Source organism: Dama dama, chromosome 20 (assembly GCF_033118175.1).
Source record: "Dama dama isolate Ldn47 chromosome 20, ASM3311817v1, whole genome shotgun sequence".
Lineage (NCBI taxonomy): Eukaryota > Metazoa > Chordata > Mammalia > Artiodactyla > Cervidae > Dama > Dama dama.
Window position 1 is genome coordinate 84712337 of NC_083700.1, and position 144179 is coordinate 84856515.

Genomic DNA, 144179 nt, shown 5'->3' on the forward strand with positions numbered 1-144179 from the left:
AAGACTGAGTGTATAAACATTTCCATCAGATCCTTCCAAGGAGAGTCCCGATAAATAACGCTCTGAACAATCTGAGAAATAAGTCAAATAAAAACATAAGCCAAATATAACCTTTAGTAATGCTAGGAGCTCTGCTGGAGGGTGTAACTTAGTTTGAGGGCCAAATGAGTCTGTCAGGGGACCATAGCATTAGGCAGATGCCTACTCAGGTGAGGGGCTGTCAGGGGTGGGTAGGGAGGTCGGAAGGGGGAATCACAGCAGAGGGGTTGCTCCCGTGGGCAGGCTTGCTCCAAGAGGAAAAGGGCATAGCTGCACGGAGCAGGCCCAGTTATTCTGGCAGACTTACCATGAGATCACCCACCTTCCCAGAGCCAGAGAAGGTGAAAAGAGAAAGAGAGGCCCAGAGAAAAGAAGCTACGCTAGTTTGGCTCTTTCACAGGAAGGAAACACCAGATGTCAGCTAGGAATATTCCTCATGATCAACTATACCATATTGGTGAAATAAAATTCATATTTTATGGCAAGGCAAGAAAAACTTGAACATAAAAACCCCTGTAGTGTATAGGTGTGCATCTGTGTTAACCAGACCTCCTTAGGAGATAACCTTCCCTCTTAACTTGGTAAGGGGTCATGATGACCCACAATCACTTCCTACATGCTGATCTGGACTGTATAAACTGGCAATATGTCATCTGATGTATAATCCTTTGTCTCAAAAACTTACATAACTGTGCTTTGACCTCTAACGGGCAGAACAGTGCTCAAAACTTTCTGAAAGACTGTCTCCTACATTATAATCCTCAAAAATAAAATTTTCCCTTTCTTTTTTAGATCGGCTCATTGATGATTCTTTTTTTGTTGACAGTATCAAGCACTTTGCCAGACCCTTTTGCTTATGTCAGATTGTTCAATCTGTACAAAGGCAGAGAGAGGTAGGTATTATTCCCATTTTACAGAAGATGAACCCAAGGTTCATATTGGCCAGGTCACTTACCTGAGATTGAAAATCACGGAAGTGGTAGAGCTTGGATTCAATTGTACTATTACTAATTATGGTTGAGATGTGTTTAGGTGCTTATTATGTGCTAGGTCCTGGGACAAGTACACTAACACATCTAATCCTCACAGCAACAGTATGAGGTAGGTAGTTTTTGTTTTTAATTCTACTTTGTAGAGGAGGTAGTTTAGGCCACGGTTACCAGCTCAGGGCTGAGATTCAAACCAGGATGTGTCCTCCAAAGCTTTGCTTTACCTCCAAACTCTCAGACCATTCCTGCCTCCAGTAAAACATGTAAGCAAATCCACAAATTACCCAGAACCACAGGACAGACTGCATCTTTCAGTGGTCCCCAACCTTTTTTAGCACCAGGAGCCAGTTTTATGAAGACAATTTTTCCACGGGTCGGGGAGGGGAGGTGGGGATGGTTTCTGGATGATTCAAGCACATTACATTTATTGCACACTTTATTGCTAATCTAATGCCTCCACTGATCTGACAGGTGGTACTGGTCTGCAACCCAGAGGTTGGGGACCCCTGCTCTAAGACAAAAAGCTTATTTCTAGGGTGGAGATAAAACCTCCAGGGCCTGGGCTTGAATCTTGCCACTGCTCAGCTGTGGGTTTCTGGTCATAGCCTCGGTTTAGTCACCTACCAAGGGTGAAAATAACACGCCCATCACAGATCTGGGCAGACACAGGAGAGGGGGTGGGCTTCCCAGCCAGCCCACAAGCCCCAGGTTATCTGGGGGATCTGATGGCCTTGCCTCAGTCAGAAGCAGGTTGATGGTTTATCTCCACGCCTCAGGAGATTGGTTCTATTCTTAGTGTTCTTTTGGTCCAGCCCAGTGCCTTGCCTGTGTCTGAGCCTGGAAAAAATGCCCAAGGATTCAGCTCCTTCCTCCTTGTGGGACAGAAGACAGGACACCCTTGGTGTAGACAGGGACCCAGGTGACTCTAGTGGTAAAGAACCCACCTGCCAGTGCAGGAGACATAAGAGATTCAGATTTGATCCCTGGGTCGGGAAGATCCCCTGGAGGAGGGCATGGCAACCGCTCCAGTATTCTTGCCTAGAGAATCCCACAGACAGAGGAGCCTGGTGGGCTGCAGTCCACAGGGTCACAAAGAGTCGGACACAACTGGGGTAACTTAGCACGCAGTGCTTAGCCCTTCTCTGAGCCTGAAAGAAATGCCTAAGGGGTGGGGGGCCAGGTTCTCTTTGAGGGGGGGTGACACTGGGGTCCTGTGATAAAGAGCAAAAGATAAACCCTAGGCTGGGAGAGGACAGGGCATGATGAGGTGCTTGGGGCTGGGTGGAACTGCTTCCTTGAACACCAGAGATCGCCTTTAATCCTCCCAACAAACCTGAAAGGCAAGCATTATCTCTTTTCCAGAGAAGTGAAGGGAGGATACTGAAACCAAACCAAACCCAACAGGTGGCAGGAGAAACTGAGAAGGATCTGGGGCTGGTGGAGGAGACATATTGAGAAAAGGTGACAGAATCACTTACCCACTCTGCTGGGCCCCACTCCACACCAGATGTGCTTTGTCTTCTGTTCCACAAGGAGGAGGGAGGTGAATCCCGGTTTTTGGAGGACTGGGTGCAAAGCTGATAATGTTCACTATTTACAAAGAGCCCTTGGCCCTGCCCAAGGCCCACAGCTGAGGGTGGTGGAGGAGCCGGGATTCAGGCTGGCCTGACCCCTGCACGTGTGGGGTCTCTTTTCTCTGGTGGCTCAGACAGTAAAGAATCTGCCTGCAATGCAGGAAACCCAAGTTTGATCCCTCGGTTGGCAAGATCCCCTGGAGAAGGGAATGGCTAGAAGTGTTCTTGCCTGGGAAATCCCAAGGACAGAGAAGCCTGGTGGGCTATAGCCCACAGGGTTGCAAAGAGTCCGACATGACTGAGTGACTAAGAGCCTCACCTGGAAGTTTGTTAAAAAGGAGGGATCTAGGGCCTTCCCTGGTGGCTGGTGGTTGGGACACCATGCTTGCACTGTAGGGGGCAAGGTTCCATCATAGAGTTAGGATTCCTCAAGCCGTGGGCGGGGCCAAAAGGTAGGGGGAAAAAAAAAGTAATCTCAGGCCCTGTTCCCAATTTCCTGGCCAGAATCTACTTTGAGTGAGATCCCCAGGTGGTTCGAATGCCTTTACAGTTAAGAAGTCCTGTCCTACGCTATCTCTAAGTTAGTCCAACCTCCCTTCACAGCTGCTATTCATGCAGCAAAAACAACTGCATCCATATCTCTACTGCTGTCTGCAGACCCCATCACATTCTGAGCTTCACAGCCACTCTTTAAAGTAGGTTTTATCAGAGTCAATAACTTGCCCAAGCTTTCAGAGCTAGTTTAGATCAAGAAAAGAAGCCCTTTCAATATTCCCATCTGGGAAATGAAAATATCTCCTGCCATGCCAGTAAACAGTAAATGTCATAGCCATCAGCCATGTCATAGCCATGGCATGACATCAGCCATGATGTCATAGACATCAGCATCAGCGATGTCTGGCCTCCAAATGTGAATGAGGGCTCCCCAAACTGTGCCTCAGCAGATGCTGCCACCCCCAAAAGTGACTGCTGAGGAGCTCTGGGGAATGCAAGAAGTAGCCGTCTGCAACTCCTTAAGGTGAACAAGGAAACAGGATTTGACCCCCGATAGCTGAAGTGCTACCCAACCAGTCCATCCTAAAGGAAATCAGTCATGAATATTCATTGGAAGGATTGATGCTGAAACTGAAACTCCAATACTTTGGCCACCTGATGCAAAGAACTGACTCAAATGAAAAGACCCTGATGCAGGGAAAGACTGAAGGCAGGAGGAGAAGAGGATGATAGAGAATGAGATGGTTGGATGGCATCACTGACTCAATGGACTTGAGTTTGAGTAAACTCTGGGAGTTAGTGACAGACAGGGAGGCCTGGCATGCTGCAGGCCATGGGGTTGCAAAGAGTTGGACAGGACTGAGTAACTGAATTGAACTGAACCGAGCTGAAGTGCCTATGAAAGGAATGAATTCAGTGAGCCAGAGGTGTGCATCTTCCCATACATAGAATGCTAAATTCCTTAACTTGATACCTGATCTTTGATGTTCAGACTGCCTGCTCCTTGGAGCAGTTTTCTTAGAGCTACTGAGATGCTGTCTCCCAGGCTCAGAGTCCTAAACATTCCTACCAAATAAAATAACTCTCTACTTTCAGGTTGTGACTATATTTTCTAGTCGACATGTCTCTTTACCTCTTCCCCCTAAAAGAAAACCACAGTGGCAGTTTGGAGGTACTGAGACACGGATACAGGATGTTTGTTTAAAAGAGGGCATGAGGTTATGGCAAGTATCAACCTTGTGGAATCCCTGCTGGCCTGCATGAACCCAGGTACGTCCAGGAGATCGGCCAGTCCTGACTAGGCAGGCCTTCCTCTGGGCACAGAAGTGTCTTCACGACAGCTGAGGAGCCCGGAGCCTAAAACAAGCATCTTTGGCCTCCAGCCTCAGCTGTCACTCACTGGCAGACTTGGGTGAAGTGAGCTTAGTGTGTGAAGCACTCAACTCCACGCCACACTCAGCGGGAATTCCTGTTGTTCCCTGGGTCTCTGTTTCTTCATCTGGAAAAAGAAGGTTTTCTACTGGAATCAGTTGTTTTCAAACTGTGGTCAGAAGAGTTTTGGGGATTTCAGTCTGCATCTGCAACAGGATTTGAGCTGAGATGGAAAAGAGAAAACACACAGATCTTTGTGCTGTCCCTGATTTATCCAGAGCACCATGATTTTTAATCCATTTTACCTACAAGCATGAGAGTTTCTCTAAATACACACACACAGGAACATACTCTTTGGTCTAAAATAATTTTGAAAACCACTGTGATGAATATTATGAGGTCCTTTCCAACTAACATAGACTATGATTCCAGGCCTGATAGAGATTTATTACGTGAATCCCTAAAATATTTGTTGAGTGTCATGATGTCATTCCCTGGGTGACACGCCTTGACCTCTGCTCTACCATGCTCATTTTGGCTGCCGTAGGGAAAACAGATCATAGGTGTATGTGTGTGACAGAAATCCCAACATCCTCTCAATCTTTCTATAGCGTCAGAGCTCTGATTGCAACTGGACCCCTGGCTGAGCAGAACAAATGTTTTCCCAGTTAGCTAGGTGTGTGGCTAGGTTTGACTAAATTCTGACTGACGCATTAATTCAAAGTGGGCATAATGTGTGGGTCCCACAGTTAAAGAAAAGAGGTGTGTCCTCCTCTTCTCCATTTTTGCCTCCCAGCTGGAGGAACCGAATGTGAACAGGGTATTGAGCTATGCCTGGTCAAAGGAAATACCCTGTGGAGGGTGGAGCCACAAAAACAAGGAGCCTGACTGTCATCCAAATCAAGGACTGCATCCGCCCAGGTAGCTACATGAGTGGCAAACAAAGCCTTGGATTGTTTAAGCCACTGTTTATTTGGGTCTCTGTTAGAGTAACTAAATGTATATACATACACCAACTCTGTACTATATGTGTATATCTATAAACTAACCATATACCATATATATAAACTGTGGAGGGGGAAAAAATTATTTTCTCTCTACCCTTTTAGGTTCTTATCTGAGATACCTCCTGTAATAAAACGACAGATCAACAGAAGAAAAAGAAAGTTTAATAAAACGTACATTTCCTGCATACATAGGAGAGACCCTGGAAAACTGAGTAAAAGCTCATTATAATGGCCCAAGCCATCAGCTTAAATACCATCTTCAGCTACAGACAGATGTTAGTGGAGGACTTCTCTGGTGGTGCAGTGGTTAAAAATCTGCCTGCCAATGCAGAGCTCATGGGTTTGCTCTCTGGTCCAGGAAGACCCAACCTAAGCCCACGTGCCACAACTACTGAAGCCCGTGTGCCTAGAGCCTGTGCTCCACAACAAGAGAAACCACCACAATGAGAAACCCAAGCATCTGCAATGAAAAGTAGCCCCCACCTCGCCACAACTAGAGAAAAGCCTACACACAGCAATGAAGACTCAGTGCAGCCAAAAATTAAAAACAAAACCACCTTACACATGGAAACTTTCCTTGTAAATGTAGATTTATTTTACAAAACGGCTAACTTTTACTTGGTTTTCAGAGCTTCTCCTAAGTCTGCAATTTCTTAAGAATAACCAGTCTAAAATAATCCATATGCCAAAAGGGCATATTTTTGGGTGACTAACTGCTCCCCTTTGATACTACCTAATGCAGTGGGCAAAAATGGGAACAGAGAGATGAGTTAGAAGATTTTGAAATAGTCCAGGCAAAGGTAATGGTGGTTTGGAGAAAGGTAGTAGATTTGGAGGTGTTAATGCAAAACAATAAAGCAGTCAGTTATTTTACCAGCAAAACTGGTTTATTTGGGAGTATCAAAGAACTGCAATTGAGGACAGGCAACTATGGCAAACCACATGCAAGTCTAGTAAAGCAAAGGAGAGGAAATTCTTTTATTGAGGAGGAGGGGGAAATGGGAGGGGCTGTTATAAGCAAAAAGTCCTTTGTTTTGACTTTATGTCAAAGTATAATAGCTTTTCATTGGGTGAGTAATGATGGCCTCATTGGCTGAGCTACTGACAGGCAAGGAGAAAATCTTTTCTCTTCCTGCTGCCAGTTGTAAAGTAGTGTCACTTCCTGTTGGAGATGTAAGACATGTCTCTCTCTCTTTTTTTAAATAAATAATTATTTATTATTATTTGTGTTGGGTTTCAGTTGCCGCCCATGGGATCTTTGTTGTGTCATTGCGACCTTCCATTGTGCACTCTCTTAACTCTGGTATGTGGGCATAGCTGCTCCATGGCATGTGGAATCTCTGTATCCCTATCAGGAATTGAATCCATGTGCCCTGCCTTGCATGGTGGATTCTTAAACACAGAACCATGGGGAAGTCCCAAGATCTGTCTCTTCCTATTGGGTTCTGTATTGATACCAAGTGGTATGTGTGTGAGAGTGCCTCCTTCTGGCTTCCTGACTCCATTTTAGTGAGATTACCCTCTTAATTTTCACAGAGGATATGAGAAGCTCAGGTGGTTCAGAAGATGTTACAGAGATACAGGAGATGCAATTTTCTGGTCCAGTGAATGTGAGGTATGAAAGAAACAGTAGAGTCATGAGTGATTCCAAGATTTGGAAGAATGTACTGCCAGATGGAGAAGACTAGGGGAGGAAGTTCATTTTGGACATGTTAGTTTTGACATTCTAACTAGACATCCTATGTTGACTTAGTCTTTGAATTCAGGCATCAAAATTTCAGAGAAGAGGGAATTGAGTTAAGTATAAAAGCAGAACTTTGGGCAAAACAAAAGTAAAGAATAGAATTCCACAGTAAAAATCTGATCAAGCTGCTGCCTTGTCATTTTCTGGAATTGTAAGATAGCTTTTAATTCACTGGCTCTACAGACCACTGGGCACTGGGAAACCCACAGGACAAATTACAACTCTATGCACTTTGGAAAGTGTATCCTTACATCTGAACAGCTCAGCATTCCCAAGGCACATAATTATCTTCTGAGAAAGCTTTCCAGGGTAAATGGGATATGGAAAAGTTGGGAAGTTAGCAAACTAAATTGTCAACCAAAAGGCAGAATGGAAAGAGTGGTCAGAAGATCTGGCTCGGAGTCTTCAACTCTCTGTGACAACCTGACGATACGGGACAAATCATCTAACATCCATCCATCATCTAAAGAGACTATCGCCAGTGTCTTTTCTTTTCTCTTGAATTGTCCACATTCCTTCCTACACCATATGGTTGGATGGTGGTGCTTGTTACTCAGGTTAAATGAAAGAGAAACCATCTGAAACATAAAAGGCTATATAGAGTGCAAAAAAAGAGAGAGAGAGAGAGAGACTAGAAATACAGGGAGGACTTCCCTGGTGGTACAGTGGGTAAGAATCTGCCCACAGTACAGGGGACACATGTTCAATCCCTGGTCTGGGAGGATTCCACCTGCCGAGCAGCAGCTAAGCTTGTGTATCACAACTACTGAGCCCTCCTGCCAAAATTACAGAAGCATGTGAGCCTAGAGCCTGTGCTTCTCAGCGAAAGAAGCCACCAGTGTGAGAAGCCTGCACACCACAACGAAGAGTAGCCCCTGCTCGTCACAGCTAGAGAAAGCCCAGGAGCAGCAACAAAGACCCAGCACAACCAAAAATAAATAACAAATGATTTTCAAAAAAGAAATAAAAGGATATTTTCCCAGAAACAAATGGGTAATGGAAAGTTCTTCTGGCATGAGAGTTTGGGGGCAATTGATACAGAGGGAGAAAACGAAAACTCATTCTGAGGGCTGAACTCTCTAAAGTAAGGGTTTTGAGAGAGAGACTTAGGGACAATAGTGCAAAGTGGTTTGTGCCTTGCTTCTCAGTATCTCACTCAGGGACATTTCAAGTCTCAGGTTCAGGGTGGCACCATGGCCCAGTAATACTCATCCTTCAGGTTTGAGGTTAGACTTCACTTGCTTAAGAAGGCATTCCCTGACCCCCATCTCATCTCTCCTACTTGCTGATAATATCCATATTGCTTTGTAATTTTCCATCATAAATTACACATTCACCATACTCCTTCTCCAAGAACTTGTCTGTCTTTCCAGTTAAGCTCCGTGATGGCTGACACTACATCTGTCTGGCTGACCCTTGTACCCTCAATAGCTTGCTCCATACATGGCATAATTTAGTCTCTTTATAGGAAACTAATGAATGTACTGAAAAAATAAATAAATGAATGCACAAAGGACAGGCTGGGGATAAATACTGTGGAAGAGCTTGTAACAAGGTAAGTACAGACATCAATTGGAGGAGAGTTCCTCTGACATGGTAGGGAGTTTCAGACTCTTGTGATTTATTTTGCAAGAGTAAATACACTGATAAATATAAAATATGGCAGGCCTGAATAACATTTAGAAAAATCCATCACACTCCAAATAATCTTATTCAGCAACATTAAATGGAACCATACTCTCCTAAGAGAACAGCATTTCCCATTAATTGGTTGTTGTTCAGTCGCTCAGTCATGTCCGACTCTCTGTGACTAACCACATGTACTGCAGCACGCCAGGCTTCCCTTCTCCATCACCATCTCCTTCACCCTCTTCTGGAGCTTGCTCAAATTCATGTCCATTTAGTCAGTGGTGCCATCCAACCATCTTGTCCTCTGTCACCTCCTTCTCCCCCTGCCTTCACTCTCTCCCAGCATCAGGGTCTTTTCAAATGAGTCGGCTCTTCACATCAGGTGGCCAAAGTATTGGAACTTCAGCTTCAGCATCAGTCCTTCCAATAAATACTCAGGATTGATTTCCTTTAGGATTGACTGGTTTGATCTTGCTTTCCAAGGGACTCTGAAGAGTCTTCTCCAACACCACAGTTTGAAAGAGTCAATTCTTCAATGCTTAGCCTTCTTTATGGTCCAGCTCTCCCATCCATACATGACTACTGGAAAAAACATAGCTTTGAATAGATGGACCTTTGTCAGCAATGTAATGTCTCTGCTTTTTAATATGCTGTTTAGGTTTGTCGCAAAGAGTTGGACATGACTGAGCAACTGAACTGAACTTAGGTTTTTCTTAGCTCTTCTTCCAAGGAGCAAGCTGATGAACAACCATTGACAGGAGAATGTTGGATCTCACCAAAAAAAGATACCCTGTATCCAAGGACAAAGGAGAAGCCCCAATAAGATGGAAGAAGGGGTACAATCTCATTTAGAATCAAACCTCATACCCACCAGAGATACTCAGAGGGTGCAAACAAAAAAATACCTTGGGTACACCAGGACCCTGGAGAAGGATCAGTGACCTCCATAAGAGACTGAGACAGACCTGCCTTTGAGTGTCTGAGTGTCTCCAGTGGAGGCACAGGTCAGCAGTGGCCTGCCGTGGGGACAGGGGCTCTAGCTGCAGCAGACCTGGGAGGCATGGTGTGTGGCATAAGTCCTCTTGGAGGAGGTCACCATTAGTCCTACCATATAGCTGCCAAGCAGACAACCCACAAACTAGAGAACAATTATACCAAAGAAGTTCTTGCATTGCCGCAAAAGTTCTAGGGCCCACAACAGATTTCCCAACCTGGGGATCCAGCAAACGGACAGAGAAACTCCAGGGAATTTGACTTTGAAGGCCAGTGGGATTTGATTATAGAACTTCTGCAAGACCGAGGAAACAGACCCTTGGAGGGCATAGCAAAACCTTGAGTGCACCAGGAGGAAGAAAGGAGCAGTGACCCCATAATAGACTCAGCCAGACTTGCCTGTGAGTGTCCGGGAATCTCTAGTGGAGGCGTGGGTGGATAGTGGCCTGCCACAGGGTCAGGACACTGACTACAACAGTCTGGGGAGCCGTGGCATGCAGGCATAAGCCCTTTTGAAGGAGGTCGCCATTACCACCATTACTCCTATCATAGTTTGACTTCAGGCCAAACTACAGGGAGGGAACACAGCCCTATCCATCAGCAGAATATTGGATTAAAGATTTACTGAGCATGGACTTGCCCACCAGAGCAGGACTCAGTTTTCCCCACAGCCAGTCCCTCCCATCAGGAAGCTTGCACAAGTCTCTTATCCTTATCCATCAGAGGGCAGACAGAATAAAAACTACAATCACAGAAAACTAACCAAATTGATCACATTGATCACAGCCTTGTCTAACTCAATGAAACTATGAGCCATGCTATTTAGAGCCACCCAAGATGGATGGGTCATGGTGGAGAGTTCCAAAAAAAACGTTGTCCATTCTAGAAGGGAAAGCAAATCACTTCATTCTTGCCTTGAGAACCCTGTGAACAGTATGAAAAGGCATTCATGGGTATCTGTCTCCAATAAGGACATGGTCCCTGGAGTACTTGACTTTGAGGAGGCTGGAGATAATCAGATGCTTGGGAGTTTAAAAGATGCAAAATGGTCTTTTTCAGAGGTTGCTCACTGTCTAGTTCTCAGAACAAGCTGTATCTCAGAGAAGGAACATTTCCCATATAGCTCCTGACAGGTCTGTTTGGAACACAGATTGACTTCTCCAAGGATTTGACTTGACAACATGTTCCCCCATAAGGATTGGGTCTGTAATACTGTAGCCATAGTCTAGCCATAATACTGCAAAGTCATACTTCTCTGAAGAAAGAGCCTGCCTGGGAGCTATGTGTTTGCCAGGAAAGCCAAGGTTCTGGCACATCAGTGTGTGAGAAGCTCCTTTCCTTGCAGACAGGATTCAATGACATTGGATGGACCAAAATCTTGTCTCAGATGAATGCAAAGCTCAATTCAGGACTTCCAGCCCTTCTGCCTCTTGCTCCAAAGAACTGACTTTACACTGAAATTGTTGGCACAGTGAGTTCAGTGACAGACCAGGTGGAGGAAAGAACAAGGGAGGATGGGCTAGTCAAGGGGGAGCCTTATGCTATGAAGCTTGGTTTTCACACCTGTTGTCTAGGTCACTCTTCCTCCAAAGATACACTACCATAGTCAGAAGAACTAAAGTTTGCTAGATTGCAGTCATGTGGGAAAGTGGTATTAATAAGAAATGCATATGGTGTGTGTCTATGTGAATATGTAACATAGCTACTTATAAAACATCAATGAACATGTAAGATGCTGAGAATTTACTTGTGCTTCTTCCTTCCCTGGTTTCATGATTGATCTTTTCACCTCGCTAATCCAGCCCACCTATGAATCCTCCTTCCTTACTAACAACTCTACAAAACATTTCTCCAAAAAATAATTATTTTATATCTTATTCCTATTGCTTGTGGTTCTGGGGTTTGACAGGGATCAGTGAGGTGTGAGGTGTTTCTTACTCAGGGCTTCTGATCTCCGATTTCCGTGGTTTCAGTGAGATGGTGGCTGCATCTGGAGACACCTTTTATACTGACTGTTGGCTATCACCTCCACTGGGCTTTCTGCCAGAACACACTCCTCTGTGTAACCAGTCTTCCTCACCATATGACCTCTGGTTTCCAAGAGGGAGGCAAGGGCTCAAGCTCTGCTCAAGCTTCAGAAGGCATGGGGTGTGTCTCATCTATATCCTATTAGTCAGGCAGTTTCAGAGACCAGAAGGAAGGAGAGGGGACATGGAGCTCCACTTCTGGATGGGAGGTGTGTCAAAGAACTTGGAGGCCTCTTTTTAAAAAACAGCTGTGCCATGCAGCTTGCAGGATCTTAGTTCCCTGACCAGAGATTGAACTTGTGCCACTTGTAGTAGAAGCTCGAAGCCCTAACTACTGAGTTGCCAGGGGATTCCTTACAAAACCTTTTATTTTTTCTTTCAGTGCTATTATTTTCTTGGTTTAGAATAGTCATTGAGAGGCAGTGCTCTGAAATCAGACTTTCTCAGTTTAAATTCCAATTCTACCACTTGGTGCTATGTGACCTAGGAAAATTAACCTCATTTCTCCCTGTCTCAGCTTCCACTCTGTAAAATGGAGATTAAAATATCTCTAACTACATGGAATTGCTGTGGGAATTAAATAACATTTAAAACAATGCTTGGCACATTGTAACTCCTCAATGATGTTCATTATCCTCCTTATAATTATTGCTATTAATATTCATTTGTAGCACTGTTTTATAGTTTAGAAGCATAGCTTTCATGGATTTTATGTAGTTAGTCAAATTTATGGTTTAAATGACAGCTGGATCAAAATGATTTCTCACCCATTCTCAATTCTAGGGCTTTAAATGGGACAAGTGAGCTAGGTTGCTCTCAGGATGAACTGGAATGGAAGAAATCGAACTTACCAACTCAATGTCCACATTTCAGAGAAAATTACTATACCATTAATTAGGCTGCCTTGGGCAGCTACAAATCATGCCCAAACTGGCTTAAGGTAGAAGCAAATGAATTAGTTCACATAAAGCAGATGTCCAAAAATAGGGTGGGCTTGCTTCAGGGCTGGATGATTCAGAGATGTGATGATGCCATTTTGGTCCTAGTTTCTTTCCATTTCTCCCCTCTGTCCTTCTAAGTCTGGTTCCCCTTGTGTTCATACAGGGGTTGCCAATGGCAGTCAGGACACAAGTCCACTTTCCCATCCGGTGAGCAAGAAAAAGAAGCTAGATGCCCATGAAAGATTCTCAGTTGGCATCTCCAAGAGGCCCTGCTCATGACTCAGGGGACTCCCCATATCTACCTAGAAAGGAAGTTGGTGCTGCCATCATTTTCTCAGGCCCATCAGCTGGGGTGAAGCAGATGTTGGAGAGTCAATCTGTGGCTTCTGTAGGCACCATATGAAGAGGCTTTCAGATGGTGTCAGAGCTTACCTACTACGGTCCTTGAGTATCAAGAAGTGGGGCTCTTCTGTTTATCGTGTGTGTGTGTGTATGTGTGCATGTGTGTGTGTGTGTGCGTGTGTGTGTGTGTGTGTGTGTGCATGCGTGCTTATTTGCTCAGTCATGTCTGACTCTTTGCAACCCATAACTTCTTCCTGGAGGCCTAGACTCATGGGACTCCAGGTGGCTGGTCCTCTTTAGGCCTCTGACCCTGGATGGTTGGGTCCTTTGCTCAGTCCTGACATCCTTTTATGTATTTAGTTTTCTAATTTGGCATAGATAACCAACCCTGCTAGTTTTTTCATAAGACAGCGGGTCTTTTGAAGTGATGCGTGTACTGCCTTGCCTCAGCCTCCTGGAATGTGACCTCATTCCTTCCCCAGGTCAGTACCCTTGTTAAACAACCTGCCCAGTCCTCGTCCAGCAGGCACCCTGCCAGGCATGCACTTGACACAGAAATCCCTCTCCAGGGGCTGGGGCAGCCTTGACTGTTTAAGAGCATGGACTTCAAATCAAATAGACCAGGATCCACCTGAACTGTCACTTACTATCTGTGTGGTCTTGAGCAATTTGCTTATCTGAGACTTGAACTCATCATTTGTTCAGTGGGATTGTAATAACAGTGCCCAATTCAATACATATTTGTGATGATTAAATTATATAATCTATGAGTCTATACCACATAGCCTCAATAAATATTATTTTCCTACTCAAGGATGATTCTTGCTCTTTGGTATGTCATGTCTTTCTCTGGGATGGAGCAAGGGTAGAGAGAAAGTGAGTGAGCAAGTGAGCTCAGTGACTCAGCCGTGTCTGACTCTTAGCAACCCTACAGACTGCAGCCTGCCAGGCTCCCCTGTCCATGGGGTTTTCCATGCAAGAATACTGGAGTGGGTTTCCATTTCCTTCCTAGGGATCTTCCCAACCCAGGGATCGAACCCACGTCTCTGCGTCTTCTACATTGGCAGGCGGATTCTTTACCACTGAGCCACCTAGGAGAGTGAGAGGGGAAAGGGGGATCAGCATATATCAATACCCTAAAGGAGGGCATGGCAACCCACTCCAGTATTCTTGCCTGGAGAATCCCCATGGACAGAGGAGCCTGGCGGGCTACGATCCATGGGGTTGCACAGTCTTGCACACTACTGAGCAACTAAGCACAAGCACCTATAATGCACCAGGCACTGTGCAGGCCTACCCGCTAAACCATGTGACAACCCACGTTGTCCTGTAACATTAGTCCCATTTTCCTGTGGATGGAGTGCTGATTGTAGAGGAGACAAACCTGGCCTGGGATCCAGGCTCTGAAACTCACTCTCCATGTGAATCTGGACAAGGCCCTTCCCCTCCATGTCCCCCCAGATAGTGGCTATTCCTATCTAATAGGCTTGCAGCACAGATTGTATGAATTAGCACGATGTAAAAGAAGCTTAGCTAGATGATGCTCAGTAAATGTGAGCATCAGTAAGTGTGAGTTCCTTCATTCCCAAGTGGCCCCTGGTTAACAGCAGGGCTTGAATGGAGAGAACATAGGGACATGCTAGGAAGAGACAGCCTAGGGTATCAGGATTCTGGAGGGACATCTTTGTCTTATTCCCGAGAGAACAAGGCTGTATAAACATCATGAGTGGACCTCCCGGTTGGGCTGGCAAAAAGACACAAATGGCTGGTCGTCTTCATCCCCGGCCTTTCTGGCCCCAGGGCTTGGGAGGGGTGGTAATGATACAGCAGGAAGGAGTTCAAATAGCTGTTCTAAACGTCAGCACACCTGGGTTTAGCTCTGGCTCTGCCACTTATCAGTCTTGTGACTTTGGTTAAGCCCTCCAAATCTCTGTGAGCCTCAATTCCCCATCCAGGTGGGGATAATATCACGTGCTCTCATTATGCATTGTTGCATGGTAAACCATCCTAAAACATAATGGCTGACAACAGCAATTCTTACCTCTCAGGGTTTGGGGCTGACTTGGTTGAGCTGGGTGGTTCCCGCTGATGCTCTCGTGCACCTACATCAGATGGCAACTGGGTTGGCGTCATCCTGTTTGGACAGGCTCAATGTTCATGGTGGATTTTTCATTCACCTGTCTGGCACCTGGGCTGGGTGGGGAACTCTCTTGCTGTCTGGCCTCTCCACGTGGCTAGGGGGGACTTCACAGCATGCTGATCTGAAAGTAGTCAGACTTCTCCCATGGCAGCTGGTGTCCCCCAGAGTAAGCATGCTGAGAGATCAAGGCAGAAAGGGAAAGGTGGCTTCTCACCTAGCCTTGGAAGCCCCTCTGTGTCCCTTCTGCTGCAGTCCACTGGTTATAAGTGGGACACGAAGTCAGTCCAGATCCAAGGGGAAGAGATGGGGAGGGGTGTCAAAGACAGGCCACCATCTTTAACTCACCGCCCCACGTGTCCCACCCTCTCAGGGCTGTTGCGAAGACATCAAAAGATGGCATGTTCCAAAGTCATTAGTGTAAATCATGAAAGAGACGTGAGGTTACTGTTTCAGATCTATCCCTTCCTCTCTGTCCTAAATCAGGCCGGCATCCTCTTTATTCTGTACTAGGAACCTTCAGAGCTGACTCCTGTCTCCCCATCAAATGTATCCTTCATAAATGCCAACAGCCTTAGTCATCTCTCCAAACTGAGAGTGCATCTACATCTTTACCCTAGTGGAAAACTGTCCTTAGCCCCAGGCCCTCTGTGATGTGGCTCTGTGCGGCCTTGGCTGTCCTCCGAACCCCACAGTCATACTATTTCGTTTCCCACTTCAGTAGCTCAGTGCCTCGGCCTAGACCATTATTTCACCCCACAACCCCCTTCTCTTTGCACCTCTGCGCAAACCCCCACCTTTCAGGTAACAATTACTGCTAATTTTTTAAAAAAAAAATTTGGGCCACACCACATGGCATGTGGGATCTTAGTTCCCTGATTAGGGACCGAACTCACACTCCTTGCATTGAAAGTGCAGAGTCTTAACCACTGGATCAACAGGTAAGTCCCTACTCCTAATTTTAAGATTCCCTTCAAAGTCACCTTCTCCAAGAAGACTGACCCCAACTCTCTCCTTCTACTACTGCCCCATGTACCTGTTGGATTCAAGCATCCCTCCCATGAGTTCCCATAAAACCAGTGCTCCCTGCAGACTAGACTTCTCACCATTGCCCCAGCAGCCCAAACATGGTCCTGACGCAGAGCCTATGCACGTGCTGTTCCCTCTGCCTGGGATTCTCATTTCCTAAAAATTCACTAAATAACTGGCTTCCTCATTTCATTGAAGTCTCCAGTCCAATCTCACCTCCTCAGAAAAGGCTGCCCTGAACAGCCTGTCTAAAAGAGCCAGCCCTCCATCACTCTCCATCTGTCCGTCTGCTTCTTCCCTTTCAAGGCACTTACCTGTTCAGTGTCTATGTGGTGCTGTGTGGCAGCTGGCTTGCACCAGCTTGCAAGAGCCATAATGTGCATCTTTCTCAATCAATGTTCTATCATGCCAGGTTGGTAGCTTGAAGTTAGTCACAAGGAGAGTATTTTCAACAAGAAAATAACCAAATGCTGCACACTATGGTACTCTCTTTCTGGAGCACCTGTTGCTATACATCTACAGCACACTGTACTGTGCTTAGTCGCTCAGTCATGTCTGACTCTTTGCGACCCCATGGACTGTAGCCCACCAGGCTCCTCTGTCCATGGGGATTTTCTCCAGGCAAGAATACTGGAGTGGGTTGCTATGCCCTCCTCCAGGGGATCTTCCCAACCCAGGGATTGAACCCAGGTCTCTCGCATTGCAAGCAGATTCTTTACTGTCTGAGCCACCAGAGAAGCCCAAGAATACTGGAGTGGGTAGCCTATCTCTTCTCCAGAGGAACTTCCCAACCCAGGAATCAAACCCAGGTCTCCTGCATTGAAGTCAGATTCTTTACCAGGGAAGCCCACCAGCACATTACTGTAGATATATATATTTGTTTTGTTGTTTATCTCCTGTACTAGATTATAATTTCCATGAAGGTAGAGCCTTTATTAATTCTGTATTCTCAGCATCTGTTGCAGTGCCTGATACATGTATATTTAATAATGTCTGTTGAATGAATGAAGAAATGCACAAACCAACTATTGAGCAACAATAATCATACTGAACTGTGAGCTGAGGTCCTTGAAAGCAGAAACCGGCTCTTTTTTCATCTTTTGCATCCAGCACAGAGCCTGGCCCATAGAAGGAGATCAGGAAATGTTTATAAACAAGAAAATGCACTCTGCAAAGGGCTGGATCCATGTTGAATCCAGTTGCACTCTGATGAGCACCAAAATATTGGACTGGACCACTGCTCTGATAGTTTCCATTATGTGCCAAAGATAGAAACCAGCACTGAGGCAGGCAGGGGAAAAGCACTGACCCGGAAGGCAGAGCTAAAGTTTTCTAATCCCATTGTAGCTATCTGATCCTGGGCAAGTCACTTCCCCAACCTGGACCATAGCTTTCCTACTGGTAAAATGAAGCAACTAGGAGTAGATGATGGGGTCCATTCTAACTCACCAACTGTGGTTGAGTTTGTGTCTGGAGCTTCCCCAGGAAAGGCTGCTCTAAAGTAGGGTAGGTGTGGGAAGAAGGTGGCTGACCTGGCAGAAATGCCCAGAAACCAAGGCCTGTGGTCCCCATTCCAGCCCCTCCTACCTTTCTCTGTCTCATGATGGTGGCATCTGACTTGAGGCTTCCCTGAGAATAATTATAGGGTGTTGGCCATTTTGCCTACTTACGCTGGACATGGATGGGGTCTCAAATGGGGTCTCCTACACCAGGGAGGAGCAGGAGACTCTACACACCTGGAGACCTGGGCTTATTTGTGACAAACATCGTGGCCGAGGTGGTCACCCAGCACCTAGTTTCCTGTTGTCATTTATGCCACATGGAGGAGACCCTGGCAGTGGAAAGAGCCCTGAGTTGGATTAGGCTGAAGAGTAGAAGCTAGCACTTATTGAGTGCTTACTGTGTACCAGGTGCTGCTCTAAGCTAAGGGTTGGCAAACTATAAATCTGTGACCCAAATCCTGTTTTTGTGTGGGTATTTGTTTTTGTATGGTACATGAGCTAAGAATGTATTTTACATTTTTAAATAATTCTATATTACCACGTTAGTTGCACAGTTGTGTCTTTGCAACCCTATGGACTATAGCCTGCCAGGCTCCTCTGTCCATGGAGTTCTCCAAGCAAGAATTCTGGAGTGGGCTGCTGTGCCCTCCTCCAGAGGATCTTTCTGACCGAGGAATTGAACCTGTGTCTCCTACATCTTCTGCATTGCAGGCAGATTCTTCACTGCCCGAGCCACCAGGGAAGCCCAAATAATTCTAACAGATGTCTCCAAAATAGCCTTGAATTTTGCTCCTCAGCCTACAAAGCCTAAGATACTTAACATCTAGCCTTTTACATAAACAGTTCCTATTATCCCCATTTTACAGATGAGAAAACAGAGGCATAAAGAAGTAAAGTGGTTTACTGAAAGTCAAGTAGCCAAAGAAATGCTCAACCTAAAAGCTGAGCATTAAGTTTTATTAAGTTAAGCATTAAGTTAAGTTTTATTTGGGGATCTTAATGAAGACTATAGCCTGACAGACAGCCTCTCAGATAGCTCTGAGGAACTGTTCCAAAAAGGTAAGGGAAGAGTCAGGATATATAGGATTTTTTCCTGGGAAAGAAAAACAGACAATAAAAAAAAAAAAAAGAAAACCCCAAAACATGTAGTTGAACATCAAAAGATTAACCACAAAATAAAATATAAAAAGGAAAAAAAAAAACCTCAAATGAATGATTTCAGTGTTTTCTGTGTATGGGAAGATGTATAGTAAAAATCTGGACTCGTTGAAATAATTTCATAGATATAATTTATGCGTCTTAACTATCTAGGGCGAGTATCCATGGCACAGACTACTTCCTGTTTTTTCCCATCCTGAATTCCCCTCGGGGTGCACTGTGGGTGTGTGTGGGAGGGTGGCTGCAATAGCTGGTGGCTTGATGGGGAGTAGGGTGCAGGGACAAACATTCATTGTTTACTGGAATGGCAGACAACATTCCCTTTCTACATGGTGAAGTCGGTATTTGAACCCAGGCAGCTGGTTTTTAAGTTCTTTCTCAAAATCAAACTGCCTGCTGTTTTCACTAACTGGCACTGTGAGCTTTAAGAAGTCATTCCACTAAGTCTGTTAAATGAGGTGAAGGCAGTGAACTCTACAGAAATTCTAAATTGGGAATGGGAGAGTCCTTGAGTCGAATAAACTCAGGGACTCTGTGGCCTTCACTGGAAACTACAAAGTTTAGTGTTTATGCTTTTGTGTACAGCTGTATTTATTTGAGGAGAAAACCCACCACTTTTCTCAGATGTGGGGCTCCACAATTCAAAATAGATTAGAAATACTGGACTAGCTGTCTTGGAAACTCATTTCCAACTTTAACATCCTTTGATGTTCTTAATTTGGGTTGTCATTTTTGTGCCTCAAATGTTATCTCTTTAGGTTGTCTTTTATGACCAAATGTTATTTATTTCAGGTGCCTTTTTGATGCAAATATTATTTATTAGATTATGTTTTTCTCCTTACCCTCAAAGCGTTACATCCTCATCATTGACAAAAATGAGAAAAGTGGGAATTCCCTGGTGTTACAGTGGTTAGGTTTGGATTGGCATTTCCACTACTGCAGTTCTGGGTTTGATCCCTGATCTGGGAACTAAGATCCCACAAGCTATTCAGCACAGTCAAAAAGAGAAAGAGAAAGAGGGAAAAGCATACAAAATTAAGAGAAAGTTAGGTTTTTCTACTGATGTATTCAGCAATTCTAGGTACATAATCCACATAAGTGGGAAGGACAGGAACTGTGCTTTATAATCCTTTACTGTAATTATTCATATGTTTCTATGATATTTATTCAATATATTTGCATTGAGCCCCTGCTTGGCAGCCATAACTGTGTGGACTGTGAGCTCCTAAGACTCAGGGGTTAGCTGCCATTTGTCTTTTATCCTCCCGGCCTGGTACAGGCATGGTACATGGTGGGCACTCAAAGGGTTTGGAATGAACTAATGATGGCTGACTGACTTTCTGAATGGATGGTGAATGGATGTACAGGAAACCAGTCACGTGGGTGGGAAAAGGAGGTGCCGGTCCCGAGCAGGTTGGTTCTGTTGGCTCCCAGGTGCCTTATAATCAGCAGACTCTGTGTTCTTAGAGAAGCTGTTGAGGGCAGACCTCATTTTCCCATCAGTCATGATTTGAAAGGTTATAGCTGAAGTTTAGCTGACAGAGCCAGGACTTCCCACATGAATTCAAAGAAATGAGTCCAATTTCTTGCATCCTACTTAGGCCAGAGGAACAATGAGGCCCTTTGTCTTGGACCCATACATCCCCACACTAGAGAACAACGAGATCTCCTCTGTCCTGCCTGTACTTTCTCCTTCAACTTCTGAACTTTTCCCTTGTCCCACTCCTCCTCGCCTCTATTTCCGTCCCTGGTGTGAGTCTAGTGATTCACAACTGCTGAGAGCATACTCAGCGCCCGGGACAGACATTTGCAAATGACACATCCCCTGATAAGGGGTTAATACCCAAAATATACAAAGAAAGTCAACATAAAAAAATTGAAAAATGGACAGAGGATCTGAATAGACATTTTTACGAAGAAGATATACAAATGGTCAACTGATACATGGAAAGATGCTCCATATCACTGACATCAGGGAAATTCAAATCAAAATCACAATGAGATATCACTTCACATCAGTCAGAATGGATACTGTCAAAAAGATGACAATTGTTGGCAAGGATGTGAAGGAGAGACCTTGTGCACTGTTAATGGGATTTTAAACTAGTACAACCACTATGGAAAACCAAATGGAGCCACCTCAAAAAATTAAAAATAGAATTACCACATAATCCAATAGTTTTACTTCTGGGTATTTACCCAAAGAAAACAAAAACACTATTAAAAAGATAGGTTTTCCAATGTTCATTGCATTATTTACAATAGCCAAGATATAGAGGCAACCTAAGTGTCCATGGATATGAACATGAACACTTAGTGAATGGATAAAGAAAATATGTTTTATATACATATAATATAGGTATATACACAATGGAATATTACTCAGCTGTAAAAAGAATGAAATCTTGCCATTTTTAACAAAATAGATGGACCTGATGGGTGTTATACTAAATGAAACAAGTCACACAGAGAAAGAAAACTGCATAGCTTCACCTATGTGGAATCTAAAAATATCAAAAAAACAGGGACTTCCCTGGCAGCCCAATAGTTAAGAGTCTATGTTTCCAATTCAGAGTTCAATCCCTGGTCCAGAAACTAAGATCCCACCTGCATAGCCAAAAAAAAATTACAAAAAAATAAAACAAAACAGAAAACCCAGTGAAAATGGACTCATAGAATCAGAAAATAAGCAAGTCATTGCCAGAAGTGGGGGAGAGGGGCAGGTGAATAAAATAGATACATGGGATTAAGTGGTACAAACCTCCAGTTACATATCAAGTCATGGGGATATAATATATGGCATAAGAAATAATACTATAATAACTTTGTATGGGGACAGATTACTAGATTTATCATGGTGGTCATTTCATTGTGTATGCAAATATAAAATCATTATGTATGCAAATGTAAAATCATTATGTAATATAGATGAAACTAACATAATATTGCATGTCAACTATATTTCAATTAAAATTTTTTTAAAAAGACAAATAGGCAGGGAGGAGCAGAAGTACAGAAAACAGAGAGGACTGGGTACTTGAAGCTGTAGGAATGACAACACAAGAGCCAAGAAGAGCATCTACTGCTAGGAAAAGCAGAAGGTTCTGTCCTACTCTCTGACTTTGGCCACCAACGTGCTCTCGGCTGGACTTTCTTCACCTGCACAGTACTGGTAATGCCTTATCTGTTTTTCTAAAAGGGTGAATTCAGCCAAGATGTCAGAGTGCAAAATTGTCCGCTGTTGGATAAAATCAAAGCCATATCCTTACTTGGATTCAGTTGAGGGACAACTTGTAGATCATTCTTTATTGAATTTGTTACAACACTGCTTCTGTTTCATGTTTTGGTTTTTTGGTCCTGAGGCATGTGGGATCTTAGCTCCCAAATCAGCGGTCAAACTCACACCCCCTGCATTGGAATGCAAAGTCCCACTGGACAGCCAGGGGAGTCCCTGAGAGGCAGTTTTGATGCCTTCATTTCACAGCTGTGGAAGAACAAGAGGTTGGGATGTAGTTTGAACTCATACATTAAGTGTGGTGGAGTTGAAAACCTGTGGGTTTGGGAAATTCACATGCTCTATAGCAGCTTGGTGTAACACAAAGAGCATAATCTCAGAGCCAGAAGAATGTGAATTCAAGCCTTGCCGTTTACTGTTTATGTATTCTTGGGAAAGTGCCCTTTTGCCTGAGTTTTCATAAGTAAGAATAACAGAACGTATCTCATTTAGATGTTGCAAGGATAAAGATAACACATGTTGAGAAGTTGACCATGACAGTCTCTCAATGAACACATGTAAATCCATGGCTGATTCATGTCAATATATGGCAAAAACCACTACAATATTGTAAATTAATTAGCCTCCAACTAATAAAAATAAATGAAAAAATAAATAAATTGCCGATATTATAAACACTGCTCAGAAATCATGTGTTCCTAGAAAAGAGGAAATTGGTAGCTGAGTAAGGGACAGTTTGAATTACACCCACCTTCCTAATCAAAGAAGTAGAGAGGTTAGACAACAGGAACAAGCCCTCTGCACAGCTTCCCAGGGATCCTATGCTGGCAGCAACCCAGTTACATGACATCATTTGCTGAACTGGACCACTGATGGAAACATCACAACCCAGGGGGTGAGGCTGGCACAAAGGCAAGGATGAGGGAGGAGGGATGTCTCTCCTAGACAAAGGCAAGGGAACAGACACAAAGAGACGGGAGGAGAACTGGGGGACAGAAGAGCTGGCTTCAAATACATACCTGGGGAACCATGAAGTAGAGGGTGAAAATCATTTACTCTGTAGTGCTCTGAGAATGGAAATTTGGAACAGCCTGTGAAAATTACAGAGGAATAGAATTTTCCTAAATATGAAGAGGAACTTTCTCATAAAGATTCTCAGGGCTGGAATGAGTTGTCTTGTGGGGGAGAATGGATGATTCACCAGCCCAGGTAATGCTTAAGCACCTGTTTGGGATTTGGAGAAGAGATTTCTCTCTTTGGGTGGGAGACTGGGATAAATGACCTCTGAAATCCTTTTCAATAATTCTAAGAAGCATCACTTGGACCAGGCTTGCCCAGAAAGGCAGGTTAGTGTGGGGGTGAGACCTCACACCACCTGCCCCCACCTCTGGAACAGCTAGAAGTGCTAAGAAACAGCATACACCTGCATTGCCCTCTATGAGGAATCACACATCACCTGGCCAGCTCAAGGAAAGGAAACGCCAACACCGTGATTCATAAATGTGGGGTCTGGGAAACCTGGCTGCCTGGGGAATGTTGTGACAACATTGCCCAATCTCTCCTCATTTGTTGCCAAGTCTCTCCGGAAACTGATGCACTCAAAAGCCAGTGAGATTAACTACACAGTTACTAAACATAGAACAACCATATGACCGAGCAATTTTACTCCTGGGCACATACCTTGAGAAAACCATAATTCAAAAGGACACATGCACCCCTACGTTCATAGCAGCACTGTTTACAACAGCCAGGAGATGGAAGCAACCTAAATGTCTACTGGCAGATGATGGATACAGAAGATGGGATACATATATACAAGGGACTACTACTCAGCCACTGAAAGGAACAAAATAGGGTCATTTGCAGAGATGTGGATGAACCTAGACTGTCATACAGAGTGAAGTAAGTCAGAAGGAGAAAAACAAGTATCTTATATTGATACACAGGTGTGGAATCTAGGGAAATAGTAGAGATGAACCTATTTCCAAGGCAGGAACACAGATGAAGACATAGAGAATCAACATGTGGATACTGGGTGGGAAGGGGAGGGAGGGATGAATTGGGAAACTGTGACTGACATATATACATACCATGTGTGAAATAGCTAGTGGGAGCCTGCTATAAAGCACAGGAGGATCAGCTCAGTGCCCTGTGAAGATCTAGATAGGTGGGATGGAAAGGGGCTGGGAGGGGAAGGAGGAAGGGGATAAATGTATACACATAGCTGATTCACTTCACTGTACAGCAGAAACTGCAACAACACTGGAAAGCAAATACATTCCAATAAAAAAAATAAAGTTACTAGGTGGCTTTTCTCCAGTGCTAAGGCCCTGGGGGAAAAAGTCAGCTACCTCTAGAAGAAGAGGCCAGAATGAAACGGGAGCCACTTAGGGTTTGTAATTTGTGTCATGGAGATCATGACAAGATCATGAAAAGAAGATGGTGAGCAGCAGATACGGAAATGACCATGACGCAGAGTTTTTGGGTGAGGATGCAGTCAAAAACCAAGCAGAACCACAGACGTCACAGCCAACCTCTCTTTTAAAAAAAGGAGTTAAGCCCCACCCAGATGAGCACACGCAAACAGAGAAATATGTTGTCTTGCCAGAAAAGTGAGAAATCAGATTCTGTTCCCTAGGCAGCTGGGTCCCAAAACACACTCAGTTCGCTAGCTTAACATCTTCAAACTACTCTCACTCCTTCAAGACTTCAGAAAGAGACCAACCTGTGCCATGGAAAAGTGCAGATCGTGTTCAGACCCCTCCCCTACTGATTCCTCGCTGAGTGACCTTAAGCCTCAGCTTCCTGATCAGATGAATGGGGACAAGAATAGTTCATAGAATTGTTGGGGGGATTATATGGAATTTATTTATAAATAATAAATAAAAGCATAAATAAATAAATAAAAGCATTAAAGTGCCTGACACAATGTTGGTGATAAATAAGTGCCAGTTCATATGAATGAGAAAAACTATGGAAATAGAAAAAAAAAAAACAAGTAGAAGCAAAAACAGAAAACCTTACTCCAAATATTTCCTCCAAAACTTAATTTTAGGGATTAACTAGATTTAAAATTTTTTATTATAAACATTTTCACAATAGCAAACAAGAAAATACAGAGTTCCCACTGCCTGTCTCTTTTGAATTCTAATAGTCTGCAATACTTGAGTTGCATTTTTAAAGAAATGAAGCATTGAAGATAGAGTCCTGTCCCTCTTGTCTATTTGATTCTCTGCACTTGTCCCCAACCCCTGGGATGACTTCCTGTTCTTTCTATGGTTTGTTTCCTGGAGCCTCTGTCCTCTTTCTACCCAATGATCATCACAGCCGCCTTCTCTCTGTAGTTTCTGCATTCTGGCTGACAGGACCACTTGATTCCTCCAGGACTCCCAAGCTCCCTCTGAGGAAGAAAAGGAACCCTGATCAACCTTCAGGCACTGTCCACCATTTCAATGGCTGCTCCTGATGGAGCCTAAAGCAGACCCTGGTCAGGCCAGAAAGAAGCATGAGGGCTCTTCCCAACAAGGCACTAGGCATCTCCACAGACGTTACACCACTGAATCCTCACATCTCTAAGACACAACCATTATCCCTGTTCTATAAGGAAAAAACAAGCTGAAGCACCTGCTCGTAGCCCGGCAGCCCAGAATTCAAATGGAGGCTGCTTTTTCAGCGAAGCAGAGACATCAGGGACCACTTTCACTCCAGTGTGGGAGGAACGAGTGATTAGTGGCCTAAGCCCTAGCGTTTCCAGGTGTGAGCTCACTGGTGCGCCCTATACAGTTTTAATAGTTATTTTGTGCTCTTCACAAAATCAGAACTTTCTACAAAGTGTTTGTATAATTAAGGGAAAGAAAAATAATAAAAGACAACCCAAGGAACATGAGATGAGATTCTAACCCCTTCATGCTTTCAATTCCCTTCCATCTTAATTAACTGACACGTACATCTGTAGTCAGGAGACCTGGATTCTAGACCTGGCCTCTCTACCTATGAGCATGTGACCATGAACAAGCCCTCTTCCCATCCACAGGTCTCTGTTTCCACATCAGTAAAATGGGGATAATAATATCTTCTCTACCTACCCCTAGGGTGTTGTAGGTATTCCAACAGAAAATGGGAGTAGAAATGCTAACACATTCTAGATCCTCTCTAGATACTCTCCGTATTCCTGCATCCGGTGGGGGCGGGGGAATGGTAAGGGTTCTTGGGCAGCTCCCCTCCCTAACACCCAGCTCCATGGATGGTCCTGTCAGCAATCCGCACAATCACCAGCTTTGTGCTTTTATGATCTCAAAGCATCCTCACATTCCTGAGAGGGCTGATAATAATAGCTAAGATTAATTCGCCCTAGAATATGCTAAACACTCTGTTGGGTTTTTTTATATTCTTTATCTTGAATCATTAAAATAATTATGGATGGTAAGTATTTTTTTAGTCAAACACACTTTTATTTTTGTGTTTTGTTTTTGTGAATCACCTCCTTGAATATAAAACTGACGTGTTGGTATTGGTCTAATACCAAGGAAAACCAGAACATCAACGACAGATTAGAAAACAGAATACAATAATTTCAGTGGAACAGCATGTTCTCAATAAGATGGGAAATCACCCTTTTCCCAGATGTTGGGGAAATGTAGGCATTATTATCCCTATTTTATAACTAAGGAAATTGAGACTCAGGGAGGTGAAGTAACACACACAGTAAGTGATGTAAAACCAGAATTGTCGGCAAAGTCTTACTAGAGCCAAAGCTCATTTTCTTTCAACCATACTACACTGATTGCCTCCAGAATCCTTGTCTACTCTAACCCTCAGCAGACTACAACCTTCCTTCCTACAGTTACTAAAAGTCTGAAAGTGAAGCCGTTCAGTCGTGTCCGACTCTTTGTGACCCATGGACTGGGGCCTGCCATGCTCCTCCATCCATGGGATTCTCCAGGCAAGAATACTGGAGTGGGTTGCCATTTCCTTCTCCAGGAGATCTTCCCAACCCAGGGTTGGAACCCGGGTCCCCCGCAGTGCAGGCAGACTCCTCGCCATCTGAGCCACCAGGGAAGTGTATTAAAAGCCTGGGATAAGAGCAAAAATAACACTCAGGTATCATTACCTGGTCTTCCTTGAAATGAGGTGCTAGGAAGGTGGGTTATGGTGGGAATAGAGGTTTGTGGCTGCAGTAGGTGATGAGAATTGGTCCAGAAGGGAAATACTGAAATGGTCAACAGGAACATTCCTAGGAGTATATGTTGATACTACAATACTCTGGGCACAACTCAATATTAATTAAGCCAATAAATACATTACTGAATACCTAACACATGCTGGCGCTGGGGCTACAGTGCTCAGATGTGGTTCCTGCCCTGATATACTCTTGTGAATCCTGAATTCATGGAACTCTTTTGTTAAATATTGAAAAATTAAAAAAGAAAAAACAGAACTGAAGCTAACACACGGTATTTTGCAGACCTAGGTGGGAAACAAAGAAAGAAGTGGATATCAGAGCTGGGGCTTCTCTTAATAAACCCATCTTGGTATTTGTGTGCCTGTTAGGAAAAATCTGCCAGAACCACAGAATTTAAGAAAGTGTGTGTGTGGGGTGGAATAGGACAGGGGGCAAGCCATCTTTGCTTCTCTCCATCTTCCACAGAAGTTACTGAGGATGGACTCCCGTTTATCCCCTTCTTTCCAACACATAACACGGCTGGAAAAGCCAGAGGTTTGGAGATGAAGCACTAGCCCAAATAAGGCCCAGGCATTGGGGCTGTCCTAGCTAAGTAGACAGCATTGTATACATTCCTCACCTCTGAGACCCTTTTCCTATCAGCTTTCCTTTTGCCAGTCTGAGACACATTGGAATATCAAGCAGGCGGCTTTCAGTTATAGGGGATTGTGGCTACCTAGTCAGTAGTTGGAAGAGTAAGAAGATAGATATTTAAATACTAAAATGGCAACCTACTATTTTTATAGTGTCTTACAGCTTATAAAGCTTCGGCAACTACCATCTCATCTATTTACAGCGGATCCTCAGGATGATTTATGAAGTAGAGAATTGCTATTATCTCCACTTTAGCAGGGGGATCACCAAGCCCAGAAAAGTTGGTGTTGTCATTCTGGTGTTAGAGGAATTGGGAAAGCACAGAGAAGGGGCATCATCCTGACTGCAACAAGAGGATCCATCGGGGAAGGCTTCCTGGAGGTGACCCAAGAGCAGAGTGTAAAGAAAAAATCCACAAAATAGGTGGAGTCAAGGTAGATGACTTCACAAAGGTTTGAAAATATGACAAAGCCTGGAGTGGCAAGACAAAGAAAGATAAAGATGGTGATGGTGGCGACCATGACAATAGCTAAGACCTGTCTACGCTTACCAAGTTTGGATACTGTTAGAACACACACTGTCCTAAGAGGTTTATTTAGGCTTATTTACATTAATTCTCACACCTATCTTGTTAGGTAGATACTTTTATTATCCCATTTTATTTACAGATGAGGATAGGAAACGAAGGCACAGAGAAGTTGCATAATATAACTCAAGAAATATGGCCCAAATCACATGATCTTGTGTGCTAACTTAAGAAGTATGAGTTTCATCCTAAGAGCCAAGGGTACCTCCCACTCTGTGCGTGAAAGATTCTCAGCAGAGAGAAGATGGGCACAGATTTGTGATGTAGAAAGCCCTCTCTCGTTCAGGGTGGACTGGGTGTTGGGGAGGGGAGAACTGAGGAGGCTCTGGTTCAAGAACCTACATAGAGACAGTGTGAGTAGAGAGCAGAATGCCAGTTTCTTGTGGGTAAGAAACTGACCCCCACATGTTTCTGCTTTCGCTGCCTGTAAAGGTAGAATAATATATATCCACCTACCCGCCTCAGGAATTGCTAGAAAATTAATGGGGTAGAAACCTGACTGGCTTTCATGTGTTAAACAACACCCTGAACCACTGCTGGCGTTCTTTAAATGCTGAGCATATAAAATGTGCTCTGACCGGAGGAGCCGGGAATAATTATAGCTTGCTAATCATTGTTAATTTTACCACAGCTTTGAAATCCTGAACTTTCTCAATGATTCAAAAAAAAAAAAAAAAAAGATGGCAACTCTTCCATCCCATCCCAGTAGCCACACAGAAGCAGACAAGTAATTTCCCACAAGCTCCATTCGTTCATTATTTGCAGTGGTTCAGCTACTTACATGGGGGCATAGTGAAAGAAAAGCAATGATTTGCTCTTTTAGAATAAAATTGTACAAGGAACTCCTTATAGTCTTGCTGGTTCTTTGAAAGAATGTGTTTCTTTTCATCTCTCTATATAGAGTACGTGCATAAATATTCCCAGTTTGCCCCTGTTTGAAGGAGAAGGGGGAAAGTGTTTAACAGAACTTCTAATATCCTGGCCACCAGGACAGTTGGGTTTTAACAGTGATATGGTAACCCATTTCTAAACCTTCCTTCAGATTCGGCACCACTATTGCCATAAGCACTTATTTAAGGTCTCAGAACAGCCAAGCAGAGTTGCAAAGGCATCTCCAAGGAATCTGAGGAAACTGTTGGTCTGGCGACTTTAAATTCTCTAAGCCTCATCTACACCACCCATGGAATGGGTCTGATAAACAGTGAATACCTGTCAGGACCTGACATGAGGATGAGATAATGTGTGTGTACTGTAAACCATATAAATCCATGCTATTAAGGGAACTGTAAGACTGAAGGGGGTTTGATCCCTGGGTGGGGAAGAACCCCTGGAGGAGGGCATGGCAACCCACTCCAGTATTCTTGCCTGGAGAATCCCATGGACAGAGGAGCCTGGTGGGCTCCAGTCTACAGAGCTGCAAAAAGTAGGACGCGACTGAAGCGACTTAGCACGCAAGCAAGGGACTGAGAAAAGCAGCGGGGAAGTGAAAGAACTTAAAGCTGGGACAAGGGCTGGAACAAAACCTGACAGTCCCGCGCCATCCTTCTCAAAACAATTTCTGAGCACTCCAGCCGCGGAGAGCAGCCTGGACGCCCAAGGTCCTCGGCTGGAGGCCGCGCCTAGGGCGGGTCCCTTCTCGGGTGGGGCCCGGCGGGCCGGGGGCGGTACCCCGTCCCCCGCGCTCAGCCGAGTATCGGTTTTCCTTTCCCAGGCTTTCGGTCCAGAGGAGACAGGACAGCCTCCGCCTCCCTGATCCTATCGCGGGCGGCGCAGGGCCGGCTGAGCCTTCAGTGGGACGGGGACGAGAACCCGGGAAGGGGCGGGCGGGGAATCTGTCACCCAAATACCAGCGGGTGAGTCGGCGGCCAAACTAGCCCGGCAGGTCCGGCGGAGTATAAGAGCTGGAGGGAGCGGCGGGCGGCAGACGCCTGGAGTGCCGTCCCACACGCCGCAGCCGGAGCCCAGCGGAGTCTCCAGCCCTCGTCAGCCCGCACCCGGTCCGCGCTCCTCCGCCCCACCATGGCCCGGGGCCCGGGCCTCGCGCTGCCGTCGCCGTGGCTCCTGGTGCTGGCGGCGGTGATCGGCCACGCGGCCGCGCAGAACCAGTGCGTGTGCCCCACCAACAAGATGACCGTGTGCGACCAGCGCGACCTGAGCGGCCGCTGCCAGTGCCGCGTGCTCGGCTCGAACCAGGCGGTCAACTGCTCCACGCTCACGTCCAAGTGCCTGCTGCTCAAGGCGCGCGTGCGCGCCTCCCACAGCGGCCGCGCGCTGGTGCGGCCGAGCGAGCACGCGATCGTGGACAACGACGGCCTGTACGACCCGGACTGCGACCAGCAGGGGCGCTTCAAGGCGCGCCAGTGCAACCAGACGTCGGTGTGCTGGTGCGTGAACTCGGTGGGCGTGCGCCGCACCGACAAGGGCGACCTGAGCCTGCAGTGCGACGAGCTAGTGCGCACCTACCACATCCTCATTGACCTGCGCCACCGCCCGGACGCCCCCGCCTTCAACCGCTCGGACCTGGACGCCGAGCTGCGGCAGCTCTTCCAGCAGCGCTACCTGCTGCAGCCCAAGTTCGTGAGGGCCGTGCACTATGAGCACCCCACCATCCAGATCGAGCTGCGCCAGAACTCGTCGCAGAAGGTCGCCGGCGAGGTGGACATCGGCGACGCCGCGTACTACTTCGAGAGGGACGTCAAGGGCGAGTCGCTGTTCCTAGGCCCCCGCGACCTCAACTTGCGCGTGGGCGGACACCCCCTGGTCCTGGAGCAGATGCTCATCTACTACCTGGACGAGAAGCCCCCCCAGTTCTCCATGAAGCGCCTCACCGGCGGCCTCATCGCCGTCATCGTGGTGGTCGTGCTGGCGGTGGTCGCCGGCGTGGCCGTCCTGGTGATCACCAATAGGAGGAAGTCGGGGAAGTACAAGAAGGTGGAGATCAAGGAACTGGGGGAGATGAGACAGAAACCGAGCTTGTAGGTACCAGCGGGGCTGGGCTGGGGTGGGGTGGGGTATCGGATTTCAGCAAGGTTCCAGACCCGAGTCAGTCACCCTTCTTGATTCTTGGCCCCCCGACGAGACCTTTCTCCTCTCACATTCCTGCCTCCCCCCCCCCCCCCCACCGCCCCCGCCACCATATTTAATAGATCCTGTTCTCAGGGTCACCTCGCTTTCTGACTTCTGTCCTGAAGAAAGCATTTCTAAAATTCCTTCCCTTTCAGTCCAACCAGAAACCTGACTCCAAGAGTTAAGGGAAGTTTGGCATAGGGTTATGTATAAGAATCAAGTGTCTGTATGACAACCCAGCCTGGTTTACAAATGCGGAAATCCATGCTGAAGACTTAAACGCTTTTAGCTGGGAATCAGCTGCTGTCTTGGGTTTAAGTTATTTCATTAGCTCCACTTGTATCGTGGCCTTCCTGATGAGGAGTTCGCTAATTGGGCCCATGTTGTATCTTCATTTCCTATCGTTTGTATTACCGACCACACATGCTTGTCACCGGGAAAGAAGCCTGTCTGAGCTGCCTGCACACATTTTAGATGTCTTTATTTGAGGGCAGACTTTGGCCCAGAAACTCAGCATCTGTCCTTCAACTTGCCCTTATTACAGCTGATAATAGTAATGTTTCTTTTGTAAAATGTTTGTACATAGGTTGTCTTTGATAATGCTGTTGTGATTTTTTTTTTTTAAAAAACATGAATTTAATAAAATATGGAAAAGGCACAAACCAAAAGATGGAGTTTGTGAAAACTTGCTGCAGATTTATATGATTTGGGACTGCTCTAATTTCCTATGACTCAGATTTCTTATTTCAAATTTTAACACTTCTTAGCAGGATAGGCCTTTTCCCATAGCCACTCTGGTGTTTTTGAGATCCCTGAGCTGGCAAGTGTAAACACAGGTGTTTCTAAATCAGGTTGTTTGGAAACCCCCTGCAGGAGGGTAGGTCTGAGGGAACTGGCTAGAACCAGCCATAAAGGGGACCGGCCTTAGACTATCACCAAATGAGAATTCTCCCCTGGAGAAGAAAACGCTACCTTTGTCTCTGAGTTAAATGACTTTCCCACATGGTTACAGCCAGTCTGTAGCGGGCTTGTGCTGTGGCTGTGTGTGTGCATGTGCCCACGTACTCTGTTTTCCTAAGATTTTACTAGTAAGGTGATTTAAAAACTTACTGTGTTTTAGCTGCAAAAAATCTTGTCTCACATTTATCTTCTTGTTTTTACTCATTCACGCTTATTTATTTGAAGCAGCGTATGTTAGAAGGTCACTGTGGGGTAGCCTAGTGGTAAACAAGTTACTGCAGTTCCTGGGAAGTTGCTGCAACCATGGGCATGTACAAAGGATGGAGTGGTTGGTACATCCAACCCCAAATAGCTAGGTCCAGGACCTCAGTTTCTTCCCCAGAATACATCTCACATTCCTCCTCTGACTTGCACTCTGGTCTATGCCTGCCCCTCAAGAATGAAGCACCAGTAAGATTTGGGGTGAGGGAGCTCTAAGCTGCTGCCTGGGCAGCTTGGGGCCGTGACTGGTGTGTGCTGAAAGAATGATACCTTATGGTCCCCAGAGTCTCTTCAGCCTGCAAGAACTCCTCCTAAGGGAAGGCTCCAAACATCCTTTCAGGTGAAAACCGGGCTTAACAAGGGGAGAAGGCTGATGTAGGCTGGCAGTGGAAAGGACAGCTGACGTGCCTGAGGTTAGAATGAGAACCTTAACAATGAGAGTAAAACAACTCTCAGGCCAACTTCCCACCTGTCACCCACCCTCCGCCCCCCCCCCCACTCCCCCCAACACTGAAATACCTTAGCTAAAGAGACCTTGGCAATAACCTCTATCCTAACCTCTCATCTTACGGATGAAAGGGTGAGTGACTTCTCAAGATTAATGTTTCTGTGACCCAGCTGAAACTAGACAGATTCTTGATTCCTCATCCAGTATTCTTTTCACTGCGTCACATTGCCATTGTTTCAAGAGTCACTTCAGAAAACTATCACTTGACTGCCCAGAAAGTAAACAGATTAAGGATTGAGTGGGCGGCTGAACAAAGGAAAAAGTTCTGAGCAACCCCATTCTTCATCAGAATGTGGCTTTTGAATAATTTCTAAATGTCTGCATTAATTCTGGGCTGAGTCATTGATTGCACTTTATTCACGGTTCTTAAAGCACTTTTACTTGTATCATCTCTGAGGTGCTGGCTTACTGACAAGTGTTGATAAACCTGGGTTCAAATCCTGTGGTACTGGGCGATAAGTCACTTAACTCTCCAGTTTCCTCATCTGCTGAAAACTATAAATCTCTATTATAAAAATTAAATGAAAGTAATTGTTAGGAGTGCCTAGAACTTGGTGTTCAATTTTTTCCTCTCTTATGGATTAGGTCCCTCAGCTCAGTCGGTAAAGAATCTGTCTACAAACAACTCCTCGGTTGGGAAGATACCCTGGAGAAGGAAATGGCAACCCACTCCAGTATTCTTGCCTGGAGAATCCCATGGACAGAGGAGCCTGGCAGGCTACAGTCCATGGAGTCACAAGAATCGGGCATGACTTAGGGACTAAATTGACCTTTTAACACAGGTCAATGACCTTCTAACACACCCTGCTTCACACCATGGATTATGTTCATTTCACATGTCAGAAAACTGAGGTCCGCTGAGGCTGAGTGAGTCACGATCACACATCCTCCATGTGCCAAACCCAGAGTGTAGAACCCTTGTTTCAGCTTTCCAGCCCAGGTTTCTACCCCAGGCACCAAGCAGGTTCAGGGCCTGTGTGTTCGGTCGCTAAGTCATGTCTGACTCTTGGTGACCTCATGGGCCGCAGCCCACCAGGCTCTTCCGTCCATGGGATTTTCCAGGCAAGAATACCAGAGTGGGTTGCCATTTCTTCCTCCAGGAGATCTTCCCCCACCCAGGGATCGAAGCCAGGTCTCCTGTGTCTCCTGTATTGCAGATGGATTCTCTACTCACTAAGCCTTTTGGGAAGCTCCAGCAGGTTGAGACATCTTTCCTATGCACTTCCTCCAAGGAAGAGCTCCTCATACTCTGTTCTGTACTCAACTCACTTCTGTCAGTCACAGGACTATACTATCCAGAATTGGCTCTCTCCAGGGGTTTAGCTACCACCTCCAGATTCCTCCCCCACCCCCTGCCCCAACTTAACATTTTCTGTTTTAAGCTCTGGCCTGGGGCTGCCTTTGACAGGAATGTGAAGAGCAGGTATGATTCACCTTGCAGGTCACAACTTGTCTTCTGAGCACTGCAGGAGGTTCATTTGATTTCCTTGTTTCGGTCATCAGGGCTGTCCCTACTCTTGCTATTTCCGTAACTGGAGTAATTTTTTTGGGACCCGCCTCATGGCTTGTGAGATCTTAGCTTCCCGACCAAGGATTGAACTCAGGCTCTCAGCAGTGAGAACATGGAGTCCTAACCACTGACTGCTGCTGCTGCTGCGTAGTCGCTTCAGTCGTGTCCGACTCTGTGCGACCCCATAGACGGCAGCCCACCAGGCTCCCCCGTCCCTGGGATTCTCCAGACAAGAACACTGGAGTGGGTTGCCATTTCCTTCTCCGATGCATGAAAGTGAAAAGTGAAAGTGAAGTCACTCAGTGGTGTCCGACTCTTAGTGACCCCATGGACTGCAGCCTACCAGGCTCCTCCATCCATGGGATTTTCCAGGCAAGAGTACTGGAGTGGGGTGCCATTGCCTTCTCCCCTAACCACTGAACCACCAATTCCCACAGCAATTCTTTAAATCACGTACATTTTAGCTGCTTACATACTTTTGGCTTCACTGTTTTTCGAATAGAATCACAATGTCAGAGCTGGAAAGAGGATCATTTAGTCCAAGAGTCCATTTTCTGGATGAAGAAACTGAGGCCCAGAGAGGAGAATGGATTTACCCAAGTCTTGCAGATGGTGGCTGAGCTACCCTATAGCTCCAATACCCTGACTTCTGTCTTGTCTAATGTCTGTTCCACTTGTCTCCCTAGTTTCCTCTTTATTTTCACTGTCATTTCTGTTCTTAAATTGTAGTGTGTTTCCTTTAGTTTCTTAATATCACTTAAATGGGAGCGATACTTTGGTCAAGTGTAAAATGTGTGGGTTTTGAATTTACCTGGCCTTTCAGACCTCTTTTTTTCTTGTTTGTAAAACAGGTGAATCTTGTCTACTATGCTTGGTTTTAAAGATTAGACATAAGAAAAGATTGAGTACATATTTAGTAAATGATCAGTCTTGGTAGAATGACAGCAAGACCCCTCAAGATCCAAATAACTAACTCGTCATGGTTGAACTCTCTCCAATGCAATGCAAACAGCACTTTCAGCCTACTTCCCTAAAGGGACTTCTCTGTCCCTAGGTGTCTGCTGTCAGGGAGATGAGAGCAATCTTTGAGGTTACCTGTTTACAGAGGTGGAGTCTGCCTGGTTTGTATGAAATGGCTGCCAAAACTGAGTGAGATATCTTCGACTCTGATGTGAGAGGAAAATAAATGCTTTTGTTTTCAAATTACGTCATGCTTGGGTCTCTGTAAGAGTCTTTTATTTTAGCATAATCTTTTACCCAAACAAGTATTGGTGGCCATATTATTATTCCTGTAACAGACAAAGGAAAAAAAAAGACACTGAAAGTTAAATGACTTGCCTGTGCTCACACATCTAATAAGTGGCAGATCTGAGTTTAGAGCCCAGGCACATTGGCCCTGAAACCCAGGTTCTTAACCAATGTATTATACTGTCTCCTAGAATTTATAAATTTGCTAGCCAGAGTATACTAGCTTCTGTTACAACATATTACTACAAATCTAGTGGCTTAAACAGTGCACATTTATGCATAGTTATTACCTCACAGTTCTCTAGATCAGAAGGCTAGAAAAGACACAGGTTTCATTCGGCTAAAATCAAGATATCTGCAAGTTGCTTTCCTTTCTGAGGGTGCTAGGGGAGATTTTATTTCCTGCTCATTCAGTTTATTGGCAGGATTCAGTTCCTTTTCAGTTATGGACCCAGATGTTTAATTTCTTCTCACAGGCTGTAAACTAAGTGCTTTCCCTGGCTTGTAGTGGCTGCCTATGTTTCTCACTTCATGTCCCACTTTCGTCATCTTCAAAACCAGCGATGGCAAGTAGAATCTTCACACTGAATCTTTCTCCATTGTCCCATCTTTTTACGAAAAATGTCTCACTTGTGAGGACCCATGTGATTAGGTTGTGTCACCCACATAGTCCAGGATAAGATTATCTTCCCTCAAGGCCTCTAACTTCAATCATATTTGCAAAGTCCCTTTTGCCATGTGGGCACCTTGACTGGGGAGGGCATTATTCTGTCTACACCTCAGAGAATGCCCTGCTCCCCACAAACCCATGCCCTTAACCATTATACTCTACTGCCTCTGTAAAATTTCAGGTCTGAAATTCTGTATTTTGTGATAAAAGCGCTCTCCCCCATCGCCCTCTGCTTTGTCCCTTTTTGAACAAAGCCCTCACAAGGAGCAAAATGAACTCTTGGGAGAATTATTCCTGTATCGCACACGGGGTCATGCAAAATGCCTAGCCCTGAATAGGCTCTCAAGAAATGTGTGTTGAAATGAAACCATACCAACAGCTGGCATTTATTGAGCGTGTATAATGTTCCAGACACTGTCCTACAAGCTTTACCCTGATTATCTCATCCATTTCACAACAATCTCATGAATAGAAGATATGTTCTGTTGTTCCTGTTTTACTGCTGAGGAAACCAAGGTATTAATAAGTGACTTGCCAGAAATCACATTGCTGATAGGGAATACAGCTAGAATGTAAATCCAGGGCTACCCTCCCCAGAGTCTGTGCTTTTATCACTGTGCTCTACAATACTGCAGGGTAAAGAACCGTGTTCCATGCCAAAAAGTGATGATGCAAGTTGAGAAGCTTATTCTCAGGGACCCAGAGGGAATCCCCTGAAGGACCACTTGGGAACTTAACACATTTCTTTTACACTCAACAGCATATCCTGATGGGCATCTTCCAGTTGTAATTTCCCCCCTGGAGCCATTCTCTGTCATTGCTAAACACCATCAGAGGTGTCATTACTGCTTTATATGATGAACTCTAGGAAGGAATTATTGGCAGGGTGGGGATGAGTACAGGGTCCTAGTTTCATTCAGTGTTAGGAATTCCACTGGGCTCAGAAGAACTGTGTCCCTTGATTCCACAGCAAGCTAAGATATCCTCAGTGTCAGTGGAAATTCTCAGGTCCTAGAATGCTATACACCTAGAGGGGAAGGAGGGGAAGAGAAATGTCCCAGAGTAACAGTCTACACACTCAGCTTACCAACACATCGTGTCTTCTTGGACAGACAGGGCCAAGAGTCTCTTGACGAGATCAGTTTAACCTTTCAAGTAGCCTTAGGTCCTCGTGGCTCCCACTCTGGAGCATCGCAGCCCCCTTGGGGTCCCACTACTCTGAACTCCCTGGTTGTTGGAACTGTTGGAGGAAATGTTCTGACCGACCAAATATTTTGATGGGAAGCACATTATCATGTGCTATCGAAACACAGCTTGATACAGAAGGTGTCAATTCAACTAGGTCAGCAAGGAAGCTTGATGTCTTGGTTCCCTCTTTTTAGCCGTGTGATCTTGAATCTCGTAGTTTACCTCCCTGGTCCTCATATTTACATTGTCTAATGGATCTAATAATATCCACCCACTCTGGTTCATAGCACTCTTGTCTTCTAATGTCACCTCAATGGGACTAAGGTAAGTGTGACCAAGAGGCTAGTACTGCGGAAGAGGCCTTGAGTAACTGTAAGTGTTACCTGGACGCCCTCCCAAATTGGACGACCTGTGTCCTTAAGGATTCTGAAGCTTTATCATTCACTCATTCTCTCAAGTTTTGTTTTGTCTTATTTTATGCCAGATATTGTACTAGCTTTGGGAGTATATAATGCATTGAATAGACATGGTTTCTCTGGTGTTTGTTTTTTGCTTAAATGGCAACCCTGCAACCTTCTCAATGAGGAGACACACCCATTATGTGACTTGATGAGAGGCTAGGTGGTCCTGCTCCTGATTGATGGAACATGTGTGTGTGACCTGGCTCAGTCAACTGAACTCTCCTGCCTGGGACACTGATGTAGAGGACATGAAGCCATCCATCATCCATCCATCACCTGATAAATTAGTCCCAGCAGCGTTAACTTTGCCAACTGTACAACCGCTTCACAGATTCCACTGTCCAGTGGCAGCATACCAGTGGGCCATACCGATTAGACTGTCCCATTGCTTGCCTCTGGCCATATTCCTACTGCCCAGCCAACCTACTTCCTGCCCATTTTCTGAATCTGGTTCTCCAGTCTTCCCACTGATTCTGTATATTTACCCCAAATCCTCCAATAAATTCCTTTTCATTCCAATAAACGCTTGAGTTTAGCCAGAATCAGCTTCTGTTGTTTACAACCAACAATCCAACTGGTAGAGTCCCTGACTTTGTATCACTGAAAGTCCAGAGGCAAAGATAGTCTTTAAGTATGTGATCATAAAGGTAAGGGCACAATTGAAAACTGAGATAAGTGCTCTGAAGACAAACAGCACATATGGAAGTTCTGACTCTGCCTTAGAGGGAGTCACATCCTTAAGGAACTGATGCTTGATCTAAGAGTCAGGATATGGGTAAATGTTATTTATGCAGGGAAGGAAGGATTTTAGCAAAGGAAAGTAGTAGGTGCGAAGGTCCTGAAGCAGAGGGCATATGGCTTATCCGAGAACCTCAGAGTAGGCCAGCATCCTGGAATGTAGACAGCAAGGAGAAGGGTGGTGCTACTTGAGGCTGGAGAAGTGGGCTGAGGACAGACTTGTTGTTTAGTGGCTCACTTGTGTCCAACTCTTTTGCAACCCCTTGGACTATAGCCCTCCAGCTCCTCGGTCCAGGGGATTTCCCAGGCAAGAATACTGAAGTGGGTTGCCATTTCCTACTCCAGGGGATCCTCCTGACCCAGAGATGGAATTCATGTCTCCTGCATTGGGAGGCAGATTCTTTACCACTGAGGGAAGCCCCAAGGATAGACTAAGAAAGGCCTTTCAAGAGAATATTTTGCACTTTGTGCACATTAGTATAGGGCATGCCCTCTGCACAGATAAGCAGAAATGGGCTGCCTGTCTAGTTGGATTTAACCCTGTAGTGAAGGGCTTGGCAAATGGGTGAGTGGGGACCTTTGTGTGAAGAATAAGGGGCTCCCTCCGTCCTACTGACACCACCTTATCCTGATCCCATTCAAGAGTAGCAATTTTACAATATATTGTTGTTGTTCAGTTGCTCAGTTGTGTCTCTTTGCAACCCCATGGAATGCAGCATGCCAGGCTTCCCTGTCCTTCACCATCTCCCAGAGTTTGTTAAAACTCATGTACATTGAGTCGGTGGTGCCATCCAACCCTCTCATCCAACCATCTCATCCTCTGTCATCCCCTTTTCCTCCTGCTTTCAATCTTTACCAGCATCAGGGTCTTTTCCAAAGAGTTGGCTCTTCTCATCAGGTGGCCAAAGAATTGGAGCTTCAGCTTCAGCATCAGTTCCTCCAATGAATATTCAGGGTTGATTTCCTTTAGGATGGACTGGATTGTTCTCCTTGCTGTCCAAGGAACTCTCAAGAGTCTTCTCCAACACCACAGTTAAAAAGCATCAGTTATTTGTCACTCAGATCTCTTTATGGTCCAACTCTCACATCCATACATGACTACTGGAAAAACCATAGCTTTGACTAGCAAAGCTATGACCTTTGCTATGACCTATGACCTTTATGACTAGCATAGCTTTGACCTTTGTTGGCAAAGTAATGTCTCTGCTTTTTAATACACTGTCTAGGTTTGTCATAACTTTTCTTTCAAGGAGGAAGCGTTTTTAAATTTCATGATTACAGTCACTGTCCACAGTGATTTTGGAGCTCAAGAAAACAATGTCTATCATGGTTTTCCTATCTATTTGCCATGAAGTGAGGTGACTGGATGCCATGATCTTCATTTTTCGAATGTTGAGTTTTAAGCCAGGTTTTTCACTCTCCTCTGTCACCTTCATCAAGAGACTCTTTAGTTTCTCTTTGCTTTCTGCCATAAGGGTGGTGTCATCTGTATATCTGAGGTTCACAATATATACAAACATCAAATCCTGTTGTATACCTGAAACTAATAGAAGATAGAAAGGCACAGAAAGTAAATGTACATTTCAAACAAAAATAAGTAGGGCTCCATGAAAGTTATGTTTCTACTATATGTACTATATGTACATGTATAGATGGGTAGGAGAGTTGGGTGACAATGTAAGTTGTATTTCTTCTTGTGGATTTCTTGTTCAAAAAAGTCTAAATCCTTTGATATAAAGCTTCTGAAATTCCTGTGAAAAGTGACACATGAGCTGCATTAGTAACACAGGACCATGCAGTTCATAATGTGTTCAATAAGCAATTCATTTAGTGAAAAAAAAAGTGCCGTAAAAATAATTGAACATACATATATATGTACACACACACACACACACACACACACACACACACATAGTTACACAGATGTGACATAATCCAGTTTTGAAAAAAATCACTCTGGCTGGAGCATGAATAGACTGAAGAGGAATGAGTAGAGGCAAGGAAACAGTAGAAGACCAGAATCTCAGGTGAGAGATAAAGGTAGTTTAGACTGAGAACAAGTGTGGATGATAGTGATGGGGATGGAGAGGAATCAGTGTATTAGAGGGGTACCCAGGTCACAAAATCAGTAGGATTTGGGGCTGGCATCCACCCGGTGGTGGTGAGGAAGTGGGGGGGTGTCAACAACAGTTCTCTGTTTTCAGGCTTTCATGACTGGTTGGAGACACCATCACCCATGATAGAGGATTCAGGAAAGAGAATGTGTTCGGTGGGAGTAAAATAATGCATGCATGTGGTATTGGATATGTTGAGTTCAGCCAGGAGTTGGCTAAAGATGTCTGACATTATGTATGGGCAGCAGATATGGATTTGGGAGGCGCTGGCATATAGGTTTTGGGAAGCACCAGTATGTAGGTAGGACAAAAAACTATAATCACCAATGTAAGTGGCTAGGGGAAAGTGATAGATGGAAAAGGGGAGAGAACTAGTTCCAGGCCTCTGAAGACTTCAACGCTTCAGGACATGAAAGAGGAGGATGAGCTGGCAAAGGAACCAAGAATGGTCAAAACCAGGCATGGAGATTAAAGGACCAGCTCAGTCCGGCCCCAGGAGATGAGACCAAGTCAGAAGGTGGGGGCTACTGAACAGATGGTTGAGGGGAGCATTGGTGGGAGCAAAGGCCCAGATCAAGAGAGACCTGAGTGCCTGACACTTACAGTTTTTGTCCACCAGCTGCCTGGTCTCTGGGGACAGCTACGTGGGAAAAAGGAGAGGGCTGAGTAGACAGTTCAAGAGACTAATCTGTGAGCCTGTTGGAGGGACACAGGAGGCTGAGATTGCCAAGTGCAGCTTCTGGCAAAGTTCCTTTTCAGCATATGATCTTGGACCAAGTTACTTAAACTTCCTATGCTTCATTGCCTTACTTGTAAAAGGGGGACAATAATGGGCTTCCCAAGTGGCTCAATGGTAAAGAATCTTCCCGCCAAGCAGGAAACTAAGGTTTGATCCCTGAAGGGTAGAGAAGATCCCTTAGAGGAGAAAATGGCAACCCACTCCAGTATTCTTGTCTGGAAAATCTCATGGAGAGAGGAACCTGGTGGGCTATAGTCCATGGGGTCGCAAAGAGTCAGATACAATTTAACAAGTAAACCACCAATCCAATGTACCTACCTCCTCATCGGGTTGGTGAGAGAACTAAATGCATTAGAACATGTAAAGCACTTAGACTAGTGCCTGGCACACAGGGAGCCCTCAGAAAGGTTAGCTGTTATTAATCAGTGTTAAACTTGAATACATAGTGTCTAGTGCAAGCTCCCCCAAGGGAAGAACTGTTTCCTTTGGTCACCTCTGCACAGTTCATGGGACGGAGCAAGTGCTCAATAATGAACACTGATTCAGTGGTTGGACAGATGAGTTGGGTGAAGATTTCCCAGAAGGACTAGCTCTAGCATGGGAGCTTAAATGGGGCCAAATATGTCCCTTCAACATCTGGAATTAACTGTTCAAGAGGGTAAATTTCATTTGCTTCTAGCTATATCTCACCATTCAAAATAATATTTAGGAGTAAAACGAAGAAAAAGAAAGCTACTTAGAACTCCAAGACGGTTTTTTTTTTTTTTTTTTTAAGCAAAAGCAATGTGGAACACGTTTAAATCATATATGAATAAACTAATACAAAAAATGAGCAAGGACAACACAGTCAGCACAATAGAATATGCAAAAAGTTAATGGCCTTACTACATGGAAAACTGAGAAAAACAATGGTCTAATCATGGTCTCAGCTAGATACCTTAGTCAAATTAGAAAGGGTAGTACCCCACCCGCCACCAACACACATACACTGAGCAGATAAATTAGAAAAAGTCACTCCATCTATTTGGACCCAGTCTTGTGATACCGACTTGCCAAGGACACAGGTAGGTAGGTACTTTTGTAAAGAGAAAATGATTGGAGTCAGACTTGATTCGGGATACAGCACCCCTTGGCCTTCCCTTGCGGCTCAGCTGATAAAGAAACCGCCTGCAATGTGGGAGACCTGGGTTTGATCTCTGGGTTGGGAAGATCCTCTGGAGAAGGGAAAGGCTACTCATTCCAGTATCCTGGCCTGTAGAATTCCACAGATGGTAGTCCATGGGGTTGCAAAGAGTAAGACACAACTGAGCAACTTTCACTTCACTTCACCCCTTGGCCCTGGTGTAGCACGTACACAGAATGACTTTACAAGATGGCCTGTTTTCAATTAAAAAAAAAAAAAGACACAGATCACAAACAGACAATTCTGGAAGAGAAACTAGAAATGATAATAAACATCTTTTAAAAATAGAGCTAGGACTTCACTCATGGTGAAGTTAAAATGGAGGAAGTCTTGTTCAGATTTCAGAAGCAGGAGAGCAGACCTTTGAACTTGCTTTTGACCTGCTTGGACACAGCGCAGATTTTGTGCCTGCCTGCAAGCACAGCTAGTCAGGCGACACTTTAGATAAGAGAGAAATGGAGTGTGTCTTGGAATTCTTGAGCCCCTGGAGGCCTGACCAACTCCCCAGGATCTAGTGAAATCCTATGACTTACAAGGTGAAACAAACAGCGTTGTAAAAATGTTATAGCTGCATTTTTGCATGCAAGATCCTTGGGTCAGGAAGATTCCCTGGAGAAGGGTATGACAACCCACTCCAGTATTCGTGCCTAGAAAATCCTATGGACAGAGGAGCCTGGCAGGCTAAAATCCATGAGGTCACAGAGCGGGACACGACTGAAGTGACAGAATGCAAACACAAAGATTTACATATAAGACATGTTCCCTGCAGCAATTTTATAATAACAAAAAAGCTGAAAATAATCTAAATACCCAACAACAAAGGGATGGTAATACACATCCACAACCCCCTGAGATCCAATGTGTTTCAGAATCTTTGAATTTTCGAAGAATAATTTTGTGCATATACTGTTTAACATTCTCAATAAGGTCTGGAGCAACATCATCAACACATCCAGATTTTTGCCATGAAACTTACTAATAGCCTCACTAATTGGCATAAATAGACCATAAATAGCTATAGGCCACTTCAGGTCATTGGCCATCAAATGACTTGGCACTAAATTTTCAAAACAGTTTTCAGAGCATTCTGAATTTGTGGGTAAGGGATTGGAGATCTGTATAAATTATGGTATAATCTTTTAGGACTTTTTAATATGGGGAAATGATTACAATATATTGTTAACTGAAGGAGTCAGGGAGAGGGGAGAGTACCAAAGTGACGCAGTGACACCCCTCCACTTTAAAAGGAAAAATGGGAACAAGTTTGTTCATTTAAATGCAAAACTGGCTGTTTTAAATCTAAACTGACCATAACTGCTTTTGTTTTCCTCTTTTTTCCTTTCTGTTTTTAATCTTCAAGAGCAATTGTATAATTTTTATCAGTGTAGCAATCAGTCATTACTTCACTCAGCTTTCTTTGACTAATTTTTCTCTTTTGGCCCCACTGCCTGGCAACGTAGAACTTCTCTGAGCAGGAATCAAACCCATGCCCCCTGCAGTGGAACCACAGAGTTTTAGCCACTGGAGCACCAGCGAGGTGCACTGGTTTTCTCTGAATGGTCTGCTGGGGCGGGAGAAAGGGAATCTATTCATACCACCTCCCACTTGGTGAAGCAAAGGATAAGCTCAGCTAGTAAAGAATCCACCTGCTATGCAGGAGACCAGGGATTGACCCCCGGGTTGCGAAGATTCCCTGGAGAATAGAATGGCAACCCACTCGAGTATTCTTGCCTGGAGAATCTCCTGGACAGAGGAGCCTCATGGGCTACAGTCTATGGGGTTGAAAAGAGTCTGACATGACTGAATGACTAATCCCTTGCTCTGGGGACTGGAGAAAGAAACTAAACTGCTTTGTACAAGAAAGTGGGAGGAAATCTGGGGGGACACTGAGGGGAAGCAGGGGGGTGAGTGTGGGGTAGAGAGGGTGGGGAGGTGGGGAGCAGAGATCACTCAGCATGGGGTGGACCCTTGTATTAATTTCCTGGGGTTGCCATGATTATGCACAATAAATGGAGTGGCTTAAAATAATGCAAAGTAAATTTCTCACAGGTCTAGAGGCTAGAAGTCTACAATCAAGGTGTCAGCGGGGCCGCTGTCTCTGGAGCCTCTAGTGAAGCAGGCTTCCTTGCATTCTCCGGCTTCTTGGTCCCTGAGCTTATGGCAGCGTAGTTCCAATCTCTGCCTCCTTCCCACGCCTGTCTTTCCTCTGTGTGTGCTGGGCTCTGCTCAGCTGTGTCTGACTCTTTGTGAGCCTGGGGACTGTAGCACACCAGGCTTCTCTGCCCATGGAATTTTCCAGGCACGAAGACTGAAGTGGGGTGCCATTTGCTACACCAGGGGATCTTCCCCACTCAGGGATTGAGCCCGCATCTCTCGTGTCTCCTGCGCTGGTGGATGGACTCTTTACCTCTAAAGCCACCTGGGAAGCCTCTCTTCTGTGTGTATGTGTGTGTGTGTCCAAATTTTTCTCTTCTTTTAAGACACCAGGCATTGGATTGGGCTGTGCTGCAATTTAGTATGACTTCATCTTGACTTGATTGCATCTCTGAAGAGCTTACTTCCAAATAAGAGCATATGTACAGGTTCCAGGTGGCCATGAATTTTGGGAGGATACTTCCCAACTTCAACTAGTGTGTGATTTGACTAAGGAATGGAAGTTTTAATATTCCATTCTTTTAAAAGGAATGAATGAATGAACGAATGATGAACATGGAACTGTGATGTAAATTTTCTCTTTGTCTTTACCCCCAGATTTTTAGGGTAAGTTGGCTATGCACGTGTGGAAATCAAGGAAAAGGCATCTCTCTGTTTCTGTGAGATAAGAAGGGGACACACATGAGAAGTGAAATCAGGAATGCTGGAGGGGGGATCCTGAGAAGGTAAGGCCAGGAATGTCCCCGGGGACAAAAGCCAGGATCTGAACTGATATCTGGTTACAGATATGCAGAGAAATAAAACACAAAGATCCATCAATGGGGATAGTGGGGCTTCTCATTTTCTCCAACTGTACTTCTGTGTGTATTCCAAATTTTCTATGATGATTATAATTTGTTTCAACAATCAGGGAAAAAAGCAGAAGTTATTTAAAAGAAGCCCATTCAAGGTAATGGATTATTTAGATTTAAATTCAGATCTTCAGAAAGTGCCTAAAGAACTGCAAACTGAGTTCTTCCTTTCTTTAAGTCTCATCAGACGGCTCAGTATTATTAAAGCTGTAATCTTCATCCTCCATGAGTATAATTATCCTTTTCAAATTATTCCCTTTGATCAGCTTGGGAGTTTTCAAAAAATTATTATGATGATTTTATTAAGAAATCCCTAAGTTAAAGCAATTAGTAGTTTCTATACTAAAAATTAATCAGGACATATTAATCAGGTCCAGTAGCCACACAGACACACACATGAAGTAGCTATGACTTATAATTGGTCAGAGTCTATTTTACCATACTTTGAAAAACAAATGAAGATTGAAGATTGAAGTTGTGAATGAACAGACAATAATCACCTACTACTTTTCATCACTATGCTAGAAATTGGAATATAGCAATAAACAGATTTTTTTTTTTTTTTCTGTTCTCAAAAGTCTTACATTTCAGCACAGAGGAAGTGTTAGGATTGTTGTTGTTTAGTCACCAAATCGTGTCTGACTCTGCAACTCCATGGACTATAGCCCACCAGGCTCCTCTGTCCATGGGATTTCCCAAGCAAGGATACTGGAGTGGGTTGCCATTTCCTTCTCCAGGGGATCTTCCCCACCCAGGGATCACATCCACCTCTCCTGTACTGGTCCACTGAGGCACCAGAGGGAGGAGGGGGCAACAGAGAATGAGATGATTGGAAGGCATCACCAACTCAATGGACATGAGAGAGCAAACTCCAGAAGACAGTGAAGGACAGGGAAGTGTGGCGTGCTGCCGTCATGGGGCCGCAAAGAGTTGAACATGACTTAGTGACTGAGCAACAACCACCAGGGAAGCAACCTTAGGATAGGGGAATAAATTAAACAGACAATTACAATGATGTGATATAAGCATTATGATAAAGGAGCGCCAGGCTATGAGAACATCCATCTGGTAGAACTGATGTAATCTGGGGCAGAGGTGGGGGAAGTTTAGGGAAGGTCTACTCCAGAAAGTTTGAACTGAGATCTAAGGATAAATAGGACTTTGTCAGGTATAAGAAGAGAAGGGAAAGCAGATCCATCAAGGAAGAAATTAGATGTGTAGTACTTGATTGTATTAGTAAGAACTGTTTCAGTTGCTGGTGTTAGTGACTCAAAGTAGTTAAGCAAAAGGAATTTGTTAACTCATGTAACTTGAAGGTGAAGAGGAAGTGTTAGCTTCACGCATGGCTGGATCTAAGAGCTCAAATAATGCAGGTTTCTGTTTCTCTCTTTATATCTTTATTATGCTCATGACTTGGCATCATTTTCTAGGCCAGCTTCCTCCTCATCTAGAGCAACAGGGCCACCCACAGTTCAGTCTCTTATTCTACTAATTCAAGAGCCACACAGAATGTTTTCCTCCTTCAAATTGCCACTGGAAATAGTCTTTGTAGATGTTAACTCCTCTTGGTGATGTCAACTCTTGGAGATGGTGAAGGATAGGGAAGCCTGACGTGCTGCAGTCCATGGGGTTGTGAAGAGTCAGATACAACTGAGCAACTAAACAAAAGCAACTCCTCTTGAGAGGAGCTCATCCTGACCGAGGGAGGGCCCTAAATACAATGACTGGTGTCCTTGTAAGAATAGAGGACACAGAAACACAGAGAAGACAGTGATATGAAGACAGAGGCAGAGCTTGCAGCTGTGTCTCTACATCCAAGGGGCTCACTTGTGTGGGAGCATGTTAGTGGTTTCAGCCTGGGATTTGGAGTCAGGAGCCAGTTTGGGTCTCAGAGCCACTTACAGTTTCTTAGTAGGAAAGACATGAGAACAAAGTGCTGTTGGTGCACAGAAAAGTGGACCAACTCACCATGCTCACTGCATATGCATGCAGGACTTGCCAGGGAGGGTGATTTCTGCCCTGCGTTTTAAAGAATGAATTAGCTGGGTGACAGTAGAAACGGCATTTGTAGCAGATGTTAGTGGTGCCCACTTATACCTCCCTGGATGTTGCTGCCTGGGCTAACAGGTGTATTTCTGCACATGCTCATTATACTTGCAAAAATTAGCATCTGAACTCCTCTGCTTGAGGCTTCTGGACCTCCCAGAAACATATGCAAGAGGCTGGAAGTGCAGAGAATTAATCTGCCTCGGGACAACTTTCCCCCAGTAACTGACTGGAGTTGGTAAATAAATAACCAAGCAACTTCATCCTTCGGTTGGGAAAATTCTGAGTGTGTGTTACATAGCACCCCCATACTCATTAGAGAAACTCTGCTTCATTTGACTCCATCTGTAACCAGTTTGTTAATGCATCATTTATTGGCTTCCCTTCCTTTCTCTGTCTCACTTCTCTGCTCCTCAACTGGTACTTCCTTGGATCATCTCCCAAATAAACCACTTGCATTTGATTTCTTGTCTCAGGGTCTCCTTCTGAGGGAACCCCAAATTATACAACATTCCACACAGAAAGGACAGCATGTACAAGAGCGTGAGAATGTAAGCATGGACATCTCACGACACATTTAAGACATTATCCAAATTATTTGAGAATCTGCTGCCTGGTCTTTCGACCTAAAGTGTAAAGAATTATCCAGAGCTTTAGAAATAAATGTGTACCATGTTTTAATGACCCCTCTTTTATTCTGGGAATTGCTGGAGTCCAGAAGAATAGCTGGGGATTGTTCATTTTCCCTGGAGCCCTCAGATCTACACAGGGCCCAGCACATAATGTGCACTCAGTAAGGAATTTTAAAAAACACCGTACTGTTGATGGACTGATTTTTGGCGGTGCTGGGTCTTTGTTGTTGTGTGTGGGCTTTCTCTGGTTGCAGTGAATGGGGGCTATTCTCTAGGTGTGGCATATGGGCTTCTCATTGCAGTGGCTTCTCTTATGGAAGCACAGACTCTACGCATGCAGGCTTCAGTAATTGCAGCTTGGAGGATCCAGAGCGCAGGCTCAGTAGTTGTGGCACATGGGCTTAGTTGCTCTGCAGCATATAGGAGCTTCCCAGACCAGGGATCAAACCTACATCCCCTGCATCGGCAGGTGGATTCTTAACCACTAGACCATCAGGGGAGTCCAATAAGTATTTTTTGAAGTGATGATTTTATTGTGTTGAAATTGGGGTTTTGCAAAATTCCAGTGCTTAGTATACAATACCCATCTGATAAATACTTTTTGAACAGAACTGAAGGACACTTTACAGCCAAAAAAAAAAAAAAAAAAGCCTTTGAGAGGCATTGTGCCATCTAGTGGTAACTTTGAGGAGGGGGACTTTGTAGGCACTGGTTGTGTGCACTAGACTCAGGAACTTTGATTTTAGTTAGCGTGCAAAGTTGTAAACTGAGTTCTTTGTAAGAACAAAACAATAGAAATAGTTAAATGTCCACAACAAGGGAATAATAAATGAGGCAATATCATTTCCATAAAACATTACGCAGTAATTAAAATGAATTAACTCGATCTATCTGCATCTACATAGAAATTTCTCCAAGACTTGCTATTCAAGTGATAAACTGAAGTCACAGAAAATACATGTAATATGATGTCACCATGTCAAAAAAAAAGAAAAACTCACCAAAATATACCCCATATCTTTGCTTGTTTGATTGGGTGGGGTGGTGAGATGATTTTTAAGTCCTTTCCAGTTCTGAGATTCAAGACAAGTCAAAGTTTATAGTTCCTTTTAAAAACATACTGCTTTGACCTACCATGTAAGAAAACTGTAAAACTTTATGGAGGAACATACAAGAAGACCTGTATAAATGGAGACACATGCCAGTTTCCTCGACTGATAGAATCAACACTGCAAAGATATATTTTTTTTCAAAATTAATATAAACTTAAAAACAACAGTGATAACAAAACCAAAATCTCAATGCACTTTTGATAGAGAGGACTTGAGAAAAGTTTTAAAGTTCATCTTCAAGGTCAAATGTATAAGAAGAGGCAGAAAATATTTGAAAATAAAATATGCATTGTAAAGTTAGAATAATTAGAATTGTATACTAGTGCCAGAACAGATGGCCAAAGGAACAAAGAGAAAGTCCAGAAACAGATGCAGGTATTTATGAAGTCTATGGGATCGCACAGAGTTGGACACGACTGAAGCGACTTAGCAGCAGCAGCAGTATGTATCAAAAGTAACACTTCAACTGAGTCAGGAAAGGATGGGCTATTCAGAACTGTTGGGACCACAGTTACCTTGGTGGTCCTTACCACAAGAAGAGCATATGCATGTGTCTTGTAAAAGCTCCACGGGCCTAATCATACAGAAAATATCTTAGGTTCTACTACATTACATTCTATAAATGGGCAGCCAACTGGTTTCTGCTTAACATCTATGACCAGGAAAACACAAATGGAGAAAGAGGAGTCTCAGTGTGGTTATCCAAATAAAAAGTCATGTTTCTTGCTAAATTCTCATATCTGAGTCAATTTTCAGACCCAGACCATGGAACCCATTGACTGAAGGAGGTGGCTAGGTCCCTAGGAAGAAGGACCCTGCAACACTGAGACGAGAATACTGGGGAAAGAGGAACACCCAGATATTTCTCAGGATTTGAAAGGATCTTGTTACCCAGAAACATAAAGTACTCCCATGGCTCTTCTGTAAGAAAGGGGACTTCTGAGTGTCAGGTAATGAGCAGAGTCCTTGATAACACAGAGCTTACAATGGGTCCCTGGGCCTACAGACCCACCCATTTCCCCAAACTCTTGAATTCATAATTGGGAATATAAATCGGGCAGTTGGCACAAGCCTGCACATTAGGTTCTTGGCCTTTAGTTCTCATGTGGGGAAGTCCAAGTGAACACCTTTGAAACAATCCCTTCTCTATTTAGTTGAAAAAATAAATTAAAACCAATATTTCATCCAAGGGCATGTGGAGGTGATGGTGGAATTAATGCTACCATGAACAACCTAAAGGATGCAGGAATGGTCGCCCCTTAAATGGTCATGTTTCCATTTAGTTTGCCTGCCAACCCCCTTCAGAAACCAGGAGGATGGCTTACAAACTACTGCAGACCTAACCATGTAGGAGCCCTGATCACAGCCACTGTGTCAGCTCTGCGACCCATCATAATACAGAACCTGGACTACTTGGGCATCCCCCAGAACACAACACCTGTTTCACTGATGACATGATGCTAATCAGGCAGAATGAGCAAGAGGTGGCTAGTATATTGGAAACCTTGGTAAGAAACATGCTCTTCAGAGGGTGGGTGGTAAATCTGTGAAGATTCAGGGAACTGCCACTTCAGTTTTCAGGGAACCAGTGGTCAGAGATATGCCAACATAGTTCCTTCAAAGCAAAAGGCAAACTATAAAATACAGGCCAGCAAGATAAAAGAAAAAAATTATTTTAAAATGCTCTAAAAGTGATACCTAAAAATAGTGCTTCTATCCTTTAAGATGTTCTTCACTGTGCATAGAATATAAATATAACAGACTACATTTGGAATTAAAGTATCATATCACTATCTGGTATCTTGCTTATTTACTTGTTCACTTGCTTGTCCCTTTCTTCACTGTGACATAAGCGCCATGAAAGTAGAGTCTCTGTCTTGTTCTCTGTATCCCTGGTACTTAGAATGCACTTGGTGCTCAGTGAGTGGAATGAATAAAGTCTACTATACACATCACTTTGTAGCCAGCTATTTTCAACTAACTTCCAGATTGCTGCAGATTATCCCTCATTTTCCCTAAAACGTGCCATGTGAAAGCAGACAGTTCTCACACTCCGAAGACTACTTCTACCAGTGCAACTTCTGAACTAAGAAACCTTAGCGCTTTGGTAGCCTTCGAATCACTTTCCTTTCGGCCAGCACAGCAGGCCGTATCTACAGCGGGCACACCCTGGCCTGGATCACGCTAGTGATGGTCCTAGGCAAGCAGCCTAGCCCACAGTCACGTCCCTCCTCCAGCCACGCGGGGGCACTAGAGCGCCATAGTTCACACGGGACCCCGGCCCTCTGGGCGGACGAACCTGGGCGGGTGTGTTGACTGCCCGGTGTGGGCGGAGCAAAAGGCGTCCCGGTCTTTGCCGAGGGCAGGAAGTGAAGAGGCCGGGCTTCTCTGGCGGGGTGTGCGCGTGCGCGTAGGTCGGGTCGGCGGACTCTTCGCTTTTGCTACTGCTGGGGTCTGTCCTGGTGGGGACGCCTTTGCTGTAGAGTGGGCCGGGCCCCGGGGAGGGGACAGAGTACTGGAGTTGGGGCGGAGAGAGCTTTGAGGGGCGCTGGGGTGCGAAGCGAGGACCCTGTGGACCCGGCGGGATGGGGATGGCGAGGCCTGGGGTGGGGGAGGGACGACAGGGCGCCCGGGCGGGAATCGCGGGGGCGGCGTGTGGAGTCGGGGAAGAGGGGCGAGGGGGACAGGAGGACAGGAGGACGTGGGAGTAAAGCCTCCTTCTCCCGCCTGGTCCCCTCTTGGTGTGAATTGCAGGGACTCCAGGGCGCTACCGTGCAGCGCGGGAGTTGCAAATAGACAGGTGGCTGCATCGTCCGGCAAGATAACCTCCCTCTCCCAGCCTTCTCGTTTCGGGGACCCTTTTTTAAAGTTGTGTTTCTAATTGACGTAGTATCATGTGCCTCATAGTGACACCTTCTCCCGTGGAAAACCGATTCCAGCCGGTTTAGGCATCTTGAGACTCAAACCTCTTTTACTTCCTCACTCTTAAAAGTAGAGAAGAGTTTTCCTACCTATCCCAGTGAAACATAGGAAATTCCCTGTCTGAACAGCTGTAGGGTATTAAGACAATTTCTTCATGAACTAGTCTACAAAATTCACTTTTTGTGCTCTTTAAATAATGTCTCTTGCTTGTGTAAGGTGGAACAGTTACAATGTGCATGAGAAATTTTAGTTCTGGGAAATGAAAATACTTCATTGAGAATTCAGGGATTAATCAGCTGTAGTGATTCCAACCAATGCAACCAAACCCTCACTAAAAGGATTTGGGTTCATATCCATCATTCTCAGCTGTGGTGAAAGGGTGTAGTCTGACATTTGGAAGCCTAAGAACCAAGTCTGTTGCCTTCCAATTTATTATTATTTTTTTAAGCCTTCCATCATGTGTGTACTTTGCTTGAATGATTATTTTAAAGTACATGTCCTATTTTTGCCGATCTGACAGCTGTTGCCATAGAAACTAGAGAAGAAATAGTCATTTTCAGCAGAGTTGTTAAAACTGTCTTCTAGGCTTCAGCCGTGAGTGCCAGTGAGGGCTGTACTTGCTCATTCTGAGATGGTACTTAAAGAATTAAGGATCTGAAATGTTCTTAGAGGCTAACAATCCAGATTGTTTAATTCTCTCACATCATTAATTTAGTAATCCTAGACGTTTGCCAGCTATGTTTGTTGACCTGCTGCAGTTCGTGAAGAGGATATGTAAGCCCGGATTCTTTTGCTCTGTGTAGTCTAGTCATTGGCTCTTTGAAAATTTATAAATAGATATCTTCTCCCATTCTTTACCCTTTCTTAAGGATAAAGCAGGGATTACAAACTATCAGGCACTATTTCTGTTCTAAATGACACTTGTCGGTGACATAAATGATGATGTATTTGCTTGTGTGTGTAATAGGTATGGTGTCGGGCTTCTGCTTATACCGTCTGTGTCAGTAGAACACTTTACATTTCACAGAAGTCGAGAGTGATGAGCAGGAGTTTGCTTGACATGTGAGCAGAGCTAAGCAGTGTAAATAGATGTGCGCACACAGAGATGAGAGGTTTTTTTTTTTTTTTCCTACTGAGAGGAGTAAGTAAATCCATGGGTCTGGAACTTAGGAGTTGGTGAAGAAAGGATGGGGAAGGTGCCTGGAGAAATAGTGGGAAGTGGTAATTTGCAGGGTTTGGTCTACAGTATGTAGGAGTTTATTGAAGTGCATAGAAACCAGTGAAAATTACAAATACAGTTGGCTTTATTGGCTTGGGGCTTACAACAGTAGTCACACATTCTGTAAAAATGTAAATAGCACAGAAATACAGAAGATGGAAATGCTGAATCCTTACAACCATCATCCTGCCACTCCAAATAACCACTGTGAATGCTTTGGTGTATATTCCTTTAGATTTATTTATATTTGTGTATACTGCCATATTTTAAGTATTGCTATTTTTGCAAATTAGGTAGAGATTTTGGTCTGGTTTGTTTTCTGTGGTGTCCCTAGCATTCAGAAAGGTATGTGGTATGGCATGTAGCAGGCACTTATTAAATATTTAATGTATGAATGAGTAATAAATAATTCAGAGGTCAGAATCAAAAGGGACAAACATGGTAGTCTAGGCCTATGCCCCAAATTTAGGCTGTAGAGTGCACTTGGTAAGTGACTGAAACTGGTCTCCTAGAATAATGAAAAGAGTGTGTTGTTTTTGCAGTTTTGACTTTTGGTAGAAGACATTCTATATATAAACCTTAAGTACACTTTCATATTTGAAATCTTAAATTTTTTTTTTCTGCATCTGCCGAAATGTTGTGCATAATAATTGCCTTCCTGAACTATTTTGCTACTCATGGATATATTTTCTTTTTTAAAATTCATACAGTGTATGGCAGTTAATAAAAGGCCATATTTTACTGTCCTTTAATAGTCTTACTAAAGTACTTCCCCCCTCCCCACCCCACCCACCCCCGCTGCCATGCCCCAACTAGATTATAACCTCTGTGAGGTCAGGGATTGAATTTTATGCTGTGTCTGTAACTCACATACCACCTAGCCAATGAAGAATCTTCCTAGCTACCCAAATACTAATTTTAAAATGATTTCCAGGCCTGAAATATTTTACCACTTTTCAGCTAGGTTCAAAGGAGAAGAAAACTAGAAAATATCTTGTTATTAATCTTAAACTATTATCTACAATATCAACTTCGACTCTACTGATTTAGAATTGGTAGTAATTCAAAAAGGGTTAACTAGAAGTTAATGCTTGCTTAGTATGCTCTTTATTCAGATTATACATTGATAATGCAAGGGCAGAATGTATAAAGTATGTAAAAATGTTGAGCAGTATTCAAATAGTTTGATATATAGATAATACTATTTATGAAAATTGATGTTCTGAAGCATCTTTCTAGATAATAGTATATTAACCTAGACTGAATTAGATTTATGTATTTTTACCTTCAACTTTTATTGGGCTTCCCCAGTGACTCAGCTGGTAAAGAACCTGCCTGCCAGTGCAGAAGATGTAATTTTTATTTATTTATTTATTTTCATTTATTTTTATTAGTTGGAGGCTAATTACTTTACAATATTGTAGTGGTTTTTGTCTTACATTGACATGAATCAGCCATGGGTTTACATGTATTCCCCATTTTTATTATGAAGATTTTGAAACACTAAAGAAAACTGAAAAAAAAATTTAATGGCACATATATAACCACCACTTTACACAAAGATTGCTGCCATTTTTAGTATATCGGCTTTATGTCCTTTGTGTATGTATGTAGGTACTTTTCTTATAAAATTTGAAAGTTTCATTCATCATGAAGAGAGTGTTCAGCAAGTATTTCAGATATAAGATACTCACCTCCATAACCACATCTTTATCAACTAAGAAAATAAGCAATACTTACCTAAAAGAACCTAAAAGCAAATTCATATTCAGTTTATCCCAGTAGTTCCAATTGTCTTCTAAGGCTTTTTTTCTTTCAAAGTAAGATTTAATCAAAGTTTACACATTGTGTTTGGTTGTCTCTTTTTAGTATCTTTTAAAAAATATCTTAATGTATAGTTTATCCACAGTAATTTGGACATATTTCAACTGTGCATATGTTTGGACTTAGTGTTTATTTATGAAATCAGCAACACAGTCACAATAGTGAGCCCTTTAATTGTCCCCCATAGTTTGTAATTCCTCCTCTTGCCCCTCTTTAACTCTCCATTCTCTGATTTCTCTGTAACTATAAATTAGTCTGCATTTTCTACAGTTAATATTATATAGCTGTAATCATAGAGTATGCTTTTTGGAGGGAGAGTAGTGTTTTTTTCCTGTGTATGGGTCTGGCTTCTCTCACTTGCTAGTATGTAGAAATAAAATTGTTTTTGTGTATTGCTCTTGTATTCTGCCACCTTAAGCTCATTCTAATAGTTTTTTTTTTTTTTTTTTGGTTTGGTTTGGTTTGTAGATTTCTTTGGATATTTTGGATAGACAGTCATGTTATCTAGGAATAAAGATGATCTATATTTCTTATCTGGATGCCATTTATTTATTTAGTTATGTATGTTTTCACTCAATTCAGTCACACTCACCAGCATCTCCAGTATAATGTTGAATAGAAGTGGTGGGAGTGGACATCTTTTCCTTGGTCCTGGTCTTAGGAGGAAAGTATATTCTTTCACCAGCAAACATACTGTTGGATATAGGTACCTGTAAATTTCCTAGTTCACTGAGTTTTTGGTTGTTGACTTTTTTGTGGCTGTTTTGGATCTTCGTTCTTTTATTCTAGTTGCAGTGAAGAAGGGCTGTTCTCTCCTTGCAGTGTGTGGGCGTCCATTGCAGTGGCTTCTTTTGTTGCAGATCACGGGCTCTGGAGCGCAGGCTCAGTAGTGGCACACAGACGTTGTTGCTCCTTGGCGTGTGGGATCCTTCTGGGTAAGGTATTGAACCCGTGTCTCCTGTGTTGGCAGATGAATTCCTTATCACTGAGCCACCAGGGAAGCCCCTGGGTGTTCGATTTTATCAAGTGCTTTTTCTGTGTCTTTTGAGATGATCATGTGGTGTTTTTTCAGTTAGGGTGAATTACTTTGATGTATGAATTTTTATTCAGCCTTACATTCCTGGGACAGATGTCGCTTGGTCATGATGTACTGTCTTTTTAATATATTGTTGAGTTAGATTTCCTAAAATATTGAGAATTTTTGTATCTATACTCATGAGGGTTATTATTTTGTAATCTTTTTGTAATTATCCTTTTTCTGTCTTTGTTATCAGGTGATGCTGGTCTTGAGGAATGGGTTGCAAACTATTCCCTTTTAATTTCCTGAAAGAGTTTATATAGAATTGTTGTTTCTTCTTTAAATGTCTAGTAGAATTCCCCAGTGAAGCCTTTTGGTTCTGGAACTTTTTTTTGTTGGAAGGTTTTCAACTACAAATTCAATTTAAAGATCGTGTATAAGTTTCTTTAGGTTATTTATTTATTCTTGAGTGAGCTCTGGTTATTTGTGTTTCTCAAGGAATGTGTCCATTTAATCTAAGGTGTCAAATTTAAGATTTTCTCTTTCATTGGTTTGAAGGAATTTTATATTCCTTGCAGTAGTTTTCTCTGTGTTGTCAGTGTGTGTGATTTGTTAAAGTTCTTGGTTTGCAGGTTTACAATTTTCATCAAATTTGAAAAATTGTCAGTCAGTCAGTTCAGTTGCTCAGTTCTGTCCGACTCTTTGCAACCCCATGGACTGCAGCTCACCAGGCCTCCCTGTCCACCACCAACTCCTGAAATTTACTCAAACTCATGTGCATTGAGTCGGTGATGCCATCCAACCATCTCATCCTCTGTCATTCCCTTCTCCTCCCACCTTCAATCTTTCCCAGCATCACTGTCTTTTCAAATGAGCCAGCTCTTCGCATGAGGTGGCCAAAGTATTAGAGTTTCAGCTTCAGCATCAGTCCTTCCAATGAACACTCAGGACTGATCTCCTTCAGGATGGACTGGTTGGATCTCCTTGCACTCCAAGGGACTCTCAAGAGTCTTCTCCAACACCACAGTTCAAAAGCATCAATTTTTCAGCACTCAGCTTTCTTTATAGTCCAACTCTCACATCCAGACGTGACTACTGGAAAAACCATAGCCTTGACTAGACAGATGTTTGTTGGTAAAGTAATGTCTCTGCTTTTTAATATGCTGCCTACATTGGTCATAACTTTTCTTCCATGGAGCAAGCATCTTTTAATTTCATGACTGCAGTCACCATCTGCAGTGAGTTTGGAGCCCCCAGAAATAAAGTCTGTCACCGTTTCCACTGTTTCCCCATATATTTGCCATGAAGTGATGGAACCGGATGCCATGATCTTAGATTTCTGAATGTTAAGTTTTACGCCAACTTTTTCACTCTCTTCTCACTTTCATCAAGAGGCTCTTTAGTTCTTCTTCACTTTCTTCCATAAGGGTGATGTCATCTGCATATCTGAGGTTATTGATATTTCTCCCGGCAATCTTGATTCCAGCTTGTGCTTCTTCCAGCCCAGCGTTTCTCATGATGTACTCTGCATAGAAGTTAAATAAGCAGGGTGACAATATACAGCCTTGACGTACTCCTTTTCCTATTTGGAACCAGTCTGTTGTTCCATGTCCAGTTCTAACTGTTGCTTCCTGACCTGCATACAGGTTTCTCAGGAGGCAGGTCAGGTGGTCTTGTATTCCCATCTCTTTAAGAATTTTCCATCGTTTGTTGTGATCCACACAAAGGCTTTGACATAGTCAATAAAGCAGAAATAGATGTTTTTCTGGAACTCTCTTGCTTTTTTGATAATCCAGCAGATGTTGGCAATTTGATCTCTGGTTCCTCTGCCTTTTCTAAAACCAGCTTGAACATCTGGAAGTTCATGGTTCACATATTGCTGAAGCCTGGCTTGGAGAATTTTGAGCATTACTTTACTAGCGTGTGAGATGAGTGCAATTGTGCGGTAGTTTGAGCATTCTTTGGCATTGCCTTTCTTTGAGATTGGAATGAAAACTGACCTTTTCCAGCCCTGTGTCCACTGCTGAGTTTTCCAAATTTGCTGGCATATTGAGTGCAGCACTTTAAAAGGATCATCTTTCAGGATTTTAAATAGCTCAACTGGAATTCCATCACCTCCACTAGCTTTGTTTGTAGTGATGCTTCCTAAGGCCCACTTGACTTCACATTCCAGGATGTCTGGCTCTAGGTGAGTGACCACACCATCATAGTTATCTGGGTCATGAAGATCTTTTTTGTATAGTTCTTCTGTGTATTCTTGCCACCTCTTCTTAATATCTTCTGCTTCTGTTAGGTCCCTACCATTTCTGTCCTTTATGGAGCCCATCTTTGCATGAAATGTTCCCTTGGTATCTCTAATTTTCTTGAAGAGATCTCTAGTCTTTCCCATTCTATTGTTTTCCTCTATTTCTTTGCATTGATCAGTGAGGAAGGCTTTCTTATCTCTCCTTGTTATTCTTTGGAACTCTGCATTCACATGGGTATATCTTTCCTTTTCTCCTTTGCTTTTCTCTTCCCTTCTTTTCTCAGCTGTTTGTAAGGCCTCCTCAGACAGCCATTTTGCTTTTTTGCATTTCTTTTTTGGGGATGGTCTTGATTCCTGTCTCCTGTACAGTGTCACAGCCTCCGTCCATAGTTCATCAGGCAATCTGTCTATCAGATCTAGTCCCTTAAATCTGTATCTCATTTCCACTGTATAGTCATAAGGGGTTTGGTTTAGGTCATACCTGAATGGTGTAGTGGTTTTCTCAACTTTCTTCAATTTCAGTCTGAATTTGTCAATAAGGAATTCATGATCTGAGCCACAGTCAGCCCCTGGTCTTGTTTTCGCTGATTGTATAGAGCTTCTCCATCTTTGGCTGCAAAGAATATAATCAATCTGATTTCGATGTTGACCATCTGGTGATGTCCATGTGTAGAGTCTTCTCTTGTGTTGTTGGAGGAGGGTGTTTGCTATGACCAGTGCATTCTCTTGGCAGAATTCTATTAGCCTTTGCCCTGCTTCATTCTGTACTCTAAGGCCAAATTTACCTGTTACTCCAGGTGTTTCTTGACTTCCTACTTTTGCATTCCAGTCCCCTATAATGAAAAGGACATCTTTTTTGGATGTTAGTTCTAGAAGGTCTTGTAGGTCTTCATAGAACTGTTCAGCTTCTTCAGCATTACTGGTCAGGGCATAGACTTGAATTACCGTGCTATTGAATGGCTTGCCTTGAAAATGGACAGAGATCATTTTGTCATTTTTGAGATTACAGCCAAGTACTGCATTTTGGACTCTTTTGTTGACCATGATGGCTACTCCATTTCTTCTAAGGGATTCCTGGCCACAGTAGTAGATATAATGGTCATCTGAGTTAAATTCACCCATTCTAGTCCATCTTAGTTCGCAGATTCCTAGAATGTCGATGTTCACTCTTGTTATCTCCTGTTTGACCACTTCCAATTTGCCTTGATTCATGGACCTAACATTCCAGGTTCCTATGCAATATTGCTCTTTACAGCATCGAACCTTGCTTCTATCACCAGTCCCATCCACAATTGGGTGGTGTTTTTGCTTTGGCTCCATCCCTTCATTCTTTCTGGAGTTATTTCTCCACTGATCTCCAGTAGCATATGGGGCACCTACCGACCTGGGGAGTTCATCTTTCAGTGTCCTATCTTTTTGCCTTTTTGTATTGTTCATGGGGTTCTCAAGGCAAGAATACTGAAGTGGTTTGCCATTCCCTTCTCCAGTGGACCACATTCTTTCATTATTCCACTTAATGCTCTTTGATCTGGTTATTGCCAGTTGCTGAAACCTCCCCTGGTGGCTCAGCTGGTAAAGAATCTGCCTGCAATGTGGGAGACCTAGGTTCAATCCCTGGGTTGGGAAGATTCCCCTGAAGAATGGAACGGCTGCCAATTCCAGTATTCTGGCCTGGAGAGTTCCATGGGCTGTGTACAGTCCATGGAGTCGCAAAGAGCTGGACATGACTGAGCGACATTCACTTTCTTACTTTCAGTCCTGTTTTTGTTTAATCTATTTCTTATTACCCAAATAATTTAGCTGTTAAAATAAAGATAGACTTCTTTCAACTAAAATTTAAAAAATGAAAAGAAGAAAAAAGTCCAGATTTGTTGGACATTGAAAGTACATGTTGCTGAGTTAAAAAAAGTTAGTAAAACCTCTTTGGTTTTTGTTGTTAAGAGGAATTGCTGCATGAGTGGTGAGTAGATGCCCAAGGTAATTTGGTTGGAGATGTGTTGAAGGAAGAACAACTTTTCAATGTGTTATATTTCCAGTATGGTAATAAATATTTTGCTGGGATTATTTATAGTTTATATTTTGTGTTCCAGATAATCAAGTAAAACAAAGATGAGCTTCATCTATGGACTGCAGTCTGCTGCTAGAAACTGTTTTTTCTTCCGATTTAATTTACTGACCACTTGGAGAAAATGTAACACACAAGCTGTAACCTCACTGGACTTTCATCAAGTGAAAATTAACCATATAGTAAATAAATCTCCTGGCCTGGGAGTAAATCACATTGATAGATGGACTCCTCTGCCTGCAAACTTTTTCTTCTATAGGACTTTTAATACCAAAAGAAAAGACTGCCTTTTGAGCACCAGAAGTAAGGAAATTTGGATGATTAGCCGAAAATATACTGCATGGACTGACTCTTTTTCAAGACAGCTACTGATGAAAGACGTTCCCGTAGTTCCTGCTCATTCAATGTTGCATCCCCTCAACTGTTTACCCACAAGAGACATCAGGAGTTTCCACACTTCTCCACGGTGCCAAGCTGCTCCTGTTCCTCTGTTGTTGATGATTCTTAAGCCAGTGCAGAAGCTGCTTGCAATCATTGTGGGCAGGTAAAATGCTCTTTAAAATGTAAGCTTTTATATTAAAAGTTTCTAAAACTGTAGTTTTAAAGAAAAATTGGTAGATTTCCCTCCCATGATTAGCTCGGAAGTTCAGTTTCTAAATAGTTGGTATATGTATGTATATATGCCTTAGTAATCTTAAAATCATTTGCTGCATATATAATACAGAAATGTTATCTGTAAAAATTATTCTTATATATCTTATCTAGACACTATTTTAAAGATCTTATAATTACAAAAATCAGAAATGTTTGTTATATTTCATGTGTAGGAACCGTACTTACAAACATTCCTTTTTAGTTCATGAAATTTGAGGTGATGAATCATGAAACTGAAAAACTTTGCTCATTTAAGAAAGAACTCCTAGCCAAATTAACTCTTAATTAGTATTTGTTTATTTTTCTGTTCTATTTCCAACAAATCTTTATTTTCTCTTGGTGATCCTTTATAGCACTTAATGTTTTTAAAGCTAAGTAATACTTCGTATTTAACTTAAAACTCTTCCCTCATAATTTTGTTTTCTCTTACTTGCTCTATGAAGATTGAAGAAAGGTAAAGTTAAGCATTGTCTCCCTATAAAGTTATTTTATATTTGATAACTATGAAGTGCCTTCTAGCCTTTTTACTTCTGTAATAATCAACCCAGTTTTCTTTTTATCCAAAATCGAGAACTTGTACTCTAATTTATTGTGTTCTTTATGACTAGGCTTTGGCACTCAGAAAATATACAGTTAATTTAGCTCTCAATTTAAGTATGACTTCAAAGAAAGCCAGAGCTAGGCAGTAGTCAAAGAAGTAAAACCAGTTTTTATTCAGAACTTTTGCAATAGGAGAAAAGAGACCTCAGTATAGAACCAGAGTCAGTTCTGAATACACCATGGGCTGTGCAGGTAGTGTGGGGGTTGGTAGATGGAAAACTACAGAGAGGAAACATCAGGAGCCAGGAGAGATTCTACTCAATCTGATCTATCAGAGTTACTGCCGAGGACAGGTCAGAGTGATCAGATACTACCCAACTATGGTGCCTATCCATGGCCTGTTTAGAAATGCAATTGCATAGCAGGAGGTGAGCAGGGGCGAACAAGCGAAGCTTCATCTGTATTTAACAGCTGTTCCCCATTGCTTGCATTACTGCCTGAGCTTTGCCTCTTATCAGATCAGCAGCAGGATTAGATTCTCGTAGGAGCATGAACCCTACTGTGAACTGGGCTTGTGAGGGATCTAGGTTGTGTGTTCCTTATGAGAATCACCCCCAAACCATTTCCTCACCACCACCCCAGGTCCATGGAAAAGTTGTCTTCCGCAAAACCTGTCCCTGGTGCCAGAGGGTTGGGGACCACTGACCTGGGGGATGATGAATGATAAGTAACAGGTTAGATATCACAAGAGATCATATATGGAGGATGAGAGATTCTGACTTAACTGACCAGTACAGAGGTGAACACAGCAGTCCCGAACTCAAAACGTTCATGGGAGTCTAAGTAGAGTTTGGTCCAGGAGAGAATCTTCGTCACAACTCAGCCCAGGTTCTTGGGCTGATAGATCTTTCTCCTTCTTTTAAATTATTTATTTTTAACTTTTTGTTATTACTGTTATAAATCACCTAAAATTTTATTTTAGGTTATGTTTTCATACATTTTTAAATAATAGTGTCGTAAATTTTTAAATTGGAAATAAGTATACTTCATAGCTTGATCTAAGTCTTTTTAAGGTTGAAACACTTTAAGGGCCTTTTAGGTATATCACTTAGCAGGACTAAAATAACTTAAAGAAGTTGTTTTATAAAATAAATTTTGTCCAGAGAATGATGTATGTATTTTAAATATTTGTTGTAATTTCACAGGTGAACTCATGGGGGAGATTTTTTGTTCAAGTACTGAAAACATTATTGTTGTTTTAGTCGCTAAGCTGTGTCCAACTCTTTGCGACCCTGTGGATTGTAGCCGGCCAGGCCCCTATGTCCATGGGATTTCCCAGGCAAGAATACTGGAGTGGGTTGCCATTTGCTTCTCCAGGGGATCTTCCAAAACCAGGGATTGAATCTTGGTCTCCTGCTTTGGCATGCAGATTCCTTACCACTGAGCCACCTGGGAAGCCACTGAAGACATTACTGGTTGTCAGAATGTCTGTGAATTCTAGAGGCAGCAGAGAGTATTGCTGCCTGGTAGGGTTGGACCTCCCCTGACGTTATCCACAAAATCTCTGATTTCTGTGTGTACAGTGCCTGTGCCCTTATTACACCTCTCCTTTGTCGTGTTCTCTGGAGCTTAGTGGAGTTTCTGCTGCTGAGCAATATTTGTTTCCAAAATCAGAGCTGAGATAGTTTCCCTTGCATCTGACTGAAGTACTGGCAGATTGTGCCAGATGTCTGACGTCTGATGAGCAGTGGGGGAGTTGTGGTTAAAGGTGAAGATTTATTGTACCACAAGCCTTCAGTTGTTTATTTGGGCAATTCATCCCTATTATCACATTGCCTTCCTTCCCGATTTTCCTCTTATTAACTCTGTGACCTTGGGTAAGTTGTTTAACTTCTCTATGCCTCAATTTTCTCTTCTGTAACAGGGTTATTATGAAGATTAAATGAGATGACATGCATATAGCAATTAGAAGAGTACCTTGAATGTGCTAAATAGTCAATAAATGTGAACTAATGGTAGTTATAGTAAAACAGCTTCTCACTTAGCTCGTTTAAAATAACTGAAGAAGAAAATTCAAATGAGCATTAGATTTTTTAACTACAGCTCTGTATAATTGATTGCTTTTTTATCATTTGGCTAAGAATTTTACAAACTGGAAAAATCCCATCTATACAGAGAAATATAAAAATTCAAGCCTTTGATGACAAAATATTAGCATAAGCATTAAGTTTTGGTGGTATGTACTGATTTTGTTATCAGAACTTTGAATTTTTCTTTTTGCTCTAGGGGCATAAGAAAATGGTGGCAGGCACTTCCTCCTAACAAGAAGGAACTATTTAAAGAAAGTTTAAGGAAGAATAAATGGAAGCTCTTCCTTGGCTTGAGTAGTTTTGGATTGCTTTTTGTAGTGTTTTATTTTACACATCTGGAAGTGAGTCCAGTCACAGGAAGGAGCAAGCTACTGTTATTGGGGAAAGAACATTTCAGACTTTTATCAGAACTGGAATATGAAGCAGTAAGTAGAAAGACTCATTTTTTAATTAGATTGCTTGATATAATATTCAAAGCAGGAAAGTTTCTTAAACATGAACAATGCACTGCTTTTTAATTTTAATCTCTGGTGGGGAATTAGCCTTTTTTCTAAAAAGTCTCAGACCTTTCATGCTTTGTATTCCTGCCATCTACATCACCTTTCCTCACAATCACCCAGCCAGCTTCTGCTCGTCACATGTCACCTTAAATGTCACTTTCTCAGGAAAGCCTTCCTTGGTTATCCTGACTAGGTTAAGCAGTGAGGCTGTGTTAGGCCCTAGGGGGTATCCTTCATAACAACACAGATTACATTATGAATCAGTCATTTGTAGCTTGATCACTGCTTGGCTGTATTGGGGCTAGGTGTTCTACTTTTATTTTCTCTTTGCATACTGTACTTTCCTTTTAAAAACACTTATCATGAGGGTAGAAGCATCGTAATTATTTGCATAATTATCTATTTGCTGATATGTCTCCCTTGCTAGACTAACTCCAGGGGGTCAAAGAGCCTGTTTGTTCTGTTTATTTTATTTTATTGTCTTATTTTATTTTAAGTACTGGCACAGTGTACAAAGTAGTGCTTACTATGTATTTTTTTTAACAAATAGATCTGTAATTTGAATTTTTGTATCTTGAAAATTAAGTAGAATAACATAGTTCCCCACCCCCTAAACATCAATTTGGGCAGTTTATTATGTATATATTTTCTTTTTCATTAAAAAAAATTTTATTCATTTGTTGGCTTCCCTGGGCCTTCATTGCTGCATGAGGGCTTTCTCTAGTTGCGGCAAGTGGGAGCTGTGTTCTAGTTGTGGTACGCAAGCTTCTCATTGAGGTGGCTTCTCTTGTTGTGGAGCACGGGCTTCAGTGGTTGCTGTGTGGGCTCAATAGTTGCAACTCCTGGCCTCTAGAGCACAGGCTTCAGGAGTTGTGGCCGTGGGCTTAGTTGCCTTGTAGTGTGTGGAATCTTTCCAGACCAGGGATCGAACCCATGTCCCCTGCATTGGCAGACAGACTCTCAACCACTGGGCCACCAGGTTGCCACAGTTTGTTATGTTCTTTAAAATAATTTTTTTAAGTTATATTCTTTGAATACAAAATAAAGTTGGATTTCAGAAGCCTTAACTCCTTGGAAAGTATAGTAACTCAAGTAAGCCTCTTACACCCCTAGTGAGTTCCTTGAGGGCAGATCATCTTTCTGTCCCTCATGCTTAGCACACATATGGTATACAAACTTCATTTTATTGTTATTTGCTTTATTACACTTTGCAGATACTGACTTTTTAAACTTTGGAGGTTTATGGCAACCTTGTGTCAAGCAAGTCTGTCGGATCCATTTTTCCAGCAGCATTTGCTTACTTCCTATTTGTGTCACTTTTCACTGATGCAATATTTTGAGTCTTTTCATTATTATTTGTTTGGCAAAAGAGATTATGAGTCTCTCAAGGCCTAGATGATGCTTAGCATTTTTTTTAAGCTATAAAGTGTTCTTTAAGGTGTGTACATTGTTTTTTTAAAACATAATGCTATTGCACACAATAAACACTGGGAAACCAAAAATTCTTGTGACTCGCTTTATTGAGATATACACTTGTGGTGAATATCTCAGTAAAGATACTGAGAACTGAAACTGAACCCACAATATCTCCAACGTGTGCTATATATGCTAAATTAATATTTGTTGAATTTATAGCCTCACTTGACAACTTTTCTGTGGTTAGATTATTATATATCAAAAATATTTCTGTATTTTTATAATATTGACCTTCTGAGTTTGTCAGTGGAAAGTTACCTTAAAAAAGAAATAACAGATTTTTCACTAAAAAGATTGTTCGATTGTTCTTAATAAAGATAAGACCAATCTCTTCTATACAGGTTACACAGAGATTTGAGATGTTTCTTAGAATATTCTAGTCAGAAGCAAGTTTGAGAAAAGTGTTTTGTTAAGATTGAGAAAAGCCTAGTGTTAAATTAGTGTATGTTCTACTATTTATATCACTAAGTTTAAAAAAAATTACACACATGTACATATATTTTTCCTTATTTTTAGCCTATGCATGTAATACCTGCTTGATATGAAAATTAAAGCACATGTTCTTATGGGATTATTATAAAGTACCATAATTACATATAATCTTATTGTATCTACTTCAGTAGTGTTCTTTTAGACAGCTTACACTGGTGACTTGTGCTTTTAGAAAATACTATATAAAGATTTTAAAATTCATACTCTGTAAAATCATGTTTTTAATGCATTATCAAGGTTACAGACTTCTTAATTCATATATGCAAGACATTACACATTTTATGGAAATTTAGTAGTTTTAGAACATCCTTAATTTTCAAATGGCTGTCTGAGGAACCTTGCAAGTAGCTGAGGAAAGAAGAAAAGTGAAAGACAAGGGAGAAAGGGAAAGATATACCATCTGAATGCAGAGTTCCAAAGAATAGCAGTGAGAGATAAGAAAGCCTTCCTCAGTGATCAGTGCAGAGAAATAGAGGAAAACAACAGAATGGGAAAGACTAGAGATCTCTTCAAGAAAATTAGAGATACCAAGGGAACATTTCATGCAAAGATGGGCACAATAAAGGACAAAAATGGTATGGACCTAACAGAAGCAGAAGATATTAACAAGAGGTGGCAAGAATACACAGAAGAACTATACAAAAAAGATCTTCATGACCCAGATAACCACGATGGTATGATCAGTCAGCGAGAGCCTGACATACTGGAGTCTGAGGTCAAGCGGGTGTTAGGAAGCATCACTATGAACAAAGCTAGTGGAGGTGATGGAATTCCAGTTGAGCTATTTCAAATCCTAAAGATGATGCTGTGAAAGTGCTGCACTCCATATGCCAGGAAATTTGGAAAACTCAGCAGTGGACACAGGACTGGAAAAGGTCAGTTTTTATTCTAATCCAAAAGAAAGGCAATACCAAAGGATGGTCAAACTACCACACAATTACACTATTTCATATGTTAGTGAGGTAATGCTCAAAATTCTCCAAGGCAGGCTTCAGCAATACATGAACCAAGAACTTTCAGATGTTTAAGCTGGATTTAGAAAAGGCAGAGGAACCAGAGATCAAATTGCCAACATCCGTTGGATCATTGAAAAAGCAAGAGAGTTCCAGAAAAACATCTGCTTCATTGACTACTCTAAAGCCTTTGACTGTTTGTGAATCACAACAAACTGTGGAAAATTCTGAAAGAGATGGGCATGCCAGACCACCTTACCTGCCTCCTGAGAAACCTGTATGTAGGTCAAGAAGCAATAGTTAGAACCAGACATGGAAAAGCAGACTGGTTCCAAATTGGGAAAGGAGTTTGTCAAGGCTGTATATTGTCACCTGGCTTATTTAACTTCTATGCAGAGTACATCATGAGAAATTCTGGACTAGATGAAACACAAGCTGAAATCCAGATTGCTGGGAGAAATATCAGTAACTTAAGATATGCAGATGACACCACCCTTATGGCAGACAGCAAAGAGGAACTAAAGAGTTTCTTGATGAAAGTGATAGAAGAGAGTGAAAAAGCCGACTTGAAACTCAACATATAAGAAACTAAGATCATGGCATCCAGTCCCATCACTTCATGGCAAATAGATGGGGAAACAATGGAAACAGTGACAGACTTTATTTTCTTGGGCTCTAAAATCACTGCAGATGGTGACTGCAGCCATGAAATTAAAAGACACCTGCTCCTTAGAAGAAAAGCTATGACCAACCTAGACAGCATATTAAAGCAGAGACATCACTTTGCTGACTAAGGTCCATATAGTCAAAGCTATGAATTTTCCAGTAGCTGTGTATGGATGTGAGAGTTGGACCATAAAGAAAGCTAAGTGCCAAAGAACTGATGCTTTTGAATTGTGGCATTGGAGAAGACTCTTGAGACTCCCTTAGACTGCAAAGAGAGCAGACCAGTCACTCCTAAAGGAAATCAATCCTGAGTATTCATTTGAATGGGCTTCCCTGGTGCCTCAGAGGTTAAAGCGTCTGCCTCATTGGAAGGACTGATGCTGAAGCTGAAGCTCCAATACCTTGATTACCTGATGCGAAAAGCCGATTCACTGGAAAAGACCTGATGCTGGGAAAGATGGAAGGCAGGAGGAGAAGGGGACTACAGAGGATGAGATGGTTGGGTGGTAGCACCGACTCAATGGACATGATTTTGAGCAAGCGCTGGGAGATTGTGAAGGACAGGGAAGCCTGGTATGCTGCAGTTTGTGGGGTCACAGGGTCAGAGATGACTGAGCGACTGGAAGAGCAAAATTTTTCAAAGTATACTTGAAAGAATCTCTCATGAACATAGCTTCAGAAAAGATGTCTTTGTATGGTGGCTAGTCTTAATCAACACAGTAAAAAGAAAATGATATGCTCATTAGTTCTATAGTTTCAGTAATTTCCTTTCAGTCTGTGTGAATAAGACACTTTAAAATTAATGAAATGTTGTCCTTTTTCTGGTAGAAGTTTAGCTTTCTTATTAAGCATAGGGTGTTTTTCTATTCAGTACGTTATGAAAGTTTTTATTAATTTTTATTGGAGTATAGTTGCTTTACAGTGTTGTGTTAATTTCTGCTATACAGTAATTTCTTTGTATTTTGCTTTCTTATATAAAATCTTTATGTTCTCTAGGAAATGTTTTGTTTTCTAAAATATTTAGGAAAGTCGAAATAATACTTAAGCATTTTATTTGTTTATAAGCTCATAGAAAAGATGAATGAAATTTTTATTTCAACCAATTTATAGGAAAAATCTTAGGTTATTAGAATTTATTCCATTTGGCCTTTGCATAAAATAATTCAAATTTGAAAAAAATTGAGTAATATATGCAGATTTTTCCATAATTAAAGTATTCAACAGCATAGTGCCATATAAATCACTCCTTAAAGCAGTATAAAGGCTTCCCTGGTGGCTCAGTGGTAAAGAATCCACCTGCCATTGCAGGAGATGAGGGGTCCATCTCTGGGTTGAAAAGACCTCCTGGAGAAGGAAATGACAACCCAGTGTTTTTGCCTGGAAAATCCTATGGACGGAGGAGCCTGGTGGGCTACAATCCATGGGGTCACCAAGAGTCAGACAAAACTTAGTGACTAAACAACAACAATAAAAGCAATATAAACATTTTGTGGAGCTAACACTCTCTTAGAGACTACTTTTTAATCTTTCAGTGGATGGAAGAATTTAAAAATGATATGCTAACTGAGAAAGATGCGCGATATGTGGCTGTTAAAGCAGTGGTTCATCATTTAATTGAATGCAATCAAGATATTCCAGGGATCTCTGAGATCAATTGGATTATTCATGTGGTTGATTCCCCAGATATAAATGCCTTTGTACTTCCAGTAAGTAAATATTGCCCAGTCTAATTTCTAACTTTTAATTGTTAAATTTAATGTCTTATTTTTTTTATGGTGTTCTCATTGCTTACATTATTTTCATTATGGTGCAGAATGGACAAGTGTTCGTCTTCACTGGACTTTTAAATAGTGTGACTGATATTCATCAGCTTTCCTTCCTTCTGGGCCATGAAATAGCACATGCAGTACTTGAGCATGCTGTAAGTATCTAAAATGAATGTTCAGCTATTGAAATACTCCTTTGAAGTTAGCAAGTTAAATCTTTTAGAGAACTGGATCTTTTCAGTTTTTTTAAATTGATGGAATTTTAGTTTTTAGTAATTATTCTGTTGCCTGAAAAAGTATGATTGGCTAATTTTGAGAATTTCTATGGTCTTTAGTATTTGATTCTGAATAATTAGTGTTTCTCTTAAATACTGTTTTCATCACCTATCTTTTTTGGTAAGACGTAATTATTCTCAACCTCTAATTATTTCAAATTAGATATTAAACTTTCCATAATTATTAACATACTTATAATCTAGTCAGAAAATTAACTGTAGGAAAGTGATATTACTATCTAAGTGGTAAATCAGTTTTCTTCCTTTTTTTATTCATTCTCAGAGAATAACTTAGAGCATCTTGGAAAATGTCTAGAATGATATGCTGTATATAATGAATGCAGAGTAATAATAATGATACCTTGCCATTTTACAGTTTACTGAGCTTTTTAATATATACCTTCTCATTAATAATTTTAATACTGTCCTCATGAGGTAGGTATTTAATATCCTTATGTTATATACAAGGGCACTAATGTTTAAAAAGACCTTGAATACTAATACTAATTATTAATTAAATACTAATCTGACAGCCTGGCAGAATTTGAACTTTAATCAAAGCTTTCTGTTTGCAGGTCTAGCACTGCTTTCTTTTACCACAGTTACCTGGCTGTTTTCAGGTTGATTTATCATAGAATTTAGGTTGATTAATGCTCTTGTGAATATACAGATCTGTTTGACTTGGTATGAATCTAGAAAAATAATATATTTATTTACTCATTTTTATTTTGATGCACTAAAAACATGCATGGCTCATTCGTCCGCATGAGTAGAAAAAGGTATATTTTCTAATTGAAAACACGAAGGTAAATAGTGAAAGGATTGTAAAATGCTGCATCAGAAATGCAAGTAATATTAACTTCAAGTGGAAAAGATAATGTTATTAATCCTTCTAAAAGTCAATTCAAATTCTGTCTTTTCCTTAGAGTATTAATAAGATGAGGTAGGCCAAAGTTGTGCTCTTCTGGAGTGCAAATAGTAATTATCACCTTTATTTCTTCTGAGTTATAGGGAAATTAAAAAAATTTTTTTTTCCTTAAACAGATACATACAAGAATCAATCTAAGCAGTTGAAATGCATTATATCTTTCTAGAAATGGTTTCATAACTGCAAAATCAATTATGGTCATTTTTAGCTTTTAAAAGGTATTCATTTCAGTACATTAATTTTCCTGGATCTAGATTGATGTGTTATTGAGCATAATGTTGTCATCTCTGTCTCTGCAAGAACAACAATTAGATGAGACATAAAAAGCAAATATCAGGCTCAAAAATAGGAAATAGTTATTAATATTTCTTTGTTAGGCGTCTTAGCCATTGTCTATACTGTGTTTTCTCTTTTTCAGGAGTCTCCATTTTTATTTGATCTAGCCTTTTATCTTGTTTTTGTTATTCCACAAATATGGATTTTTAAATTTTTATTAGTTTTCTAAGATTATGTAATAGCAATTATATTCTTTAGTAATTACAAGGATTTTCTCTTCTATAATGACTTCATCACTTGGAGTTGTATTCTTTAGTCCTAAAATAATTCCATAATTGTTTTTCATGACTCGCAGTTCTTATAATGAAGCAAAAATTGCTTTGTGAGGGCAGATTATATTAAGAAGTATTCTAGGTGATTATTTTTAGTTGTCAGCCATATTTCATACACTCAAGTAATGTTTCCTATATTGTCAGTGTCAGCATGACAGTAACATTTTTTAATCAACAATAGTGGGGCACGGTGAACAGTCCAGTGCATTAAACTTATATTTAGATATTGCTATTCAAAACAACCACTTTAGAACTTTTTTTTGGTTACTGCTATAAGTAAATACAAAAAAACCATATAACTAAATTTCCTGATGGGAAATACCAGACTGATAAAATTTCAAACTTGCTTGACTTTTCGTATATTAGGTCGTGAACTCAAAAGATTTTTATTTAAAATAATTTCCGATATTTTCCTGAATTGTTCTTGTTTTAGCTTCTTCATGTGTTCAATAGTGTTTGGTCTCTGTCTAAAAGTATAAGCATAATAAACACATTTATTTGGTTTTTAAAGAAGATTTAGTGACAGTATTAGAAACTGTAACTTTCTGGGTTTGATTCCTTGTTCTTTTTACTAAGCAGCTGTGTGAATTTGGGCAACTCTTTTAACCTCCCTTCATCCTAGTTTATCTATAAAATAGAAAACAATTGTACATATTTTACAAAATTAGTATGCTTGTTAATATAAGACTCTGTACATATGAACAGAAATTTCATTTAATGACAGGTTCAATTTAATGAACCTGTCATTATTTCTGAATAGTGGTAGTAGTTCAAGCAGATATTAGCTCTATGAGTAAATGAATACATAATATGTAAGCCAGAGGCCAGAAGGATAAAGCTCAGAAGAAGGAGAACTGGCAGTCTTACTTGGTGAAGTTCACTTAAACACATGTAATTATTTAATGTGGTTACACACAGTGAACGAGAAAATGTAAGCCTGTACTGTCTGAATTTATTAAGTATAATTTTTATTATTTTGATTTTTCTCAGGCAGAAAAGGCTAGCTTGGTTCATTTATTGGATTTCCTAGGTCTGATTTTTCTTACGATGATTTGGGCCATTTGTCCTCGAGATAGTTTGGCACTTTTGGGCCAGTGGATACAGTCTAAACTGCAGGAGGTAAGTCTGAGAGAAAAACTTGAAATTGCAATGGCTTGTGGTGAGGATATTTTAATATTACTGTAAAGAAAAAAACATCAGAAATCTTTTCGTATTTTATCCTTATCATGAAACATGGGTACTATGTTTTAGTGTCTTAGATTTTCTCATTTTTAGGGGATACTCTTAATAATAGGCATTTAAATTAGAAAACACTACTTCTCTTAAATGATGGAGATAGATGGGTAGGAAGGGCTTGGCAACTTTTGGCTAGCATGATTTTTTGGGCATATTTATTGTTTCTACAGAGAGGAAACCCAGTCACAACCCTTTCTTTCCTTCTGTTGTTTACCTTCAAATGTTCCTTTTGTCTCTCGTCATGACAGTGGTGTACTCACTGGATGACACTTCCTTTCCCCAAATACTTACATTTTGATGGGTAACTTTTTTTTTTGGAGGATAATTGCTTTGCAGTGTTGTGTTGGCCTCTCCCGGGCAGCCGCGTGAATCAGCCGTAATTATCCACATATCCTGTCCCTCTTGAGCCTCCCTCTCCCCTTCCCTCTGACCCCTCTAGGTCATCACAGAGCACCAGGCTGGGCTCCTTGTATTGTATTGCAGCTTCCTACCAGTTATATCTGTTTTACACATGGCAGTATGTATATGTCAGCGCCACTTTCTCAATTCTTCCCACCCTCTCCTTCCCCACCTGTATCCAGAGGTGCTTTTTCTGTGTCTTCATTCCTTTCCTGCAAATAGGTTCGGCAGCACTCTTGGGGAGCTCTTAAAACCTGTAAATTTTATGGGCACAGGGTTGGCAGAAGCTGCCCAATTTCTCCCACCGCCTCGCTCTAGCTAAACTAGTGTTACCTGGTGACTATTGAAAGGACAGTTTTAATAGGTGTCTGTTAACTTTTGTTTTATGCATAATGATCGTCATCTGATAAAATTTATGGAGTCCTCCATCTTTCTCAAAACAGTACACCACAGAAAGGAGGTCTTGCAATCTTAATATTTGCTTTGTTAGCTGTGATTATTTTATTTTACATCTTTCATCAGATATTTCCTCTTGTCCTGGGAGTTTTGGTTATTTAGGAACAATCTGTTATTTGTGTATATTCAGTGATTTGTGGAGCACCCATCAGAGTGCCATCTGGGTGCTGTTTAAATCTAATCTGTAAAATTCTTTGAGACAAATTGCTTTGGAAATTGAATAACTAAATCTTTTATTCAGTGTTATCGAATCATTTGGTTTCAGTTTTATTGAAATAAAAGTTCTTAAAGGGAAAAAGAAAAAATGGTTATTGCTTAAGTGACAGAATCTCATATTTTGAATTTTATTTTTATCGTTCATGTGCTGGGAAGTCAAAGAAGGTAATGCAGGTTTTCCACCATTTATCAGTAGATAGCATTTTATGTAATAGAATCAGAAGATTAAGTCATAAGGAAGATAACTGGAAGCTGTTTCTCTGTTGAAATGCTTGATGATCCTGTTGCTTGAGTATAATTCTTTAATAATTACACTGAAACTCAAGTAAGGATTACTTCTGTTTGAACTCTTTTTTTTTTTCCTCTATTTTTTTTCTCTGAATCAAGGCCCCCTCCCAATAATTTTGGTGGTGAGGAAATGCTTCTTTTTCTAGAAGTCTTGCTCATGGTGATTGGAGGGCAGAGGTGATTCCGATAGTGAAGTTTTTGAGGGGGAAATGCTGACATTCTTTTGTCAGAGAAAGGAAGAGAGGAAGAAAGAAGGAGGGGCTCTCAGTTAACCATTTGGGTATGGTGTAGCAGCCCTCATAGAGTGCTACCCGTTAGGGTTTTGAGAGCTATTAGTAATAATTACAGTAGCTAACATTTATTGAGTATATACTATATGGTCAGCACCATGATAAATACTGTAAATTAATTTTGTACAGGGGCTAAGAATACAGGCTCTGATCAGATGGATCTGTGTTTGGATTTAATCTCTCTTAGATTTAAATTCTGTACAACTTCAGCAGATTGCTGCATTTGTTACAGGTCTCAGTTTCCTTATCTGTAAGTTCAGATAGTAGTAGAGGCCAACTCACAGCACTATTGAAGGCTTAATGATAACATTTAAAGCAGCATTTCTCAATATAAGCACTATTCACATTTTGAATTGACAAAGAATTGACAAGATAATTCTTTGTTGTGGGGAATTGTCCTCTGCATTGCAGAAAGTTTAGTAGCCTCCACACATTTAGATGCCAGTAGCTCTCCCCACTTCTCCCCACCCCCAGCTGCAGCTGTGACAATCAAAAATACCACCAGACATTTCCAAATGTCCCCGAGGGATAAAAATCATGTCCTGTTGATAACCACTGGTTGAAAGCATTTAGCACAGTACCTGGTATAAGGTAAGGACTCAACAAATAGGAGTTATTACTTGCTCATTTTAACCCTCTCTGCAACTCTAGGAGTTTGGTACTGTATGGAAGTACTGCTGTACTTTGCCACTGTATGAAATCAATGCTTCATTTTACATATAATGCTATTGGGCTTATAAGGGTGGAAAAATACAGCCCAGAGGTAGTAGTTAATAAGCACTCAGGCTTGAACATGTTTCTCTCCTTTTAAAGCCAGTGTTTTTCACCAGTTTATACTAGTTATACTATTAATGCCAGTCAATTTGTGGGGACACCTGTAGCCTGCTTGTGGCGAGTGAAGCAATCTAAAACAGACATGATCGAGAAGGAAGCAAGTCACATCTAATGGTCATGTACTGTGGACTAGATTGATTTAGTTATTTCAAGCCATCACTGACAGGTAATTAATTGCTTCCGCAATTAATAGTTCTTTTCTCAAAAAGTCCTGCCTATCGATCCATCTTCTACAAAGTTTTAGTACTTACTGAAAATTAGTATTTAACTGGAAAGCATTCACATAAATACAAGTAATTAGGGAAATTAAAGTTACAATATCTATTTGTATTTTTTTATTGAAGTTGGAAGAAGAGTTCATTTTCCTAACTAATCAATACTTAGAAAACAAAGAAGAAATTAAGATAATACATCATAGAAAGAACATTGTGCTATATGGTTAATTTTCTAACTGAAATAAATCTCCTAGTAGTGTCACTGGCTACTATATAGCTGCAGTTTTTCAATTTTCTTTTAAGACTGAAAGATCAGAATGTTTCCTGGCTATAATAAAAAAAAACCCTATATCAATAAACTTTCTCAGGGAATCCTCTACATAGTAAGTGGAGATTATAATCAGAAAAAATAAAAGGACTCTGTATGATACTGTGGACTTTCCAAAAATTTGTAGGCATGGTTTTTTCCTATTCGTTCCTTGTTTTTAAAATATTAATCTCTGATGGGGGAAATAAAGGCTGCATTGTTTTATACCATCGTGTGCTTTAATGTTAATCATAGCATAAGAACTATATCCTAGATAATCCATGAAATTTATTTTAAAAATATCATTTTGTTGCTGCTTTTTTTTTTAATGAAATAAATAGCCTTAATGGGACTTTTCTTTCTTATTTCTTAGTTTTTGTTTGATAGACCATATAGTAGAACGCTAGAGGCTGAAGCTGACAAAATTGGACTACAGCTTGCTGCCAAGGTAAAAAGTTCAGAAGTTGAAAATACACTGTCTCCTTCATATAGCAAAATATAATTGTATGTTGTCTTAATGAGTTTTGGCATGGGCGTAGAATGAGAGTTTGACTATATATAATTTTTCACTAGTACCTTTTTAAAAAATAATTTTATTTATTTATTTTTGGCTGTTCTGGATCGTTTTTGCTGCATGGGCTTTTCTCTAGTTGTGGCGACTGGGGGCCACTCTGTAGTTGCGGTGCATGGGCTTCTCATTGCAGTGGTTTCTCTTGTGGAACATGGGTTCTGGGGCACACGGGCTTCAGTAAATTGCCGCATGTGGACTCAGTAGTTGTGGCTCCTGGGCTCAAGAGCACAGGCTCAGAAGTTGTGGTGTGCAGGCTTAGTCGCTCTGTAGCATGGGGGGGGCGGGTGTCTTCTTCCTGGACCAGGGATCAAACCCATGTCTCCTGCATTAGCAGGTGGATTCTTTACCACTGAGCCTCCAGGGAAGCCCTTCATTAATATCTTTTTAAGTCTGTCCCCTCTGGAAGCTATTGCTATCTTTATTTGACTCTTTTCCCTTGTTTTGCTGATCTAAGGAGGCTTTCTGAATAAGATGATGTGTAACTGGTTTTACCCACTTGGAAAAGGGTTTATCTTATTATAGCTACAATCTCAGCTGAACAAACTGAATTTTTACCATTTAAATAAATAATAGAAGAACAGTCTTATTACTTTGTATCTTTCAGGTTATAATTTTTGTTATGGCAGATGACTTATTTCTGCTAGCCACGGAGAGCAGCTCTGGGCTCTTATTCTGGTTTATACTGGATTGATTTGAAGCTACTTCATGCCTGGCTACTGTTTTTATCATCTGTGATAACTGTGTATTAGTAGGATTTAATATTAGAAGTAAAACTGCATTTTTAAAAATTGGTGAAAACAGTGCCACTTCACATGTTAAATTCAAATTGTATTTGATTCTTTGTTGAGTTTTCAGTAGTTATCAGAAATCCTAACTATTGAAAATCACTCTTACCTGAATTTCTCATTATGAGTATTTAATTTCATAAATCGAGATAAAAATTCAAATTTCAAAAAGTCAATAAATCCAAAAAAGCAATGTTCTTTGAATGTTGCATAAGCATGATTAAATGAATTTTCAGACCTCATAGATTAAGAGGTTCCCAAATAGTGGGTCACAGATTGACTCTATCAAGAATTTCCCAATATTAATGTACTATGGTCTGTGAAATTTTCCGTCTAGGTAACTGCCGTCTATATTCTGGTTCAGAAATCTTTGCTTATTTCGATAGATTGTTCCTGTTTTATTTCCAAGAAGTTTTCTTGTTTTGTTAAATATAAGGAAGAGGTCAAGATAATTTTTTCCCCATGTGGATATCTAATAGACTCAGCACTGATTTTTGAAGATTTTCTTTTCTCCACTAAACTTCAATTTCTCTGTCATAAATGTGGGAGGCTATATGTAAGTCTGTTTCTGGACTCCCTGTTGTATTCCATTGGTCTATTATTTATCTTTGAGCCAATACCACCTTGTCATTATAACAGTATAATAAATTTTGAGATCTAATATCTTGATGTTCAAGCTGAAACTCTAATACTTTGGCCACCTGATGTGAAGAGCCAACTCATTGGAAAAGATACTGATGCTGGGAAAGATTGAAGGCAGGAGAAGGGGGCAGCAAAGGATAAGGTTAGAAAGCATTACTGATTCAGTGGACATAAATTTGAGCAAACTCTGGGAAATAGTGGATGACAGAGGAGCCGGGCATGCTGCAGTCCATGGGGTCACAAAGAGTTGGGCACAACTTAGCAACTAACAACAACATGCCCAGTAGTGGGGTTGCTGGATTATATGGTGGTTTTTGGGGAAGAAAATGGCAACCCACTCCATTATTCTTGCCTGGGAAATCCTATGGACAGAGGAGCTTGGCAGGCCACTGTCCATGGGGTCGCAAGAGTAGGACACGACTTTGCGACTAAACCACCATTGGTGGTTTTACGCATAACTTGTTAAGGATCTCCATACTGTTCTCCACAATGACCGTATTAGTCTGCATTCCCACAACAGTGCAGTATGGTTCCCTTTTCTCCTCACCGTCTCCAGCATTTATTGTTTGTAGTTTTATTGATATTGGCTCTTATGATTGGTGCGAGATAATGCCTCATAGTAGTTTTGATTTTCATTTCTCTAATAGTAATGTCAAACATCTTTTTATGTGCTTCTTGGCCATCCCTGTGTCTTCTTTGGAGAAATGTCTGATTTCTAAGTTTTGACTCTAGTCCCAATAGACAGTCAAAAACTCTTCTCAATCACCTCGTTCTGCTTGGATTTCTTTTGATTTCTGCATAGTCTTAGTCTTAGTCTTTTGCTCGTCACTGCTTAAAATTTAATAAGATTTGCTGGTTGGAATTGTGAAACAGAGGATCAGAGTCCCTGCAGTGAGTTGTCCTCCTTTCTGGGATTTTGGCTTTTCTAGTCTTGGTTGACTTGGTAACTCTCCAGTACCTTTGAACAAGTATTATTTATGTTTTATCCAAATTTTCTAATTAGTTTTGATGGAAACATTGGTCTGCTATAATAAGCTACTTGACTCCATCACTGTTAGGAGACGAAGTCCCTAATGCAGTCTTTTAAATAGCTGTCTAATAGTCTGTAATTTGGATAACTCATTTAACTATATGCTTATTGGTGAACTTCTGGAGGTGCTTCTAGTTGTTGCTATTGTTGTTGTTACTGTGTTTATTGCAATAATTCTGAAACTGGCACCCTTATACACATATCCTTCTGTTCTTCGGGCTTTTATAGGTTGGGGTTGCTGGCATTTCAATTTTTACTTTAAGAGATACTCTCAATTATTTCAGAATGTTACTAGCAAGTCATATCAGTGACAAACCAGAACGCCTTTTTAAACTCCCCTCAACAGCACTGTTTTTAATCCCTTTTTTGTTAATTTGGACAAAAAGTGAGATCTCATTGCTTTTAAAACTTGAATTTTCTTGCTTAGCAGTAAAGCTGAGCATAATGTTTTATTTTCCTTGGCTCTTTTAAAATGATTTCTTTTTTTGTGGATTGCCTTTTATGTTTTGATGAGTAGATTTTAAAAATACATATTCTAGGCTCCCCCCTTGGAAATTCAGAATCAGTAGCTAGGTGACCAAGATCTGAGTCTGAGTGTGTTTAGGAGCTGGAAGTGATTCTGATATTCAGGCAGATTTGGAAATTACTACTTTGAGTAATCAAATGTCAGTTTTGTGTTTTCAGGTCACTTGGTAAGTTAAATTTCCTGTTTTATTTTTTAAAAAAAGAGGAATTAAACTAGAGAAGTTATTAAAGAAATATTGATATTCCTTTGATTATTTATGATATGCAATCCATATGTATATATATTTTAAAGAGTATATCTGGGTAGATAAAACTATGATTTTCATTTTCTTTGTGTTGTGGACTACTGGCCTTTTACCAGTTGTGATATTATGGTTTATTTAGTTCAAAGGAGAAAACAGTATTGCAGCAGATGTTAAGTCATGAATCCATAGTGATAAAGTAATATCTTTATTATGGAGTACTTAGGACATAAAAATGCCATCTCTGAATACAAGTATTTCTTTTCCTGCCAAAGGTAGAAATAAGTATGAAAACCTCAATTGTGTTTATACTACCACTTTATTCTGTGTAACCTTTAGAGATAGTAACACCATTATCTGCCATTTAATATTTATTATATTTTTATACTTTGTTTAGCATTTTATATGATCAGATTGGTCATATTCTTTGTAGCCAAAGGTGCAGAAGCTCTATACAGTCAGCAAAAACAAGATCATGAGCTGACTGTGGCTCAGAGCATGAGCTCTTTATTGCCAAATTCAGACCTAAATTGAAGAAGTAGGGAAAACCACTAGACCATTAAGATATGACCTAATCAAATCCCTTACCATAATGCAGTGAAAGTGACAAATAGATTCAAGGGATTAGATCTGATAGATAGAGTGCCTGAAGAACTATGGATGGAGGTTCGTGACATTGTATAGGAGGCAGTGATCAAGACCATCCCCAAGAAAAAGAAATGCAAAGAGGCAAAATGGCTGTCTGAGGAGGCCTTACAAATAGCCGTGAAAAGAAGAGAAGCGAAAGGCAAAGGAGAAATGGAAAGATACTCCCATTTGAATGCAGAGTTCCAAAGAATAGCAAGCAGAGATAAGAAAGCCTTCCTCAGCAATCAATGCAAAGAAATAGAGGAAAACAATGGAATGGGAAAGACTAGAGAGATCTCTTCAAGAAAATTAGAGATACCAAGGGAACATTTCATGCAAAGATGGGTTCGATAAAGGACAGAAATGGTAGGGACCTAACAGAAGCAGAAGATATTAAGAAGAGGTGACAAGAATACACAGAAGAACTATGCAAAAAAGATCGTCATGACACAGATAATCATGATGGTATGATCACTCACCTAGAGCCAGACATCCTGGAATGTGAAGTCAAGTGGGCCTTAGGAAGCATCACTACAAACAGAGCTAGTGAAGGTGATGAAATTCCAGTTGAGCTATTTCAAATCCTAAAAGATGATGCTGTGAAAGTGCTGCACTCAGTGTGCCAGCAAATACTCAGCGATGGCCACAGGACTGGAAAAGGTCAGATTTCATTCCAATTCCAAAGAAAGACAGTACCAAAGAATGCTCAAACTACTGCATAATTGCACTCATCTCACATGCTAGCAAAGTAATGCTAAAAGTTCTCCAAGCCAGGCTTCCAACAGTATGTGAACTGTGAACTTCCAGGTGTTCAAACTGGATTTAGAAAAGGCGGAGGAACCAGACATCAAATTGCCAGCATCCATTGGATCATCAAAAAAACAAGGGAGTTCCAGAAAAACATTTACTTCTGCTTATTGACTATGCCAAAGCCTTTGACTGTGTGGATCACAACAAACTGGAAAATTCTGAAAGAGATGGGAATACCAGACCAGCTGACCTGCCTCCTGAGAAATCCTATGCAGGTCAAGAAGCAACAGTTAGAACTAGAGATGAAACAACAGACTGGTTCTAAATTGGGAAAAGAGTTCGTCAAGGCTGTATATTGTCACTGTGGTTATTTAACTTATATGCAGAGTACATCCTGAGAAATGCTGGACTGGATGAAGCACAAGTTGGAATCAAGATTGCCGGGAGAAATATCAATAACCTCAGATATGCAGATGATACCACCCTTATGGCAGAAAGCAAAAAAGAAGTAAAGAGCCTCTTGATGAAAGTGAAAGTTGGCTTAAAGCTCAACATTCAGATAACTAAGATCATGGCATCCTGTCCCATCACTTCATGGCAAATAGATGGGGAAACAGTGGAAACAGTGGCTGACTTTATTTTTCTGGGCTCCAAACTCACTGCAGATGGTGACTGCAGCCATGAAATTAAAAGACGCTTGCTCCTTGGAAGAAAAGTTATGACCAACCTAGACAGCATATTAAAAAGCAGAGAGATTACTTTGCCAACAAAGATCCGTCTAGTCAAGGCTATGGTTTTTCCAGTAGTCATGTATGGATGTGAGAGTTGGACTATAAAGAAAGCTGAGCTCCAAAGAATTGATGCTTTTGAACTGTGGTGTTGAAGACTCTTGAGTGTCTCTTGGACAGCAAGGAGATCCATCCAACCAGTCCATCCTAAAGGAAATCAGTCCTGAATATTCATTGGAAGGACTGATAGTGAAGCTGAAACTCCCAATACTTTGGCCATCTAATGTGAAGAACTGACTCATTGGAAAAGACCCTGATCCTGGAAAAAATTGAAGGCAGGAGGAGAAGGGGATAACAGAAAGAGATGGTTGGATGGCATCACTGACTCAATGGACATGAGTTTGAGCAAACTCCGGGAGTTGTTGATGGATAGGGAGGCCTGGCGTGCTGCAGTCCACGGGGTCACAAAGAGTGAGATATGACTGAGCAACTGAACCTCGATGGTCAATTTGAGTATCCGGAACTTGACTCTTATTTGTGGCGCGTGTACTCTTTTTGGACACTGATGCATCAGACTCCATTGACTTCCTGCCACTTAATAGTCAGATCACATAATTCTCTTATTCACGATTCTTTCCTTATCAGGCAACCTTCTGATTATAGTCTGGCTTCCTTTACCTGGAATACCTTGACTGCTAGGGAGAGAACATGCTGAGTTGAGGACAACAACGCCCTGTGCCCTTGTAGTTCGGGTAGTTATAGTTACTGCTGTCAGCTAATAAGTTGGCATTCTGATTTTACGTCAGTCTAGTGAGCTTGGTTAATGGGAACTGTTCCTGAGACATGGATCTGTTGGTCATGTGCTGTCCCATTGGATTTATGAGCTTTTAAGGCCCAGGGCTAAATAGAAATATGGAAAATCCATTAGAATCAAGTTGCTCAAGATGCCTCTTTCATGGTAAGCAGCTTCTCTCCTCTAGAGACACTCTGTGTCTCCTCTGCTATTGGCTGTGAGTGAGTTTGTTTTTTATATTTGCATTCTTGTAGTTTTAATTTTTCATTTAATTTTTATAAAAATTAAAAAATTTTAAATTATCATTACATAAATAACCAGAATGACAGATGCAGTTGTAAAAACTGGTAGAACTAAGGTGTCCTAAGCACAGAGTAACAGCTAACGGTCCAGTTATTAGCTGACAAGAAGATATCCCGTGATTTTGTTGTGTATGTTTATTCATTTGTCCCTGTAAAAAGAATTTGACACTTTACAGTCATTTAAAGAAATGACTTTTGTTTATTTGATTTCATAAAAAGCTGTATCATGTTCATATATATTTTGAGTATCTGTTTCTTAAATATGAGAAAGAAAACTAGTTTTCTTTGTTCTAAGCTGGGGACAGCCTCTTATTATTTTTGTCATACTGACTGTGGAGGTAGGATTGCTGGTGTTTAATGGGCGTGCAGTGGGCAAGGATCTTAAATACCCTGTAGTGGCCCAGAGAGCTCTCCAGAGTGAGGTATTGTCCAGCCCCCAAATCTTGAAAGTGCCCCTCTTAAGAAACAGTTGGCTGAGTTCTTCAAGTGACCTGAATAACTGTGCACATAGCGCCATCTAGTGGGGGGAAATATCAATAGGTAATAAGCAAAATCTCCTTTCATAGCAGGAATGAGAAAATTAAAAAATCTGAACTTTCTGTAAAATGATAGGTTATAGAATCCCAGATTTTTGAAGCAGGAAGGAAAAGGAGATAATCTGATCCATCTTCTCCTTTTACAGATTAGAAAATTAGGGCCCAAAGAGGTGCAGTGATTTGTCCAGTAACATACGTGTGTGCATGCGTGCTAAGTCGTTTCAGTTGTGTCCAACTCTGCGATCCCATGGACTGTAGCACATCAGGCTCCTCTATCCATGGAGTTCTTCAGGCAAGAATAATGGAGTGGGTTGCCTTGTTACGGGCTTCCCAGGTGGCACTAGTGGTAAAGAACCCGCCTGTCAGTGCAAGAGATGACGCAGATGCAGGTTCAGTCCCTGGGTCGGGAAGTTCCCCTGGAGAAGGGCATGGCAACCCACTCCATTCTTCCTGGAGAATCCCATGGACAGAGGAGCCTTGTGGGCTGCAGTCCATAGGGTCGTAGAGTTGGACACAACTGAAGCGACTTAGCACGCAGTTAGTATTACAGCAAGAGCCGGGGCTAGAATTCAGGTCTCAGTTTTCCAAGTTGGTAATCTGAGCCTTTTACATAGCAAACTGACTATCTTTGTGTCCTATTTGTGTTAAAGTCTTATGTTTTTAGTGATTTATTTAAGAAAGAAAAAATAATAAATGAGAACATCTCATTTACTAGGTGTGCCATGAAGTAAGCTCCCATAATGCATGTACTATAGATTACATCTTATTTTGAACCTGATTGTTTCACTTAGAGAAATGAGACAAGCTGTTGTGATTTCATTTAATTTTTTTTAGTTGCTATGATTTCAGCACAAGTTTTTGAATCTTATGATAAAACTTTTTAGGATAGATAAAAAATAAATGCATGACAATTTATTAAAATTATGTAGAACTGACAGGTTGGCAATGAAAAATGCAGAAAACTTTAAAATGAATTATAAAATAATGGAAGTTCTCATTTTTCCTCTTTATTAGGGTACATAAAATTGGTTCTGATAAGTCATTTTTTTTTCTTTTTAAGTGAGAGGGATTGGCACATATTGAGAATAGCAATAACCATCCCAGGACTATGTCACATTTAGTTGGAAAAGAGCAGTTTTTAATTATTGACTGGAAAATGTTGTTTAAACAAAAGTGGGTTATAAGGTGAGCTTTAACAAGTGGTACGATATTGGGAAAAGGAACCTGTAAGAGACTGAAATAAACTGAGACATCCTGATAGATGATGATGATATTGGTAGTGATGGTAACAATGATGATGATTTTTGACAACAGTGATATAATAGTTCACATTTCTTTATGTATTGTGCATGTTCTGAGTGTTTTTAAATATGCTACCTCTTTTAAACTTCATAGCAACCCTGTGAAGTACAATTATTCTCTCATGTTTATGGGTGAAACTGAGGGATGGAGAAAGCAAGTAACCTGTCAAAGGGCTCACAGATAGTAAAGTTTTCCCCTCTTACTTCTGAAATGGAACTTTTTGATAATATTGGGTTGGCCAAAATTTTTGCTCTGTAAGATGGTATGGAATAACTCAAACAAACTTTTTGGTCAACCCAATATTTTAACCTGCTAGGAACAGTTTTGGACATCTGTCGTGTTGTCCATAAAATGACCATTTTTATATATGTTTTCAGTTCCTTTAAATTTAATTTTAAAATAGCCTCAGTGTATTCTTCTACATCTAGGAATCCAGTTACCCTTCTGCAACAGTCCTTTATAGAGTTATCTCAGATGGCTGTTTTATCTACCACATGTCTATGTAGAATACAGGGGAGAATGCCAGAATGACTCGGACAAGTGTACGGTGTTACTGCCATTCCAAAGAAAAATTCAGAACTGCTGGTGTCAGAATTTACCTCTTAGAGAACATGATATCTGGCAGGAGTTTGGTTGGAGAGTCTAAGTGAAATAGAACAAGATTTAGAGATACTTTTTTTCTGCCCCATTTCTCTTTCTCTTTTCTTCTGGGACTTCTATAATGTATATATTGGTCTGCTGATGGGTAATATCGCATAAATTCCTTAGGCTTTCTTCACTCTATTTTTTGTTTGTTTGTTTACTTCTCTGACAAGATGATCTCTAATGCCTTGTCTTTGAGTTCACTGATCCTTTCTGGATCTAGTCTGATGTTGAATCCCTCTACTGAAATTTTTCAGTTTATTTATAGTATTCTTCAGTTCCAAGATTTCTGTTTGGTACTCTAGTAATTTCTATCTCTTGGCTGCAGTTCATGCATTTCTTCTGACCTGGATGAGCAGCTTTATGATGACTGGTTTGAATTCTCTATCAGGTAAATCACACATCGGTATCATTAGGGTTGATTTCTGGAGATTTAGCTTGTTCCTTCAGGACTTATTTCCCCGTTTCTTCATTTTTCTTGACTTACTGTATTGGTATCTTCACAATGGAAAAAACAACCACTTCTTCCAGTCTTCACAGATTGGCCTCACACAAGAGGAGATCTTTGCTGATCAGCCCAGCCAGAGACTTAAGGTAACCTCTCAGACATTCAGGCTAGTCAAAATATGTCTTTGGTCTTAGTGCTCCCTAGGCATCTAAAGTATTCTAGAGTCTATCAGTGCCCTTAGATAGGTGTAACAGTGGCTAGTCCCTTGGGCAGCTCCTAAAAATGTAGGAACATTACATGTGTGGTTCACCTCCTGCTGCCCCAGGACCCTGGGATTTTTGTTGTTGTTTATGTGGTGTATCACATTGATTTATTTGTGGATATTGAAAAATCCTTGAATCCCTGGGATAAATCCCACTTGATCATGGTAAATGATCTTTTTAATGTATTGTCGGATTAAGTTTGCTAGTATTCTGTTGAGGATTTTTGCATCATGTTCATCAGTGACATTGGCCTGTAATTTTTGTGTATGTGTGAGATCTTCATCTAGTTTTTGGTGTCAGGGTGATGCTGGCCTTATAGAATGAGTTAGTAAGTGTTCCTTCCTCTTTAGTTTTTGGGCATGGTTTTAGAAGTATAAGTGTTAACTCTTCTCTATGTGTTTGGTAGATCTCACCTGTGAAGCCCTCTAGTTCTGGACTTTTGTTTGCTGGGAGTTTTTAAATTATTAATTTCATTACTAGTAATATATTTTCTTTTTCTTCCTCGTTCAATCTTGGGAAATTGTACCTTTCTAAGAATTTGTTCATTTCTTCCAGGTTGTCCATTTTATTGGCATATAGTTGTTTGTAGTAGTCTCTTATGATCATTTGTATTTCTGTGATATTGATTGTAGCCTCCCCTTTTTCATTTCTAATTTTATTGATTTGAGCCCTCTCCCCCACTTTTTTTTTGTTGAGTCTGGCTAAAGGTTTATCAGTTTGTTTTTCAAAGAACCAGCTCTTAGTTTCATTGATTTTTTTTTTCCCCATTGTTTTTTGTTTTGTCACTGTTTCTTTCCTTCTACTAACTTTGGGTTTGGGGTTTTATTCCCCTTTCTCTGGTTTCTTTATGTGTAAGTCAGAGTTGTTTATTTGAGACTTTTCTTGTTTCCTGAGGTAAGTGTGTATCACTATAAACAGCCCTGTTAGAACTGCTTTTGCTGTGTCCCATAGGTTTTGGTTCATTGTATTTTCATTTTCACTTATCTCTAGATATTTTTTGATTTCCTCTGTGATTTCTTCAGTGATCCATTGGTTGTTTAGTAGCATAGTGTTAGACCTCTACTGAACAATATATTTTTAAACAATCAAAGAATTTAAAGAAGAAATCACAAGGGAAATTAATAAATATAGAGATGAATGAAAATGAAAACAATGTACCCAAAGTTAGCTCTCCCAAAGTTACAACCTAACTTTACAACTTAGCTAGAAAAAGAAGACTTAACTCAGAGCTAGTAGAAGGAAATTTTAAAAAGATTAGAGTGGGGATATATTAAATAGAGAATAGAAAAACAGAGAAAAATCAACAAAACCCAAATTTTGTTCTCTGAAAAGATAAACAAAATTGATGAATCATGAACTAGCTGGACTAATAAAAATATAGAGATGACTCAGATTGCTAAAATCAGAAATGAAGTTGGGGACACTTTTATTGATTTTGTAGAAATAAAAAGATTATAATAGTGTCCTGTGAACAGTTGTTTGCCCCAGATTGGATAGCCTAGATGAAATGGACAAATTCCTAGAAACACGAAACCTACCAAGACTAAATCATGGAGAAATAGAAAATCTGAATAGACCTATAACTACTGGTGCTAGTGGTAAAAAACCTGCCTGCCATTGCAGGAGATGTAAGAGACACAAGTTTGATCTCTGAATTGGGAAGATCCCCTGGGGGAGGGCACAGCAACCCACTCCAGTATTCTTGCCCAGAAAATCCCATGGACAGAGGGTCCTTGTGGGTTACAGTCCTTGGAGTTGCAAATAGTTGGACATGACTGAAGTGACTTAGTACACATAACTAGGAATTAGATTGAGTCAGCGATCAGAATCTTCCAACAGAGTGAAGTCTTAGATCTGATAGCCTCACTGATGAATTCTGCCAGACATTTAAAGAAGAATTAATATTAATACTTCTCAGATTTCCCCATAAGACTGAAAAGGAGTGAACACTTCCTTATCTGTGAAACCAGTATAATCCTAATATCAAAGCCAGACAAAGACAAACAAGAAAAGAATATCCCTTATGAACATTGGTGCAAAGATTTTCAAAATAATACTAGCAAATAGAATTCAGAAGTCTATTAAAAGGATTATACACACACTGTGGCCAAATTAGATTTATCCCTGGAATGCAAGAATGGGTCAACATACAAAAATTAATCAATGATATGCTATTATCAACAAAATGAAGGAAAAAAGCTGTGTGATTACCTTAATTGATACAGAAAAAACATTTGACAGAATTCAGCACCCTTTCATGATAAGGAACAGGCAACAAAATAGAGACAAAAAGAAAACTGTATCACTGCAATGAAAACCATACATGAAAAACACACAGCAGCAAAGACTGAAAACTTTTTCTTTAAGATCAAGAACAAGACAAGGATGCCCACTTTCACTTCCATTCAACATAGTAGTGGAACTTTTAGCCAGAGCAAGAAAAAGAAATAAAAAGCATCCAAATTAGAAAAGAAGAAGTAAAATTATCTCTGTTTACAGATGATAAGATCATGTGTGTAGAAAATCCTAAAGACTCTACCAAAAAAGCTGTTTAAACTAATAAAAGAATTTAGCAAAGTTCAGTTCAGTTCAGTCGCTCAGTCGAGTCCGAATCTTTGCGACCCGGTGGACCGCAGCACACCAGGCCTCCCTGTCCACCACCAACTTCTGGAGTCTACCCAAACCCATGAGTCAGTGATGCCATCCAACCATCTCATCCTCTGTCGTCCCCTTCTCCTCCTGCCCTCAGTCTTTCCCAGCATCAGGGTCTTTTCCAGTGAGTCAGCTCTTCGCATCAGGTGGCCAAAGTATTGGAGTTTCAGCTTCAGCATCAGTCCTTCCAGTGAATATTCAGGACTGATTTCCTTTAGGATGGACTGATTTGATCTCCTTGCAGTCCAAGGGACTCTCAAGAGTCTTCTCCAACACCACAGTTCAAAAGTATCATTTCTTTGTCACTCAGCTCTCTTTATAGTCCAACTCTCACATCCATACATGACTACTGGAAAAACCATAGCTTTGATTAGATGGACCTTTGTCGGTTAAGTATTGTCTCTGCTTTTTAATATGCTGTCTAGACTTGTCATAGCTTTTATTCCAAGGAGCAAGCGTCTTTTTAATTTCATGGCTGCAGTCACCATCTGCAGTGATTTTGGAGCCTAAGAAAATAAAGTCTGTCACTGTTTCCATTGTTTTTCCATCTGCTTGCCATGAAGTGATGGGTTCAGATACCATGATCTTACTTTTCTGAATGTTGAGTTTTAAGCCAGCTTTTTCACTCTCCTCTTTCATTTTCATCAAGAGGCTCTTTAGTTCCTCTTCACTTTCTGCCATAAGGGTCGTGTCATCTGCATATCTGAGGTTATTGGTATTTCTCCCTGCAATCTTGATTCCAGCTTGTGCTTCATCAAGTCCAGCCTGTCGCATAATGTACTCTGCATGTAAGTTAAATAAGCAGGGTGACAATATTCAGCTTTGTGCTCCTTTCCAAATTTGGAACCAGTCCGTTGTTCCATGTCCAGTTCTAACTATTGCTTCTTGACCTGCATACAGATTTCTCCACAAAAGAGTGGAGCTGGACCTTTATTAACACTGTATAAAAAACTAACTTGGACCTAAGTGTAAGACCTAAAACAAAAACTCTTAGGAAAAAAGCGCAGGGCAAAACCCTTCACAACATTGGTTTTGGTAATGATTTCTTACATATGACTTCAAAGGCACAGTTGACAAGAGAAAAAGTAGACAAATTGGACTTCATGAAAATTAAAAAAAAGTTTTTTATCAAAAGACACCATTCACAGAGTGTTAGTTGCTCTGTTGTGTCCAACTCTTTGTGACCCTATGGACTGTAGTCCGCCAGGCTTCGCTGTCTGTGGGATTTTCCAGGCCAGAATACTGGAGTGGGTTGCCATTTCCTTCTTGACGAGGTCTTCCCAACCTAGGGATTGAACCTGGGTCTCCTGCATTTCAAGCAGAGTCTTTACCACCTGAGCCACCAGGGAAGCCCTATCCCCAGAGTAAAAAGACACAACTCACATAATGGGAGGAAATATTTGCAAATCATATATCTGAATATATAGAGAACTTCTAAAATTCAACAACCATAAAAACCTGATTCAAAAATGGGCAAAAGACTTGAATAGACATTTCTCCAGAGAAGAGATATGCAAATGTCCAATAAGCACATGGAAAGATGTTCACCACCACTGATAATTAGGGAAATGCCAGTTAAAACTCCAATGAGATACTACCTCACATCCATTAGCAAAGCTATTATCAAAATAGCATAAAGTAACAAGCGTTGGCGAGGATATGAAGAAATTGGGTGGAAATGTAAAATGGTCCAGACACCATGGAAATGAAATGTTGGTTTCTGAAAAAATTTAAAATTAAAATTACCATATCATCTGGCAGCTTCACTTATGGGTATATTCCCTGGAAGATTGAAAGCTTGGTCTTGAAAAGATATTTGTACACCCATGTTCATAGCAACATTTTTCACAATAGCTAATGTGGAAGCAACCCAAGTACCCACTGACTGTTGAATGGATAAACAAAATGTGGTACATACATACAATGAGATATCATCCAGCCTTAAAAAGGCAGAAAATTCTATAATATGCTATAACATGGATGAACCTCGAGGACATTATGCCCAGTGAAATGCCAGGTGTAAAAAAACAAATATTGTGTGATTCCATTTATTTGAGGTATTTTAAGAGTAGTCAAAGTCATAAAGACAGGAATTGTAATAGTAGTTGCCTGGGGCTGAGGGGAGGGAAGAATGGAGGTTTACTGTTTAATAGGTACGGAGTCTCAGTTTCACTAGATGAAAAGAGTTACAAGTCTGGTGATGGGTACAGATGACTGTACAACAGTGTGAATGTATTCAGTACCGCTGAGCTGTATACTTACAAGTGGTTAAGATGGTCAAATTTGTTATGTGTATTTTACCACAATAAAAAAGGAATGGTGTTGCTTTAAACATTGAATAAAACTTACTTGAATTTCAGATTATTTTTTCTTTTCACTTTCCAAGTATTTAAAAATGGCTTTAATGGTGTTTGTTAAAAATGATGTGGCATAGATGTTGGCTGTCTGAATTAGCATACAGTGTTCTTTATTTGTCTTTTTGTGTATCACAGTTGTACTGTTTTAAGGCTGATAGCACATTAAGGCTTTTGATAGCACATTTTAGTCAATACAGTGTAATTTTTAAAATTGTTTTAATCAAAAGTAAAACTGGTTGGGAAATACAATATAATCACTTTTCTCCCGCCTCTTTTTAGAGAAAAAAAATAAGTTAAGAAGTATGAAAAAATTGAACAGGTTTGTAATAATATTTACTAAGTCACCTTATGTAGGATTTAGAAAATAAATTTTAGTATAAACTTAATATACTTTAATACATTTCAGAAATAAAAGTCTTGCTCTTCCTCCACCATCAGACACCGCATTTATCTCTTAGGGTAGCTACTTTTAATGTTTCTTAAATAGCTTTCCAGAAATGGTCTATGAATAGATAAGTATATGTATATGAGTATATGATGAAATTGTGCACACACATACACAAAATCTATATACCCCATCTTTTTTTTTTTTTTTTAAAGGGAGTCATTTTCTATAAGGTATTTTGAATGGCTTAAATATGTTCTTCAGTAAGTTCAAGGAAAAGCAGATAAATTGATGTGTACATTAAAACTATAACTGTCTTCAACAGAAAGCAACAAGATTCTGTAAAGCAATTATCCTTCAATTAAAAAGTAAATAAGTTAAAAAAATACATTACTCATACATTCATAAATGTTCACTTCAAGTGGATTGACGAGGCAAATGTAAATAAATTTATTAAAAAGAAATCATAGAGTAATATCTCTGATTTCAAACTTGTGAAATCCTTTTTAAGCATAAGTACAATAAAAGAAATTTGTAAAGGAGAAAGTTAGGCTTTGGCCAAAAAAAATCAATAAATAAAACCTATAGTGTAGGTTTAATATCCTTAAAAAAAGATTTCCAAGAGGGAATGACTGATTTTAAATGTAAATGCTTGCTAATAGTGGGTGGAATCAAACAGCATAAAAACACTAACTTTTCTCTGGAGTAAACACTTTAATCTTATATTTTAAAATGCAGAACCATTTTTGCAGTAAGAAATAATGGTAAATATTTTTAAGAAATGTAATGACATAAAGGTAATTTTAAAATAATGTCCTCATTACTAAGCTTATGTTGTGCTTTTATTAATTTTGGTTTTAGGCCTGTGTGGATGTCAGAGCCAGTTCAGTGTTTTGGCAGCAGATGGAATTTGCAGAAAGCCTCCACGGTCATCCCAAGTTGCCAGAATGGTTATCTACACACCCTTCTCATGGCAATCGAGCTGAGCACTTGGATAGGCTCATACCTCAGGTGAGCTAACACTACATAAGGCAAGACTTTATTGTTACTGTATCGTTTATTTTTAATACTGTTACTTGTTGTGCCTAGAAAAAGAGCACTAGCCTGTCAACCATTTTTATTATCATCAGTTTTCAAAGGATTTCACTGAAAAGTAAAAAATCCTGCTAGTCCACAAGTCCTGGTGAATAAATTGGTATGTATAAGTATAAAATAAATAAAAAGGTATGACTTTTCATGATAGTCAAGGTTTAGCATATTTAGTATCATACTGTTTAATTTTAACTGATTTGGTGAAAGTCTAAAAGTCAAGGTATGTTTTTCATCATACTGATCATAATCTTAGCGGTTTAAGCTTATCATTAAAAATACCAGTTAATGAACTGTGTGAAATTTTTGGTTGAGTATTAATTCCAGTAGTGATGCTGGAATTTTTTTTTTTTTTTAGGAAAAAAACCCCTTCAGATTAGTTTGCTTTCTGGTTATTTCTCTTAAAAGATAGAATGAAGTATGTGCTATGTGCTCTTTTTTTTTTCTTTGAAGAATTCATTAATGGATCAAGCTGAAACAGCTTTCTCCCAAGTGGTATTCACTCTGTTCTAAAAATCTTTTGATTTAACATATTCAGAATGTTTTCTGTGCTTTCCACAAAGGTACAAAATGAATGTCAGTCATCTCTAAGGCAGGCTGCATGCTGTCTTCTGTCTCACTTGCTTAAAAGCAGAATATTCGTTACCAATTTAAGAATTAGTCTTGGGTTAATTGCTAAAGGGATAACACAACAGATTCAGATATATTATAAAAGTCTCTTTAAATATGACTTCAAATTCAGAAGAACAAAACATTGAGTACCCATTATAAGAAAGATGCAAAAGAAATAATACATTGTCTTGATATTTTAAGATGCTAAAATAAGTAAAAAATGATTCTTAATATAATAAGGAATATTATTTATCATAAGAAAAGTAGAATACAATGGTATACATTGTGAAAGAAGAATAACCTTATTACTTGGTGTAATAATAATAACCTTATTTTGGGGGTAAGCTTCTTATTTGGGGTAAGAAACTACAACAAGATTCATTCATTTATTCATGTGATCAACATTTATTAATATTCATTGCTAACGTACCGTTCTATGTTGTATTGTGCCAGGGAGTGAGTGAGCAAGGAACAAAACAGCCTCTTGTTTTCTTAGAGCTAACATTCTAGTTAAGGAATGCAAATAATAAGCAAGCAAACAAACGTACATATAGTATGTCAAGCAGCTAGAAGCACATTGCAGAAAAACAAAGCGGATGAAAGGTGGGAGAGAGGCCTGGGCAACAGAAGGTATACTAGTCAATGTTCATTTGCCAAGGAAGACCTTAATACACAGAATCTGGAAAGAAGCAGGGCAGCAAGTCCTGTGGATATCTGGAGGAAGAGTCTTCTAGGCTGAGGAAGCAGCAAAAGCCCAGGACCGGAAGTGAGACTGTGCTTGTTTGGTATATTCAAGGAATAGCAAGACGCTGGGGCTGAATGGAGTCAGGGAGGGGAGAATGGTTGAGGTGTGAGGGGTCTTCTAAACCACTGTAAGGTCTTGATTCTTATTTCAAGTGATATGGGAAGCTAAGCAAGGCTTTGAGCAGAGGAGGCTTGATTTGGCTCAAGTGTTTTATAGTGATCACTGGGTCTCTTTTGTGGACTGTAGGGGAGCAAGGGTGGAATCAGGAAGCCTATTTAAGAGGCTCTTGCAGTAATCCTGGTAAGATTATGGAGGCAGAAGAGCAGGAGAGAAATGGTCAGATTTTAGATGTATTTTGAAAAGAATGATGACTGGATTTGTTGATTTTTTGAGCTTGCTTTATGCCTTTTATGAGCACTGGGTCAGCCAGACATAGGTTATTGAGACCTATCCTAAATACATTTCATTTATACTCTTAACTTTAAGGAAAAATACATGAGAAATAAAGAGCAGTGAAATTTTCTTGATATAATATGTAGTAGTTATTCACCTTAAAAAACAACATGGGACTGGGACAGTCAGTTTCATAAGTAACTGATTTGTATTGAAGAGCACTGACTCTGAGTCTCAGTGGCACCCCAGACCCAGGAACCTCATTCTACCCTGGGAGTGACTTAATCTGTCTCTAAATCCATAATAACCATATGGTTTTCTCTTAGAATTTCCTTTGCTTTTTATTTTTGCTTAATGAAATTCTAAAAATACATGGTTTGCTTAAATTGGATAATGAGTTCTACCTAACTTTTATCTGAATCCTGTCCTAAATTCCAGGTTTTTGTTTCATCATCAGATAACTAAGGATCTTTAAAGAAGTAGTAAATGTTCTTTAGAGAAGTCTTTAAAATAATAATTAATTGAGTAGTGAGTACGACAAAAAAATGGTTGGAGAAACAGATATGTTATTTGGAAGCCAGTGACGAAGAAAAAAATTAAGAGATATTTTTCTTCTAAAAATAAACTAGTTCGGAAGCTTAATTTAAAAACCTCATATAATTTCTTGTATTTTTTCCCCCCAAGTGATTAAATTCAATTTGAAGGTAATAAAACTCTACTATAATATTGGGAGTAGTTCAGTGGTTGAAGTGAAACTGATAGTACAAGAGTATATTGTTAATTAGAATACATAACCATAATTCAGAGATTGGAATTCCCTACTATCATAGGTCTAATTTCTGTAATGAAAGAAAACGATTCCTCAGGCAATATATGGAATTATGTGAGTCTGTGTCCTCTTAGAGACTACCTTTTTTTGGGTTAGATTTTCTTTAAGGTTTCTTTCCTACTAAAGTGAGGACAGTGTTGGGTTCCACCTAAAGCTCCAGTCCTTTGACATTTCAGACAGTGATGTACATCTAAAGGGTGGTTGGGAATAGTGCACCAGTGTGCAGAGGTGTCTCCGTCAGAGCTGAGGATTTCAAAATCACCAGGAAATGGTGGTAGTTGAAGTGGTGAGATTGAGTGAGTTCACTTAGGCAGTAAGCAAAGGAAATGCTCTTGGACACTTAGCAGTATTAGGTAGAGTCCATGTTTAATTGGTAGGAGGAAGAGCCTGTAGTAGATTAGGTTCGTAGGAAGAGAAAAGACCAAGAAAGTCAGGAAAACGAGGTTCTTTGGTCCTCTGAGAATACAAATCTTGGTAACTTTGATGTTTTAAAATTTAAGTTATTAAAGATTGTATATTTTTTAAAATTGTTTTCCTGTAGATCATTACAGAAGTGTATTGTCTTACCATAGCATATTAATGTTTAAGATGTTTTAAATCCATATTTGATGCATTTTTCAACAAATATTTATTTATTACCTCTTATGTGCTAGATTGTGGTTATTGTAGGTGTTGTGAACAAAACAGACAAAACCCCCTGCCCTCAGGAAGTTTGTTTGGTAGTAAAGGGTGAGAGACAGTGAATAGAATAAATCAGCAATATACAGAATAAATCACCAATATATTGCATGTTAGTCAGTACTAAGTGTAAAGGAGGGAAATAAAGAAGGAGGAATTGTGTATTATCTTGGGCTGCCATAACAAAATCCATAGACTTGGGAGCTTAAGCAACAGAAATTAATTTCTTCACAAATTTGAAGGCTAAAAGTACAAGCTCAGGGTTCTGCCTTAAGCAGCAGAAATACACTTTTCTCAATTCTGAGGGCTGGAAGTTCAACAGTAAGGTTCTGGCCGGTTCAGTTTCTGGTGAGGCCTCTCTTCGAGTCTTGTATGTAGCCATCTTCTCGCTGTGTGCCGTGTGGTATAGAAAGAGTGATTGCTTTTTGTGTCTCTTCCTCTGCTTAGAAGGCACTGTTCCATCACAGGGTCACACCCTCATGACCTCATCTAAGCATTACCTCCCAGAGGCCCCGTCGCTAAGTACCATCACACTGGGAATTGCTTCAACATAACGCATTCCAGGATGACACAGCTCATTTCCCAGCAGACAGGTAATGTGTGAGCAGAGGTGGTCATGGCTGCTGGAGAAGCTGTTTGAAGTCAGGTTGGGTCAGAAAAGGTGTCCCTGGGAAGGAAGGTACTTGAAGGAAGACTTGAAATAAGGGAAAGAGTGAGCCGTGCAGCTTCCTGGGAGGAGGAGCCGTCCAGGCGAAGGGAATAGTAAGTACAAGTCCTTGAGCAGGAGTGAGCCAGCTATATTTGAGGACCAACAAAGAAACCAATGTAGCTGTTTGGGGTTAAGCAACGGAAGGTGGAGGGAGCAGGTTTTATAGGCCCACACACAAAAAAGGGCTAGATTTTACTCAGAGATGGAGCAGCAGTGGGGGCTTCCCTGGTGGCTCAGTGATACAGAATCTGCCTATAATGCAGGAGTTGTAGGGGACTCGGGGTCCATCCCTGGGTCAGAAAGATCCCCTGGAGGAGGGCATGGCAACGCCCTCCAGTATTCTTGCCTGGAGAATCCCATGGACTGAGGAGCCTGGGGGGCTACAGTCCATAGCATCACAGAGCCGGACCTGACTGCAGAGCGCCTCAGTGGAGTGTTCTGAGCTGAGGACTAGAGGAGTAACAGGATCTGTGTTGTATTTGAAGAGTGTGATCTATAGCTCCTACAAAACAGTATAATCATGTAATTTTGGAGTGCTTTAGTTTAGTATATTGTTCAGAAAATAAGCCAGATCCTTTTTTTGTTTTGTTTCTAAATCAAGCCTCCAAACTGGAAAAAAATATCCTTGCTTTTTTAAAAAATGTGAATTCTGAGATAATGCATGTGTAAATGCCTAGTTAAATATAGTCCTGTGATCCACTAGTATTTAAAAAGGATAAAGAAAGAGTTATAGTAATGATATTATTTGTAGTTAATGATACGGTATGTTATAATTTTATTTACTTGAAATAATCAGTTAAATTTAGGAAACACATATTCAACATATTCCGTTACCATAACAACTTGGGTGAAAAATTGAAGAACAGATGTTATATCAACCTGTTGATGTTTAATAGTATGACAATTTTTAAATTATATTCAAATTTTTAATTTATATATACCATACATAGTCCTTGAAAAAGATACCTTATTTAATTTTTTTCTGTTAAGTATCATTATACTATATGAATAGATGTTAATAAGAAAAATTATATAATAACCTGGGGTTGAAATTTACTTGAAGGATTTATTTTACAATTGAAAGCATTTATACTAAATTTTTTATATTTCTTCTCTCACCAACTCTCTGTCACTTGTTCCTTGGCATGGGGAAGGGGATAGAGAATAATAGAGTATATAGGGAAAGCATTTAATTTGGAATTACTAGTTGTCTGGGGTTATGTTATTATAATCATAATTTTAAATAGGATTTATTTTTTAATACTCTTAGAACTTTCAATGTCAGCTTTATTTGTAAACTGTTTTTTAAATCTAGAGTTTCAAATTTACTACATTTAATTTTTAGGTACGAGAATCACTCAGTGGCAGACCATAAATGCATTCATTTTAATCTCATTTTATTTCAAATTCTTTAAACTTTCAGGAAGCTGGGGGTTTTAACTCATGTATAAATCATTCTTACGTATTTATAATTGGACAAAGTAAATGCATAAATCATTAATATTATACATCTCATAAGGAGAAAATATGAGAGTGTTTAACATTGAAGTGAAATGTCGTTGTTGGCCAATGTACACAAACATACACTGTTCACCTTACAGAATTTCATTTTGTCTGACATGAAGAGTGTTGGGGAAAAGGCAAATATCATAGCAGCTACTGTAATTGAATTGGCCTCTGAATCATATAAAACCAGTAAGCCTGACAGTACCATTGTCTAAAACCTTAAAAAAATATTATGGTGCACTTGATGTGTATCTACTTGAGGCTGAAATGAATGGGCTATTAGAAAAAAATTGCTTTTAGGAGGAAAGGGGAGAAAAGTAATGATATATTTAGAAAACATGTTTAAAAAATGGAGGTGATTTTTTTTTTCCCCCCTTGAAATGTCTTGGTTTCTGTTTTCAAAGGAGGCTTTTAACCTAACCATGAGACTTCTTTGGCGTTAATTTTTTATCTGTTCTTTTTCCTTTTTCTTCTTTGAACTTAGTTTATTTTTTATGCGTAAGTAATTGCTGTTTTACTTGATATGTAGTACCAGATAATAGTTCATTTCCTTTTCTGTGGACAAGTATCATTTACAGTGTTTTAAGTTTTCTACAGCTTACAGTGTGGTAAAATAGCTCTAAGGCCACAAAAGACAGAGATAATACCCAAGGATGCACTTGATAGGACACCAAATGATCTTTTACTACCCATTTCAAATTTTTTCACAGTTTTTCTCTGTCTTTGTTTCCTATTGTCTTCTGCTAATCTTTCCAGTAGACACCAGATCAGATCATCCTGTCAGACTAATAAAAAACAAACTTTTGGTTACTTTTAAGTAGCCACACATTGTACTGTGTTTTCTGTTGTATTTTCTGTTCCTTGAAGTGGTAACCTACTGTTCTCATTATTTCCTGTTAAATTTGTTTCTAGTGAGTGTTTGCACTGAGGTTATTGATACTAAAATTTCAGATCTTTTGAAAAGTATTTGCTCACCTTCAGAAATTAAGGAAGAGAGTTGGAAATTCAGAGAGTGTAAAGGGACTGATTTCATTTTTCAGGAAAAACATTTAAACCTCTCATGAGCCATGAGCCGTTTAGAATGAAAAGATATTGATGTAAAATCAAGGTTGAAGTTATAGAAGTGTAAAAATGACAAAGGAAAAGTGAAGATAGAAAAAAAGGTTCCTTTTTTTTAAAGAAAAGATTTTTAGTTTTATTTTTGATGGTAAAAATGTTAAAACATATATGAAGGTAGAGAATAATTTGAATAATTTTGTGAATCCCCATTTTCACTCACATTCAGTAGTATTAACTTTCTATACATTTGCTTCATTTGCCCCTTCTCTTACTTCTTTCCCCTGAAGTACTTTAATGCAAAACTTATACATGAGGGCTTTCCCTCCTAAATCTTCAATATGCATTTTAGAAAGTAGTAGTGTTTTCTTCTGTAATCATACCATCATCATAGCTAAGAAGGTTAAGTAATTTCCCCTTAATAAAGTTAAATATCCTTTGTATACTCAAATATGGTCCCAAAATATAGTTCTATAATTAGTTTATTCAAATCATGATCCAGCAAATCTGTATAGCATCTCCCTGCTTTGTCCCTTAAGTCTCTGATTTTAGAACAGTCTCCCTGCCCTTTGTTTGTTTTTAAACATGTTACTGATGTGTTGAATAAATCTAGACCCACATTCTAGATTTATCTGATCGCTTCTTTGTGGCCTTGACCAGCTTCTTTCTCTGTATGCTCATAAGTGGAAGTTAATTTTTTGGCAAGAATATTTTATAGGTGGTGCAGTTATACTTCATATGGCTTCATATCAAGAGTCTCTTAATCTGGCTGCTCCAAGTTCAGTGATGTCACATTTGATCAGAGGGTTTGGAGGGTGATAGCATAACCCCTCCTTTGGGAATCTGGTTTTCCCCCTCATAGCCAGCAAGTGATTGTGAGGTGGTGATATGGCACTCTGCCAAAGATCCAGTTCTTCAGCAACCTGAGAAGTGTCTTTAATTGAAGAAATATCCTCCTCTGTCTCAAAAGGCTAAGCTGATTGTGTCTTCAGAAAGTGGAAGTGTTAGTCGCCTCAGTCATGTTCGACTCTTTGCAACTTTATGGACTGTAGCCCACCAGGCTCCTCTGTGCATGGAATTCCCCAGGCAAGAATACAAGAGTGGGTAGCCATTCTCTTCTCCACGGCATATTCCCAACTTAGGGATCAAACCCAGGACTCCTGCATTGCAGGCAGATTCTTTACTGTCTGAGCCAGCAGGGAAGCCCTGAGTGTCTTTAGGAGGAATCTATCTATGTAGAACAGTGAAGAAGGAACTCAGACCAGCCAAGTCAGCTCTAATGGAACAAAAGATGTTGCAGGCACAGTTTTCTCCTAGTTAAGAGTAGATTTAAGACGTAGGTAAGTGAGGTTTTTTTTTTTTTTTTTTAAATCGCAATGATGATGAGTGCGTAAGAGTTGAAAGGAAGGTTGGTCACAGATAATTGTATTGATATTTAATAAATAGGTAGTGTCTGAGAGCCCTCAACTAATAATACCACAAAGATCTTCATCTCAACTAAATCCAGCATTAACGACAAAAACCAAAGCCCCCCAAATACCCATTTTCCTCAAATAAGCTTTAAATAATAGAAAAACTAAAAAAACAAAACCAAATCTCAAATCTCAGGCTAATTTTAAAAATTCACTTCATCAGAGATGCTTCCTTTGTGGCTCAAGTGGTAAATAATCTGCCTGCCAATGCAGGAGAACTTGGGTTTGATCCCTGGGGCAGGAAGATCCCCTAGAGGAGGAAATGGCAACCCACTCCAGTATTCTTGCCTGGGGAGTAGATGGACAGGAGTCTGGAGTGCAACAGTCCATGGGGTCACAAAAGAGTTGGACACAACTTAGCTACTGAGTATATACAGAGGCAGAGCTACATGATGAGGCTGATTTAGCTACATTGAAAGTGACAGGAAGAAGAATGACTTTACAAATGTAAGACACACCCACTTCAAGAAGTTACTTCACTTGTGAATACTACAGAGTAGCTATTGCAAAGAGCAGAATTGATGCTCCAGAGCCAAGACTTATTGATGCTTAGAGATAGAGCAACATACATAGCACAACCAAATTAAAACATCCGAAGCTAAAAAAAGTGTTTAAAAAAATGGAAGCATATTGAAGACACAAGGAAATCCAAGCTGCATGTAACAGTGATAAGGATCATTTGTTTTGTCTTTTGACAAGACAAAAGACCTTTCTTTGACTTGTTTCCATGTCACATTTTTAATTTAGATAACATTTCTCAGGATGAGTTTTTAGAAGAATCCCAGAGCATCATGCAGGAGAAACCTGACATGAATATACCTAGATACATGCATTTATCAAATGTTTGCCCTTCATCGCAAAGATAGGCTTTTACAAGATGCCGTGGTATAAAGAGAAATTTTAAAAACACTTAAAGAGACTTTGGATCTTATTTTTCAGAGTTTGGAGAAGTGTAAGAGTTTAAAGGGGAATGGAACAAAACCAACCAAATAAAAACCAATGGAATGAATACGTTTTGCTATGGTATCTAGCCAAACCAACTTTTCTTGCTTTTAAGATGGTGTGTGCTCAGTCACTCAGGCATGTCTGACTCTTTCTGACTCCATAGACTGTAGCCTACCAGGCTCCTCTGTCCATGGAATTTTCCAGGCAACAATACTCGAGTGGGTTGCCATTTCCTACTCCATGGGATCTTCCTGATCCAGGGATCAAATTCACGTGTCCTGCTTTGACAGACCAATTCTCTACCACTTCTCTACTTGGGAAACCCCTTTTATGATGAAAGATCCCTTAATAAATGAAACACATACAACGAAGTGTCAGTGAAGTACTCAGTAGCAGGAGTGAACTTTCCAAATCCACTGATGCTTCAGAATTAGATAAAATATATAGGTTAGCTTGCTATTTAGCAACATATAGGATTGAGATTATAGCTTTCACCCTTCTCTTAGAAAACCAAAGATCACATAAAGGAATTAACAGAGAATTGAGTTGAACAGCACAAAAATAAGATTTAATGGACATTAGAAACTAAATGCTTGGAAATGAATGTTTATTTTCTTCTTGCAGGCGTGCGTGCTCAGTTGCTTCATTGCGTCCAATTCTTTGCGACCCTATGGACTCTAGTCTCCCAGGCTCCTCTGTCCATGGGGTTCTCCAGGCAAGAATACTGCACTGGGTAGCCATTCCCTTCTCCAGAGGATCTTCTCAACCCAGGGATCAAACCTGGGTCTCCTGTATTGCAGGTGGATTCTTTGTCATCTGAGCCCTGGTGGCTTCCCAGGTGGGCGCTAGTAGTGAGGAGCCTGCCTGCCAATACAAGAGACAAAAAGAGATGCGGGTTTGATCCCTGGGTCAGGAAGATCCCCTGGAGAAGGAAACTGAGATAGCAGTCTCTCCTGGATGTTTAATGAATGTTTTATGTATTTGTGTGGAGATCACGCCTCCTTCCCTCTTGGCCTAAGAAAAGGAAACTTTCTCCTTCCCTCCCTCCATTATAAGATACTTTAATGGTAAGTATTTAACACTGAGCCCAGGATTTCAAAGTAGTTCTTATCATAACACCAATTTAGATAAAACACCTGGCACAGTGCAAGACACATAGAAAATGAATGGTAAATGTTAGTTTCTTTCACTCCTAGTGGGAATCTTTAGGCTAGCTAATCCCATATTTAATGCTAGGTCTTCCATGGGATTCTTTGAACTGTATATTCTTGTTATGTGAATGCATTCCTGCTTTCTCTTAGGCTGTAAAAACTCTTAAGAATGTTTTTCCTATGACATTTATCATAATGATTTATTCATAGCTTGTGTTCTATAAATGTTTGTTTAAAATTCAGTATGCATTTATTAAATACTATTATGTGCAGTGCATGGAGTTAAATACAAAAAACAAAGTAAAGGAAAAAGCATATTCTAGTTATATAGTAGGAACGCCTTGCTTACGTTAAAAGAGAGGAAGGCATATTTAATAAGATAGATTTGAATTTATAAAAAATAAAAGATGTTGATACCACAAAGCATAATAAAATAAATGTGGAAAGGAAAGTGAAAAAAAGAATGTTTCACCAACATATGTGATAAAAATCTTACTATGCAAAAGAGATGAAGACTTGATGAAAATATATGTGGTCTGTAACAGGATTCTGCTTGATAGGTAGAGGAGAAAAACAGTTGATGTGTGAAGAAATACTAATATAAGCCTTTATGAAGTATACATAGCTTTTCTAGCAGTTAAGGAAATGTAGCTCAGATGTTGCCGAAGTACATTTTATTCAGTAAAAGATTACTCAAGAAACATAATGTGCAAAAAAAAGAAAGAAAGAAAAACCACATTAGTACATGTAATGCAGAAGTAAAAAAACAACAACAGCAGAGGGTTCTAACTCCTTTTTTCTAAACCTTTTTGCTTTTCCATGAGCTGTGTTATGCTAAGTGGCTTCCGTCACACCCGACTCTCTGAGGCCCCGGAGACTGTAGCCCCCAGGCTCCTCTGTCCGTGAGATTCTCCAGGCAAGAACACTGGAGTGGGTTGCCACGCCCTTCCCCAGGAGATCTTCCCAATCCAGGGACTGAACCTGGTCTCTTACGTCGCCTGCATTGGCAGACGGGTTCTTTACCACTGGTGCCACCTGGGGTTACTTCCATGCCAGCTTTTGAAAAAGATAGATTTGTTTTTAAGACAGTTCTTAGGTTCATAGCAAAATTGAATGGAAGGTACAATTTCCCATCTACCTCTTGCTTCCATGTGGGCACATCCTCCCCCTCAATCAAAATCCTGCACCAGAGTGGTACATTTGTTACAGTAGATGAACCTACATCGCCACCATTATTATGGCCCAAGTCCATGGTTTACATTAGCGTTCACTCTTAGTTGTACATTTGGTGGTGTTTTGACAAATGTATAATGACACGTATTTATCCTTATAGTACTACCTAGTGTAGGTTTCATTACCCTAAAAATACTCTTTGCTCTGTCTGTTCATCCTTGTCTCCCTTCTACCCCCTAACAAACAAGGATCTTTTTAGTGTCTCCATAGTTTTGCATTTTTCCGAATGTCATGTATGTAACTGGAATCACACACTATGTAGCCTTTACAGATTGGCTTTTTTTTTTTCCTCTTAAAAACACACATTTAAGGTTTCTCCATGGCTTCTTATGGCTTGAAAATTTTTCTTATTAGTGCTGAATAATATTCTGTTGTCTGCTTGTAACACAGATAATTTATGCGTTCATCTACCAAAGGACATCCTGGTTGCTTCCAAGTTTTGGCAGTTAAAAGTAAATAAACAACTACTAGGCAGTGTTTTGTTTCCTGCCAGTCACTTAACCTTTCTAGGGTTCAGTTTTCTTCTCTGGAAAATTTAATACATGATTTCTAAGAATTCTGAGGTTTGAAATTATGTGGTTTATCTAGATAGAAATCATGCACTCTTACATGGATTAGGTCAGATGGGATTGTATGCTGATGACATTATAAGGTGATAAACCCTTCCTGGTGAAAGCAATCTGGTTCTATATCACAAAAATTACACTCTGTTCTTATGCTTTTGATCAGATGATTTTATTTTGGGGAATTTTCCTTCCCAACTGGAGGTTAGAAAATAGCATCTTTTTTTTTTTTTTTTTTTAACAAAGATTTTCATAGCAGGGTAATTTATAAAAGCCACATAAAACAAAACTATGGGAACTATTCACAAGCCCAGTAATGGGGAAATGCTTGAGGGCAGGGATCCTGACTGTTCTGATTCAGGGGTACCTAGCACTTTACTCAGTAGTGTGTTCTAAGTTTCTGTTGAAGGCAAAAGTATTGACTAGGGTAAGGGAAAGAGAAGAGCTTGTACTGAATATAAAAGACTACTAGAGATGGTATTCTCTTCTCTTTGTTTGCTTTTTCACATCTCTCATTGTTAAACTCAGCTGTACCACCTGTTACCTGCTGAACCCCACACTTGGGCCTTTGCTGACACCCGGGAAGGTCTTGGGCGTGTGATGTAGCAGCCGTGACAGAATGGCTTCTCACTTGGGAAAGAACATCAGCCTGGTTGTAAAGGAGTTAAAGCAAGAGTAGTATGTCCCAGTTTTGCCAGGACAGTCTCAGTTTGTGCCTGATGTCTTGGTGTAAATCTTACTTTAATAGCATTTCCTTTCACTCTCAAAGGTATCCTTGTTTGGACAGTAGGTCACCATTTGACCGAGGGTCTGAATTTCTGTTTACTTTAGTGCTGTAGCTGGGAAATGTTGTTTTTCTTTTTTCAGTCCAGTTTAACAAACATTTACTTAACACTGAGTACATATTATATTGTCGTATTGTGGGATACAAAGAAAATTCAGACAAGACCTTTGTCACCAAAGAATTTCACTTCAGTGCTTTTTACTCTTTATTTTGGTAACTCACAGCCTCATTCAGAGTCAGAGTCCTAGACCCAAGCTCTTGCCCTGGCCTCAGCCATTTAAAAAGACCCTTTTCTGACTTGCCTCTGGTTGTAAGCCCTCCTCTCCTGTGAGACCTAAGGGAATAGTCCCTTTTAAGAACCTGTGCTGTCATCACAAGGCAATCTGGTATTTGGGATAATGGAATTCCTCACCCAGATCCTTTGGAGCCTGTTTCCAGGGCTTGCGTGCACCTCTTCCCTTGGACACACAAGGTCCCTCCTCGTGCCAGGTGGGCGGTGACGGGAGAAGGGAGTGGACAGCCGGCCAGTGGCAGCAGCCAGGGTAGGCTCCCTGCAGCCTTACGGTGAAATTCAAGAATGCTAATTTTGTGTTTGGCCATCAGCATCATTTTGATTGTCTTTTCCTCAAAGTAGAACGGAACATTTTTTATGTAGTCATTTTAGATATTTAAATATATGGTGTCTGAGCCTCCGTTTGCATTCTTGGCATGGACCCCACAGATGTCAGAAGCAGGCACACTCAGAGTAAGACCGAGATCCCTTCCCTGACCTGTGAGATCCCACACGCTCTGCGCCTGCCACATACCCACTCTGCTGCAGCTGGCCTGGCTTCCTCATCTCAGGTTCTGGCACTCACTGCCGCATTTTGGAATTATCTTCTTCTGGATACCCGAATTACTTCTTCCCTCAGGTCCTGTCCTTTAGGTCTTCCCTCCACCCCTCCTGATCATTATTTTATCAGTGAGACCTAGTGAAATGTTCAGTTCAGTTGCTCAGTCATGTCCGGCTCTTTGCAACCCCATGGACTGCAGCATGCCAGGCCTCCCTGTTTATCACCAACTCCCGGAGTTTACTCAAACTCATCTCCATCGAGTCAGTGATGCCGTCCAGCCATCTCATCTTCTGTCGTCCCCTTCTCCTCCTGCCTTCAACCTTTCCCAGCGTCAGAGTTTTTTCCAGTGAGTCAGATCTTTGCATCAGCTGGCCAAAGTATTGGAGTTTCAGCTTCGGCATCAGTTCTTCCAGTGAACATTCAGGACTGATTTCCTTTAGGATCTCCTTGCAGTCCAAAGGACTCTCAAGAGTCTTCAACACCACAGTTGAAAATCATCAATTCTTCGGCACTCAGCTTTTTTTTTATAGTCTACTTTCATATCCATACATGACTGGAAAAACGATAGCCTTGACCAGACGGACCTTTGTGGGCAAAGTAATGTCTCTGCTTTTTAATATGCTGTCTAGGTTGGTCATAACTTTTCTTCCAAGGAGAAAGCATCATTTAATTTCATGGCTGCAGTCACCATCTGCAGTGATTTTGGAGCCCTCCAAAATAAAGTCTGTCACTGTTTCCATTGTTTCCCCATCTATTTGCCATCGATGGGACTGGATGCCATGATCTTAGTTTTCTGAAGGATGAGTTTTAAGCCAGCTTTTTCACTCTCTCTTTCACTTTCATCAAGAGGCTCTTTAGTTCTTGTTCGCTTTCTGCCATAAGAGTGGCGTCATCTGCATATCTGAGGTAATTGATATTTCTCCCAGCAATCTTGATTCCAGCTTATGCTTCATCCAGGCCAGCATTTTGCTTGATGTACTCTGTATATAACTTAAATAAGTAGGGTGACAATATATAGCCTTGAGGAACTCCTTTCCTGATTTAGAACCAGTGTGTTGTTCCATATCCAGTTCTAACTGTTGCTTCTTGACCTGCATACAGATTTCTTAGGAGATAGGTAAGGTGGTCTGGTATTCCCATCTCTTTTCAGAATTTTCCAGTTTCTTGTGACCCACACAGTCAAAGGCTTTGTTGCAGTCAATAAAACAGAAGTAGAAGGTTTTCTGGAACTCTCTTGTTTTTGCTATGATCCAACAGATGTTGGCAATTTGATCTCTGGTTCCTCTGCCTTTTCTAAATCCATATTGAACATTTGCAGTTCACAGTTCACGTACTGTAGTAGCCTGACTTGGAGAATTTTGAGCTTTACTTTACTAGCGTGTGAGATGAGTGCAATTGTGCAGTACTTTGAGCATTCATTGCCTTTCTTTGAGATTGGAATGAAAACTGACCTTTTCCAGTCCTGTGTCCACTGCTGAGTTTTCCAGATTTGCTGGCATACTGAGTATAGCACTTTCACAGCATCATCTTTTAGGATTTGAAATAGCTCAACTGGAATTCCATCACCTCCACTAGTTTTGTTCATAGTGATGCTTCCTAAGGCCCATTTGACTTCGCATTCCATGATGTCTGGCTCTAAGTAAGTGTTCACACCATCATGATTATTTGGGTCATGAAGATCTTTTTTGTATAGTTCTTCTGTGTATTCTTGCCACCTCTTGTTAATATCTTCTTCTGTTAGGTCCATACCATTTCTGTCCTTTATTGTGCCCATCTTTGTATGAAATGTTCCCTTGGTGTCCTTATTTTCTTGAAGAGCTCTCTAGTCTTTCCCATTCTATTGTTTTCCTCTGTTTCTTTTTTATTGATCAGTGAGGAAGGCTTTCTTATCTGTCCTTGCTGTTCTTCAGAACGCTGCATTCAAATGGGTATATCTTTCCTTTTCTCCTTTGCCTTTAGCTTCTCTCCTTTTCTCAGCTATTTGTAAGGCCTCCTTAGACAACCATTTTGCCTTTTTGTATTTCTTTTTCTTGGAAATGGTCTTGATCACTGCCTCCTATACAGTGTCATGAACATCTGTCCATAGTTCTTCAGGCACTCTGTCTATCAGATCTAATCCCTTGAATCTGTTTGTCACTTCCACTGTATAACTGGAAGTGATTTGATTTAGGTCATACCTGCATGGTCCAGTGGTTTTCCCTACTTTCTTCAATTTAAGTCTGAATTTTGCAATATGGAGTTCTGAGGCACAGTCAGCTCCCAGTCTTTTTTTTTTTGCTGACTGTAGAGAGCTTCTCCATCTTTGGCTGCAAAGAATATAATCAATCTGATTTCATTATTGACTATCTTGTGATGTTCATGTGTAGAGTCATCTCTCGTGTTGTTGGAAGAGGGTGTTTGCTATGACCAGTGCGTTCTCTTGGCAAAACTCTGTTAGCTTTTGCCCTGCTTCATTCTGTATGCCAAGGCCAAATCTGCCTGTTACTCCAGGTGTTTCTTGACTTCCTCCTTTCGCATTCCAGTCCCCTATAATGAAAAGGACATATTTTTGGGGTGTTATTTCTAGGTCTGTTAGGTCTTCATTGAACCGTTCAACTTCAGCTTCTTCAGCATTAGTGCTTGGGGCATAGATTTGGATTACTGTGATATTGAATGGTTTGCCTTGGAAATGAACAGAGACCATTCTGTCATTTTTGAGATTGCACCCAAGCACTGCATTTTGAACTCTTTCATTGACTATGAGGCCTAGTCCGTTTCCTCTAAGGGATTGTTGCTTCTAAGGGGTTCTTCTAAGGGATTCTCAAGCCCCCTTCCCTGCTTCTCTTCCCTTAATGTGCATCGTTATCCAAGATTTAGAAGCGGTAAAAGACTGAACTGATTTTTCCCCTCAGATATGTTTCTTTCAAAATCCCTTAAGAATCAAGACTTTCTTCTCTTAAAAAATTTCTATTTTAGTTTTCATGTTTTAAGGTCATCCATGTACCCGCTTTAAAGAAGCCCATAGTTCTCTGAGGCTAGTATGTGAAGCAGCAGTCTCCCTATCCTGCTTCCAGTTTCAAGGGTAACTGCAACTCTATAAAGTGGTTCTTTCAGTACCACTGAAACATGCTTATATGGCTACTTCCTAACTTTTTGGCGTTGAGTATTATATGTTCGTTTCTCCCCATGGAGGATGAGAATTAAGCTCCCCCTGACTATGCATACATAGGCATGAATACAGCTCTCCCCCTTTTGGTTAGATAAAGATAGATTTTTTTAAACCCTGTATACGCTAATCACAGCTGAGCCATGTGGTATACTATGTTTACTTTTCTTTTCCCTGCAGCATTTTATTTTCCCTGGAGTTAAAAGGTGTCGTGATTTTGACTTGCTTACTTGTCTAGGTTATTAACATCGTTTCCACCCCAGACTGTCCCACTTATGTATATCTTCTTTCATTGTGTTCACATCTATTTTTGTTTTTTTCTTTTTTCCTCTTGAAAAAATCTGAGTCTTAAGATCTTTTTGACCTGAATATTCTTCTCAGGATTGACTCGAGTTTGACAAATCGTAGAGATACCTTCAAGAAGCCTTGTTTATCCCCAACAGGACAGTGGGCAGTCATTGCAGATACAGTTGTTCTTTGCAAATACCTTATTTTTGAATAAATCATGTAAATATGACTATTTACTATGAATTTACATATGTTCACTTTTGCATGTTGTATTTAAGATCCCTTTATTGCAGAAATACAGAATGTATTCTTATTTTTCACTGTTTTAATAAATTTTTATGTGTATATATATTTTGTGTTGTATTCTTTCTTTATAGGCTCTCAAAATTAGAGAGACCTGTAATTGCCCACCACTTTCTGGACCAGACCCTCGATTACTATTCAAACTCAGCATGAAGAATTTTCTTGAAGCAGAGAAAGAAGACCTAAATATCACTGTTAAACAGAAAATGGATACTCTTCCCATCCAAAACCAGAAGCAAATACCATTAACATGTATAGTGGACAAAAGAACTGGCAGCTGAATTAAAATTTATGAGACACAGGATACATGAAGAATGCAGCAGTCCTTATCATTTTCATGTTATTTTTTAAAAATGATGTTTGAAAGGAAAAAAATGGATACTCAGGGTCAAATCATGTATATTACAGGTATTATCTAAATTCCTATACTAGGTATTTATTTTTCGTGAAATATTGATGTATTTAATCAATTTAAAAATACCTTCAATGAGGAAAATGCCACAGAATAAATTTATATTACATATTTTACTCTGTCTTATACTTTTGATTTGGGGGGAAAACCTCTAGAGGATGAAAAATCAGAATATCAGAACGTGAAGTAATTGTTATCATCTAGAGGGTTCCAGCTGAGCCCAAACTGAATTTAAGAGTCTGGGTGGTTATCAATGAACTAGGAAACTGATAGTCTGAAATATGCAGAAATTGGTTTGCATTAGGGCTGCAATTGTGTGGAATAGGGCACCTTTGACTAGAGAGTTTCCTGATCCTCACCTCTGGGCCATGAGCGATTAAGAAGAAGCTGAAGAAGCTCTTTCCGTAGGCAGACACAAGTAGTGCTGTTTGTGGTCTAAGTGGTCAAGTGAGAAAATGAGGAGAAGGATCCTCTCTGCAGACATGGTATGCTTCTGGTGCACTGAAGCCGTAGCAGGAAGTTGTGTCATCTGGACTTGTTGATGGTATCATAGTCTCAGTACCTCGGGGGTTCTCAGAGAACACAGCCAACCTGTTCTCAGTGAGGTATCACGGAGACGCAGGCATGGGCGAGCTGTAGTCCCAAGTTGATCTTTCTGGGTAGCAGACATCGGAAAAGATCTGGATGAAGATGAAAGAAGCACAAGACACATCCCTAGTGATACCCAGAAATTACTGTATTTGCTACATGTAGAAATAGGTTTTAAAAATGTATTATTATTTTTGTATTATTTGTACTCCCAAACTGGTGAAGTCTAGTGATGTTGAGGTTATATTAAGAAGGATATGTTTCTTATAACACATTAAATCAAATAAATAGTTTAACAAAAAATTAAAGGGGAAATCTACCTTTTACCTGTGCCCATTCATCACACAACCCTGTGAACTAGGTCTTGTTACAGGCATACCCCAGAGATACTACAGGACAGGTTCCAGACCACCACAAGAAAGTGAATATCACAGTCAAATGAGTTGCAATTTTTTGGCTTCCCAGTGCATATAAAGCTTATGTTTATACTGTTCTGTAGTCTATTACATGTGCAATAGCATCATGTGTAAAAAACAATATACACACCTTAATTAAAAAATAATGCTGTTGGGACAATGTGACACAGTCTTGCCACAAACCTTCAATTTGTAAAAGACATGATACCTGCAAGGTGCAATAAAGTGAAGCGCAGTGAAATGAGGCATGGCTGTATTTTCATTTTATGATGAGAAACAGGCTTGCAGAGGCTCAATGATACACTCAGTGTCTCTCACCTAGCCTGACTACAGATATGTCCACTTCCACACCCTCAGCTTTCTAAAAACTATCAAAAGGAACAAACTCTTCTCGGTTGTTTGTCAGCTTCCTCATGTATGACTTTGATATAGGTGAAAAACCGTCTAAGTTTAAAATCAAGGATCACTGTGTCATCTATACGGCTGTTTTCCAGGTCCTCCTCTCAGACGTTTCTATCAGGCTTCATGTGAAAAACCTGGAATGAGGCAGGACAGCAGTGAAACCTCTCGCCCTGCCTGTGAAACTGTTACTTCTCACTGGGGATGTGTCTGGATGCAATTACATTGTCTTTGACAAAGTATTGACCTAGTTGTTAAGAAGACAAGTCCAGAGTGTATTTATGTTTTTCGAGGCTTTCTATGTATTGCTTGGAGGGAATTTCCTCATCTGCCCACAAGACTTGTAAGGCAGAGGTTTGCATTAACCATTCTCCATTTGGTTGGTCTTTCCGCCCTTAGTGACTGGAGTTCTGTCACTCCATGCCATGTAGGGACATCTGGAGAAAGTCCCCGACAGGTCAACAGTAAAACACACTTTTAGATTTCCCTGTAAATGTCCTAAGAAAATTATGTAGTGGAGACCCTAGTCTATTTATTTTTTCTTCTATTCTCACATCTAATTGTATTGTTCAGACTTCCTAGAAAATGTATACAAGTTGACATCTTGTCAGAAAGAGCAGAGAAAATATAGAGATGATAATTTTATAGTGTACATGAAAAGGATTTTTTAAAAACTAGAATCAATAAATGTAAAAGCAATGTTACATCTCAGCTCAGGGTTTTAGGAGAAATTAAATAGCAATTGGAACATAGTACGTGTACAAATGCTTTAAGTTGTACGTGTAGACGACCTCTCTATGTCCTGCATTTAGGTGCATAACTTACTTTGAGTGCTTTTTATGTGCTTGGAGGATTAGATGCTGTTGGCTGGAACATGATGCTGGTTAATCCAGGGCACAAATTCAATCTAATTTCTTTTATAATCCGAATAGTTTTAATACTATACCCTCTAAAACTAAGCTCAAAGAAAACATGTATATTTACTGCTATATCTCTTAATACCTAATCATTTTTAGCACATTTGCATTTTGCTGATAATGTACAATATCATCTGGTCAAAAGATTAGAAAAAAGGAAAAGCAATCATACTTGGTGAAATCTCTGCCTTTTGGTAGCCATGGGACCCTGGACAAGTCCCCTAAACCCTCTAACCCTCATTTCTTCATTTATAAATGGAGATAATAAATCCTACTTTATAGGTTAACGTGATGATTAAGGGAAATGATGTATTGAAAGCATTTAGCACAATGTCTAGAGCTCCAAACATCATAAAAATAGCCATAATTTATTGAATTCTTACTTTGTACTAGGAACTGTGCTAAGCATTTTTCAAGCACTGTTGAACCTCACTGTAACCCTGTATATGATAGATATTATATTATCCCCTATTATAGATCAGGAAACTGATGTTCAGGGGGTTAATGAAACTTGCTCAAGGTCACATGGTATATTTCTTAAGATTATTTTACTTGCAAGAACAGAAAAACCAACTCAAACTCAATCAAGAAAATTTATTGTCTCAGCCAACAAGCCCAGAAGTGCACTAGCTCTGGACACAATTCAGTCCAGAGGATCATGATATCAGCAGAGCAATGGCTCTTTGTGATTTTTCTCAGCTCTGGCTTCTCTCTCCTCTGGTGATAATCAAGATGGCTGTAGGCAGCCGCCAGGTTTACTTCACATCTAGGTGGGAAGAGTGACTCTCTTTGCAACTTTTGAAACAAAGCCTTCATTGCTAAGTGCAGCCTCTAGAGAGCATCCCAGAAGCAGTCACCATCACCATGGTAGAGGATGGGATTGTCCTGACTGCCAGGAGCCAAGGATGGGCATGGTCAACAGCACCCAAACAGAGCTCTGTGACGTGGAGGGGGACATGCAACTGCATGGTCTGTTGAGTGATGAATAAAGAAACCTGTTGCCTTTGCCTCTTTGAGCAAGTAAGGAAACATGATCCTTTAAGATTGGTCTGAAATGATATTTAATCTGGAAAAAACACTGCAGCAAAATTTTACGTTGATATGATGGTGGATTTGCATTGATATGTTTGCTTTCATTTATAAATTTCTCTTTTGCCTGACCTGAATTACATCCTCAAAATCAACCTATGAGATTGGAAGGACAAGTGAGTTTTGCTCATAGGGGATAAAACTAAAGCTTGAAGGAGTTAGGCAGGTTATCCAAGTGAATGGCTGAACTGAGATCAGAAGGAAAAGATTCATTGATTTATAATCCTATGCTCATTCAACTGTAACATCATACTGTAACTCCACTCTTTTTGGAGAGGCAGGCCTTACCTCCATTTTTTATCTCAAAACTGAAGCTCAAAGATACTAAGCAACTGTGTGCCCAGCACTGCTCAACAAGTAATGGCAGAACTGAGATTGAAGCCCTCATCTTCTAATTCCAGAGTCTGTGCTCCTCATCCATTTACTCCTTCAGCGGGCAGATCTCATAAAGGAAGTGAACATGCGCAGGGTTCCTTTCCTTTCACTCCTCACTTGTGAACAGCAGGGCCGATACCTTCTCTTCCCTTTCTTAAAAGCACTCATCTTAATGCTCTATGGCATGTGGTAAAAATAACTATTTTAAGCATATTCATATACATGAAGATAAAATTCCTGGTAATTGTTCTATAATATAACATTTTTTAAATTGAAATACACTTGATTTATAATGCTGTGTTAATTCTGTACAGCAAAGAGACTCAGTTATATATATACACACACACACACATACACACATGCACACAAATTCTTTTTTATATGCATCACCGTTATGGTTTATCTCAGGATATTGAATATAGTTCCATGAGCTATACAATAGGACCTTGTTTATCCATCCTAAGTGTAGTAGTTTGCATCTTTCAACCCCAAGTTCCCAGTCCATCCCTCCCCCATCTCCCTCCACCTTGGCAGCCACAAGTCTGCTCTTCATGTCTGTGAATCTGTTTCTCTTCCATAGATTGGTTCGTTTGTGTCATATTTTAGGTTCCATATATGAGTGATATCATATGGTATTTGTCTTTTTCTGATTTAATTCACTTAGAATGGTAATCTCATTGCATCCATGTTGCTGCAAATGACATTATTTTGTTCTTTTTTATGGCTGAGTAGTATTCATTGTATTTGTGTACCGTATCTTCTTTATCCATTTGTCTCGATGGACATGTAGGTTGTCTCCATATCTTTGATATTGTGAATAGTGTCACTGTGAACACTGGGTTGTATGCATCTTTTCAATTAGAGTTTTGTCTGGATATATGCCCAGTTGTGGGATTGCTGGATCATGTGGTAATTCCATTTTTAGTTTTCTGAGGAACCTCTCTACTGTTTTCCATAATGGCTGCACAAACTTAAATTCCCACCAACAGTGTAGGAGGGTTCCCTTTTCTCTACAGCCTCTCCAGCATTTGTATAATGTATTTTTATTGAAACCTAGAGAGTTCCTTAATCTGTGATAAAAACATATATATATATATATATATATATATATATATAATTTCACTGTGGAAAAAAGCACTATCAGTGCATCCCCCCTTTATTCCTTGGCCCTCTAATTTCCATCAGAAAGCCAATAGCCCTCCAAAGTAGGCCAGTGGCTCTAGCTTTTAAATCACCAAGAATTCTTTTTACACAACCTGGCTCTGTGTGCATGGATGTTTGCACCAAGTTCTCTCTGTCTTGAAGGGTTGGAATGTCTCTCCCATGACCAGGGTCTCTTGCTGCACTGGCTGCTTAGGAGCTGAGATAGTTGGGTTAGGGGCATAACTAACAGTGTGGTTCTGCTTCCAGGTCTCAGCGTTTCTATGATGTCATCAATGACCAATCAGGACTGCTGATCATCATGTGATCTCTGGTGTTACCAAATTCCAGCCAAAAGAAAGATTTGTGATTTTAATTAGTCTGTGTGGCCTAATTATATTAGAGAAAATATAAAAATTTTAGTTAGGTTCTTTGAAAGATTCCAATAACATCTTTACAAGCCACAAGGGGCCTGGGACCTCTTCCCGGGAGGTATGAGTTTACAGTCAGATTCACTTTTTTTTTTTCCAGATGAAAGAAAGTAAAATTAACATGTATAAATGTTTACCAGTATATTAAACTATAGCCGTATTTCTGTAGGTTAGGGATGATGGATGGTCTACTGAAGGTAGACAGGTCTGTTGTTCTGTATATAAGGATATATTTTTTAAGTATCATTTTTGCAGAAAAGCAAGTTGAATTTAATTTTTTCCACAACTGTTCCCCTCTGATGTTAGAATACCTTGAGAAAAATCAAGAACATGACTAATCTTATTTTTTCTTTAGGAAAATAGGATGATAACATTTTCCCTGCCTACTTCCCACAGTTATTATGGGTTTTAAATATAGTTATGTGTCTCTGCTTTGTACAATATCCAAAATGCTGCATGCAGTTTGGGGCTGGCTTTTGTTGTTTTGTATTGAAAACACCTATAATTTATTTTTGTATTCTAAGATATACAACCAAATTTATGCCATTAATTTTATTAAAAACTGCTTCATTTCCATTTCAAAAAAAAAAAAAAAGACAACAACACTGCATGCAGGCTGATTCTAGCATCATCTTAGTCTGGGTGATAAGGTTATTATTTAGGAGAGGTCATTTCCAAAAGGATGACCATTGCCTGATGTGATACAACCCAGAATTGATGATGATTTGTTCTTACCCAAGGGTGAGAAAAAGGGAAACCTATCTGTGGCAGGTTTAGTTTTAGTCTGATTTATGAGCCTATACATGTGTGTGTTTAACCTGCTACTGTGCTAAGTCATGTCTGACTCTTTACGACCCCATGGACTGTAGTCCTCTAGGCTCCTCTGTCTATGGGATTTCCCAGGCAAGAATAGTGGCGTGGGCAGTCATTCCCTTCTCCAGGGGATCTTCCCAATGCAGGGATCGAACCCAGGCCTCCTGCGTTGCAGGTGGATTCTTTACCACTGAGCCACCTGGGAAGCCCCATCACAGTTTTAACCCACTCATTAATCCATACTGCAGTGGTTTCTCCCTCCCCACTCTCTCTGTCTGCTTCCTTACATGAGTTCCCGAGAGCAAGGCCAGATAAACCACCTCAGCCCTACCTACTCTACCCTGGTGCCTGCCTCGACCTTATTTTGTGGGAGACCCAAACTGGGAAGTTAGTTATCAAACACTGTTATTATTATTAAATGCCCATAACAAGCCTACTTAGCAGATGACAAAACTAAAGTTCAGAGAGTGGGAATTGGCCCATGGTTACACAGCAGTGCATAGTTTAAATAACCCTTGCCCCTCAGGGTTGTTATGAGGAGGTAATGAGTCAACACTTAAATATAAATGGGCCTCATAAACTGTAGTACTGGGCAAGAGTGGCTTATTGTCCCTTCATAATGCCACCTCTTCTAATGATGGGGACACAAAACGATCATCTGATGCTCAGAGTAGCCATAAACATACCCACATACAATAGCTAAACATCCCTCGTTCAGGCCCATCATCAGTCCCCAGGGCAGCCTCAGAGCTGGAACCTATTATCTCTGATTCATACTCTCTGGATCCGGAGTGACCCTAATAACCAAGCCATGCAGTGGGAATTTTGACTTGAAAATCAGAGTCCAGACGTAAAGTGGTTTTTACACACACGTGACAGCCTGTCCAGGAGCAGAAGTTTATTTAACAGCCGGAGCAGATGGCAGAGTCACACTCAGAGGCCTTGTCCGATACAAGGAATCTGTCAGGAGTCGAAATATTGAACACAGGCTGGGAAGGCAAACCAGTTTTGGGGAAGCCAACTCAGAAGTGCACCAGCTTACTCTGTAGAGGACATTCAGGTTGGGTTGTTCTGGAAATGTGGTCACTGGCGCTTCCTTGATGGCTCAGATGGTAAAGAATCTGCGTGCAATGCAGGAGACCCGAGTTCAATCCCTGCGTTGGGAAGATCCCCTGGAGGGGAGGGCATAGCAACCCACTCCAGTATTCTTGCCTGGAGAATTCCACGGACAGAGGAGCCTGGTGGGCTATGGGGTCATAAAGAGTCAGACACGACTGAGTGGCTAACACTTTCATTTCACACTTCTCACTTCACTTCAGGGCTCAGCAAGATCCAGTCACTGACAGTAAGACCAGTAAGCAGAGCAATAATAAGAGCCACCATTGGTTAGTGGATGAATAATTAATCACCTCTTACAAGCCAGGACCCAAAAGCACTTGATATCCAGGAGCTGATTTGATCCCTGCAGCCATTCTGTGAGGCGGATATGACTGTCTCACTTTATAGATGGAGGCAGGAATCAGACCCTAGAGAGCATGGGTGTCTTGACCCAGAGTCACAGTTTGGACTGTCCCCATCCTCCAAGCTCATGGGCCCCAGATTTAATGCCATCTGAAGGCGTTCGATGAGGGTGGGTTGGCTATTTGACTGACTGGTTTATGATGCACAAAAATACAGTGTGATGTATTGGAAAAGACCCTGATGCTGAGAATGATTCAAGGCAGGAGGAGAAGGGGACAACAGAGGATGAGATGGTTGGAGGGCATCACTGACTCAATGGACGTGAGTTTGAGGAAGCTTCGGGAACTGGTGATGGACAGGGAAGCCTGGCATACTGCAGTCCATGGGGTTGCAAAGAGTTGGACATGACTAAGCACTGAACTGAACTGACAGTGTGATGTGCAGAAATGTCTTTCGAATCAGACAGACCTTAGAAAATTCCTTCACTTTCCCGGGACTGATTTCACTCCCACCAAATATTCAGTGATACCTGCTTCACAGAGCAGCCAGGAGAAGGCAGTGGATTTATGGACAGAGGTGCCTGGCACACAGTAACTAATCACTTCTTGTTCTTTCTCTTTCCCCCTCAAACATATACCTTATAGTCCACTTACTTCCAAAAATGATTTACAAAGGAAAGTTTGGGGCCAAAATCTGACTCTTCTTATAAGGCCTCAGATGATTTAAGAGATTCTTTTGTAAGGCAGAGGATATCAAGAGACAAATACAAGAAAGGTTTTTCAACAAAGTCTTTTGTTTTCTACTCAAGACAGCATTAAGTAATTTTCAGGAAATACCTGCCCTGGTTTCTCTACCCTTTGCTGATGAGGTCGCTTTGAACTGTTTCAAAGGTGACAGCAGAACTGGAAAGCCTGCCTTCCCCCCAGCCCCACTGCCGTATAAGGGCAGATAGAGGTCCCATGGTCCAGTTCAATGGCCACAACTGGTCACTGACTCTACCCCTTAAAGGGAACTGCCTGTCCCTGTTTTTCCTCAAGATATTGATAAGATGTTAATCCAGGCTAAATTCCTAAGTGAGACTTGTGAGTAAGACAAAACAAAAAAGCTAAAGTTTTGGAGGGTCTAATATACCAAGAACAGGAGGGGACTGCTTATGGGAGAAGATGATATGGTGAAGACAGATGACACAGAAAGAATTATTTTACTTCTAATAGGACCAAGGCTAGCAGTCACACAAGTTATATACTGCACAACTCCAGAGGGTGCCATCTGCCCAGACTACAGTGTGAACAACTCCCAGTAGAGTAATGCAACAAGGCAGTCCTACCATTAATGCTTGTATCTTTTCTGTCAAGAAGAATGACCCTCAAGGTAGAACATAATTAAGGGTGAACTGAAGTTCTAGGTGGAAGAAGAGATTGTCAGAGGGAAACTGGATAGCTTTATTAATGTTTGTCATCATAATAGGCCATAGTAAGAGTTAACACTTAGGGAGTAAAACATGCCAGAAATTCCTAAGCACTGTGCGCATATTATCCCATTTTACCCTCAAGTGCAATATTGTTGCTCTTCAGCCAACAGCTAGCAAAGCTTCATTTTGTTTAAATGGCAATCTGCCCTGCCCAAGGAGATAAAACACGGTTGTCTAAGTCAATCATGGCAGTACTATCTCCCTAAGCTAGTGATTGGTCTAGAAGCAGGCTTGTGATCAGATCCGACCAATGAGAAATAGAGACAAGTTTAATATTTTCCAGGATGGTAAATGTTTTCCACCCTGATAAGAGAGAGGCCATAAAAAAGTCTGGTTGTTTATTTCGTTTTACATTTTCAATGGAAATATAGTTGATTTACAATGTGATGTTAATTTTTGCCATACAGCAAAGTGATTCAGTTATACATTCTGATATACATGCATGCATATATATATATATATATATATATTCTTTCCATTATGATTTATCTCAGGATATTGAATATAGTTCCCTGTGCTATACAGTAGACCCTTATTGTGTATCTACTTTATTTTTAAACCTGTGTCTTCTATCCCTTCTTTGCAAGTTTGGTGTAAAGATATGATACTTGCTGCTGCTGTGGCCTTTTAATGAACTTGAGGGCAGGCCAAGAGAATCATGAAGATATCAACCTGAAGCCCAACATCACTGTGTTGCTGAATGAGTGCCAGTGCTGCCTCCCTTGAGATTGTTTATGAAATGAAAAATTAAGTGCATTGTTTATGCGACTGTTAATTAAGTATTCTCTTTTCAGTTGCTCAGTTGTGTCCAATTCTTTGCAACCACATGGACTGCAGCATGCCAGGCTTCCCTGTCCTTCACTATCTGCCAGAGCTTGTCCTGTCCTTCACCATCTCCCAGAGGTTGCTCAAACTCATGTCCATTGAGTTGGTGATGCCATTCAACCATCTCGTCCTCTGTCATCTCCTTCTCCTCCTGCCTTCAATCTTTCCCAGCATCAGGGTCTTTTCCAGTGAGTTGGCTCTTCACATCAGGTGGCCATTCTCATACCTGCACCCAAAAGAAATCCTACTGATAAAATATTATTGGTTGCATTTTGCAAATTAGTTAACTTTCCCAGTTCACCTAGCTAGTAAGTGGAAAGTCCATACTTCAAGGCAGGTCTGCCTGAGCTTTTCACTGCTGCTCTTCTGCCTGCAGTGAAGTCTAAGGTCCAGGGGAATTACCTTCCTAGGGCACAAATAAGAAGAGCTCTCTTATGGACAGCTCTGGCAGGAAGGGAGCTCTTGGTTACTGGAAATATTCAGGCAAAATCTTGTCAGACTACCATTTGTAAGGTTTGTTGGAGAGGAGAGTCTGGCTCCGAGTAGGCAGAAGTGAGGAAGTGGGACTGCAAGTGAGAGACAAATGTTCTATGTATATGTTCTGGAGTAGAACCAACTGGACCCAAAGGCTAGAGAAAAAGAAGTTGCAGCCTTGGCTAACTGGCTTTCACTCTGAGCCAGTGTCTTAGGCATCTGTGTTCAAGGAATGGGTATGATGGCTCTGCTCCTGGACCGCCAAGGGCAGTGGTGCGGTGACTGGTCAAGGTCAGGTCTGAGGCTACATCAGGGTCCTAGTTCTTCCATTTCTTACTTGCGAGCCTCAGCTTCCCCTTTTGTCAAATGGGAAGAATGGATTTGGTACACTTCACAGGGGCACTGTGAGGATTCCACGAGATGACTGCATATGTCCACAAACATCTATTGAGGACCTACTATGTCACCATGCTTATTTAACTTATATGCAGAGTATATCATGCAAAATGCCAGGCTGGATGAAGCACAAGCTGGAATCAAGATTGCCGGGAGAAATATCAATAACCTTAGATACACAGATGACACCACCACTCATGGCAGAAAGTGAAGAAGAACTAAAGAGCCTCTTGATGAAAGTGAAAGAGGAGAGTGAAAAAGCTGGCTTAAAATTCAACATTCAAAACACTAAGATCATGGCATCTGGTCCACCACTTCATGGCAAATAGATGGGGAAACAATGGAAACTGACAGACTTTATATTTTTGGGCTCCAAAATCACTACAGATAGTGATTGCAGCCATGAAATGAAAAGATGCTTGCTCTCGGGAAGAAAGAGCTATGTCCAATCTAGACAGCATTATTAAAAAGCAGAGACATTACTTTGCTGACAAATGTCCCACCTAGTCAAAGCTATGGTTTTTCCAGTAGTCATGTGTGGATCTGAGAGTTGGACTATAAAGAAAGCTGAGCATTGAAGAATTGATGCTTTTGACCTGTGGTGTTGGAAAAGACTCTTGAGAGTCCCTTGGACTGCAAGGAGATCCAACCAGTCAATCCTAAAGGAAATCAGTCTTGAATGTTCATTGGAAGGACTGATGCTGAAACTAAAGCTCCAGTACTTTGGCCATCAGATGTGAAGAACTGACTCATTGAAAAGACCCTGATGCTGGGAAGGATTGAAGGCAGGAGGAGAAGGGGATGACAGAAGATGAGATGGTTGGATGGCATGACCGACTCAATGGACATGAGTTTGACCAAGCTTTGGGAGTTGGTGATGGACAGGGAAGCCTGGTGTGCTGCAGTCCATGGGGTCACAATGAGTTGGACACGACTGAGCGACTGAACTGAACTGAACTGTGTGCCTAGCCATCTGCTGAATCCTGATGTGTGTGTCAGCCATAAAGAGTTCCCCAAATTTAAAATGTTAACCATTATTCATTATTTTAAAAAAATTGTCCAACTCCTCTCACCTTCCTACCCCACCAAGGGAATAAAAAAAGGACCCCATTTATCTATTTTGAAATAAATTGAGCTCTTATCCAGGAAAGTAGAAGAAATGGCTCCAATAGACAGAGTTTCCAGCAAGACAAATCCCCCAATGGCCTCTCTCTGCCACCGCTCAATAATGGTGTTTGCTATAAATCAGAGAGCTTCTTTATCAAGTGCCTTGGAAGCGCTTGGGACTGATTTAGCCCTGGAGTGAGATTAATCACAAATGCTGCTTTAGAAAGAGTGATGGGTGTGAATAAGAAGGGTCAATGGAGATCATTTCGATTCACCCTGATTGCTATAGATAGCTGGAGTTTGCAGAACTAGGGCTCTTAAGTTTTAGCAGTTCTGTTTGAGAAAAATTGTTCCATCCAAGAATGTTGGATGAGGAACATAATTGCCTAATGTGTGCCAGGTACTATGTTTATATCACCTCTTTTAATCCTCATAACAGCTCCATGAAATAGGTCTGCTTACCCTCATTTTTGAGACCTAGAGCAAGGTACAAAGGTCTTTGCAGAAGTGACCAAGTGGCAGAGAAGAGAATAAAAACAGGTCTGTATGACTCCAAAATCTTACCCTGAAGCCTCTTGGGACCTTGACTGTAGATTCCTCATAGTAGAGCTCTATGTAGTCACCCAGACAAAAATGACTTCCTGAGGCTGCTGGCCCCAGTGATGATAGCTGAAACAGTCCTCTAGGGACCCAGCTTTCATGGCACTGTTCTGTGATGACCTTCTCAAACATCTCAATTTTTTTCTAAGATAAAGAATGAATGAACGAATGAATAAGTAAGTAGGAATCTGCTTGTTCTCTGCTCATGCACAGTATGGCAGCCACGGAGGTTGTGGACCCACTCAGCATCCCATTCCACAGAACCTGCTGTGTGGAGCTTAGCTGACTGATGCCCCAGCTGCCACACCTTCAGATCCACCGTGACATTTCATCTGGATGGCTTCCAGCCAGGGACTGGACACAACAGCAGTGTGAGAGCTGGACTGGGCCATTCCGGCCTCACAGGGGGAACCTGTAATGGACAGCCTTTGCCTGAGGGCTCCCTGTTGGCCTCGCTGAGACTTGCTTAGAACCACGCTAGTCAGAAGTCTTCCTGACTCAGTCCTCCTTCCTTCCCGCTCTCCTTGCCTGGGTCAGACCTGCCTTGTGGTCTGAAGGCGCTCCCTGCCTACTCCTCCTCCCTACCCACACCACTCACCTGTGTCTCTCCAGTTCATCTCTTGTACATCTGATTCCATCTTGGTGTCTGCTTCTTGGAAGTCTCTAGTAGATAGACAGAGTGATTCTACTTCCCCAATCCAGATGTTTATCACCAGGAAAACAGATCAATACTGTGATATTGACATCCAATGGAATGCTACAGAGCAGTGAAAATGAATGAATTAGAGATAAAGGCCTCAATGTGGATACATCTCAAAAGTACAGAATTGAGCAAAAACAACCAAAAAAGTTGCAGAGTGATACATACAGGATGTGACATTTATATAAAGTTTTAAAGCATGCAGAACCAAGCAATACATCATTTGTAGAGATGTGCATACATAATAAAAGTCTAAGAACACACTAGGGAGTGATAAGCACAGACTTCCGGATTGAAGTTGCCTCTGGGGAGAGAAAGAAGAATGCAGTCAGGTTTTCTGTCTTAAGCTGAGTGGTTGGTACATGGTTGCTCTTTGTACCTGTGCCTAAAGTATTCCATGATAAAAGTAACACATATTAAATCATACTCCACAGATTACCTTTTTTGAAAATATATTAAATGACTTGAAATCGGCTCTGCTTCAGAAAATCTTGGGTCTTTGTTATCACGTGTCAGCAGTTGAGTCTTAGTCTATTGTGGCTTTTCCTGCCCTGAGTAGCAATTCTTTATTTTTATGCTTGTTTCTACTCTCTTTCTCTCCCAGACCCTCACTGGGCTATGAACTCTAAGAAGGAAGATTCTCATCTGCTTATTTTTGAATCACCAGTGCTGATGACAAGCAATATGTGCTTATTATGTTTTTACTGATCAGGAGGTGGAAAATCGAGGGAAGAGAGAAGGCAGGTAGAGTGGATAGCAGGACGTAAGTAACTTTTTTGAGTCAGGAAAGCAGAGCCTCTGCCTTTGAGCACTGCTGTATGAGGTAATAGATCTGTATGGAAGACCTAAGGGCCAGGTCAGAGAGTCGGAAGCCTGATCTCCTACTACTGTGCCAGCCACTCTGTTAAATGCCTCATGTGTTTTATTTTCAGTCTTCACAACTTGGAGAGTTGAGCATTACAACCCCTTTATACAGATGAGAAAACTGAGGCTCAGCAACTTTAGGGTCACTCAGCTGCTAACTGGCAGAGCTAGGTTCACACAAAAGTCTTTCTGGTATCAGGGGTCCACTGCAGCGCTCTGCCTCCAGGTTCTGTGTCTGTTTTATACAAGGCAAGTGATGTGTTTGTCTGCTATGAGGCCAATCATCCACTTATTAATGTGTTCGATCATTTCAGTCATTGATTTAGCACTCCTACGTTCCAGGCACCAGAATACAGTGATAAGTAGCACAGACTCTGACCCACCGCCCAGGAACCCCCACCCCCATCTAGCAGGAGCACAGAGGCATGGGCAGGTGCCCGGGCAGCGGGATGAGGTCCGTGACAGATGAAGGTCGGAGCAGTGGCAGCACTGAAAGTGACACATCACCCCGTGTCACGGCGTCAAGGCTTTCTGGAGGAAGGGACCTCCAGAAGAGAACCAGGTGGAGCCAGGGAAAGGAAGAGAGGATGGCATGTGGCAGGGGAGAGAGATTGTTCCTTCAAGAAAGAACTGCCTCCCTGAGGCCTGAAAAAGGAAAAATAAAGTGACAGTGCTTCACATGACACCACTAGAACATCTTCCCTTTCCTCTGCCATCCAGGCTGAGAATTCAGTACTCCACAGACTTCAGCTTATTACTGAAGCTGAAGTATTACTTATGTTTACACTTACTTGATCTGTATTAGTCCAGGTCCATGGAAGAAGCAGAAAGCAGAAACAGACAGGATTAAGTGTATAGGAAATCTGAAACAGGAGAGAAATTGAGGGGGAAGTCAGGAGAGGTGGGAGGAGCTACAGCGTGTGAAGTTGATGTGACCCTGAGTGAAGGACAGAGGGAAGGCAGAGGGTTGGGTGGAAATGTCTTAGACAATCCTGAGTCTGGCAAAGCTGTCTGGGGGTCCTTGAACCCAAGTGGCCTGGGCGAGGAGACCCGAGTCTCCCAGGAATGACCCTGCTGAGTGTCCGTTGCTGGGTTCTGCCACTGCCTGGGAGCTGCCAGGAACCAGCATGGTTCAAAGGCAATGCTGGACTTCAGAGCACAGTGGCTGGGACCACTGGTCAGTTACACTCCCTGAGGTTGGACTTCTGAGAGGCACGTTCTTGTAGCCACCATACTGCTCTCGGTTTCTTCCTCTCCAAAATCTGGCTTCTCTCTTGGCCTCAGGTCCTGAGTTCTAATGGGGCAACATTTCTGACCAGAGGTGGTATAGGGGTACAGCTTGGAGTCATCTCCCCAGCTCAGACACTTACCAGCTGGGTACTTTAGTCAAGCTACCTAACCCCCCAGTTTTCTCATCTGAAAATGTGGATACTCACGCTGTGTCATAGGGCTGTTGTAGGATTAAATGAATGAAAGCACATGGCAAGTGCTCCATAAATGTTATCCATTATAACTGTAATGGGGCCATTTTGGTTTGGAGGCTATTTCAATGCATCACCTTAACAGGACTGCATCAAATGTAAAACACCATGTGTCCTACCACTGACCATGTCAGATACACCCAACCTCACTCTGCCCATCTTTCTGCAAAGCTTCTCCTGACCCTGGGGCTTGGTTTTAGGGGCCTCCTCTGATTCTGCTTCCCTGAAGGCTTAGACAGTAAACAATCTGCCTGCAGTGCAGGAGACCCGGGTTCGATCTCTGCGTTGGGAAGATCTCTGCATTCTATCTCTGTGTTGGTGAAGAGAATGGCTACCCAATCCAGCATTCTTGCCTGGAGAATTCCAGGCAAGACTACAGTGGTGGACTACAGTCCATGCGGTTACAAAGAGTTGTGTGTGACTTAGAGACTGAAACACAATGGCAACAACAAAGGTCTGAGGACAAGAGCTGACTCATGTGGAGGTCTGGATCCTCCACATCCTCTCTCAGACTGTCACCTGGTCAGTTCCTTCTCCTCCTAGGAGCCTGCTGGACTGAGCCTGCACTCATCATATATGCTATGTGCCTTATACTTTATTAGGTGACTTCATATTTCTTAGTTCCTTTCATTGTCACAATAGCCAAGTGACATTGGTATCATTATTTCATCTTGCAGATGAGGGAAATGAAACTCAGAGAGGTTAAATAACTTGCCTAAGACCACAGAGCCAGTAAAAGGTGGAGTTCAGACTTGCATACAAATCTAGACAGTAAAATGCCTAAGCACTTTCTTTACATTGCTTATTTTTCTCTTCATTGTGTGTTTCCCCCATTTAGAAACTCAGGCTCAAGGGACATGATTCTACTTTGTTCCAATTCCTCCCAAAGACCTCATGTATACAATGAGTGCGTGAAGTCGCTCAGTCGTGTCTGACTCTTTGCAACCCCATGAACTGTAGCCTACCAGGATCCTTAGTCCATGGGATTCTCCAGGCAAGAATACTGGAGTGGGTTGCCATTTCCTTCTTCAGGGGATCTTCCTGACCCAGGGATCGAACCCGGGTCTCCCACATTGTAGGCAGACGCTCTACCGTCTGAGCTACCGGGTAGGTGCTGTCTAAATGCTGCCTGAGTAAAAGCTAACATGCAGTCATATCATATGTCAATCCCCAGAGAAGCCCTATGTAGAAACAGGTCCCGTGTATGCACGCCAGTCCTCAAACTGTGTGCGCTGGGCAACTGGTGTGGCGTCTTTAAGGAGACATCTCTGGTTAAAGAGCAAGAGGCGCTTCTGTCTGTGCCTGCCTAGTGGTGGTGGATTTGTCAGCCAGATCTCTGCTCCCCCATCTTGGACTGTGTTCTTCCTGTCCTCTCCTCCCCACAGCCCAGGCTCCACATCTTCTCTCGTTTAGGTCCACTCTCACTTGACCCCTCTGGCAGTGAGCTCACCTTCTCCCAACCACAGCTCCCTCCCAGTTCCTAGCTTTGGGGCATTCACCCAGAGCCCCCCTGACCCGACTCCACAGGTCTCCCGTGGGCAGCAGCCCGACAGCCTGCCCTGTCTCAGTAACCAGGCACCACTGAGATGCACAGTAAGAGCTGTACAAACTCATATGTATTTGTGTTCAGACTTGAACACAAACCTAGACAGTGATGCCAGGATCTTACACAGATGGGTCCACCTGGCCACAAGGATCCACACCCACTGGGCCAAGAGCAGAGACCCAGACATGCATGTGTGCCCATGGGGGCAGACATAGGGCCCGCAGGCAAACCCACTTGTGTTTTGCATGCAAGGTGTGCCTAGATGCACAGGTAACACGCACCTGCAGACTCTGCAGTGTGCATGTGACCTTATGCATTTGAGACTGAGCCTGCGGAGTTCATATCGCTCAGTACATGGATACCAGTGTATGCAAACTGAGTGCCGCATGCCCTTCCATGGTGACACACACAGGCATGCAAGGGCGAGGAAGGCAGCCTTAACTGCCTCCCCCCCGGGGGATTCCATCCCAGCTCGTGGCCTTTTCAAAGACAGGTTCACACCTTCTCTTTGGGGTCAGCTCTGCCTGTGTCAAGCTGCCTGCCCCTAGGAACAGAGCCCAGGCTGGTGGTCTGGGATTCCCCAGGTGTGTGCACGATGGCCCTTCACCTCCACACTCAGCCTCCCCTCCCACCAGGAGCTCGCTGCTCTCAGCGGGGAAGGTGCTGAGGCTGGAGGTAATTAAATCTCTCTTTTCACTTCAGCAACATTGATCTGTACAGGGACACACTCTGACTCCAAAGGAACAAAGCTTTTAATTTCCCAGCTGGAATGTGCTGTTCTCAGACTTGTTTCGTGTGTGAGTCAGAAGACTGAAAAGTACAACACATTCTGTCATCTTCGGAGCATGCTGTAGCTTGTAAGGCACTTTTGTACCATTTCATTTGAGTCTCACAGTACGCCTGTGGGTAGTAGGTAGTATATGCATTCTCCCATTTTACTGATGAAGAAACCGAGGCTAAAACAATAACAATAGCTGTCACTGATTTCCTGCTAGATGTCAGGCACTGTTCTAAGTTCTTTGCATGTTTTGATTTTTAAAAATCCCAACCACAACTCTTAGAGGTAGGTCTGCCTTCACCCCTATTTTAAGGTTGAGGAAACTGAACACAAAAAGGTCTTACTAACAGCCTGAAGCACTCATTCACTCAACACCCAGTCTGGCTTCACTAGATGCTATATGAATTGAAGGGACTTGATGCAGGGTACTTGTCTGGGCAAAAATCTAAAGCAATGAATTCCCCCATTCTGACCACCAATGACCCATACATGATTTTCATACATTGATTGACTCCACCCTTGAAAGATTTTACCCAGTACAAGCACTGTATTTATTAGTAAATAGCCTGTCTCATGCCATTTTTGAGACATTTTGAAGTTTGGAGAATACCCTGAAGTTTTGGGATACCTGAACCCCTGAAACACTGCTATAGATAGAGATTCCTTGGGATTGAGGTAACTCAGCCTGGGGACACTTGAGATGTGGCAGAGAAATTTTAAGGTACTTCCATTATTGATCTGGGTCCAAATCCTGGAACTGCCATTTACCCTTTAGATGTCCTTGATCAAGTAACCTGTCTGAGCCTCAGTTCGCTTCCTTGCAGTGTCAGATGGAATAAAGAGCACCCATAACTGTAGCATCAAGGCCCAGCAGGGTGATCACAGATGCCCCACAACACCACTGAGTGAGCAAAGAAGTATTTGTAATTGTCAGAAACACGATACAGCCAGCACGCGTATGTGAAATCAGTTACGTAAATTGTGAACTATATGTCAAAGTTCTATTTGTCCCGAGACAGGGTGGAATCAGCACATTTCTCATCAAGATAGAAAATAAAAACAGAAAAAAACATCATGAGCCCTTTTGAATAACTCAGTCACAGAGAGAGCTCATTCTCTTCACGGTGCTCTGTTGGGACGCTGCAGTACTACCATTGTTCATCTCGATGCTTGCCTGCCTTGGTGTCCATTAATGTACACCTTTTAACTTATTTTTCTTTTTAAAGCTCTTTAGTAGTTTGGCTGGGTTCAGTTGCAGTTTTGTCCTTGGTTACTGTACTTATGTGAAATCAACTTCAGAACAAACCTTGCCTTCTCCTTGGCAATCCTGAGCAGCTCTGACTCTCCAGAGCTGCCGTCTCTCAGGCACTCTCCATCTCTGCTCTCTCCTTTCTCGCCCATCCTGCCTGTTACTTGCTTAGAAATGTTTCAGGAGAATGAGCATGAGTATAAATCACATTGGAAATAACTGGGCTCTAGATCAATCCTTTTTGATCATGAGCCTCTATTGGCACTGGAAACTTTGAGCATCCAGTATCAATGTATGCACATTTCTTTGTTTAAAAATTGTATCGTTACACATGTACTAATATTTTGTTTGTAAGACAAACACAAATGGAGATTTTTTTTCTTTTTTGGCCATGACACATGACATATGGGATCTTAGTTCCCTGCTTAGGGATACAATCTGCACCCCTTCACTGGAATTGCGAAGTTTTAACCACTGGACCTCCTTTTCTGGTGGGAAGTCCACAAATGGAAATTTTCAAGATTGGAATTTTTTGAAAGCCTGAAATAAAAATAAACGCTAATTTAAAAATAATTAATGACCCAGAAATACATACTCACACTAAAATATTGTGATTTTGAAAATCTTGTAACACTTTCTGAAATAGTTATTTAAAAGTTTGGCCCAGGGCCTTCCCTGGCTGTCCAGCGGTAAAGATTCCATGATTCCACGGCAGAGGGTGCAAGCTGGATCCCTGGCGGGGGAATTAAGATCTCTTAAGCTGTGCAGTGTGGCCAAAAAGTTAAAAAAAAAAATTCAAAGTTTGACCCAAAGTTTAATTTATGTGAGGGGTTGAATTTAATTATTGTCTTAGCTGTAAGGGACTGCCAACAGCTGTTTTCATCACAAGAAATCTCAGTAAATTCCAAACCTTTGTCTTTTTTTAACATAATCTCATCTCTCTTCTAGACAACTCCTTTAAGTACTTAGGTCTGGGATAACTAGTGAGCCTCTATTTTGTATAGAAGATTTTCATCCTCTTCACCCAACTCTAGTATCTCAGACAATATAATCTGTAAAGTCACTTAATTATACTCATGTCCATACAGTAAACCATTAAATGCTGAAAAGTAAAAACTGAATGAGGATTCTGTGGGTAGCCTTTCTGTCTTGTGGGACACTTGCCTTTTCTTCAGAGAAAGAAAAGAGAGTAGAGCAAACACACGCTCAGTCGTGTCTGACTCTTTGCGACCCCATGGGCTGTAGCCTACCAGGTTCCTCTGTCCATGGAATTTTCCAGGCAAGAATACTGGAGTGGGTTGCCATTTCCTTCTCCAGGAGATCTTTCCAACCCAGAGATTGAACCCAGGTCTCCCGCATTGTAGGCAGACGCTTTACTGTCTGAGCCATCGGGGAAGTCAGTAGGTGACAAATAGACCCAGTGAGAGCATAAGAGCATCAGAGCTTATCTGTATATTATAGCTTAGTAAACATTAATATTTTATGTATTTTCAGTTAAAACATATAAATAGAGGGCTTCACCAATATGTTTTCCTCCACAACTCCCATGAATCATTAGAGAAAGTCAACCTCATTTTGGAGACCACTCAGAGAACAATAGTCTGTGTGTCGCAAAGAGTCATGGACACACCTGAGCATGCAGAGAACACTGCAGGTTGGACCTCTGGTCAGGGGAGCACCCACAGAGAACAGTGAGACTCAGGACTATGGACCGCTATACACATGAGTTGGGGGGTACCATATCTAGGTGGCTAAGTGGTCAAGAATCTGTCTGCCAATGCAGGAGACGCAAGAGATGTGGAATCGATCCCTGGATCGGGAAGATCCCCTGGAGTAGGAAATGACAACCCACTCCAGTGTTCTTGCCTGGGAAGTACCATGGGTAGAGGAGCCTGGCAGGCTACCGTCCATGGGGATGCAAGAGTTGGACACAACTTAGCACACACACATACATTCACACCCGCATATTAATAATCTCTTTGACACCTATCTGATAGGATAATTGTGAGAAGTAAAATGACATAGCAACTATCCAATAAATATTAATTTCTTTCATCCCCTTCTCTGCTGCTCAACCTAGGGCCAAGTGAAAGAAAGGAGATGGATTCAGGGAAGGGGCTCTGGCCGGAAATAAGACATTGCAATTTTGGAAGTGTTTCTGGTGCCTCCTTCCCCAAACACAGTGCCCCAATTAGGAGAAAGAATTTATATACAATAAGTGTATGTCCTGTTATAATACAGGTGATGTGCCCTTCCTTCCCTGCCCCACACATACGCATAAACATTACTGATACGACCTACTGCTGCCAACTTCTTCATCTGCCTTTTGCTATCTTCCCAGATCTGACTCAAGCTCCTGGATGGTAAAGTGGTATTTATGTGCCTAGACTTTTTGTCTTTGACTCCTGGTTCATCCAGGCACTCTGCTCAGAGGAAGACCTGGGCACCTAGCCCAGTTCATGCTTGTGGTAGTTTTAACATACATCCACAAATTCTTTGATGCTTCTCCTTACAAGATATAGAGCTTAATTCCTCTCTCAGTCCAATATGGGCTGGATTTAGTGACTTGCTTCTAATGAACAGAACATGGCAAAAGTGGTGGTTTGTTCTTTTTGAGATTACCTTGTGAACAGACTATGCATTCTCTCTGTCACTTGCTCTTTCTACCCCTTGGGTCAGTTGCTTTGGGGGAAAGCCAGCTTTCTTGTCTTAAGAACTCTTATAAGGCCTTGTGTAGAAGCCCATGTGGTGAAGACCCAAGAAGATCAAACAGAGCTAGAGAGAAATGAGGCCCCCTGACAGCAGTCTTGGGACTAAATTCTCTTGCAAGTTGATTCTCCTGTCCAGTCAAGCTTTCAGATAATACAGCCCCAGCCAACAACTTGACTGCCACCTTGCTAGATACCCTGAGCCAGAGGCACCCAGCTAAATTGCTTCCAGATTCACAACCCTCAGAAACTATGAGATAATGAATCTCTGTTGTTTTAAGGCATTGAGTATTTGGGTAATTTGTTACGTAGACAAATAATATAATGATAAAAATCCTGGGTTCATCTTTATTGTTCCTGGTTGTTCTGTTCTTGAATTTTTCAAAACAAATGATTTCTGAGTGTTTCTTTATATCTGGTTTTAAATCACTATTGTACTTCTGTCATTTAGAGCTTGGATTCATCATCCAAGGGGATGGAAGGAATTAGTATGTAATGAACACTTAACTATGCCATTTTATTTATTTTTCACAACTAACCTATCAGATAGGTGTCAGATACAGATTATTAAAAGATGGTATCCCCCAACTTGTGTATGCATCTGTGTCCATAGTCCTGAACGCATTGTTCTCTGAGTGGTCTCCAAAACACTGAGCATTTATCCCATACCAGGATGTGTACACAAACCTTGTCTTACCACTGGATATGAAGTGACCCTATTATTATCCCTACATGATGAATAAACTGAGGCACAGAGAGATTAAAAAAAATGACCCAAATTTATACTTACATATATTTCAGGTCACATGGTCTGGACCACTTTGCTATTCTACCTGTAGCTTTGATCCTGTTTCCTTTACTTATAGATTTTGGTGTAGGAGAAACCTGAATTCAAACCTTGACTCCACAACTGACCCGGTGGTCACTGCTTCCTCATCTCTAAAATAGGGGGAACTGCGCTTACCTCAAAGGTTCTATGAGGGAGAGATGAAATAATATAAAGTGTCTGCCTGTCCCACTAGACCAGTGCTGTCTAACTGACATTTCTATGAAGATGGAGATGTTTCCTGTCTATCCAGTGTGGTAGCTACTAGCCACATGACTACTGAGCACCTGAAATGTTACTAGTACAAAGTAAAGTGAAAGTTGCTCTGTCACGTCTGACTCTTTGTGACCCCATGGATTATACAGTCCTTGGAATTCTCCAGGCCCAAATACTGGAGTGGGTAGGCTTTCCCTTCTCCAGGGGATCTTCCCAACCCAGGGATCAAACCCAGGTCTCCCTCACTGCAGGCAGATTCTTTACAAGCTGAGCCACAGGGGAAGCCCAACTAGTACAAGGGAGGGATTGAACTTTTGATTACACTTAGATCCATTTAAATAAGTAGACACTTGTGGTTCGTGATTGCTACATTGGATAACACAGAACTAGATTAGAAACTTCAGGAAGGCAGGGTCTCTACCTGTTTGGCTCACCAGGGTATATTCAGCTCTTTGTACCGTGCCTGACACCAAAGAGGCACCTGTAATTAATCGTTGAACAGATGAATATATACATGAATGAGTGTCCCATTGTGGGCATTTGAAAAATAGCTTCTCTCAGCTGGGTAAAGCATCGATGTTTCTCGGAGCCCTCCTGCCAATGCACTTTTTGCCTTTTCTCCCCTCGTCCACAGCAGCCAATTATGCTCTTCTGCAGAAATGTCATTTGAGCCAAGAATCAGACAGAGACTAGATTTCAGGTGACTGGGGGAGGAAGGAGAGAAGCCCCCTGCATCTCTAATGGGCCACAGAGGACAGGAAGCCCCCTCCTCATCCCTTCAAGGCTGACTAGAAAGTTTGTCTGTAACAGAGATGGTTAAATTAATGATGAGACTCAGTGACAGGGAGGCCAGAGCGGCCCCCCTAAATGTCACCTTCATTATTTTTCAAGCCCACACGACGATCTGCCTTCCCAGTCAGCATCCGTGTTGTTATTGTTCTGCCGCGGGGTGGAGGGATTTTTTTTCCCCGTAATCCCTACAACATGAGCAGTGTAAGTTCAGCGGGGGCAGGAGATGAGATGGTACAGGACGCTTAATAAGGGCTTTTGCTGTCACTGAGCAGGCGCTGTTGTGTAGACGCGGGGAGGGGACAGGGTGAGGGTGGCCTGCTGGGGCTCCCTTTCTCGCTTCTTTCCCGTAACACGGAGTCAGCCTTTCCAGACAGGAGAGTGAAGGAGCGCCCTCTGACAGTCTGACCCAGCACTCGGGTGGATTTCCTCACTACTTCTCTGTATCAGAATTCTAGTCTAAAACAGAACACAGCATGTCTGGGAGCAGTGAGTTCTGGGCTGGGGGTCCGGAGAGCCAGGTAGGAGTCTGGTGTGACAGCTGGTGTGGGGAACCTCTGGCAGTTCACTCCCCTCCCGCTGGACCTCCACTTTCTTCTCTGTGAAATGGGGCTGGGCATGGCAATCTTTAAGACCTCTTTCAGCCTCTCAGCTTACAGAGTAGCTGAAAGCATGGGCTTTACAGCTACATAAAGTCTGAAACTTGGTTCTTTTTCTTAGTTCTTCCTTAGCCTCTCTGAGACAATAATAGTAGAACCTCATAGGGATGCTGGGGGGATTAAATGAGATAATGAATTCCAGTGGTCTCAGCCCTGGCCGCATGTAATAATCACCTGGGATTTTTTTTTTTTTTTAAATACCGACACCCACAGCCTCAGCCCCACAGATACTGACTTAATTGTCTGTGTCCAGATCTAAGTGCTGGGATTTAAAAAATAAACTTCTTGGGTGTTTCTAAATCATATTTAAGGCTTGGTGGGAGTTTTCATATTTAGTAGATGCTTAATGAGTGGTGGGTGACTCAATGGATTCTTTTAAGATCATTCATGTCATCCTTTTTTCCAAAACCTGGCTCTCTGGCCCTAAGTTACATATGCTAAAAATAGCCCGGGGCTTGGAAAATACAAATACTTGTGGATTTCTCCTTTCTCCTCCTTTTCCTAGACCTCATAGTCCTCCATTGCCATGTCTCTCCTGTGCACGCCTCCCTTCCACTCCTTCCTATGCCTGCTTTGCTCTGGACCATCCATTATTATTGTACTTTTGGATGCTTTCACTAGCCTAGTATCTTTCTTCTTCCAGGATTCATTCTCAGACAATAAGCAAAGCATCATGAGCATATGAACATAGGCTCTGGAGCCACACTGTCTGGGCTGTAATCCCAGCTGAGCCGTTTATTAGCTGTGACCTTGGATATTTTTCTTAACCTCTCTGTGCTCAGTACTGTCATCTGCTTACTGAGGATCCCAAAGATCCCAATTTTTGAAATGAGTTGTTCCTCCCACCATTAGACCCTCTTATAGGGTTACCTTATATTAAGGGAAGGAAAGAAAATTGAGAAATAAAGTATCAACACAATGTTGAATATTTTCCATACATTTATGTCATTTCATTCCCATAAAAGTAAGCAAGGTAGATAGGCCCATTTTATAGACAACAAAAGTGAGTTGTTGAACCAGAGTGATACAGTGAGTGGAGGCAGAGTCAGGATCCTGCCCAAGCTGGTCTGACTCCAGAGTCTTGGTGCTGTGTGCCTCTGATGGGAGAAGGATCACCACTTCGGGGATGTTTCTCTGCTTTTATTGACCCCATAGCTCTGGGAGGGATGCTAGGGGCATGGAGGTGATGAGAAAGGAGACACGCACCCATAGATGCTCAACCACAGTTTCTGAAACAATTACCCATTGGGTGGTATATATAACATGAGAGGATGTACTTGTCTAAAAAATAATTTTTTATTAAAAAAGTTTGTACTGAAGTATAGTTGATTCACAATATTGTGTTAGTTTCACACTTGGAAGTGTGAAAGTTTCACACTTGGAACTTCACACATGGAAGAACAGTTAAGAGAATAGAATACTTTAGTAACCATACTCTGACCCCTTGGCAAGAATTAAATATAATGAAATTCATTCCTTCTTTTGTATATCACTCTTTGGTGATACAAAAGCTAATTCCTAAAGGTCTCTGAGTGAACTTAATCGCTCATAATGCAGTAGATATTTGTTAAGCTCTGTCACATCACCCATATCCCCCCCACCTTATGACTTCAGGTACATTTTCAGTTGTATCAAGTTCCACCGGCCTGCCTGTCTCTGCTAAGGGCTTTCTCCAGCTGCCAAAGCCTGCCTCGCCTGTCCTAGTGGTGGACTTTAATCCCAGGGAATTAAGGCCCCCTAGAAACAGCCCTGGGCTTTCCAGGTGGCTCACTGGTAAATAATCTGCCTGCAGTGCAGGGGATGCAGGTTCAATCCCTGGGTCAGGAAGATCCTCTGGAGAAGGAAATGACAACCCACTCCAGTATTCTTGCTTGGGACATCCCATGGACAGAGGAGCCTGGCAGGTTATAGTTTATGGGGTTGCAAAAAAGTTGGACATAGCAACTTAACAAGAAGAAGCAGCCCTGGCCCAATGACAGATAGGTGTTGGTGTATAACAACCAGCTCCCTCCAGTGGGGTGACTCTGAGAAGCACATGTTTTCCTGCCAGAATTCTCCCAGTAGGATTAAGCTTCACTTGTCCATATCGGTAGCTGGGTTTTAATGGACTCTTCCATTGGCTGCTTCCCCATCCTTCCCTTTCTTACTTTCCCATCCCCACAGGTGTTTCCTGGAATTCCATCCCAAATGAGCTACTCACCCTCAGATCCATAACTCAGAATCACTTTTGCAAGAACCCAAATGCAGACCCTACTCAAAATTGTTCTAGGTGATGGGAAACACAAGATAAAGATGCAATATCTGAGGAGCTCATGAACCATCAAGGGTGAAGAAAACACACAAATGTAGCTCAGAATGCCACAAGTCACCACTGAGGTGTGGCCCAGAGGCACCAAGGGCAAGGCCAAGTCAGCTCTGTTTTTGAGGTGGTAGGGAAGGAGAGGAACACATAGTTAAATGTGGGAAGAACATGTGATAAATTATCTTCTCTCCTCAGAAAGAGGGCAGCACTGTAGTATCACCGCCCAGGTCTGGAGGGTTGTGTCTGGGAGCAGGTGGCATTGAGGATGTCTCAGAAAGGTCTGTCCAGAGGTGATAGGTGGCGGGCTCTCTATCAAGCCTTGGGTGAGGAGGGAGGGGCCCGAGATAGAAGGGAAAAGGCAAATGATGCTCAGAAAGCAGAGAGGCGTGCCGCTAGGATGCCTGTTTCCTCTCCTCTCTTCCTCCAGCTCCCTGGCATCTGCCTGCCCCTTGCGGACCTGCCCCCTGCACCCTCCCCTCGCCAGCCCCTTCATCTGGCAGCAAAGCTGCTCTGTGTGGCCTCCACTCAAGGTGAACTTTGAGTCTGGGGCAGCCACCGCTCCAGGCCTCCTGTACTAGCAGGCCTCCTGACCTCGCTGTGTCTGACTCCTCTTGCTCTGGCTTGTCTGGAAGGCATTTCTGATCACCAAGCAGCAGCTGGGCAATGTGTCTTGATACTGAGGCTCCCTAAAAGGAGTTACCCCTGTAGCTGGACCCATGGCATTGACTTTGTGCAGAAGGGGAGCTGTCTGTCTACAGCCTGACATACCAGTAAATTTATTTGAGCAGTACTTTTAAAAAACTTAATTTTATTAAAGTGTGGTTGATTTATAAGGTTGTTAATTTCTGCTGAATAGCAGTGATTCAGTTGTGTGTGTATATATATATACACACACACACACACATATGTATATATATATACACACTCACACATTCGTTTTCATATTCTTTTGCAGCACTTTTAGAAGGGTCTGCCCTTGTCACAGCTCCTGGAAGGAGCAGCTCGTAGCTGCTCACTGAGTTGGGGTGGACACATAACCCAAGCCTGGCATTGTATGGCAGACTCAAACAGCTGGGTTGAGCAAATTGATTGCTTTCCCCAAACTTGGAAACATAAGAGCCTGCTGCCAGCATGTGGTGGGGCCTGGAGCAGGAAGGCTGCATGCACCAGAAGCTGAAGGAACTGGGGGGCCACATGCAAGCTGGTGTGCAAACAGAAGAGAGTAGGGCCAGTCCAGAGGGTGGAGCAGACCCACGGAGAGAAGCGGAGAGCCGCAGGCCCTGCGAGAGCGAGGCCAGGTCTCAGGCCCCCTGGGACTGGCTCTGCTTAATTCTCTCTCATAGGTTCTCCAAGGCCTCTGGGAAGCCCTGCGGTTAATGTCTTTCCCCCAGGCTAGCTCAAGTGGGTCTCTCTGCCGTGCAGTCAAGAGTCTTGATGGAAACAGAACCCAAGGGTAGCTGCCACACTGACACGTAGCAGCCCTGGAGGGCACCCTGAGGGAGGTGAGGCCGGACTCTCACCAGCATGCTAGAGAAGCTGACCCCAGCGTGCCTTATTGTACCAGGCCTTCTCAGCAGTATGCCTCAGGCTACAAGGGAGCGCTGAGATACAGTTAGAGAGGCATCCTGAGAGGTGGGATTCCGGGTAATTAGTGGAGATGGCCAGAGGTTCACATAAGCTGAGAAGAGGGAAGAAAATCCTTTGTGGATGGGGACAGAGTGAGCAAAGACAGGAGAATATGAATATATTCACTCACCATTATTATTATTGTTATACAATAATATACAATATATATTGTATATAATATATACAATATAATATAATATATAATATACAAAAATATACAATATATTTATTGTCCAATAAATTTCCTTTTTCTAGGTGTACAGTTCTAGGAGTTTTAATACATGTACATATTTATATAATCACCATCATAACCAGAACACAGAATAGCTCATCACCTCAAAAACACCCTTGTGCCCTTTTGTGGTCAAACCTTCCTCCCACCCCTAACCTCTGGAAACCACTTCTCTGTCATTACACTTTTGCTTTTTTCAGAATGTCATATAAATTGAATCATATAGTATGTAACCTTTTGAGACCATCTTCTTTTACGTAGCATATGCCTTTGACATTCATCGCTGTTGTTATTTGTTGTTATTGATTGCTGACTAGTATCCCACTGTATGGATGGATCACATTTTGTTTATCCAATCCATATGGTTTCCTATTTTTGGTAACTATGAATAGAGCTGCTATAAAATTTATGTACTTTGTGTGAAGTACTTTGTGTACTTAGGACTTTGTGTGAAGATGTTTGTATTTTTCCACAGTAAATACTTAGGAATGGGGCTGCGGGATCATTGATAAGTGTAGGTTTAACTTTATAAGAAACCGCAGACTGTTTTGTGAGGTGGCTGTTACGTTTTGCATTTCTGCCAACAATGAATGAAAGTTCTAGTTCACCCATATCCTCATCAACACTTGGTTTTACTGTTTGTTTAAAAAACAGATTTTATCCATTTACTGTGGTCTGAATGTTTCTTTCTCCCCTACTCTCTGAATAAATTCATTTGTTGAAATCCTAATGATGGTGATGTACATGAATCCTAATGAAAGTGATAGTTTGCTCAGCCATGTCTGACTCTTTGTGACCTCATGGACTGTAGCCCACCAGTCACCACTGTCCATGGAATTTTCCCAGCAAGAATACTGGAGTGGGTTGCCATTTCCTTCTCCAGGGGATCTTCCTGACCCAGGGATCGAACCCAAGTCTCTCACATTGCAGGCAGATTCTTTACTGTCTGAGGCACCAGGGAAGCTACCAGGGAATCCTAATGAATGTGGTGGTATTAGTAGGTAGAGACTTTCAGAGGTGATTAGGCCATCCCAATCCCCAAGAAGGGCAATACTAGAGAATGGTCAAACCACTGGACTATTGCACTCATCTCCCATGCTAGTAAGGTTATGTTCAAAGTCCTTCAAGCTAGGTTTCAGCATTACATGAATTGAGAATTTCCAAATGTTCAAGCTGGGTATACAAAAGGCAGAGGAACCAGAGATCAGATTTCCAACACTAACTGGATCATAGAGAAAGCAAGGGAATTCCAGGAAAACATCTACCTCTGTTTCACTGATTATGCTAAAGCCTTTGACTATGTGTCAAAGTCAGAGCACACAACACACTGCGGAAAATTCTTAAAGAGATGGGAATACCAGACCATCTTGCCTGTCTCCTAAGAAATCTATATGCAGGGCAAGAAGTCACAGTTAGAATCCTGTATGGAACAACTGACTGGTTCAGGATTGAGAAAGGTGTATGATAAGGCTGTTTATTGTCACCCTGTTTAACTACTATGCAGAGCACATCCTGCAAAATGTTGGGCTGGATGAGTTAAAACCTGAATCAAGATTGCTGGGAGAAATGTCAACAACCTCAGATATGTATATGATACCATTCTAATGTCAGACTGCAAAGAGGAACTAAAGAGCCTCTTGATAAGGGAGAAGGAGGAGAGTGAAAAAAAACTCAGTATTAAAAAAAACTAAGATCATGGCATCTGGTCCCATAACTTCATGACAAATAGATGGGGAAAAGGTGGAAACAGTGATTTCATCTTCTTGGACTTTAAAAATCACTGCAGGTGGTGACTGCAGACTTGAAATTAGAAGATGATTGCTTCTTGGCAGGAAAGCTATGATAAACCTAGACAGTGTGTTAAAAAGCAAAGACATCACTTTGCTGACAAAGGTCCATATAGTCAAGGCTATGGTTTTTCAAGTAGTCATGTACCGATGTGAGAGCTGGATCGTAAAGAAGAAGGCAGAGTGCCGAAGGATTGATGTTTCAAACTATGGTGCTAGAGAAGACTCTTGAGAGGCCTTTGGACAACAAGGAGATCAAACCAGTAAATCTTAAAAGGAAATCATCCCTGAATACTCACTGGAAGGGCTGATGCTAAAGCTGAAGCTCCAATATTTTTGCTACCTGATGCGAACAGCTGACTCATTGGAAAAGACCCTGATGGTGGCAAAGATTGAAGGCAGAAGGAGAAGAGGGTGACAGAGGATGAGACAGTTGGATGGCATCACCGATTCAATAGACATGAACTTGGGCAAACTCTGGGAGATGGTGAGGGACAGGGAAGCCTGGCATGCTGCAGTCCATGGAGTTGCAAAGAATCTGACACGCCTTGGTGACTGAACAAGAACAGCAAAAAAAGAGACACCATATGGCTTATTTACCATGTGTAAAATTGAAGCCATGTGACTCCTTGAACCAGAATTAGAAGGAGCTTCACATTTATCCCCAAACTCAAAAACGACAGAATGAACTCTGTTCGTTTCCAAGACAAACCCTTCAATATCACGGTAATCCAAGCCTATGCCCCAACCAGTAACCCTGAAGAAGCTGAAGTTGAATGATCCTATGAAGACCTACAAGACCTTTTAGAACTAACACCCCAAAAAGATGTCCTTTTCATTATAGGGAACTGGAATGCAAAAGTAGGAAGTTAAGAAACACCTGGAGTAACAGGTAGATTTGGCCTTGGTGTATGGAATGAAGCAGGGCAAAGGCTAATAGAGTTTTGCCAAGAGAACACACTGGTCATAGCAAACACCCTCTTCCAACAACACAAGAGAAGATTCTACACATGGACATCACCAGATGGTCAACACCGAAATCAGATTGATTATATTCTTTGCAGCCAAAGATGGAGAAGCTCTATACAGTCAGTGAAAACAAGACTGGGAGCTGACTGTGGCTCAGATTATGAACTCCTTATTGACAAATTCAGACTGAAATTGAAGAAAGTGGAGAAAACCACTAGACCATTCAGGTATGACCTAAATCAAATCCCTTATGACTATATAGTGGAAGTGAGAAATAGATTTAAGGGACTAGATCTGATAGACAGACAGCCTGATGAACTATGGACGGAGGTTCCTGACATTGTACAGGAGACAGGGATCAAGACCATCCCCATGGAAAAGAAATGCAAAAAAGGCAAAATGATTGTCTTAGGAGGCCTTACCAATAGCTGTGAAAAGAAGAGAAGCAAAAAGCAAAGGAGAAAAGGAAAGATATTTCCTTTTGAATGCAGAGTTCCAAAGAATAGCAAGGAGAGATAAGAAAGCCTTTCTCAGTGATCAATGCAAAGATTAGAGGAAAACAACAGAATGGGAAAGACAAGAGATCTCTTCAAGAAAACTAGAGATACCAAGGGAACATTTCATGCAAAGATGGGTTCAATAAAGGACAGAAATGGTATGGACCTAATAGAAGCAGAAGATATTAATAAGAGGTGGCAACAATACACAGAAGAACTGTACAAAAAAGATCTTCACAATCCATATAATCATGATGGTGTGAGCACTCACCTAGAGCCAGACATCCTGGAATGTGAAGTCAAGTGGGCCTTAGAAAGCATCACTACGAACAAAGCTAGTGGAGGTGATGGAATTCCAGTTGAGCTATTTAAAATCCCGAAAGATGATGCTGTGAAAATGCTGCACTCAATATGACAGCAAATTTGGAAAACTCAGCAGTGGACACAGGACTGGAAAAGGTCAGCTTTCATTCCAATCCCAAAGAAAGGCAATGCCAAAGAATGCTCAAACTACCGCACAATTGCACTCATCTCACACGCTAGTAAAGTAATGCTCAAAATTCTCCAAGGCAGGCTTCAGCAATACGTGAAGCATGAACTTCCAGATATTCAAGCTGGTTTTAGAAAAGGCAGAGGAACCAGAGATCAAATTGCCAACATCCGCTGGATCATCAAAAAAGCAAGAGAGTTCCAGAAAAACATCTATTTCTGCTTTATTGACTGTGCCAAAGCCTTTGACTGTGTGGATCACAATAAACTGTGGAAAATTCTGAAAGAGATGGGAATCCCAGACCAGCTGACCTGCCTCATGAGAAACCTGTATGCAGGTCAGGAAGCAACAGTTAGAACTGGACATGGAACAACAGACTGGTTCCAAATAGGAAAAGGAGTATGTCAAGGTGGTATATTGTCACCCTGCTTATTTAACTTCTATGCAGAGTACCTCATGAGAAATGCTGGGCTGGGTGAAGCACAAGCTGGAATCAAGATTGCCGGGAGAAATATCAATAACCTCAGATATGCAGATGACACCACCGTTATGGCAGAAAGTGAAGAGGAACTAAAAAGCCTCTTGATGAAAGTGAAAGAGGAGAGTGAAAAAGTTGGCTTAAAGCTCAACATTCAGAAAACTAAGATCATGGCATCCAGTCCCATCACTTCATGGGAAATAGATGGGGAAACAGTGGAAACAGTGGCTGACTTTAATTTTTGGGGCTCCAAAATCACTGCAGATGGTGATTGCAGCCATGAAATTAAAAGACTCTTACTCCTTGGAAGGAAAGTTATGACCAACCTAGATAGCATATTAAAAAGCAGAGACATTACTTTGCCAACAAAGGTCTGTCTAGTCAAAGCTATGGTTTTTCCAGTGGTCATGTATGGATGTGAGAGGTGGACTGTGAAGAAAGCTGAGCACCGAAAAATGGATGCTTTTGAACTGTGGTGTTGGAGAAGACTCTTGAGAGTCCCTTTGACTGCGAGGAGATCCTATCAGTCCATCCTAAAGGAGATCAGTCCTGGGTGTTCATTGGAAGGACTGATGTTGAAGCTGAAACTCCAATACTTTGGCCACCTCATGTGAAGAG

General features: G+C 41.3%; 2 protein-coding genes across 11 annotated transcripts; both read left to right on the forward strand.

Moving 5' to 3' along the window:
• The first annotated feature begins 30345 nt into the window (after positions 1–30345).
• Positions 30346–32330, forward strand: TACSTD2 (tumor associated calcium signal transducer 2). The gene has a single exon (XM_061120021.1). It carries the CDS (start codon positions 30633–30635, stop codon positions 31590–31592), a length of 960 nt encoding a protein of 319 aa, XP_060976004.1. The 5' UTR covers positions 30346–30632; the 3' UTR covers positions 31593–32330.
• A 20087-nt stretch (positions 32331–52417) lies between these two features.
• OMA1 (OMA1 zinc metallopeptidase) lies at positions 52418–110978 on the forward strand. Of its 10 annotated transcripts, XR_009689214.1 has the most exons (10): positions 58753–59225; positions 61373–61891; positions 64828–65056; positions 70251–70424; positions 70532–70639; positions 73286–73414; positions 76910–76984; positions 92978–93127; positions 96910–97055; positions 110525–110650. XR_009689214.1 is itself a non-coding variant. In XM_061121764.1 (9 exons), exons 2-9 carry the CDS (start codon positions 61392–61394, stop codon positions 110729–110731), a joined length of 1572 nt encoding a protein of 523 aa, XP_060977747.1. In that variant the 5' UTR covers positions 52418–52468; positions 61373–61391; the 3' UTR covers positions 110732–110978. The 10 variants fall into 10 exon arrangements, 9 of the variants coding, with proteins under 9 accessions (XP_060977747.1, XP_060977745.1, XP_060977746.1 ...); XM_061121764.1 differs by lacking the exons at positions 58753–59225; positions 96910–97055 and adding an exon at positions 52418–52468 and having other exon boundaries at positions 110525–110978; XM_061121762.1 differs by lacking the exons at positions 58753–59225; positions 96910–97055 and adding an exon at positions 52419–52506 and having other exon boundaries at positions 110525–110978.
• Positions 110979–144179: the final 33201 nt, after the last annotated feature.

Coding starts and splice junctions, on each gene's coding strand:
- TACSTD2 (XM_061120021.1), top strand. CDS start 30,633: ATGGCCCGGGGCCCGGGCCTCGCGCTGCCGTCGCCGTGGCTCCTGGTG.
- OMA1 (XM_061121764.1), top strand. CDS start 61,392: ATGAGCTTCATCTATGGACTGCAGTCTGCTGCTAGAAACTGTTTTTTC. Junction 76,985..92,977: donor GACTACAGCTTGCTGCCAAG/GTAAAAAGTTCA, acceptor TTTTGGTTTTAG/GCCTGTGTGGATGTCAGAGC. Junction 93,128..110,524: donor TGGATAGGCTCATACCTCAG/GTGAGCTAACAC, acceptor CTTTCTTTATAG/GCTCTCAAAATTAGAGAGAC.